General features: G+C 36.9%; 1 protein-coding gene across 3 annotated transcripts; it reads right to left on the reverse strand.

Moving 5' to 3' along the window:
* Positions 1–49,492: 49,492 nt before the first annotated feature.
* On the reverse strand, positions 49,493–110,155 carry pcdh10 (protocadherin 10). Of its 3 annotated transcripts, XR_001171056.3 has the most exons (6): positions 107,110–110,155; positions 105,855–105,910; positions 104,375–104,481; positions 91,904–92,254; positions 57,745–57,820; positions 49,493–51,372 (listed from the first exon to the last, which is right to left on the reverse strand). XR_001171056.3 is itself a non-coding variant. In XM_012965336.3 (5 exons), the coding sequence occupies exons 1-5, from the start codon at positions 109,606–109,608 to the stop codon at positions 51,353–51,355; spliced, it is 3,033 nt and encodes a 1,010-aa protein (XP_012820790.1). In that variant the 5' UTR covers positions 109,609–110,155; the 3' UTR covers positions 49,493–51,352.
* Between the last annotated feature and the right edge of the window lie 34,024 nt (positions 110,156–144,179).

A 144,179-nucleotide genomic window follows, 5' to 3' on the forward strand; every position in this document is an offset into this window, starting at 1 on the left:
GGTCTTGCCCATGGTAGTAGTTGGAGTCTGACTGACGGTGGGGTGGACAGGTGTCTTTAAAGAGCTCAGACAGGTGCTACTAATTTAGATTAATGAGTGGAGCAGAGGTGGATTTTTTAAAGGCAGAGTAACAGGTCTTTGAGAGCCAGATTTCCTGATTTTTTTTAAATGCTGTCTCTCACAGTAGGAATGCGCCTACAATGTGAATTTCAGACCCCTCCATGATTTCAAAGTGGGAGAACTTGCAAAATTGCAGGTTGTTCAAATACTTATGTTCCTCACTGTATTATAAGTTCAGTTCAAGCCAGGGCACTATCTGCAAGGAGTTTGTATATTCTACCAGTGACTGTGTGGGTTTCTTCAGGTTACTTCAGTTTCATCCTACAAGCAAGTTAAATGGTTTTTGATAAAAATATATGTATAAAGTGTATGTGAATGCAATAGGGAGCGTAGATTGCAAGCACCACTGGAGGGATGGAAGTGAATGATGTATATCTCTGTACCATGCTGTGTAAAATGTTTGTGCTATATAAATAACAGATAAAGAATAAATAAATATATAATAGTTTCTGACAAAGCTTTTGGAACATGCTCAGTAGAGGTTGAAGCTGCTTCTGCAGAGAAAGATTATCAGCTAATGTATGAAATTATAATAGTCAGAGAGATAGTGACTAGTCTTATTGAGCTGCTACAGGGAAGTATTTTCTAGCAGCATGGTATGCCAACCAAGATATTGCCACTATCGTTATTAATTAACATAAGCAAGAGAGATCCATCCCATCTTGTCTTTACAACTGTGATCTAAACCACTTACTCCCTTAGGTAGTCCTACATTTGCATATGTTAATCTACTTGTGCCATCAGTCTTATAAGTTGTCATAATACATATATACAGTAACGACACTCAGAAATACTACGAATAAACCTTGCCCAGATTCTGTATGTTTTAATTCTCCTCATAGGATCAGTGGAGAGAGTACTTTATCTGGAGAAAGGCCAAAGAAGTAAAATAGGCTGTATTTGTTAGCTGTATTTATACTGAGCAGTAAATTGTTATTTTACAGCCCTGAAAGATTATTTGTTAGAAAAGACAATGGCTTTCAGGTTACCGCTGAGCAACTTATGCATAGGTTTTTAAAATAAAATGAATATAATATTGGTTTGCATTTTCACTCATTATCTTGACTTTTTGTGTGTTGTAAATAATAGAAGATTTACCCATATTGATAAACAATCAACAGCTGTGTCTTCTCATTATCAACTGCCAAGAGAGATAACACAAGCTCTACACCTGTACTCTGTAGAGATACCCCATCTGGTATCCTTAGATGTTACAGGGTTGAACTGTTCCCAGAAAAACATGGTACTTACAGATGCTTGGAGGTTTAAAGCAGATGTGTTTTTTGGTCAGGAATCCCATTTTAGAGCAGGTGAAATCTGTTGTTTTCAAACCTATCAAAGTCAATGCGTGTGTCAGAAACCACTAAAAGCCAAATGCAAGTTTCTACATAGCTGGCAATAATAGATACGATAACGCAATTCATCCAAACAAACTTGACGGGCATAATCAGAGATTAGAGATAAATGCCCTTTATTTCAAGGCCCTTGTTATTCTGTGACTCTTGTTTGTTAAATTATTATATGACCCCCTGTTTGTGTAACTTGCTGGCGCTATATAAATAAATGATGATGATCTAAAGCCCTGTTCTAAAAGGGCCTGATCAAACTGAATTAATATTGGTCAATAATATCCATCAAAGGTCAGCACACAATCTGATATTTCCAAGCACTATATATATACTGTATAGTGGAGCACTCCCTACAAACAATCAACTGCCCCAGGTGCTGGCCAGAATTTTATGTAAATGAAGAGAAGAGTGCCGCCCACACAGGGACTTTTATTAATCCAACGTTTGAACACTAAACATGTTCTTCTTCAGGGACAAACCAAAAGACTGTGCACAAACACCCCCCCCTTAAATAGCCCACTACAAAAAAGGCGCCAAAATCTAGTGTCCGTGACCAGAGGATCCTCCAGGGAAGGGACATCTGCCATTGACTTTTACATGATCTCGGCAAGTTTTAGCTGGCGAATTGTTGGATTCGGATTTTTAGGCATTTTGTCGCACAGTAATGGGTATATTTATCATGCTGTGTAAAAAGTGGAGTAAAACATCACCGGTGATGTTGTTTATAGCAGCCAATCAGATGCTTTGATTTGATTTTCTAACTGTTTAAATCTAATTGCTGATTGGTTGCCCTGGGCAACATCACCGGTAATGCTGTACTCCGCTTTTTACACAGCATGATAGATATAACCCTATGTCTTGAAAAAGTTCCAACTTTTTTCTGCAACTATTAGCGCTTAAAAATCTGTATCAGATGAAAAACAATCTGAGTTACTAAAAGGCCTCCTATGTGTGTGTGTGTGTGTATATATGTGTTTGTATTTACAAGTATGGTATCTGTTGTCCAGAATGCTTGGGACCTGGGATCTTCCATAGTTTGGATCTTATCTAGAAACCTAATATTCAGGAGGTTTCAAATTATAGGACCATTTTTTTTTATAATGCAATAATAATAAACTCTCTATATATGTACATACATACATAAACAGGTTATTTAAATTGATATATGGCTTTTCCCTTTTAAACCCGGTATTTCTGAAAACAGTGAAACTCAGTGAATATGTTGTTCTTCTTTGTTTATTTATCTTGTTTCTCCACAAAAAAAAAAATGAAATAGCTTGGCAATGATTTGTGGTAAGTCTCCATACAATATTATAAGTGCAAGTCTTTTAATATAGTTTGTCTTGTATAATAAAATATCTATAGTTTCCCCAAGACAATGTTGCATTCCTGGGCGGCTTTTCCTACTACATAGACATTTTTCTTATTCACTCACGGTAATATGCATTTTGTGAATATTCAGACTAAGCCTATAAATATTTGGCATTTCCATTAACGAGAGAACTAGCTGTATTTATATTTGTCTCAGCCTGCATACAGCCTGGGTTAATAAATATGGACAGCCAATGATAATATACCATATTTCTTTTACATGTTCTCATTAATTTAAGATATTATTCAAATACAAAGATGCCAGAGAAGCTTAGCTCCAAACTGGGACATTTTTTCCACAGTAAATTAAAGGTATAACTGTGAAACAAACACCTAGCCAAAAGATAGAAACAAAATGTATTTAAAGAAAAAGTATAACTTATTAGGATGGATAATTTTGTTCTTTTTAGACTGATGCTGTTGGTCCGCATGGGAAAGGACATTCCTCCTCTGCATATTTTTATTTATACAATAGGAGTGGAAGCTTTAGTTACACAGGCATCCTTTTCAACATGTCAGCAGAAGAGAAGCATTTATATTTCACCATTAGAGGTACTGTTGTATTTAGAGTGCCTAACCTAAACACCCAAAATATTTTTTCCAGCTTATATGCATAATATCAATAATATTGTGTACACATATGGAGTTATGTAATAAAAGGCACTATGTCTGCCCAGGTGCAACCAATCAGCAGGTAGAATTTACTGGCCACCTGGTTAAAAGCAAACATTGTATTGGTTGCAAGGGGTTACTGCTCCTGGACAAACTTAATGCTGTATGGGGGACAGAGCCATATTTACCAGAAGCTGCAAAGGATCATAAATGTGTGCCATACCCTCATGGTTTGTGGTTTATTTAAGGGACAATAAAACTTAATTAAGATTTAGCTACATATTAATTGTAGCTTTAATATTGCCAAAACTTGATTCTGCCAAATAAATACTTGGATTTAAACGTCTATATGCCCTAAGCAGTAATATTAATGCATGGGGCTTTTGTATTACTTCCCTGATGCCAAAGAAAGATTTTTGCTGTTTCCCCAATTTTAAAATGCATATCTTATGACTGTTGCTGGTCTGGTGGCCTTAAACAGGTTTCTATAAAAATATATTTCATAAACAAGCTCATATGTAAAACCCTGCTTCATATAAATTAACTATTTTCATAAATATATCATTTTTTATAGTATGTGCTATTGGGTACTCCTAAATAGAAAATTGCCATTTTAAGAATTAAGGACCGCCTCCTGGGATCATAGGATTCACAGTGCACACAAACAAGCCAAGGCACACATACATGCTTTGCCACATAAGCCAATGAATGGACAGAGTTCTGTCTTTTGCTTCCACACTACTTCCTCTTACAGTTAGAGCTACATTATTTCTGGTCATGTGATCTCCTACGGAGCACACAGCCCATCACTAAATGGTGGCTTAAAGGAAAGGATATAATAGAATAACATTCTATTACAGCTCTGCCTCATGTTTCTACCTGCTCAGAAGATGAGGAAGTGAATGCTTCTTCCCCTGACATCACATCCTTCTCTTTCTCTGCCCCCCAGCCGAGTTTACGCCTGTCTTAACTCTTGCACCTGATTCTGCCAATCATAAACCGGTGTAATCTGGTTTCTGGTTATTTGGCTCCCTTGTCGTGCAGCCCCTGTGCTTATAGCTCTGAATATCCCCTTGCCTTTCCTTGTTCTACCACCCTCTATATACCATAAAACATTTTTGCTGAGGCAACTTCCTTAATCACCCAGTAACATTTAGAAGCAGATTTATCAAAATGTGATCTTAATACATAAAAACTCACCCATGTTCTATTCATTCATAGAAGCATATTTATCAAATGGTAAAGTATAAAAATCCCATAGGAATGAATAGAGAGTGGGTAAAAAATTGTGAAAAATCTGTTTTTATCTAAGGCCCTGTTATGAGTCAGTACATTCTGTTTTGGGCATCTTATGATGTGGTTTACTATCATCAGTCCACTTGCAAATTGCTCTGGTGGTGGTGAAAATGTGACATTTTCTCAGTTATTTCAATGATCTGTAGAAAACAATTAAACCATTTCTCCTCCCCTTTATTGTATCCCAGGCTCCTGGGTAACTGCACATTACCTGTTTAGTGAATTTTCACTTCAGTCTCTATTAAATGGTGCTACAAGGATCCATTTATCACTCCCTGTCCCAGCCTTTCCTATCTTTTGTATAGCTGTGAAAATGTATGCACTGGCTTTTTACTTCTTTCTGAATGGAACCTATGTGCATGCCCCAAAAAAAAAAATACAATAAAAAAGAAAAACATTTTGCACTACAGAAAGTGATAAACAATAGATATGTTAAGGAAACATTAAGGTATTTTAATCCATCCACTGATAAAATATGTGCCTTACAAATAATACATTTATAAATAAATAATTATATAAATACTCTGCTGTGACCCAAAAGTGATAGAAAATGCTCTGGAGATGGCTTTCAGTTTATGTCACCCTTTTAATAGAATAAGGTAAATAATAGGCACAGCATCACATGGGCAGGGCACCAGATTAGCCCTTCATTCTGAACAAATCCAGACACTTGCTGTGCTAATATAAATGGTGGGGGCTCCTGAAAGTTCATCTTCAGAGGGTCCCCACAAATTCTGCTGTATGTACTGTATGTATGAATTCTGCTCTGTGGTAAAAGGTTAGAGGTTGTTCTCCAACACAAAACACCTTGAGATTTCTTGAAATTCTCACTCAGAAAAAGGAGTTTATTATTATTATTATTATTATTTAGAATAGCAGTACAACATTCACCAGCTTCTGACAACATTGTCTGCCCCCCTCCCTGTGATATATTCTTTTATACCCTTGAATAAACATCATTATCATAAGCAATTACATATTAAAAACATTGTTATCTCATTGGTTAAAACACTAGTATAAAGCATAAAACCATTATTTTATTGAATTGAATGGTTAAGCATCAGCTGTGGTAGGGCAAGATGCCCAGAGAAACAGGACTTCGTCTTTTCAATTTTCATTTCCCTACTTTCTTAGCCCAAAGTCGTTGGACCACATCCTGACCATAACACATGATATCCTGTTTATCAGAACATTCACAGGGACAAAATATTTGCTACTAGGCATCTTATTTAGGTAAAAGGTTATCTGAGCCTTCTTCTGAGCAATACAGAGTCAGGCCGACCAAGCAAAGCAAAAAATCAATTCTAACAGTAGTAATATTGGCAAAGGACATAGATTAAGTACATTTATTTAAGTTAATGGCAATAAGCCAATAACTTAGCATATTTTACTGTAAATAACTGAAATAAAGATATCACATCTTTTCTTCTGTATAAAAACATATGATTTACTTTTGGCAGCAGGTCACAGTGTAATAAGAGCAGGCAAATGTATGAATGAATCTCCACGCAATGTCACGCTATTGTTTTAAGTATGTGATGGCTGTGAAGACTGTGATGTCATAAAAGGTAAATTTGGAAGACATAAATATCTATTTCTAGTAAGCAGGAGACTTTTGTCACTCTTAGGAAGAAACACTTTCCACTTGATTAATACATGCACAATTAACTGTTTAGCTGATTCTTCGCTTCTGGCAACTCAGCTGACTCATCCCACCTACAGGATTGTCACTTTTTACACTTGATATTTTCATTATTTTCTCAGTGGTAACAGTGAGACCTTGTGTGAGTAGTACATTCTCCTTTATTTTTAGTGCCAATCCCCTAAGTACTAGTGGGTTTGTTTTTCTTAACTGTAAACTGAGATTATTTTTTTCAAATGCATAAATTTCGCTATAAATGAATGCATTGTTTAGAAAATTGTAATTTAGCTAGCAAAAGCTCGAGAGACCAAATGTTTAACATGTTGCCTTAATACTAAAATATGTATGTTTGTGCCAACACTTAATTAACAGACCATTTACACTTTTGTGTTAATTGCTTATGGCAAAAGCAATGCCCAGTTGGTTTGGTCAGTGTCATGCAAAATGAAAAGAAATTAACCTTCTTGTCTGTAACTAGCACAATAGCTGGAACACATATAAAAACTGGTATCAATGATTTTTCAAGTGTAATATTAGTAAGGCAGCAGAAGGTTAGTATCTATTAACCATATACTAAGGTTATTCAACTAATTAAATATGAAATATTATTCCTACGCATTGGGAACAATATTTTTAAATATATTATATATACAACCCCTTCTTGGCCAGCCCCTCCTTCGAGACACATGCTGCATGTACACTTGCACCTTCCAAATTTCATTTTCCGCGCACAGTTTCCCCAGTGAGAATGTTCCCAGCCCCCATCATAATACACCAGTGTGTCCTAGTCTGATCCTGATCCTATTCCAGTGCTGGCTGCCAAATTCAATCTCAGTACTACAGAGTCAAAAGTGATGATGCTTTGAGGCACTTGGGATGTGCCTTGTAACAAGGTAGAATTGTAATGATCTGACAGGAAGCTCTCTTGTTTAGAAACTTTTCCCAAAAGGAAAGCAAGAGGTTACTAGTTAACCTAAAGGACATGTAAAACCTATATTTTCCTACCATGTATATAGGCTAAATAGCAGCTTTACCAGGAGGTGACATTTACATCTTCAAATGACATATATGCACTGTAAAGTTCGTGCAATGAAGAATGCAGGCTTACACAGGCAGGCACAGCTTACTTTGATAAAATGTCCTGCTTAGATTGTGTCTGTAAGGGTTAAACTGAGCTCAGGAGAAAAAAAACATGTTTCTCCAACAGGGTGCACAGCTTACAGCTAGAGCAGAGTTCCATGGAAACCAAGATTGCCATCTCTTCATTGGCTAGACTGGAAGACTTAGTAACCTAAAAGAGGGCATACATGGGCAGATTTTATCCTAAAATTGGCCAGATCTCTATTGGGCAGGTTTGATTTTCCATCGGAAAAAATCCATAGGGCCAAACTATCTAATTAGCCCTTTAGGTGTTTGGCCACCTTAAGTTAAGAAGAACTGAGCATGATTAGCCAACAGCCAAAGCAAATTCCTTTAGGAGGGGGCAGAGTGAGTTACAGGAGAAGAAGTAAGGGGATGCTGCAGCCTTACTAATAACATTTTAACAACTGGAGTGTCAAGCAGCAATTTTTGTCTTTTGCTTGCTTCAATCTTTCCTAAGGTAAAACATTTAAACAAAAAGCTGTATGTGGTTTCTTACATAAAAGCACAATTAATCAATTAATTACTTCATCATTTCTGAAATATTTTAACTTTCAATTAGGTACAGGCAATGTTTGTTAAGCCTCAGTATTTCTTTATGTAAAAACATTAGCTTCACTTAACATCTCTGCAGCTATCTTCAATATTACTAAATATATCTTTTATCTGGAACTAAACAGTACAACTTCAGAATGTTATAAAATGAATTATAGTGTAAACTATATGTGAAATGATGCACTCAACATTTATATATTGCCAATGTATCATTGCTTCTGTAGCATACCAAAAATGCAATCATTTCTTGCAAATTCAAGAGAAACTGAATTATGGAAGATAAATGATAATGACCTGTATTTTCAGAGCAGGAAGGTAGAAAAGAATTTTGATCTTCTCCCTTTGGTTTTTGTATACTGGAGATAAAAAGGTTTGATGACAAGTTTAAACATCATGTGTAGACAGTGAAAAATGTTTTGTACAAAGAGCCCAAGCAATAATGAATAGATAAACTCAGCCCCCATCAAATACTTTTATTAGAAAGATTGGATTCTAGCAGAAGTGAATCAGAGGAAAGACAATCTTGCGAAAGAAAATGAATAAAAAGCCAAGGCTCCTGTTAAAGCCTGACAAGTGGTGACAAGGAAGGATGTTCACAGGGAGGTGCTAACAGATGGAGCAGGTGGGATCCAAGGGAGTTGATAGGTGCCTTAACGATAATTGAACACGTTTTAACACCTTTTGTCTAGATCCTCTTGCAAGCAAATAGAATGGTTTTGTATAAATAAAAAGGAAAAGGTTTGAATAGAAAAGAATACACAAGAAACTTTTCAGCATTTAAGCAGATATGGTCAAACACAACACTTGCAAGAAGAAACAGAGGTAAAAAATACCTTTAATCTAACTTGATACAAAATGTATAAGTTTATACTTGTGTTACTCCTGCAGTTTTTGTCTTTGATTAACAGGGATAGTGTAGAATAAGAAGATAGGAGAAATGCAAAGTCCTCCAATAAGCCCTGTACGCAAAACAGAATACCTTTTTATAAAATACATAGTAAGTTAGGGAACCTTCGTCCCTGAGCAACATAACATAAATGTGCTCAGATAAACTAAAGGAATATAGCAGGTATATGAGAAACAAGGGCAGACAGTTAAGATGCATAGCAAAAATGGGCCACAATGAAAAAAATAACACCTAAATGGGGGGATGGGATATTCATGAGGAATATGGCAGCTGGGGGGTGTACTGGAGGAAAATGGTAGCCAAGTGGGGGGGTGTACTGGAGGAAAATGGCAGCTATGTGGGGGCTAGAGTGCAGGAATAATGCAGCTGGGTGGGGGTATAAATATTGGCAGATTTTAAAGATGCATAGCATTGTCTATATGAAATGATACAACAGTACTATGCAGCAATATGACCAAATGAGGGGCATTTGTAACATGCCCATCAATTCAACTTTTTATGTCTATATGAAAACTGCTAGTTGATCCAGAGGAAGGCAAGAAAAATCCAAATAAAAATCCTTTCTGACTTCAAAATGGCAATCACACCAGTCCCTGGATCAACTTTGTCCTAAGAGTTATTTTTGATAACCCTGTATTATCTCACTTGCTAAAAAGCTATACAATCCCTTATTTAGCTTTTAGTTACCCTTTAAAGAAAAACTATACCCCCAGAATGAATACTTACCAAACAGTTTATCTCATATAAAGTGACCTATTAAAGTATCTTACCAAATAGGACTATATATAGCAATAAGCATTGCCCATTTATATCTTGTACCTTCAGCCGCCATTTTGTGATGCAATGTGCCCCCTCAGAAATCACCTGACAGGAAATAATGTAACAGGGAGAGGTGTGAGAGTAAAATGCAGAACTCTGTCCATTAATTGACTCTTATGACATACCATGTATGTGTGCCTTGGTTTGTTTGTGTGCACTGTGAATCGTATAATCCCAGGAGGTGGCCCTTAATTTTTAAAATGGCAGATTTCTATTTAGGTTTATCCAATGGCATATACAGCTAAAAAAAGTATATTTTTATCAAAATAGCTTATTTCAATAAGGGAGGGTTTCACATATGAGCTGTTTTATGGCCATCTTCCATATACTTTGTAATAAGCAAATAATTCTAATTGTTGAAATTATTTCCTTTTTCTCTGTAATAATAAAACAGAACCTTGTACTTGATCCCAACAACCGCCCCCCCCCCCCCCTCGCTCGCTTGCAGCTGCGAGAGGGCATGCGCATACATTTAAAGTCCCATACAGAGCAGTGGTGCGGGAGGTCCCCATTGCTCCGTATGGAAGCAAAATTTAAAAAATCCGTTGCGCCGGAATCTGCCGCCCTAGGTCTGGGCATTTGTGGCCACAGATCCGGGCCTGATCCCAACTAAGCCATAATTAATCTATTTTGGAGGCAAAACAAGCCTATTGGGTTTATTCAATCTTTACATGATTTTTAGAAGACTTAAATTGTGGAGATCCAAATTACAGAAAGATCCCTTACCTGGAAAACCCCAGGTCCCGAGCATTCTGGATAACAGCCATACCTGTAGTATGAAAGCATTTTTGCAAGGCCAACTAGACTAACAGAACATATCCCTATATTTTGGGGCAATGTAGATGTACTGCTACTTCATCTAGTATATAGCTGTATTCCTTAATGTTCATAAATATTAATGCAGTCAATGGCTCACAAATACAGAAGTATTTGTTGTAGGGTTATGTATTCAATATTTGGTTTGACTTTAAATTTTGTAAAATAATCAAGAGGCATTTGATTAACCAATGTAGGTACAAATAAGCCGCCATGTTGGTATTCCATGTGCAGGTTGCCATTGTGCGCAAAATGTGTAATTTACAATATTAGCGCGCAATTGGTACTTGCCCTTACATTTGCAAAAAGAATATTCATGTATCTTCGGTTTAATTTACCATTACTTAAATGCCTTTATAAATTGTACCTAGTTATATTGAAGGTTATTTTAAAAATAAGGAAATATATATATATATGCTCATTTCAGCGATAAGGATATGAAAACTATAAATAAAAGCACATGTGGAAAAAGAATAAATGCATGCTGAAAACTTCAAATGTATTGAATTTTTAATAAACTGTACATTAATGTTTGCAGTGGGTTGTAAGAATCTGCTTAGTGTTTTCTTGTACTCTACTTATTGCACACAGCATGGGTACTGATTATATTGATTATGTGAACGCATTAGTGGCCTTGTTCTGCATATATTATATAGAGCTTTGGCCTTTAACAAAAGGTTCCCAGCAGGAACTCGGATTTCTACACTTCCACTAACTTTTCTGTTAAAACAACTCTTCCCAGCATGGACTTGTCTCCTTTCAGTTTGACTTACACAGTGTCTTTATTTGAAGAAGCAAATATATTTTATTTTAATAAAATCTGTGATTTATAGATTCATAACCCCAGCATTAAAAACAAGCAGATACACCACACACAGTATACTGGGGCAATTTATGAACTGTAAAGCAGGGTGCAAAGTGCAAAAAATGCCTGCAGTCTGCCATGTTAACTCAGTTTGTACCTGTCTTCCAGCCTAGATGAACTGCTGCAGGTCTCTGAACTCCAATTGGGAGCACAGAGACTGATGGACAACCCCCCACCCCACCCCCATGAATACAGCATTGTCTGAATCTCTGTTCCCATCCACTAACTTGCAGAACATTCAGACACAGACACAAAGTGCAACTGTGCCCTGTTCTGCCCTGTGGCAAGTGTAAAGGACATGTGCTACAGACAGGGCTGGGCTGTACCTGCTGGCGCTGAGCTCTGCACCCTGTTCAGGCATCAAAGTGTCCTCTGCATGAGTACTAAGGGGCATCACTCTTGCGCCCCTTAGTGCCCTTGCATTTCTGTCCAGGGTATTTAAAACAGCTAATAGTATAAAATGCCTACAGGTTATAAAAAACTGCCAATAGTGACTGGTTTATTGAAGGTGCAAAAAAGTTCTTTCTTCCCTTCCTCTGATGCTCTCTCCTATTCCTTGTTAACAAGTATATTAACAAATATTAAACAGTAATACTTCGAGCTCTAAAGTCCCTATCAATAGACCAAACTAAGTGCATGACAACCGTACTGGCCACCAGTCTCTCGTGCCTTCCAGCATGGTGGGTACACAGGATTGCATGCTTCAACCAAGGTATCAATATAATGTAACACCTCCCAGAGACCCATCGCTCTTAGAGAGGAAACATCAAAAACCATGTCCCAAGTGGGACTTGCTAAACTCGGCACTGCCAACAAAATCTATTTCCATTGCCAGGGACCCTCCGCCCGGCTGTGACAATGGGCCATCCTCCTTTAACTTCTTACTTCTTACTTCTTACCATATCCCCAAAATACTCACCTTCTTGGGTCAACTTGTATCCCATTACCCAGGCCACAGTTGTGACAACTAACACAAAGGGTAACAATGGGAGGGCGGGTGGGACTCCGTTTTCTCTTTCCAAAATGGATACCCTCCTTAACTGCGCCTACTTCAAATACCATATGCTCCACCCCCCAAATCCTAGATACTAAGCCCCAGCTATAAACCCCTGTCTGGCAGTTTGTCCCGCCCAAACATGCGCCCTTTTTTCAGCAATTGCTGTAACGGGCTTCCTTTTCTCTTTTGTTTTTCCTACTTCTCTCTCTCCTCTATTGTCTCATGCATTCTCTCTTCTCCTAGCTATTTTAAAGTGGCTATTTCCCTCGACCAAATAAGAGCTTCCTATGCCCAAATACCCCTTCCTGTACTTGACACTTTATTGTGTCTCATTCCTTCTGGTTCTTTTGTTAACATGCTGGAAACTATAAAGAGGATTATTTCAGGCCAAGAGCCTTATACAGCCCACCCAGCCTTAACTCTAATCTGATTGTATTATTCCCTTTGGTTTTGGCTTTAGTAGTAGTGTATTAAATGCAACAGTGTGTATGTGAGGAGAAAAGATCAGATAGGAAAGAATGTTTAGATATGGGCGGTGTGTTTCTGTTGGTGGTAGGGAGCAATGCATGTAAATGCCTCTTAATGAAAAGTAAAGCAATAACTGTCAGCTAAACACATATTACATATAACAGGTTTCTTATCTACCTCATATTTATTTAAATTAGACTATATTATAAATACCATAATATGGAGCCTATGGATTCTAAAAGCTACAGCTACTACATTAGACAATAACATTCTTGACAATTGTGTGCCTCCTACATTGTGGTAACAGTTCAGGGAAGGTCTGTTCCACTTTCAGCACTATAATGCCCCCATGTACAAAGCAAGGTCCTAACAGAATTTCTTTGCTGAGATGGGCATGGGAATATTTCAGTGGCTTGCACAGAACTCTGACCTCAACCCATCAGAGCATCTGTGGCATGAACTGGAACACTATTGCAAGCCAGTTGTCCACTTACTTTTAGACATACAGTATAATATATTTGCTTTCTTTTGTTTTACAGAAAATAGCCAGACAGTTATCATATCCTTGAGATAATGGCCTAATGGATGGAGCAGGCGACCAATGAGGGTCATGCACTCATTACAGACTGTGATACAGAAATAATATAACATTAAAATATATTTGTCAATGTAAATTGAATTGAATGGAAAGCAGTCTATGAAGGCTGCTGACAACCCTAGAAACAAATCAAAGGGAGGACTCAATGGGGCACATTTACTAATCCACGAATCCGAATCCCAAATGGGAAAAAATCGGATTGGAAAGAAAATTTTGCGACTTTTTCGTCGCCGTCGCATTTTTTTTCATATCTTGAGCTATTTTTTCGTCGCCATCACGACTTTATCGTATTTTGCGCGACTTTTTCGTTGCCACCACGATTTTTTTGTATTGAGCAATTGTAAACAGCAGAAAAACCAATCCGATTTTTTCATGACGGCGACGACAATTCGCGAAAAAGTCGTGACGGCGACGAAAAAGACGTGACAATTTGCGAAAAAGTTGCAAAAATACCGATCATTACGGGAAAAACGCATTTGGATGCTTTTCGGACGTTCGTGGATTAGTAAATGTGCCCCAATGTGTCATGGGCATAGTGCTAAATTGCATATTTTCATAGAAAGATAGATAGATAGATAGATAGATAGATAGATAGATAGATAGATAGATAGATAGATAGATAGATGATAGAAACAATGATGACATTTTTGTTTCATGATTAGGTCCTAAATGGTGTTATTATTTGGCTATTCAGTTCAAATTGTTTTTAACTAAGCTAATCTAATTGTGATTTTATCATTTAGGGTAAGATATTTGGTAGAAGTATAAAGCTGTTTGTGATTTAATGTACTGAATTCCTCTGCACCACAGTCCTACAGACATTTTGTGTTTATAAGGTGCAATATCAGATATCAGATCTTATTGCTCTATTGTATTTAACTAATGGTGGGAGTATCATTGGATGGTTAGTTTATTATTTGCCTGGATATACATCCATCTTTGTGGTTATGAATTGTTTGAATCAATGAAAAACATTATTAAATGCAAGAATGATGATGCAATCGGATGTCATGAGAAACTCATGAAATGTAAAATAAACTGAGACCACACCAAATAACAGATTATATACATTATAATGAAATACTGTCCAAAGATGACTGATAAGACTTCCATGAACACCTTTCTGTTTCCTGGGATATTTCTAATTGAATTACTGTAGATCCACCTAAAAAACCTTTAGACATGACCCCAACAGTATAAGAGATTAATGAGTAAAATTATTTGGCAAGATCTACAAAATAATAATTATCTGAGGTTGAAGCTTGTAAATATTTTTGTCATGTCTGAGAAGTGTTTTGGATTTCTATTAAGACAATGGAAGGATAAGGGAAGTAATGTAGCACATTTAACCCAAAAATACATCCCTTCTGAACCCCAACATTAGGGCAAACATGTCAACATTGGTAATGGAAGTTCGTTTTAAAAATTCACTGGGAGCTGTAGTACTTTTAAGGGGGACCCATAGAGACCAAAGAAGAAATAGTAAATTAGTACAATTGTAAAATTGTTATCAGAAAATGATGACTTGACAGAACAATAACACAACATCATCTAAAGCATGTTAAAGACGAATTTTAAGGGTTAAAGACTAGCTGTATGTCAGGGAAATTGCTGGAGTACATAATTCATTACTAAGGGGCCAAATACAGCCCCCAAGCCTCCAGTTTAATCTGCCTGCTGTATGTAGATTATATTTTGGGAACTGTCCATTACTAGAAGTACTCTTCTGATATAATTGGCTACATGTAATTATAGATGACAGAACTGAATAATATTCATTTTCAAATGAATAGCAAGAATTTGATACCATTCAGCATCCATTTTGAAAATATGTGCCCCATGATTAACATTGCTGTCTATTAATTCTAATTAGTGAGAACAATCAGTGGCATTATTATCCTATTGAGCTGAATTGATTTTCAGGATTCTCAAACTAATCTTTCTGAGGCTTTTTTTATTTGAATCAATTTGCCATTCAATTCACTTTTGATTCTCTCATCTACATTGACAAGTATGGGATTAGGAACATCAGCCCAACATATAATACACTTGTGCGGTCACAGAGGTCATTCATTGACTTTCTCCTTTCCAGTTTCAACTCACCGACTACTTTTCTGTTCTGAATTCTTTGATCTACCCTAGATAAAACTGGTATTTTTTAAAAGGAGAAATAAAGGAAAAAAAAAGAAACTTTCTTTTGAGCATTGAGCAAACAGATGTCTATGCACAAAAGCCTCTTCCTATAAAATAGATTTTCTTTATGACACTGTCTGATAAATCTATATCACTCTGAGGCAACAAGTCTTAGAACCTTTTTAAACCATAAAAAGAGATTATTTAGTCTTTGTGTACCTCAGGTAGGACATATGTTAAAGGACAACTTAAGCCAAGAATAAACGTTGTGTCTAATTTTACTCGGAAACGAGTGAAACCAAAAGGCTTGCTTGACAGAATCATTTATTTTAGCAATAGGTAATTCTTTAGGTTTAGAGAATGTGTATACAGAATTTTTTTAATAAAGAACCTGTTGTTATTTATTTAAAAGTGTCAGAACCAAAGGCCATCAGGATAGGGTGACATAGATATCAGGCAAGAGGGCAAGACAAGAAAGGCTGGAATTGATAGAAGGCTGTAAATAAGAACAGGTAGAAGATTGGTACTGGGAATAGTCAATGCAGGCAAAATCTGATAGAGAATAACAGAGGGTTAAGCAGAATTCAACTTTAGGTCCTAGTACAGGTCAAGGCAGGCATTCAAGCATGCCTGTGTCATGGAGCATGTCAGGAGCTGATTTAATCAACAATCCATGTAATCCATGTAAGGGTTCATTTACATTTGCTAACATGCTACTGTACACAATTGCCATTGCTGCATGATGTCTTCTCCTGCTTCCCATAACAGATCAGGGGGATAAGAGTGTCAATCAAATCCCTGAACTGCTCTTAGGCCTATGTTTGTGGGAAGGCCACAAAGACCTAGGCACCTTTTTTTCAGGATGGCATGCCTCCCTGCCTCGTCTGTAATTATTCCAGTAGTTCCAATAGATACCCGGAACATTGGGAACTGGTCAATTACTGGAATCTCTTGTCCAGTTTGTAGTGCTGCAGGTGTCTATAGGAACTAGAGAGGCAGCCAAAAAGTGCATATAATATGTATGCATACACATGCTGCTTGAGGGGTGCAGGGAGCAGCTGTCTAGGGCCATGCTATTTTGATATATGGTGCTGCCTGCTCTTGAACACACCAATGTTAATAAACTGTAAACCATAGCCTGCAAGCATGAGAGCCCATAGACAGCTTAGTTTCCTGTAGGTATTGCAAATGTATTATGTAGTAAAATTGCAGATTATTAAGATGACTAGTTAACATTTATTGAAATAAATAGAAATACTTGTGTTATATATTACATGACTTGGGCACATGCGTTCATAGGAACATTAAAAGTCAAATGCCACAGAGAAACAACAACCAGAATATGATAAAGGCAAACAATAGCCATTTTAATGAACCAACATTTTGATCTCAATATACAGGGAATTCTTGTTTTATTAAAATGCTAGAATTCACCTTTGTCAAGTTCTGATTTAAAAATACAGCACTGGCATCCTTCTCCTGTCATCCTTTTCTGGTCTTTTATTTTTTTTTCAGCTGCATTTTTTAATTCAGGTTTGGAACACACTTTAATTCCTTATTTGGATATGTTTTCCCTTAGCAGACCCTGTGTTCCATCATGAGCGAGAATCAAACAGACCATTTATTCTAAATGTACGTTTAACACACAAACTAAAAAAAAAAATCCCACTAAAACGAATGTTTTTTTTTTCCTTGTTATTTAGCAAAAGTCGGCAAAAAATAAATGTACAACAGTGAGAAAGTAATGAGCCTCACAGCAGGAGAGTAGAACATTTTTAACCAACTCTTTATGCTTGTTGTATGGCCATGTGAAAAGAATATTTTTTTTTGTCAGAATCTTCTATGTTCTTTTATTTTGTTCCAGTTATATTAAATAAAAGATCATATAATGGGATTGTATACAGTATATATGTGTATATATATATAAGATAGGAACACATTTCTAGAATTGATTTTCTTAAACATTAACATTTGTTACAGTTACAATGTGCTTCAATCAATACTTAGTGGCAGCATTTACTTAAAACTTTGTTAGCCGGTTAGCCCCCCTAAAGTTTCTGAATCCAGCTAAAATGAATGGATAGATTATGAAAAAAGCAATAAAAAAGCAATTTAGAAATAATTAAGAGTTGCTAAAACTTTTGTCCACGACTCATTAATACTGCACTTAATATAAAACCCGGAGATAAAATCTAAATGCAATGTACAATTTTTGTTGATTTGCGGGGTATTATAATGAAATTCAATAGAATATCTCTAATACATCCAGCTGTACAGGAAATGGATTGTTTGCTTACAAATGAATTAAATACAGTTTTGAAGCCTAATGTATTTATATATACCCACTCACAAGCACTTGCACATTTTTTTTTTTGTTTGTTAGAGAGGAATAGAAATGAAGATTTGCCACAAATAGGCTTTGTGTGTCGAACATTGTTGTGATTTTTAAATGAGATTAGCCCTGCTGTTTATATAGCTATTAAATTAAATCTGTGTTGCCAATGCAAAGTTCACAAGTTCATATAGACCAATATCCTGCCATTACTCTTATACTTTTCACTTAACTTTATATTACAGATCTATTGCCAGCTACTTTGATGCTTTATATTTATATTTTTATAACACATAAGAGCCATGAGTATCCTGTTAATGATATTTAAAGGTTTAGTGATGATTTAAAGGTGATTAGTGATGTAATCAGTTAATATTAATCCTTAGCAATGTATTTGACTTGTGCTGTAAAAAATAATGTACCCCATGTTATAAATTGAAGAATATTAAAGTCATCTTTTACAGTGAAACCTCAGTTTTACATCCCCCATTTTTTTGTTATATAGCCATGGAACTCTCCAGCAGGGCAAGGGCTGTGTGAAAAGTATAATATCAGATGGAAGTAGCATAATTTTACCCAGAATGCAGAGGTATTTCCTATTATTTCAGTGTAACAATGGCTGCAAGGTGGCAATGCTACTGATGCAATTGCAGGTAATGCTTTGTATGCTGTCAACCATTTGTTGACAGCATGACAACCAAAAGCTTTTGGTTGACAACCAAAAGCTTTCCTACCAGTGATGTCAGACTAACAGGCCTATAGTTTTCAGGCTGAGAACGGGATAACTTTTTAACGGCATCACATTACATATATTACATATAACGGCACCACATTAGCAATTTGCCAGTCTTTCAGCACCATGCCAGACCTCAACGAATCCTGAAAAATTAAGTGAATAGGTTTGGCAATCACAAAGCTAAGCTTGTTTAATACCCTGGGATGAATACGATACTGGCTCCACAGTTGTGTAGATAGATGACAAATAACAGTTCGAAATTTCCCTGTGCACTGTATAACAAATTGCTATTAATTAATATAAACTGTCATACCATCTGAACAATGAAAATATTAGCAAGAAAATGAAACATTTCAATAACAAGTCAGTAATCACAATTATTTCACTACAGTAAAATATGCAAAGCACAATACCACACAACTTCCTTTTACCTGCAGCATAAACCAATCCCTGTTTGTTCAGAGGACTCTTTGGAGCATGTTGTATTGGAGGGGCACACAAATTGTCAAAGACAGGATTCAGGAGCACAAAGGTTTCATTCGGTTTGATCCCTCTGACATGAGCACAGATAGCCCAGTGGGACATAAAACCCACAACATTACATTTTTGCTGGCAGGTATTTGACACGGTCAATAAATAGATCAGATGGGGTGACAGTGGAAAAATTAAATTCCTATGTAAGCCAGGAGGATTAAAATTGGCCAGGATTGAAGCTGTATGTTTAAGAAGAGGTAAGGACAGTGAGGGAAAATGCCATTAATTACATTATAAAATAGAAAGGCATAATATAAACAAAATAGGATAGAAGTTTATCGTGCCTATTTCTTTCCAAAATAAGATTTTAAAAAAAAAAAGCAAGGGAAGCAAAAAACATTACAAAATTCTTGCACAATTTTTAAATTTCCCCTGTTTCTATGACATAATTTATTACACTTTCCTCTTGGGATTTAGCTAGTCCTATAATGGTTTCATAACGGGATGTGCTAAAACAGTGATCCCCAACCAGTGGCTAGTGAGCAACATGTTGCTCCCCAACCCCTTGGATCTTGTGCTCTGTGTCCCCCAAACCAGGTAGTTATTTTTGAATTCCTGACTTGGTGGCAAGTTTTGGTTTACTACCAAATAAAGCCCCCTGTAAGCTGATAGTGTGCATAGAGGCTACCCAATAGCCAATCTTAGCCCTTATTTGGCACCTCCATGAACTTTTATGATGCTTGTGTTGCTCTCCAAGTCTTTTTACATTTGACTGTGGCTCACGAGTAAGAAAGTTTGGGGATCCCTATGCTAAAATAACAAGGAGGACTTATGCCTTAATGACTCAAACCTCCATACTGTGAGAAACCAATCCAATCAGACCAACCTTGTGTTTTACTTTAAAGGGCAAGTAACACCATAAATTAAATATACCTTATATGCATTTACACATTAGTCTTTATGTAATATCATTAAGCACAATGTGCACAAGAACCTCTCCTATATAACAGTTCGAGGTTGGCTTTACAAAATTTGCACATGACCAGCAAGGGCATAAGCAATGCAAACTACTAGCACTAAATATAGCTTGTATATAATTAATTAGTGCCAGGGGCCTCAGGACAAAACTTTACCCTTTAAATTTTATATTAGCAATGACCCAGGTGGTTAGGAAAGCATATACTTTAATAAGAGGGGTAAATTAGGTTATTGAAATCAATCAGCATTTACGGTTCTACTGCAGTCTGAATAATCGAATACCTGATTGGTTACTATTGATTACTAGACCTAGGTAAATATTCTCTTTGTTATTACATTTACCCAACAGTAATTTTGAAAAGCAAATGGGCTTACATATATTAGACATTAGGGAATGTCTAATTTCTACCAAAATAATTAACCAAAACCCTAATTCAGAATGCAGCTATATATACAGGATATCTTGATTAAAATAGAGGATCTACTTGTACCCTTTATACTAAGTAGCCCAGCTCATGTGTGAATGTTCTTATTGTGGAAAATATTATTTAATTTATTCTAGTAATATATCATATACAGAGAGAAAAAACTGTCTGTCACTAGCGCTTTTTGTGTCTCTCAGTTAGTGCGGTCATGATGCAAGTGTTAGATGCCAGAACATGGATTGTTATTCCTCCAATCTGTTGCCATTTCATCTTGTTCGTGGACACCATCTGCTTTTGCTACACATTATTCTTTGATCGTTATTCATTCATTTCTAGTGGATTGTATGGACATTTTTCGGGTGTTTTAGCTATTTTTTAAAGTGTTGATATCAAAAACATTTGTTTTACTTGTTTCATAAAATAGCACATTAATATTGATAATTCTGAGTGTAGAGCCAGTCTATAATTTATCTATATTATGTAGATGAATCATCTAGTTTTCAATAATCTCAGTTAGCTACTGAGCTTAGGAACTGACTCACAATATACTGTATATATACAATCTCAAATTAAAAAGTCAAGTGCAAGGCTGATTAGCAAATCATAAGTGATGAGCAAATTTTTTTCGGCAGGTGAATTGGCGAATTGTTTTGCGAAACTTCTGCAAAAATTTGCCATGGAAGAATTCAGTGCATGTCTAAAAAAGTTGTGTTTGTGTCAAATTGCCCGTGGTCGCATCAAAATGTGTGTGGTCTCGTGAAAATAGGCGCAGTCACGTCATATTCTGTGTGGTCGTGGGAAAAAAAGATGCACGCAACAAAAATAAGCCGCAGGCGACAAAAAAACTCGTGCAACAAAAAAAAGTGGCGCCCTTTGGTGAATTTTAATGCTGTTTCAAGAATTGTGCATCAAAGCAAAACAGGACAGGTTCGCTCATCACTACTGATTAGTAATTATTCTCATTACATTGCAGGCCACAACATCAGAATATAATAATCAGCCTGTAGCATCAGATTATATGACAGGCAAACCTGCTAATTTGTGATGACCCCTAAGCTTAGCTTCTCAGCAGCTGTTCAGAGCACACTGAGCATGTGAGTGTCATTGACACTTCTAACAACCAAGATGGGGAGCTTCTATGACAACTTTGAAGGCCTAAATTATTTCTGCTATAGAGATTTTAGGCTGATTTTATTAGTACAGTATATTAAACATGGCATTTCTACCCATATTTGTTTTAAGGGTTTAGTTCTCTGTTATGGGTGCCTCTATAAAGGTTTATAATTTTAAAATAATATGGTGTATATAATTGTATAGCATTTCCCAGACCTGCCTGATTCTATCACTGATTCTATCACTAACTAAAATTGTTGGCCCATGTCTGGTAAATTGTACAGGGCAATTATCAATAGTAACCAGTTGGAAATCAGTCTTTTACAAGTTAGAAAAAGAAAGCAAAGCTCCGAGTGCTATGGATTTCTGCACTGCTGAAATTTAGCATCAATTAAATCAGTTCCTGTGTCTCTCTACCCTCCCATAAATTAATGTCAAAATTGCAGTCAAAAGACAACAACTGAAACAGTCCCTACATTTCCAAGATGCTCCATGCACTTTAAAAATGACTATACAGCTTATTAGTGTGATACAAGTTCCCTTTGTTTAGGCATAGGTCCCATGGTCTCATTGATTAAAAGCCTTAGATCTGTATGAACCAAACTTAAATGGTTTAGCCACTTTCACAGTTAAACTGATGTTGTAGAGATCATCTCATTCAAATATAGGATCTGAAATTCCTGGAAAACACTTCAAACCTCATTCTTTATTGGCAGTACTTATAAGTCTCCAACTATTATTCCTTTCAATAATTTTGCAGTAGATTTTAAATGCAATAACCCTTGAACAAAGCAGCACTGAGAAATGTCAGTCTTTGTTTTAATCATCCAAAGAGCTCTGCAATGTACCCATTTCAAGAAAGAAATTATATTATTGAATTCAAAGCCATACAACCCCTTTAAATGGAAACTTGAACATGCAGCCTATAGAATATTCTTTAATTGAAATAAAAAGTTTGATGGAATAATGTACGTAAGCAGACCATTTAAAAGTAAGCTTTTACAGCAATGAAGTGGGGAAGTTAATAAATATGAATATTGCACAAAAGTACAGGATTTGCAACTAGAAGCATAAAGCTGTCTAAAATATATATATACCAAGAAGGAGCACATTACAAAAATCACACTTCCTATAAATAGATGTCCTGTTCTACGCAGCCCATTCTAATGAAGAATAAAATAACAATAATTCAAAGAGCAAGTGAAGGAAAGGAAGGGAGATATAAAAAGAACAATGCCATTACATTATGTGCCTGCTATGTGTAGCTGAGCTCTATCATTTCCTATTCTGGGCATGATTAGAAAGCTCATGCTTTGTTTTCTTGCTTTCTGAAGTGCCTTTTTATTGTTTGTTTTCTATAGTGTCTTTATTTATGTACTTTGGATGGACAAACTGGGCAATTTTTTCGGGAACTACACTTCTTTGGGTTTAATGAAGAAAAGGTACAAATGATGCTGTGTTATTATCGAGAAACAAAAATATATATTAGCAATATGGGGAAAAAAACCCTGAAACATCAACTAATTGCGCATCTTGAGGTTGTTCTTAAAAGAACACTTTGTTCTGCGAATATCTCTAGAGAGATAACATGAAAATTCTAATCTGGCTGCCTGCGTCTCAGTAAATGTAGGATGATAAAAGAGCTATGAGCTAGTGATTTGTCTTGGAGAAGATAGCGGTTTGTTTGTTCTTTGCTGCAATGCAGGTTGCTCACCAAAGTATTGACAGGCAGTTCTGTAGCTTGGTATGGTACGATATGAGAACTGATGTGATCTACTATTTTGCAGAATCCACTACACAGACAGGGCTTTGTACATCACTTGAAATGCATGGTACACAAGTTCACCATTTCCTTTACAATCCGAAACTTCATGCTTCAAAGAGCACCCTGCTGTTCCAGCTTTCAATATTATTGACAGAAAGCTCCTCTGTACGGTGTAAAATTTAGGGAGAAAAATATTGCAGATAAATAATGTAAACTGCATTCTTTTGACTGATAGCACAATTTTGTTTCTGATTCATATATACACTAGGGGAAGTCCCCAGCTCTCCTCCTGGATGAGATAACTAGAAAAATAATTCCATTTTTTCAAACACTCAGAAAAATGCATTAGGATTATAGAACACTGAAGTAGAAGGCGCTGACCACAAATTCAGGTTCAGTTGGGGATAAGGAATCATTCAAAGTTCAGACCTCGGTTGGACAGCAGTCAGAACAAGTATCTGTGATTTTATTAGCCTTTACTGACAAAGTTCAGACAGATTCTGCTACACTTTACAGAAAAACTGAATCATATCAATCCTTGCCCATGGTTATCTTATCTAATTTTCCTTTTACATACATAATAAATGGCAGTACACTGGCTATTTCCCATGATATTCAACTGATCGGTTCTCAAATCAAATAGAAGGTTACTGTAACACTGGCTAAAAGTCTGGACAACCAAATCTGCATATGAAAGGACAGTTTAACAAAAACAATTGGGTCAGTATATAATCAGAAACGACTTAACTTACAACAGTATACACTATTGGACTGTAGAAGAAAAACAGAGCAACTTCAAAAAACTCGCGCAAAAACTGAGAGAACATACAGACTTTACACAGTGCTCTGGTAGGAAGTGACCCATGAACTCAACATAGTTTGAAACAATGAAAGTTTTTATATTAGTAATGTTGCTCTCATATCACTTAGACTGTAAGCTCTACGGGGCAGGGACCTCCTTCCTACTGTGTGTTATACCACATGGCACACGCGGCGGCGCGATTTCGGCAAATCGCTGAAGTTGCCTCGCGAGGCTTTTTCGGCGATTTGCCAAAATCGCACCGCCGCGTGTGCCATCCCACCAGCGACTTACACTTTCGCCGGTGGGATGGCAGGTGATGGCAACTCGGGGAGATTAGTCGCCCGCGAACAGGGAGATTTGTTGCGGGCGACTAATCTCCCTGTGTGCCAGAGCCCTTACAGTTTGCTTTTTTGTAAGCTATATGCTTATTTAAGGAAAGGGAGGCTGCACAAACCAGTGGTGAACAGTAACTAGACCTTATCACTACTCCATATATGAGCTTTACAGTAACAAACAAATACACAAAGTATTGTAGGGGGTGCACATTTCATTTTTCAACAGAGATACTGACACCAGAAATGAAACCTTTTTTACATCTATCATAACATTGTCTTTGCATAAGCCAAAAAAGTATTTCCTAATGCTTTTCCATTCCTTATATGATCCCCCATGTTCTTCTATGAGGGGGCTGCCATATTTGTGCAGCAGTAGGCTGTTAGCATTACAAGCTATAACTGACAGGCAAAACAGTCAGGTTTAGGAACTTCAAGTAACAATTACATACAAAACCAGCCCTAACAGTGAAAAAAGATCAACATGACCTATAGGTAACTTTTTATGTAGATTCATAATTTGAAAAGTTATTTTTTCGTGTCAGTATTACTTTAAGAGTCTCATCTATATATTAGTGTGACTAACCAAGTATATATCCTTTACCGTATATAAATAGAAAATAGTACTCCCCCCTCCCCTTTTTTCTACTTTCATAATTTTCCAGCCTGCCTGCTATGTTTGTTTTTAAATCAGTGGTGTTTGCAGACTAAAAATCCTGTTTCTTTCTGCTTTGGTCTCAAAACGGCAGACAGCTGTGCAAGATCGCAGACTGTTCCAGGTAAGGGTTTAACAGCAAAGCCCTAACCAGAAAGGATAAGCCTACCATATTCTTATGAAAGCTGTGCGATTTTAGAGCATAAAAAAAGAAAGTCTGTTAGCTCTTGAAACAAAATGACTGCCTTTCTTTAAATGAACCAGAGGTAGGGATTATTAATACAGTGCTGTCTTTGAAGAATATACTTACAGGACACAAAATATCCCCTACGGCTGTCAAAATGAGAAATGACATGGCTTTAGTCCTGGCCCACCTTGGTGGCGCCACCCTCTCTGTGCACAAACTACAACATAGGGTAAGTGGGTATATATATGCCCCTGCCTCTCCGTCACACTCTGCTGCAAAAACAGCACCTGAATCACTTATCCAGACAGGGAATTTCAACCTGACTGCAAATCCTTTCTGCAGAAATCTCTCAGCAGTGTAAAATGAAATATGGGTAACTGTGTGTGTGTGTGGTTAGGTGTGTATTGTGTGCACTAAAATGTCCTTGTAAATGTTTTTATGTGGGCAGAAACTAATTCTCCCTAAAGAAGAGTTTCTGCATGCACAGGCAAAACATTGACGGATATCCATATCATTATGTGCCATAGCACTTTAAAGGTGCATAATAAAAACATTCATAGTCTAAAAGTCAAAAGCATAAAATGCTCCTTAGCAGACCAAAAGAGAAGGCTGTAGAATTAAGTTATGGAGAGGGTGACCTTTTGGATTTATCAACTTCAAGCTATGATGTCTACAGGTTTCACTGCAGATATAGACATGTAAGTATATCAGATGACAGTGGATCCAAGCATTTCTTTGGTCTTTTTGAGCAATTATTCTCTTTCCACTATAAAGCGTTAAGCTTTTATGAAGCTACATTCTTTCAGATTTCTTTAAAAATGTGCTCCACAGATAGATAAGGTGAATTAATGCTTACATTACAATATTAACTCCTTCTTCCTATCAAGTATTTTGTACCTCAGCAAAAGGATTAGCAATCTGATATATACAGTATATATAATATATATTTGATATATGTCACATATATGGTACATATTTAGAAACCCACAGCACATGTTGTGAACTTGATAAGGGGAACATAAAGGATATATGTAAATGTCAACAAAGACTATTAAGGTTGTTGCCATACTAAACCCCATTTTATTTATAGAGCACCTACACATTATTATTATTTATTATTAACATTTATTTATAAAGCGCCAACATATACTGCAGCGCTGTGGGTTTCATACATTGGACATACAGAGTAACATATAAAACAATCAATAACCGATACAAGAGGTGAAGAGAGCCCTGCCCAAAAGAGCTTACAATCTACAAATTTGTGCAGAATGCATAACAGAGATTTTTAACATTATTCCCTGCCCTAGTGGGCCTCCCTTCTGGTCACTATCACATTCACAAAAAAAAAAAGATTTGAGTCAGTTTATTATAAGTCAATTGACCTGCCTACAAACCTCTTGCAGGTAGTGCCCAAGCTGGAATTTAATTTTGAGCCTTAGGAATCCAAGGCAGAATGCTGCCACTAAGTCACCACGAACCTTAATTTTGGGAAATGTGTATTTTTAAATGTATAATGTGACTTATGACATGAAAACACAGTCAAATATTTTGCAAATACAAAATTAATATCATGCTAATAACCATGAGTAGCCATAATTGCTATTATATTGTATATATTGTATGTGTTCTGAATAATATGTTAGATTCCTTGGAGGCTAAGAAAAGTGGAAAAAAATCATTTTCAAATGATATCAAACATATTTGGGGAGAAGTGGGATGGCTCTGAACTTTTAAAAATATTTTTCAGTTTTAATAAACATATTGGTTGTTGAGTTCATATAGATCAGTGCTGTCCAACTGGCGGCCTGCGACCCCCCTCTGTGTGGCCTCCACCTGTCTGGCTGCTTTGATGGCTTACTCTTGTGTAAGCTTTAAATGGTATCAGTACTGAGATTAACTGGCCCCCTGCATGGCTCACACCTCAGATTCAGGCTGTAAACCCTCTGTATTGTTTAAAAATGTAATCCCCTGTGTTGTTCACACCTTTTAATACCTACATTGTTCACCCCCTGCAGTGTTCACACCTCAGGCTCAGGTTGTAATCACCCACATTGTTTACCTGTTCACACCTCAGACGGCAGTAGAAACCCACAAATAAACCCTGCACACTACAAAAAGAACATATACTGAGGTGGTACTGCAATTAAAAAGTTTTTTTTTAATTATATAGTTATTGTGCAGACTGTAGGAGCAGTGCCAACATTGTGTCACTGTATGCTGCCTGTGTGTGCCATACAGGGCAGAGAGAGTATGGCACACACAGGCAGGGTAGAGAAGGCAGAGTATGGCACACACAGGCAGGGTAGGGAAGGCAGAGTATGGCACACACAGGCAGGGTAGGGAAGGCAGAGTATGGCACACACAGGCAGGGTAGGGAAAGCAGAGTATGGCACACGCAGGCAGGGTAGGGAAAGCAGAGTATGGCACACGCAGGCAGGGTAGGGAAGGCAGAGTATGGCACACGCAGGCAGGGTAGGGCTGGCAGAGTATGGCACACACAGGCAGAGTAGGGCTGGCAGAGTATGGCACACGCAGGCAGGGTAGTGAAGGCAGAGTATGGCACACAGGCAGGGTAGGGAAGGCAGAGTATGGCAGGTATTTGCTGTACTACAACCATTAATATGGGTATGGTCATGTGATAACATGGGTGTGGTTTCAAGTGGGTGTGGTTTCAAAAAGGGGAGTGGTCAAAACTGGCTTCCATTATCGACCCTCTACCACGTAGGTCGGAAAAATTCCGGCCCTCGGTACCACAGAAGTTGGACAGCACTGATATAGATGGTTGGGAAATAATCAAACAGTAAAACCATGGATTGGGGGGTAGCAGGAACAGATTGACAAAGAACATTCTAAATGTTAAACCTAGCCCTGTTTACTCATAGGATTTATGAACTAAATATATTTCTGAGCAATGTATTTATTTATTTATGTATTTTATATCAATTTAAACAGTGTTTGGGCATATATTGTATTCGCTTAATGGCTTGAAGGCTATTATTTCATGAATTATTTCAGGATGTTTTGCATATAAACTGGCTGGCTGTTTCTAGTTTCAAGGGGAAATACTTCAGCAATTTGAGAGTGTCCTTTTTTAACCAATCTATGTGAAATGGGACAATAAATTATATTTACACATGAATTATTAGTTGAGCTATTAATTTTAATTCACTCAATTGCTGTTTTTTTTTTTTTTTTTTTTTAATCTGGTTGTGTTTTAGTCCTGCCGCTCTTTGGTGCAGACTGACTCCATCTCTTGTACCAGTCACTACTTCTATACTTTCTTGTTTTTTTTAATCAATTTTTTATTAATTTTTAGTTTCTATAGTGTTTTTCCTGTGCCATGTACTGTGTCCTAGGCATGTGCTGTTTCTGTGCTCCTTCCCATCTGTGCAGCACACACAGCATTGATACTACGATACTCAGACTAGAATGCTCAAATCAAGCTGTCTGTAGTGGAACTGCATTGTATTTTTCAAGCATTCTTATCTCATTATATCTGACACTACTCAACTGTGGTTCTTTGCAATTAGGCATACTTAAAAACAAGATAAGAGAAGAAAATATGGCTCACGCATCACAGTACATTAAAGGAATACTTTCAGAGGTAAAACATGTAATACATATTTTTTTCCAAATAATAATGCTGCTCCAGCAGAATTCTGCAATGAAAAGACCAAACAATTTTTGTTCTATTTAATTGTGAAATTTGACATGGGGCTACACATTGCCTTACTTTCCCAGGTGCCTCTTGTCAGGTGACTTGTGCTCTGATAAGCTTTAGTATCTCTTTACTGCTGCACTCCAAGTTGGAGTGATATTACCCCCCTCCATTTCACCCAGCAGCCATTTAGCAGAACAACGGGCAGGTAATAAAATAACAGCTTTAGTTTGCACCAGTGTGCAGTGTATGTAATCAAACTTCTTACTGACAAAGTTATATTTGCTCCAAAAGATTACTCCACCTTCAAGCATGCCTTAAAAAGTTTGCAATGCACAATTAAAATGTGCAATGCAGCAACAGTCTAATGAAGACTATTACATTGCAAAAATATAAATTTTTATTCTTATTTCTGCAATTTTTTTTTTCCATTAACTACTTTTGTTACATTCTCCCGTAAAAATGAGTTTAGAAATTGTTTGCATTGCTAAACATTCTTACTTTCACTCACCTAGTGGTAAACATGAGAATAGCACCAAAGCAGGAGAAACCCTGTTTTGCTATTATATGACTTGGGTCCTATTGACAGTGCTTTGAGTAGGTAAAACAATAGCTTATCTGAAAGCAGTTCCATTATGTAGTGCTGGCTGCTTCTGAAAGCTCAGACTCAGGCATAATGCACTGAGATGCCTGCTACACATCGAATATTACAACTAAAAAAAAATTATTTTTTGGTTCCATGAACATTTTAAATGGTGCAGTGTAAATAGTTTAATGTAGAAATAAATATCATGACAGTCAGTTTGGCATTGTATGTTATAATATAGAATTTTTCTATTAGCTGCTTCAGTTTTAGGTTTTTATCTGCGCTGTATTGTTCAATTGTATTAAATACAAGGCTTTCTGTGTTTCTTTGAAACAAACATACTCGTTTAAGCCCTTGCAAACTATTCCTTGTATTTCTGACATAGTGCCCTATAATCTATTTTCTCTGGAATTTTTAGTTTCTAAATCAGCTCCTATTTTTTCCTAACGACTCCCAGTCTCATCTAACTTCTAAAAATGCCTTATTGTCTATCTCCTCTTTAGTCAGCATAGCGTGTCTGGCATTAAACTGCACATTTGCACACACTTACCTCATGTATCATTTGTGCCCCCAACCTTCTAGATTGTAATCTATCACAGCCAGTGTCCTCAGCCTCACATCTTAGTCTCTTTTTGTTTCTTTCATGGTTCATTTGCTTCTAAATGGTTTGTTTATGTTTGTCGTAATGTTTGTATTCTTTGCATGTACAGCATTGCAAAATAGGTTGCCACATTATAAATGCATAATAATATTACGTTAATCAGCAACTCATTAATGCTTAATGTATATTACTTCTACTAATAAGTACAACATGATTTTATATTATTTCTTTATCCAGTTGTGTTGATCAGTTTCTAGCTGTCTCACTCCTTTACAGTTATATTTCTCTGAGACCATTAGTTTGAGTTTTGTGATAATTTTTTTTTACTCTGGTAAGCTAATTTTTGTGCATTAGACACAATTTTTTTGCAATTACTATTATTTTTATTATTTTTACAATTGCTATTGTTATTATTATTATTATTATTATTATTATTATTAACAAATATATAATGTGCCAACATATTCCAAAGTGCTGTACAATGGAAGGGTGTATAAATCAAACATACAAATTGCATTCAAGATGTGATAGATATAAGACTGAATGCAAAACAAACCCTCAAGGACCATTTGCTCATCTCAAAAGAGGTCAGCAACTACTTTTTGCAATACAAACATTAGGCTCTGACTGGGTACAATATCCCTTCATATCCTGGAGCCCCCCATTTGCAATGATTCCTGCAGGGAACCAGACCATGCACAGAAATGATCCTTCACAGGCAGCTTTCAATGCTATGTGATTGCCCACATTCCAAAGCAACAGCCACCAGTCACATACTTAGCTTCCGTGTTGCCATAGGATGTGAGTTTAGAGCCTAATAAAAAGCATTAAAACTCACCCACTTTGTATTCATTTCTATGGGATTTTTAAAAGTATATTTATCAATGGGTAAAATTTATAGTTCACCATTTGATAAATACACTTCTAAAAATCCCATAGGAATGAATATTAGTATCAGGAATTATATTAGTTTATATTAGGATCTAAAATCGCATTTTTTATAAATCTGGCCCTTAGTCTCTAGTGCTTTAATATTCACAAGTCATGTTCTGGGGAAGAAAGTGGGTGTTGTTCCTTCTTCTTCCAATTGATGGATTTGTAGAAGAGGTGGCACCTAATGTCACCTTGCATGCCATTTAGACCTCTTCAGTAGACATTTATTTAAATACCACAGATGTTATACTTTGTAGAACCCACTACTTTAATCACTGCATGTTGTTTGCAAACATAATTTGCAAATATCACAGGACTTAAATGAAGTGAGGGCTTTAATATAAAGCTGGTAACAAGTAAACTATAATATACTTACGCAATTTGACACATTTCAGTCTTGGGCTATTACCCTGTCTTGGCTAAGCATAGCAAAGAAATGCTTAAACTCGCTACCTACTAATACTCCCTAGATGAAAAGTCATATAAGTTAGTTACTAGTGACTTTGGCATCACTGCATTGCTGGTGAGTTTGACAAATTCAATATGGTCAAAACCCACCATATTCTACCTCTAATGTTTCTGTTTTGCTTGCATACAGTTTTAAAGCAAAGTAATATTCAGGCAACTTACATACAGTAATCATTGAGTACAAATAAAACATAATCATATTTGTAATTTTTACAGTTACTATGTTGGTAGGCACAGTACCAACCTTTCACAGATTTTGATTTTAATTTATATTTTCAGATTTTTGTCCAGTTTGTCAGGAATCATGTGTTCATCCTTTATGGATAATTCAATGAGCTTCTCATTAAAAGTATAAAAAAGGGATATTTTAAGAAGGCATTTTACAGATGGTGATGCTACATGACCACCAATCTACTAATGTTTTACATTATTTATTCTGAAGTCTTGAATGTATAGAAAAAACATTACTTGCCATGTTTCAAAATGGCACTGTGTATCTGGCATAATATTAATAGATTTATCTGGTCATTAAATGTACCACTTGGTTTTTATATCTAGTTTCAGAACAGTCACACTTTCTGAACTCAATATACATTGTACCCTTGATGTGCTGTTTATCCTGCTGTTTACTGGATTGTTGACCACCTGCACAGAATTATTTCGTTATATATTTTCAGTAGACAGAAATCACACCTCACCCTATGATACTGTATATATATATAACAAAAGCCCAAATAATAGAACATAATAGAAAGAAAAGGAAGGCTAGACAATAGAAATCAGTTCTTGGCTGCAGAAGAGTGAACAACTGAGAAACAGTTAATATTAGCAATTCATTAAGAAAGACTTTTAGAAACGACTTGAAGAGTAGGCAGTTAACTTTCAGTGAACTCATGAAAAATCTATTTACACAAAATTATAGCAAAATGAATAAGATCTAACTGTTCCCTCTTGCAATAATTGGTTCAGTAAATTCATAGCAGCGATTATCACTTTTGACAGATCATTTATTATCAACTTCTTTTGAAATAGTGATATGGAAACAGGGAGAGTCTCCAGAAAACATCTACACAATACAGGGGCATTATTTGGGTTTCCTGGCCCCCAGGGGTCCCCAACCTTTGATACATGTGAGCCACAGTTAAATGTAAAGACTTGGAGACCAATACAAGAATCATAAAAGTTCATGGAGGTGCCAAATAAGGGCTAAGATTGGCTATTACGTAGCCTCTATGCACACTATCAGCTTACAGGAGGCTTTATTTGGTAGTAAATCTTGTTTTTATTCAACCAAAACTTGCCACCAAGTCAGGAATTCAAAAATAACTACCTGGTTTGGGGGCACTGAGAGCAACATCCAAGGGGTTGGTGAGCAACATATAGCTCACGAGCCACTGGTTGGGATCACTGCCTACACCCATAGACCCCACCACCACCGACATCTACAATTTCCTTACCACACATCATTGGTTTCTGTGCCCCTGCTCCTACTTCCACCAGGATACTAACAATCCATATACTGCTGGGGTTGGTGGGCATAGGGAATGGGGGGGGGCACAAAGGGAGTGGGTTTTTATCATGCCATGCTTCTTTACTCTGTTGGCCCTCACATCCCATGGCTGTGGAGTCTACTCCCTCAATAATTATGCCACTTACTCAGCACAACTTACATTTAGATACCCTGCTATTCACTGCTACAGCTTCCCCAATATGGGTGTGGCTCTCAGGCATAGCCAGGCCAAAAGCTACTGCACCTATAGAAAGTCCCAAGCCATTGTCATCCCCTGCCAGCCATCTCCTCTCCTCTCATCACCATCCCCACCGCGGTAGCTCACCTGCTTGCTTGTCGTGCTGCTTCTGCATTCTAGATGACCGGAGCTTGAGTTAGAGAAGGCAGCAGATGTATGTGCATAAGTTCTCATGCCTAGCCCCTATTCCAGACCTCCTATTAACATTTTAGCCATTCTTAATTGCTAAGGACACAAACATCAATGCCCAAGTAGCCACTATAATCCTTATCAGCACATCACTCCAGAGCAGGGCAGATTGCAATGGCAGTCCCAAACCCCTTTATCCCCAATACACAATCACATTTTCGGTTGGAAGGGCTGCAGCTTACTTTATTATCACTACACTTACATGCATGTTTTATCTAACTTTGATATCCACAGACCTTACAAAGTTGATTACATGAACATTGGTGGATGTTCTGAACATGAAATAGCTGGTTGGAGTCTACCAATTGTACAAAAGTACCATTGTAGGTCCCTCAAGGATTTTGCCAGATACACAATACATGCGCAGATTGTATCGTTATCCGTCCGAAATGTTCTAACCTGTCCGATCGACTAAACAACCTATTACTATGGTACTAAAATTATCAGGACGAGCCCACACACAGTGCAAAACCTTGTTTCTTACGATTTTATCAGTATGTGTATGGCCAGCTTAAACCTGCCCCAAGCTTACTTTTTAAGGCCCCTGGATTGTATTTATTAATTTATTAGTCTGAGTAGATCAGAAACATTAGAAATTTGCGGCATACTTAACTGTTTAGAATTTATGAAGTGTAAAATTAACTGATAATATCAACTATTTACTCATTCACTCTTGTGGTGTACTGAATTGATTTCTGCCTGTGCCCTGTATTATCTGACCTTTTTTTAACGGTAATTTAGATTTTGATGGAACACAATAATTCTTATTTGTGCTGGATCTAAATAACATATAATTTTGCTGGCTGTTTGATGTATCTTTGCAATTTTCTCATATTGCAACAAATCTGGTATTTAGTTTATAATACTAAAGGCATTAACTTGTATCGTAAAACTTCAACTGAAAATTTTAGGTTGTCAGCTAAATAATTATGTTTGTCTATCTATCTGTCTCTGTCTATCATCAGTCTCTTAACAGAGAACAAATAAGCTAAGTAAGGGCTGTGGCACACGGGGAGATTAGTCGGCGAGCGACAAATCTCCCTTGTTGCGGGCGACTAATCTACCGAAATGCCATCCCACCGCCGAGAATGTAAATCAGCGGTGGGATGTCATATGCGGCACCGTGATCGATTTCGGCAAATCCCCACGCTGTGCATGCCATCCCACTGGTGAATTACATTTTAGACAAGGGAGATTTGGCGTGCGCCGTGTGCCACAGCCCTAAAATGCAATTAGATACACCCATACACCTTTACACAATAAGTATAAATCATGATACAGGGCAAAAAGTAATATCAGCTGTATATCAGTGTGTTAGTGTGCTCCACAATAAAAAAACACTTTTGCTGTTCTAGATATCCCGTGGATTCCTTTACATTGTGAGGACTAACTAAATATATATATATATATATATATATATATATATAAAGTTTTTTTCTAAACAGGCATCTTATTCTCGTTTTTTGAAATCACGGGAGCACTTACCAGACAAACAGTGTGTGCTCAACGCGAAGCCGGAACCCAGACGGCAAATCTGTCTGCAAATAAAAAACTTTGTGCGGAGCAGCACCAACACTACTGTTTAAAAAAAAATCTATTTATTCTGTCTCTTTAAAAGCATGTTGTGCTTATCCAGAAAAAAAACATACGCTTGACGCATTTTGTGGTATCACACCACTTTTTCGACAGCTGAAGTAAAGTAAAAAGAAAAAAAAAGTATTTGTGTGTGTTTGTGTATACATGTGTGTACACATCTAAAAGTTGTGTGACAGTGTGTAAGTGTGTATATGAGAGTATAGAAGTGTGCTAAAGTGTGCAAAATTAAAAAAAACTGTTGTGTGTAAATGTGTCTATGTGTGTGTAAATGCATGTAATTGTATGTAAGTGTGTATAATAGTGTAAAGAAAGGGCACTTACCTGTCCTGGAGCTAGATGGCCAATCAGATCGCTTCCAGCTGTCCTCATTGGTCCTGCAGGGTCCTCTGTGCAGAGCTCGAACAACAGGAAGTGAGTGGGCGTCGCTGGAGGGAGGGGGAGAAAGCAGGGGGGGAAAGCAGGCAGAGCTGAAGGAGAAGCAGCAGATCGCATCGCAGGACCCACATGACAGCCCCCCTGGCTCGTTGCCCAGGGGGCTGTCATCGCTCAGAACTCTCTGCAGAAGCGGCACACGCCACTTCTGCAGAGAGAAACCTAGATCTGCCAAACAATGTATGACATACGTGGTTGGCAGATAACGCATATTTCTGCAATCATGTATGCCATATGTCATTGGCAGGAAATGTCTTAAAGAGTGATTGTTGTTTGGCTGCCAGGGTCAGTGACCCCATTTTGAAAGTTGGAAAGAGTCAGAAGAAGAAGGCAAATAATTTTAAAACAATAAAAAATACATAATGAAGATCAGTTGAAAATCTATGACATATTAGATATTACAGTCACATGTATAATCATGAAATCTTTCACATATGTTTGATATACTGTATTTACAAGGGCTATATTTTTTGTAGCCTGTGGATTAGCTGTACTTTCTAGCTAAACAAATGGCAGCCATAATGAAGGATGCACTGTTTAGTATGGGATTACCAATAAAGTAAGCAATATAGTGAAAAAAAAATCCTAGTGGTTTAAAAGGGAAGTACAGGTGAGAGAAATTCAGTTTTAGGGGATTGTACTTTTAGACCCAATAGTATAGTTTTGCCACCAATATGGATTCATGCAGCTTAGTTACCATCAAGTACAAGCTACTGTTTTATTATTACAGAAAAAAGGAAATAATTTGACAATTTTACAATATTAAATGATTTGCTTAAAATGCACTCTTTGGAAGATCACTTCCTGTAATTCTGTTTTCTGGATATCAGGTTTCCAGATAAGGGATCCCGTACCTTTACTTTGTTATGACAAGGTTTAGGCTGCTCAGTACTAATGCAAGACTTGCATAATTGGAATTTACTATTTACACGGCAAAAAATGCATGCAGTTATTTTAAACAATGCAACCAAATGTGGGCTTAAAATGCAAGAAAATGGTTCAAAATGTGGGAAAGTAATTTATTAAAATGCATCAGAATTGGTTAGACTACAGAAATTTTAAATGCAGGGGAAAAATATAAGGCACTAAAAAAATATAAGGCACTACTACCTTGCTTTTAGACTTGTGACCAGTAAATGCCCTGCTGATTGGTTGTTATAGCTTACTAGACCTGTACATTTCATTACATAATACTCATTGAGCAATTAGCAGCTTTTGGAAGGATGCACCAAGTGATACACTGAACAAAAAATACCAAATGGTGTGCTCCTCCTAGCAGATCCAAAAAGTATTGCTACCCAAGGCAATGCTACTCGACCCCTGCACCCCAACATCTCTCCACTGAGACACCTTCCCACTTGCAAATCCTACAGGCCCCTGCTCACTCTAGCAAATCACCTGACCACCCCCACACTCGCAAATCACCTGACCACCCCCACACTCGCAAATCACCTGACCACCCCCACACTCGCAAATCACCTGGCCACCCCCACACTCGCAAATCACCTGGCCACCCCCATACTCGCAAATCACCTGGCCACCCCCACACTCGCAAATCACCTGGCCACCCCCACACTCGCAAATCACCTTGCCACTTCCACACTTGCAAATCACCTGGCCACTTCCATACTCGCAAATCACCTGCCCACCCCCACACTTGCAAATCACCTGGCCACCCCCACACTCTCAAATCACCTGGCCACTTCCACACTTGCAAATCACCTGGCCACCCCCACACTTGCAAATCACCTGGCCACCCCCACACTTGCAAATCACCTGGCCACCCCCACACTCGCAAATCACCTGGCCTTTGCTTCCGTTGTTTTGCTCATTTCTTAATATTGGCAACTTCTCCCTATTCGGCTGTCTGTCACCCATTTCATTTCTTAATCCTCCTTGCCTGATTCCCCCACTTTAATGCAGCCTGGGCAGGTACATAGCCTGCCTCCCCTTAGTTACTTATTACTTTTTTGGTACTCCCCTTAAACTACCCTATCTGTGGTGGGGGTGAAAAAATGATCTACTGGTTTTAAAAAAACACGTGCATTACTTAGCATCACTCTACTTCTTTTAGGACCACAAATTACCATTCCAGGGCTTAAAAAAAAATAAAAAATGTTATAATATATATTAGTTTCTAGTACAACACAGGAAATACCCTCTTTGCTAGTGAAATAAGCACCAAGCATTGAGATTACTATTAAAACACTTAAGTCCCTTAACACAATATTTGTCAAGCTTAAAAAAAAAAAAAAAACAGTGACCAAATACCCCACACATCAGCATCTGATTGCCAGGCATAGCCATGTAAAAATAGGGAATTGCTCAAGATGTGTTCAAATTCTAGGTATAATTATTTTCCTTGCAAAATTCTAACATAAAAAGCAGCAGCTGCTTAAATTCATCTGCCTAAATATATCCCATTTATTTGAATAGTTTACTCCAAATATGGTAACCTTATTGCCTATACACCATACAATCAATGGCTTTTTTAATTTGCCATTTATTTTACACCTCTTTCTACACTTATCTACTCTAAATAATTCCACACAAAATGATATATAGCCCCCTAAAAGACGATGGGTAATAAAAGTCAACATATGCAAAAAATAAGATTAAAAAATGTGCATTCCACATTCCAGTATTTTCCAGTGACAGAATTTTGCCATATACTTTTGAGGAATAGTAGTGGCATTCTCTATGTTGTAGACTGTGAGGTGCATGGAATTACTGTATGTGAATGTACTTTCTCACAGTAAACCTATGGACTGAGGGCTGTTTTTCATTGCTGGGTGTTATTAAGACATATGAGGGGGATTTTCTTGAGTTAAATATTTATGCACAGTATTATTTGAAATGGCACATTGAAAACCTTCCATACCCCCTCAATATCATGTTACAACACTTGTTTGAAATCTGTAAGTGCAATAATATGTATTGATGTCACAGCTGCTCATTATGGATTGTTACAGGGCAGAAAAGATGTTTATAACACTTTCGGGGAGATTTACTAATCCCCGAACGGTCCGCAGACGTCCGAATGCGTCTTTTCGTAATGATCGGTATTTTGTGACTTTTTCGTCGCCGTCGCGACTTTTTCGTATGTCCCGTGATTTTTTCGTCACCGCCGCAGACTTTTTCGTATATTTTTCGCGACTTTTCTGTCGCCAAAAAATCGGATTGGTTTTTCCGCCGTTTACTATCGCTCAATACGAAAAAAATTGCAACGGCGACAAAAAAGTTGCGCAAAATACGATAAAGTCGCGACAAATACGAAAAAGTTGCGACAAAAAAGAAAAATTGCGACGGTGCCGAAAAAGCCGCAACATTTTCGTTTCCAATACGATTTTTTCCCTTTCAGGATTCAGATTCGTGGATCTGTAAATCTGTCTTTTGTCTTTCCCTCAGATCAATCTTCTTAGTGGAAAAAATGTCTATTTAATTATTTTCTCTAAAACCACAAATTTTTGGAATTAATTAAGTCTAAAAACATTAAAAACTTTAATGCAAAATGAGTCAAGTAGAAATCAATGGGAGCTGTCCTTTGCAAATCGTAAGATATTTACTTGATTTGAGGTTTTAGTGGTTTTTCAGGGTTTTTTTTTCGCTTGTAATCACAAGAAAATTCTTGTCAAATGAAGATTTTATGGTATTGATTTTGTTTTCTTATTCATTCCGCAATATTTTTCATTTGTGCTATTTATAGTCAAATTTTTTTTTTAAAAAAATGAGTTTTGATGTGGTAGAAAAAAAACCACGAAAACTGCACTTATACAAATTTGAATTAATCTGCCCCTTATTATATATATAAACTTTTTTACTAGGGGGCATATTTATGATTGCTGAATTTTTATGATTAACATTTTTATTATTATTATCATTATTATTTAAGAAAAACCTCAACTCTCAAGGTATTTTTGCTGAAACCCTGTGTGAGTTCCATATCTCATGCCAGATTTCCTTTATGATTGCTCAGGCCGAAAGGCTGAAGTAGCCATAAATGTGCCCCCTTCTGTTAACCACTACTTGAAAAACAATAATTGATCAATCAGTCCCTAAGGGTAACAGGATGTACTGTACTTTCATTCCTCTTTCTTAAAATGGACTGAAACTGTAAACCATTTACCACACAAAATAGCAATTTAAAGGGAATTTTGAGTAAAAAAAGCTTAAAGTAATTTCTTTTAAAAGCATTAATATTCTGCACTGACATAATTTCAGTTCTATTTTGTTTGAAAACCTTATACAATTCCTAAAATGCTATGCTACATACAAAATAAATGATGTTGAGTTAGCAGCTTGCCTTTTTATAGTAAAGGTATGGGATCCATTATCCGGAAACCCGATATCCAGAAAGCTCTGAATTATGGAAAGCCCGTCTCCCATAGACTCCATTTTAATCAAATAATTCAGATTTGTAAAATTGATTACCTTTTTCTCTGTAAAAATAAAACAGTGCTTTGTATTTGATCCCAACTAAGATATAATTAATCCTTACTGGATGTAAAATAATCCTATTTGGTTTAATTAATGTTTTACTGATTTTTTAGTAGACTTAAGGTATGAAAATCCAAATTACAGAAAGATCCCTTATCCAGAATACCATTTTCATATGAGGTAAGACATGTAGAAATCCAGTTAAATCCAGAAGTAGATGGTTGTAGAAAAGATGTGACCAAGTCTTTCATTCTCTGCTTGCTATTTACAAGGGGGATTAATCATTTGGATGGGTGTAGGAGCTCAGTGCTACCTCTGAACTAACTCCCCTGTGAAAGTAATGTGCTTAACTGCTCCTAGTTGTCACATTCATCTTGTTTGAAAAGTGTGTCATTTCATTAAACGCTTACCTGTCTGTATGTCCCAAGTTATCGTATTTGGTTATTGAACGAGAGAATACGGCATTGATTAGTGGTGTGGATGTGAGGGAAAGGGAGACTCTTATATTAGAGGCTGAAGCAGGCTGAGGAGTCAGTGTGTTGGAAACATAAAGGAGAATTCAACGTTTAGGAAATGTAAATGTAGTGGGTGGCCAGAGAGTTTTGGGTGGTAGTGTGGCTGATATCAGGTAAGGAAAAACAGAAATAAAACATGATGTAGAAAGGGGGGATATGTGCCCAGTTTAGGTGTTGGGAAGGATTATACATTCAAGGGAATGGGAGATAGCAACAGAAACAGCTTGTGTGCAGGAGCCGTGAGAGTTGACAGATGGGGTTGGGGCTGAGTGTTTTCTAAGGTAGTTTCTTCATGAAACTCTGAAATGCTTATTGTAATATTACCTTTTTACTTCATGGAACCACTAACTTTAAACTGTGAATTGCATAGCATTTCCATTACACAAAACAGCAGAACATATGTTTAGTGATGAGCGAATCTATCCCGTTTTACTTTGCAGAAAAAGTCACAAAACAGGAAAATTAGCAAAACGGTGAAAAAACTGCAAAATGCTCTTGCCGCGCAAGTTTTTTGTAGCCTGCGCCTTTTTTTGTCCACGGAAGTTCCCGAAACAATTCGCCAATGACAAAATGCGGAAATTCGCTGCAAATCCGTGCCTGGTGAAAAAAATCCGCTCATCACTACATATGTTACATGGCAAACCATTTCTTGTTGAGGTCGAAATTATTCTCAGGAAAAAAAAAATAATTTATAAAAATTACAAAGTAAATATATCCTGACAGAATATGCTAGCTCAGGCAGTCATTTTCCATTTATTTACTACTCTTATCCGTGTACTATTCCCATCCCTGTTTTTTTTTCTAAATTTTGCAGGGCAATTTATTAATGATCACTAAATTATGCTGAGCAGGAATAATAATTACAGACCTTTTAATATTTAACCATTTATTTTCCATGCTGAAAAATACTTTTCTGAATCCTAATATCAGTTTTTTTAATTAAAAGTAGTCACCTAGAAAAAGTGCCTGTAAACATAATAGATATTTTTGCCTTATGGGTAATTTATGGTGAAAATATTTTGGTACGGGTTGGGACCTGGGGTTTTGTAGATAGGGGATCTTTCCATAATTTGGATCTCCAAACCTTAAGTCTGCGAAAAATGATTAAAATATTGAATAAACCCAACAGGATTGTTTTGCCTCCAATAAGGATTAATTATATCTTAGTTGGGATCAAGTACAGGGTACTGTTTTATTATTACAGAGAAAAAGGAAACAATTTTTAAAAATTAGAATTATTTGCATATAATGGAGTTTATGGAAGATGGTCTTTCCGTAATTAGGAACTTTCTGGATAATGGGTTTTCAGATAAGGGATCCTATACCTGTACTTTATATTTCAAGAAATATATTTCATTTTTTTTTTAATCTTTAGAATGAACAATAATTAAAAATAATCCTTGTTTCTTCTATTTTAACTTTGCATTTAAATTGCAGTGGGGGACAAAATGCAGATATCGGGCAAATGACAATGGGCAGTTATCAGTAAGGTTTTCATATCAGCATTCACAACTAGAGATGTAGCGAACTGTTCGCCGGCGAAATAATTCGCGCGAACATCGGGTGTTCGCGCAAATTCGCGGACTTTTGCCGATGTTCGCCACTTTGGGTTCGCCGCATTTTTTTTTGGCGCCGCGTTTTTTCGCCTTGGTTTTTCTGCCGCGTTTTTTCGCTTCGTTTTATCACCTATGCATATACATAGGAATAGCTTGCGTTTTTTTTTTGGCGTTATTTTTTGGCTTTTTTTTTGCGTTTTTTTTACAAAGTATTTTTCAGAGAAGTTTTTGCCCTTGATCCCCCTCCTGCATGCCACTGCCCAGGTCGTGGCACCCTTTAAACAACTTTAAAATCAGTTTTCTGGCCAGAAATGGCTTTTCTAGGTTTTAAAGTTCGCCTTCCCATTGAAGTCTATGGGGTTCACAAAGTTTGCGAATATTCGCGAGTTTTGGCGAAAGTCCGCGAACGGGTTCGCGAACATTTTCGGCGATGTTCGCTACATCACTATTCACAACGTGAGTGTTGTGGCCCTTTAAACGATTCCTTGGTTAACCTGTATAATTATGTTTTAGAATATTTATTATCTTAAAGCTTTAGACCAGGGGTCCCCAACCTTTCTTACTTGTGAGCCACAGTCAAATGTAAAAAGACTTGGAGAGCAACACAAGCATCATAAAAGTTCATGGAGGTGCCAAATAAGGGCTAAGATTGGCTATTAGGCAGCCTCTATGCACACTATCAGCTTACAGGAGGCTTTATTTGGTAGTAAATCTTCTTTTTATTCAACCAAAACTTTCCATCAAATCAGGAATTCAAAAATAACTCCCTGGTTTGGGGGCACTGAGAACAACATCCAAGGGGTTGGTGAGCAACATGTTGCCCCCGAGCCACTGGTTGGGGATCACTGCTTTAGACCAACATTGCCGTCTAAATATCAATGTTATATTATATAAAATGATTCCCAGTTAATCCTGATCTAGCTTGATTCTCATTTGTTGAAAAGCAATACCCGAATTTATTTCATTTTGCATAATTATGTATTCTGATGAACATTTTTATACACCAAATTCACAGTTACTTTATCTGCTCCGTACATATAAGTCTTTTTGTCTCTAAAAGATGAGGCTGCAGTAAGAAGCAATTAGTTGTATTATATGTGCCTCTTTGGCTTCCCTTTACTTTTATTCTTACATGTCAAATGGCAGCAACAGGAGTTGAGGAGCTGGAATGTTTAAAATAAAAATACAACCATTTCCAAACCACCTCCCCCCTTAAAAAGTATTTAAAAATATTATACAAAGCACTAATAACACATTTGTTGACTTATTTAGGGAAAAAACTACAGCCTTTAAATGTTTTTGCCATAGCGGTTTCCTTTCCTAGCAGGCAGTGGGTGTGCGTCTTGCTGGGATAATTTTAGAATACTCACATAGAAGACTTTATCAAGCACTGTTCATTCTGTTTGAAAATCCTGTTTCCTGCCAAAACATTTTTTTCTGATTGTCTGAATTGTTCCTTTGTGTTCAGTAACTGCTAGTAAAAAGAAGAAAAAAAAATCCAACACCATCCATATACATAGGCTGCTTTATCATATGCCTACTGGATTTTCTTTTTCTTTTTAATATTTATAATTAAATTTACTAAATTTGAAATTGATTTACTCCTAAAAATAAAGGGATTGCCAACCTGCACAAAATAAACACTGGAAATGATTTTTGTTTTTACTTAAAAACATTATTATACCTGTACCTGCCTATGTAATGTGGAAAGTCCTCCTACATTGTTCAAATACCTCACATGCATGCCTTTCATGAAATAAAATCTGCACATCTGATTCAAAGAGGCTAGAAATTAAACTGTTCCTATCATATATCATACTGCCATTTCTCCATTTATAGCAGTGAGCCCCAACCAGTAGCTTGTGATTAACATGTTGCTCACCACCCCCTCTAATGTTGCTCCCAGTGGCCTCAAAGTAGGTGCCCATTTTTAAATTCCTGGCTTAGAGGCAAGTTTTGGATGCACAGAGACACAGTTTTACTCCAAGCAGAGCTTCCTGCAGGCCAGCAGTCCATTTGGCATCCTCAAAGAACTTTTTTCATGCTTGTGTGGCTCACCAACACATTTTACATCTGAGTGTGGCTTGTGAGTAAAAAGGGTTTGGGGTCCCTGATTTAGTGCATTGCCCCCTGTAGCCAAATGAATATTATATGTATCCAGTATGAAAGTATTGCTGTAAGATGCCATAGACACTATTACTATAGAATATGCTGTTCAGTTTTGGTCTCCAGTGCTCAAACGGGACATTATTGAGTTAGAGAGGGTCCAGAGAAGGGCAACTAAGCTGGTAAAGGGTATGGAAAGTCTCAGTTATGAAGAAAGACTGGCCAAGTTGGGTCTATTTACACTGGAGAAGAGGCGCTTTAGAGGTGACATGATAACTATGTATAAATATATAAGGGGATCATATAATAACCTTTCTAATGTTTTATTTACCAGTAGGTCCAACGGACACGAGGGCACCCACTCCGTTTAGAAGAAGGGAGGTTCCATTTAAATATTCGGAAAGGATTTTTTACTGTGAGAGCTGTGAAGTTGTGGAATTCCCTCCCCGAATCAGTCGTACTGGCTGATACATTATATAGCTTTAAGAAGGGGCTGGATGGATTTTTAGCAAGTGAGGGAATACAGGGTTATGGGAGATAGCTCTTAGTACAAGTTGATCCAGGGACTGGTCCGATTGCCATCTTGGAGTCAGGAAGGAATTTTTTCCCCTCTGCGGCAAATTAGAGAGGCTTCAGATGGGGTTTTTTGCCTTCCTCTGGATCAACTAGTAGTTAGGCAGGTTTTATATAGGCATTATGGTTGAACGTGATGGGCGTATGTCTTTTTTCAACCCAACTTACTATGTTGCTTTTTATTGGGCTGGTGTGAGGGGGTATTTGGGCCTAAGTGCACTTGAAATGGCAGAGCCTATTTTGAGCCCCAGTGCAGGTCTGGTTTCCACAGAGGAATGCCCAAACACAGTCAAAAAATCACATGCTAACAGTGCTTTAACACTGCTCACTGGGGAAAATGCTGCATTGGAGGTTTAAAACATGGCAATTAACGATTTGTAATTGCCTCTTATAATGTTACAGTTCAGTTTTTATTAAACAGAATGCATTAAAATCTTATCAGTCTAGCAACCATATGTGATTCCTTGGTCAAGAGAATCTCTAAGACCATATGGGCTTTCATAAATTGTATTGTGCGCCTATATATGCAGCCTGCTATGGAAACCTTGGAAACAGGGCGGTGGTAATCCAGGACTCCCCAGTGTTGGTAGGTGCACATGTGCAAAATTCAATAGAAGAGAAAGGAAGGATGCAATGACTAGGGTCTTGATTTGACCCTACGTTTGTAGGTAATTGTGTGCAGTTGCATGTGCATGTGTGGCTGTATGAATGGCTGCACAACAGTTTATTTATATAAGGTATATTAGTCTTTCTAAAGCCAACACACAATTTTAACCAATGCAGGGCAAATGAATTTTATATTTTAATTACTTAAAAACACTTTTTATAAATTGGTGTTACTGTTCCTTTAAGGCTTAAATTGAGATTTATAAATAGTTTACACAATTATAAAGTAAAGGATCTTTATAAAACACTTGCAACTATTTATGGTTATAGAAACCCTGGTTAAAAAAATATTATAAAAAGTGAAATACATTTTTCCACTATCTTAGGGTTGAAATGATAATATTCATGTATTCTTACACAGCCCCCAAATATCAGAGAAAAAAGTAAATAGATTTATTCTGACCAGTATTCTCACAAATCCTGATTTTCAAATTAATGTTTTGCACATTTGAGTTTTTTTCTTCATTCGGGGACAAATTAATGAGATTAGTAATAACGGAATTTTTGTTTTATACTGAGCCAAAATAATTAGATTCATGCTGATTTAACTTTCCTGGAAGTCAGCACTTCAAAAGCTTAAATAAATTTCATACAATTTAAAATCAGCTTCTTTTTAAATTGACACTTGACAACTTCTTGACACTACTGGTGTGGTGTAGACCAGTGGTTGTTCCACTATTTGAGTTTAAGCTCCATTTGGAAGTCAAGACTTTGATATAGTCTTCCCCCGCTCCCCTTAGCTCATAACAAGGTTATTAGTATATTAAAACATTGGTGTATTAGTCAATTATCCAACAATATACAGAACAGCAATTAAGTGTCTCCTAGCTATGCCCACTGTGTTTCATGTCCATGCTAAGCTTCCTGGAGTATCTATAAAAGCAATCACCCCCAAAACTTACTCCTAACTGGCCATCAGACTGCCCCCTCCCACCCAAAGCCACTGCTCTGGTCCCCAGACTCTCAGTTTATGAAACAAAAAGCAGACATTATTCTTCTGATAAAGCTTGTAAATTAGCCTCCATTACTTATCTTTTATGGTAAGTGTTTTACATATTTTTCTTCAGCTCTTGTGTTTGGAATTTACCATAGTTACCTTGTACGCTTTTAAGAAATCAGAAATCAGAATGGAAGATAAGTAGTTGAGGCCCTGAATACAAAGATAAAAAATAGTAATTGCAATAAAATGTAAGCTTCACAATGCACACCCCCAACAAACAAACAAACGGTATCTTTCAGCTTGCAAAGAGGCATAAAAGGGAATTTAGTAATAAGAAAAAAGTCTAACTGAAAACTTGCTTAGGATAGGTTTACTTCTAACATACTAAACATTCATTTTAAGGTAAACGTGCCCTTTTAAATTAAGTGCTGCTCCTCTGGGCCACATAGATTTCATAAAAACCCAATATGTAACCTTGTGTGGCATAAGAAGTGGATTGTTACTGGACTCTGGCCCAAGAAAGAAATGTATCGTTTCTGAAGATAACTCTTTAGCTAGATACTTGTGCCTATACAGTATATCTCCTTGCATCTCAGATACAAAATATGCAGATTCTATTCATTTTAGGTACATTGTCGCCCTAATTCCAATTATGAAATAGGTAAAATTAGAATAATCACAACAAATATTTTCTAAAAATATTTATCAACATCAACAAACACATTCAGTGATGGTGTTGTTTAAAATATAACAGATTTTCACACTTCAAAACTTCAATACAAGGACTTCAAAATGTAAAGATTGCGGCTGGGATGTTTATGTATTAGGCACATTTTTAAAGACACTTAACAAAAACAATATATAGTTAAATTTGCTGTAATTTTCCTTCTACCCTTTTACCAGCTGGTATTTGGTCTTTAGCATTAACAAGTATAGTATATAGTTAAAGATATTAGCAACTAGTATATGATGCAATTAAAGTCTTTTAACCTGTCTAGTATAAATATATATACCATGCAGGTATTGTGAAAAAAAAATAATAATATAGATATAGATGACAACGGTGTAATGAACATGATTATTTTAAATATAAAACCTTTACTCCGATACTGATTTATTTACTTCTGTTAACATCTTTACCTACTCGACTGCTACAGCAAATTCACAATTAAACATAGACAAAAAGATATATTAACAAGGCTTTCACCATTTTAATCAACTTAAAAACCATTTACAAAAATGTAAAAGTGCTTACATTGTCTACACTATTAAACTTGGTTCCAATATTATAAAGAGGGAGAAAAAAAATATCAAGGAAAGATAAATAACTAAAAACTAATTATATAAATAGAAGTATCTTTTTTTTCTTTATTGCAAAATCGAGAATTTTCAAAATTTCACTAGTATTTGGTATAATGTACATGGAAGTGATTTAAAAATATGGATTGCATGGATCTTTTTGTCTATGCAAAGCAACCACTGGGTATGGCATCATATGAACACAGTCATTTGAAATCTTAAAAAACAATTAAGAAGCAATGTGGCAGACCTTCACTATTTGAGATATATATTTATATACACACTTGAAAAAGTGCAAAAATTGTATTCCCATTCACTTGGCATCTTTGGCTTTGATAACTAAATTCCTTTTTATAATTTATAAAGAAAACATTTTATTTGGATTATACTCATTGTATTTCTTCTATCTCATCTCTGCAGTAGGACTACTCTGAAATGTTCAATACAAGTAACTATTACGATTCCAAATCAATAAATACAACTAGATCAAACCAATCAATTCATTTTGTGTTCTCATCAGAGATCATTGGTGCATAACTAGAACTGAATACTGATCCTTTTTTACTTGGTTTTATTGTACTCCTATTGTATATTATAGTGCTAGTGTTGGCTCTTATAAACCCTGGAATCCATAAACATACATTGTTTTACCTGGAAAATTTCTCATTTCTAAATGTAATCAATACACTGTTCTGCCCTTAATGCCATTAAGTAATGTGCTAGAAAATAAATTGGTAATTGCCAAAGAAAACATTGTACTTCTACAGACAAATCACTGGGACGTTGTTAAATATAAATTATATTAAAAATTAGGTTGCCCCTTTTAAAAAAAATGATGGATATGTAATACACTTTAGAATATGAAACAAAATCAGCATTATTGAAATCTAGCTAATAGAAACTCCTGTCATAACTGTATAACACAAGAATGCCACTCTACTGTGCAATATACAATATAAACTGTCTCAAAATGAAACTAGAAAAGTGTTTATATATTTACTTTTTAATTTTTAAAAAAATCCTTCATTACAGTTATCTGGACTGAAACAAAGGACAAAAGGCCACATTCATGTATTTAAATGCTGCACAGAAACTGTTCAATTTTGTAATATTTTTAATTAAATATGCCATAACAACAGGTGGCCAACCCTCTGCAGCAATATTTAATTTATGAAGTGTAAAATGTATATGTGTGTGTGCATGTACATATAGGTATAGGATCTATTATCCAGAATGCTTGGGACCCAGGGTTTTACAGATAATGCATCTTTCCATAATTTGGATCGCCAGACCTTAAGTCAGCTGTCATTTAAACATTAAATAAACCCAATGGGACTGTATTGCCTTCTATATTTATCCATGCAGCTTAGTTGGGATCAAGTACAAGCTACCGTTTTATTTGTATAGAGAAAAAAGAAACAACTCTCTTTGCTTATAATGGAGAAATTTCTGGATAACAGGTTTCCAGATAATGGATCCTATACCGGTGTCTGTATATATATATATATATATATACATTAATCAGTTATTTATAGCTCTCTGGGTCACTCTAGTCCTTGATTTTATTTTTTGTCCATTATCTGTTTTTGATATAAAATAAATATATATATATATATTCTTAAAAGTAATTGCACCAGACAATCACAGTACAATGATTACCTCTGTTACCTCAATAAGTATAATACATTTTACAGACTGATTAAATAGTTATCATTAAAGACATGTTTATTGTTGGAAGGGTAATGTCATTTTCCGTATGTCACACATTTAATAATGAGATGACCTCTAATTACGTCCTTTTTGGGGGGGGACATTATTGAATGCGATCATTGGACAGTGAATAAATCGTTTAAAGCATTGACTCAGTATGATAATAATAATTATGGAAAATCTGAAGTAAATATATGCAACCAAACGGATAAAAAATTGTCTGTTTATAGATAGATGAGTATAGATAAAACAAATTATGGTGAGCAAATGATAAAACTATTCTCATTAAAGTATATTTTTCAAATGACAGAATGTGTTTCGAATGTTTATGACAGCTGAAACATTGTCAAGAACACACTGGAATATGAAAAAATAAAATAAAAAATAAAGATCTTTTTAATATATTCAATATGATCATTTCAACTTTGCTGACATGGAGTTAAGTTAAAATTTAAATGATTGTCTGTAATGAATCACTTGGTTTCTTTAATAAAACATATTACTCTTCTTCATAGATATATATAGATATATTACAAGTTAAACCATGAAAAAATATTATCATAGACACAGATAATATCGAAGAGGTTAATAATATGACATGTTCCTAACTTCAAATCTGGCTGTGTAAAAAATGATTTGGAAAACACTATGCTTCATGATTTTGTCTATTAAAAAACATTTCTAGGCAGGATTAGAAGATATATCGTTTTCAAGTTTCCACAAAACTATGCTAGAGAAAGATACGTGTAAGTTATATGGTTTAGGGCTAATTGTTCAAAATAGTCATCTTCAGATACATATCTTACAATTTAAAACTGTACAGAGTATCCAGTATAGCGTTTAACAACATATACAGATTTTTTTTTCAATTATTATTTATAAAACTTAGCTGTAAAATTAAAAGCCCAAAGTTAAAATAAGGAAGATCAAAAAATGCCTTAATAGGTCTAGTGCTCACTCTGGGAAGCTGCATCTTTGGTATTGAAATTTCCGTACAAATTGATGTAGCTTACAGCTGCTTTAACCATCTAAACTCAGAAGGGAAGGACAATATTGCCCCATAATGTGACTCGCTGAGGACAGTCGAATAGAAATTGGTCCAAATCTGACAGTATGAAACATTATTAAATTCTTATGATAAACTATTTTGGACCATTGTTTATTTATAGGGATTTATTGTGTGTGGACTGTAATGAATTTATTATAAATCAACTAAATTGTACCACTTTTTCAGAAAATTATATAATATATATATACTTTATATTTATTTAGAAGCTTTGAAATAGTACAGTAAACACTTTGCAACACGGTGTATAAACTACAGAATGTCTTTGATATTTTGTGGGTCTGCGGATAAACAACATTTTTTTTGACCCCCACAGGTGTATGTAACATGATCACAATCTCTCCTGTAAAGTTTGAGTAATTTGGGAAACACTTGATCACACAAAAAAATTATATAAAACAGTCAAGTTTAAAACAGTGATATTGCATTTATAATGCACGTTCTATCAGTACGATTGGCTTCTTGTGGTGACTATAAACATCTAAAGGGCTCAGTGACATTTTGGAGAAAGTAAGATATATAGAGTGCTGTAAACAGGCACACACTGATAAGTAAGGCGAGATCAGTCGCCTCTGCAGTTCCTACAGTTCTTCACATTTCAACTCATTTCTCAGGCCTGCTGAGAGCAATAAGGTCCGAATATTGGCCATGACTTCAGCAGCAGACTAATGATCCTTCTGTCATTCCACACTGGGTGGCCAGGATAATGAAGTTGAAAAGTTGATGCTTTTGTTGGTCAACTTGTGCAAATCATGCTGCTTCAGGTAAGTTCTGTAGATTTGACTAGCATATCCTTTTCCGGGCTGTAAAACAATAAGAAAAGCAAAATGTCAGTTGAAGAACAATGCTGATTTTTCTTGCAGTGATTTTTTTAATTTGCCTAATATACAACGTAAGTATTATCTGTGCATATGACAAACTGAAATCTAATGTGCAAATAACTAGCCAGCACTGAGGTAAAATAAATATATGAAAACCCATAAAGCATATCATTCTTTTAAAAGGAATGTCAAAATCTTAACTCAGTGTTTATATATAGCCCAAAGATAGGAAAGCACAATAACAGAATTTGTTCTAAATAAATCAGATAACAAAGCAGCTAAGAGGGGGAATGAGGAGTGGGCGTGTTTCACTCATTGCTCATGTTTCACTTCCTTATCTGTGCCTGACTTGCTCTTATCAGCAACTGACCAATGACAATCCAATAAGCAAACTCATAGTGCTTTTTTTTTCAAGTCTGGTATAGGAAACTCCCTGCTTTTGTTTTTTTTCTGGTCTGGTACAGAGCAGTCCCCTGCTTTTTTCCAGATCAGGATGGCCACTGGCCCTGTAGGTTTCCTGGAGCTGTGATCAGAGCTTATTTCAGGGGAATAGTAGAAGATGCAAAATATAAAGGCTTTTAATTAAAAAAAGTAGAAAATATTTATTGTGTTTTTATTGTAAATTCACATTGGTGAATTTTTTTATGAAAGTGTGCCATGAAAAAAAATTTGTTGAAAAAAATGCAAATTGAAAAAAAGTTGCACTCATAAATAAAAAAAAAGTTGCATGGTAGCTTCAATGTATTTCTGCAATGTTTTTACGGTTTGCAGATTTTTCAGTAGTTTCATAAATCAGAAAACGGTACAGATTTATTCATTGCTAGAAATTCCTTCTATGAAGTATTTAATCTATGAAGTAAGCTTCTTGGATTGTTATCGCCCTTAGTGGTAAATAGGGTCACTATCCTTATCTTTCCAGTGGAGTCTGCACTGGTCCTAGCGTACTGATGTTAAGAGCTACTCAAAGAGAAATAAGGTGTGAAACAGGCATGAGTATTGGTCTTCTTTGGTAATTTTGGCATTGTTGAGATGGTTTGCAATGAGTGTTAAGGACATGAAAAAAAAGCTACTTTCCTTTGAACTGCTAAATAACCCATTCTAATCATATTATTATCTTGGTGTTTGGTCCATTAAATATATGTGTGCTTCAAAAGACGCAAGAGCTGCTCATTGTACTGTAATTTATACCAATTAAGCATTCTTATTTGAAAGCATTATATAAAAAGTTAGTTTATATACTGAAGTATTGAAAATAATATTTTGTCTTTTACTACATACGTTCTTCTATAAAAACACATAGAAAAACTGCTCAAATATTTTTTGTCTGCATCATAACATGTGTGCATGTAATAGTAATTTTTTATAGCTCCTTATATTTACATACAAATAATTTATTATTTATTTCAGTAATAAACACAAACACATGTCAATTTACATTACTGTTTTAATCCTGGCTTTAAAAAAAAAAATATATATATATATAATGTACACAAAAATTAACTTTAAAAGAGCCCTAGACATCTCATTAGAGTATCAATTAAAATCTCACTTGCCTGCATTCAAATTAAAATATATAAGTGTATGAAAGATGGGGAGGCCTATTTTGATCACTTGTATTTCTGTGATTTTTGTATTTTTTTTCTACTTCAAACAACCTAAAAAAAATTAGTTCAGATATGTTCAGATATCTGTTATTCAATCTCTTATACAACCCTCCCAGTTGTATATATTCAATTACCATTATTATAAGTAGTATTTTCTATTACACACACACACACTGACAGGTATATATATATATATATATATATATATATATATCTGTATTTGATAATTATATCTAATTAGGCCAGTGGTTAGCATTTCTGCCATGAAGTGCTTGGTTGCTAGGCTTTTGTCCCTGTGCCTTTGTGTGTTCTCCAGGTAATTGACTTGTGATGAAATTGACCCTATTGTCTGAGAATGGAATAGGGACCTTGGACTGTAAGCTCCACTGGGGCAGGGAATGATGTATAATCTCTGCACTTTGTTAATGTGTTGGTGTTATATAAATATTAATAGTTTTAAAATTGAAATTATACAAAATTATAGTGTGAATATGGCCCAAACTACTTTGAAATATTTTTCAGGTTAGCAGAGCAGTTTGCACTGTTGTATAGTATATTTTATTTCGAAAGATAGGAGTAAAATAAAACATTCTACATGTATTTATAGCTTATGCGCAAGGATAAAAGAAGTAAATTCATAGATACAGTATATTGGTATATTAAAAACAGTTTGCCAGTTATTATTATGGAAATTGTTATGAAAATGTGTGTTAACTCTTAAACAGATAACTGAGACTGAGAAATGGACTAAAATCTTTTAAAACATCCATTTAGGACAAATTCTTAATTGTAAAGCCTGTTCCTGAACTGAGGGAGCATACTGTGATAAGACTTTATTACATCTTGAAACCTTCCACTTCATTTACAGATGATATAATAAACATTAAATTAACAATCTGAAAAGCATTGCCAACAGAACAATGCGCCAACTAGCTACTTAGCCCAGCACAATCTTTGCTATTCAGGGAACAGTAACACCAAAAAATTTAAATGTTTTAAAGTAATTCAAAAGTACTGCTGCCCTACATTGGTGTGTTTGCTACAGAAATGCTACTATAGTTTATATAAATAAGCTGCTGTGTAGCCATGGGGGCAGCCATTCAAGCTGCAAAAAAGGAGAAAAAAGCACAGGTTACATAGCAGATAACAGATAAGCTCTGTAAAATGTATTGGTGTTTTATCTGTTATCTGCTATGTAACCTGTGTCTTTTCTCCTTTGAATGGCTGCCCCCATGGCTACACAGCAGCTTTGTAATAAACTATAGTAGTCTTCCTGAGGCAAACACACCAGTTGTACCAGTGCAGGGTAACAGTGTTTAATACTGTAATTACTTTTATACACCGGCATAGCAAAATGAGACAGATTCTCTCATCACTACTGGGGATGACAAGAATTAAATTTGTTAAAATGAGTTAATGCCTCTTACTGGGAAATTACCCTCCACCTCTATCTTTATTTGAACATATTATATTATTATTTTACATATAATTTTTCTTGTTAGATTTTGGATGCTATTCAGTCTTGCAATCTGTATGTTGTAACTTCCACCCCATTTAGTAATAAAGGAAACCATTATTCATATACAGACGCACATACGGTATATTATTCACAAAGTAAGAGTGCAAAAGCAAGAGAATATACTGTATGGTGACAGACATTGGTCAAAAATTGCCATAAATCTACTAGGCAATTATATATTTCATAAATGCATAGGGAAACAGCATTTATCTGAAGCAAGTAAAAATTTTGCAGGGTTTGTTTACAAAAATTATAACTTGAATTGAGAAGTGCCAACCGTAATACAAACAAAACCTGTTATCTTCAAATACAGCACACCTCAAATAAAGTCTTGTATTTCACTCTTTAAAATATGCAAAAAAACATGCTATATGACATCTTCAAAGAGATTACACTTCCCAATACAATTTTATACAGAGTGTACATATCTATACGCACAGCAACCATATGCATAGCTTTGTAATATATTAAATCCAGACACAAGGATTTGCACATGATAAATGTTTCCCTCAAACCAATGTAAGCCAATGGTCGCAGTGAAACCAATGTAACCTGTGATGGGCACCTAAATGTATTACTTATCCAGCTACCACCTGCATGTCATTTCTCTCAGCTTGTGGTTTTATTATGCATGTTATATTATAAAATAAAAATATATACAAAAAGTATCCTTTGTCCTACATTATACAATTTATTTTTTAAATACTCTTTATTGATATTGTAATGTTCATGTATGTGTATGTTTTCACCTTAGTAACCTCCCCATGTCAGTGTTACCCCCTTATCATCTTTATATTCTTTTTTCTCATTTTTGGGGGGGGTTGAAATTGAGAATGTTTGAATGGGTGAATAACAGTGTATCATGTCCACACACAAGGGCACACATTGAAAAATTAGAGGGGAGAAAACTGATGAAAAGGTTTCCCAATTTTGCATTGGCTTCAACTTCCTGATCAATTAATTCACCAAGAGATGTCGCAAATCAATTTGTTTGCTTCGGATTATAAATTGATTCATAGTTTGTTGTCACAAATCAATTTGTTTAGTATGAATTCTCGATTTATTTCAGGTCATGCCAGCCTAAATCAATTTGTGGAGATGAATTATTCATTTTAATTGAAGCAACTGGGCTATACAGTGAGGTATACGATTTTTTTATGAAGAAAACACACATTAGTTATACAATTAATGAAATATCTAGGCAGGATAGTCACTTTAGCCTTTTTACCAACTCTATGGGGCTTATTTACTAATCCACGAATTGGAATCCCGAATGGGAAAAAATCGGATTGGAAACGAACATTTTGCGACTTTTTCGTATTTTTAGCAATTTTTTTCGTCGCCTTTGCGACTTTTCCGTGAATTGTCGCGACTTTTTCGTAGCCGTTATGACTACACACATTTCTGCACAGACATATCAACTTTTTCGTAGCCGTTACGACTTGCGCGAATTGTCGCGACTGTTTCGTAGCCGTTACGACTTGCGCGAATTGTCGCGACTTTTTCGTATTGAGCGCTAGTAAACGGCGGGCAAACCTTTTCTGATTTTTTTTGAGACGGCTAGGAAAAAGTCGCAACAATTCGCGCAAGTCGTAACGGCTACGAAAAAGTTGATATGTCTGTGCATATCTACATTTGTACAGTGTGTTACCACCTCCTGCTTCATTTGAAATCAGTTGTGCAGGAGTGTAACTACAGGTTCTGGGTTGGTAGGTCGACTCAAGAGTCCATTGGGCCCAGTGAGGCCCTAATTACTGTATATACTCGAGTATAAGCCTAGTTTTTCAGCACCCAAAATGTGCAGAAAAAGTCACCCTCGGCTTATACTCGAGTCGGGTGCCATGGGTCCCTCTAGACTAGCACCCTCTCTCCTTTGTGTGCAAATTAGGCCACCTGCAACCAGACCCTCCAGTGCCCTGGCCTAGGCTTCCACTAGCAATACTTATTTCCCCTTACATCTCCCCCGGGACTGGGTCTGCTGCCAGTTTGCCAATGCGCAATGAGCGTGGGGTAGTACTCATATGTTTTTGTTGACCCTCTTCTCCGCTTACAGAGCTAGTTTACTGTTTTTCTTTGAAGTAAATATTGAAAAACATATACCCCACTGATGCCTCAATTAATGTAATTTTATTGGTATTTATTTTGATTATTAAAACTTAGCAGTAGCTGCTGCATTTCCCACCCTAGGCTTATACTCGAGTCAATAAGTTTTTCCAGTTTTCTTAGGTAAAATTAGGTACCTCGGCTTATATTCGGATCGGCTTATACTCGAGTATATACGGTAATGATTTTAATTTATTGTAGTAGAAAAAGTCAACTTTCCAATATTTTATTTAGGGGGCCTAAATTAAATTTCCTGTGGAGCGCATTAACATCTATTTATGCCACTGCAGTAATGATATATGTGACTAAATGTCCAACCATTTGGCCTATGCCCCAAATGGTCAGATAATCTGAAAATTCAACCATATTCTGATCACTTCCTTTGATATGATTGATCACTATTTACACACTTATTACACAATGTCATTGTCATTTCTATACCTATTTCAGGACCATCTTACAACTATCTAGACAAAACAAACAAATAAGTTTTCATATTTTTGGTATTAATAAAATTAAAAACAAATGTCATACCACATAACATTGTTAACTATATGAGATGGTATTAAATCCAGTGTAATGCTTTGATGCTCTATATTTGCCCATTAAGGCAAAATGTAAGGGCAGATTTATTTCAATTTGGAATTATTTAAAAACTGAAAAATCATCACTTTTCCTGACAGTCAGAAATGTGTTTCAATAATTCACACATTTATGAAAGCAAATAAATGTTTCAGTTAATCAGAACGTTTGCTTTTTAGAATCAAGAACTATTCTGTTCTAAGGGATGTTAGGCTTGGCATTACCTTTAAGCTCTAGCACCTCGCTAAATGTTTAAACCACCCCCCCCTCCACATCATTAACTCCTAAAAATTAACAAGCATTGCTATAAATTTAATCAAGATGAACTTCATGAATTTGTGAAGGCTCATATTTGTGCTAAAAGAAATTTTGAAGCATCAAAAAGATTTTTATATCTTTATATCTTACAGCATCAAAAGTTTTATAACAATGTATAATAAATCTGCCCCTCAATTGAATACAAAATATACATATTTGTGTTTAGAAATGAACAGACGATATTTGAAACTGCATTTACTGTTTCTGATCAGAAATGAAAGATCTTACAGTAGCAGATTTCCTTTGTACTCTTCACTTCCTCTTCTGTGGAACAGGAAGCTGCTCTTGGCCTCCTAATGTATACCTATTGTAAAACACAACAGGACATCACACTAAGAGATAATAATGTTGCCATTAAAAAGGAATTCTGCTTTATTTCAAATATCTTATGTTCCTGATACATTGTTTTGACATTTTTTTATTAATACCAAAAAAGAAACATATTTGTTGTCAATAAATTTAAGTTTAATATAAGTACAGCATGGGATCCCTTATCTGGAAACCCGTTATCCAGATAGCTCCAAATTACGGATTCCCTTTCCTCTGTAATAATAAAACAGTACATTGTACTTGATCCCAACTACGTTATAATTAATCCTTATTGGAAGCAAAACAAGTCTGTTGGGTTAATTATAAATGATTTTTAGCAGACTTAAGTTATGGAGATCAAAATTATGGAAAGATCCCTTATCCGAAAAGCCCCGGGTCCCGAGCATTCTGGATAACAGGTCCCATATCTGTACATGCCAAAAGTTTAGAAACTCTTCCAGATATCCCTCAGTTAAATGGCAGAATATTATTCATAGCTCAGTAAAGACAATAACAAACATGGAGACTTTGGGCCTTTTGCCCCTGTATTTTTTACTCGCCCAAACTCTTGGAATGACCCTTAATTTGCCAATTTAAATTGTTTACAATGCAAGTCCCTTCACTTGTTAGACAATTCTTCCCAGAAATCTCGCACATCTGCACTTATGTGTTTGTGAGAATAAAAAAAAACAAAATGACAAAAATCTCCATGTGTGCCATTGCTCTAAATATATATAATTTATAAGCCATCTAAACAACACAATTACATGCATCTTAAAGGTAAACAATAACCATTGATACTTTGATGTATTTACGAAATGGTGCCTGAATGTAATTTTATGCTAAACTATAAACCTCCCAGCAGAAATTGCTAAGTATTTTTTTCAGTGGTTTCCACTTTACCAAAGGTCATAAGTTAAATATTTCCATCACCTTCCAAGCAATTCTAACCTCAGGGGTTCTAGTACTGTCATAACCACTTAAGATCCCTGCCCATAAAAGTGACAGAAAATGGCTAAATGATGTGGATTTTTGTGTGTAAAGCCACAAACAGTCCCCCTGTTCATTATGACATGTTATTTTTCACAACAACCAAAGCCACATGTCCCACATCCAGAAAGACGTGGGTGGCAGCACATTACACAATCAATGTATTATTATAGGGAACCTTTCCTTGTAAACTCAAAAGTTTCAAAGATTAAAAAGACAATGAGAGTAGCTTATTTCTGTTGTAAGTTTATACAGATCATTTCAAATGTCTTATGTCTTATACGTCATACAATGCATTAACCAAGGGATTTCTTTTTTTTATTTTGGCTGATTATATGTTTCAAAGAGTAAGTCCTATTTAAACAAACAATTATTCATTTCTGACTGATTTGTTTTTTCTTTGAAATAATAATACAGCACCTTTTATATGATGTTGTCACCTTATATAAATCCATGATAATGGTTGAACAATCCTATATTTTTCAGCGTTTGCATGTTGAAGTAGCCTTAAAGGAACAGTAACACCAAAAAATTAAAGAGTTTTAAAGTAAATGAAATATAATGTACTGTTGCCCTGCACTGGTAAAAGTTGTGTGTTTGCTACAGTAACTCTACTATAGTTTATATATAATAAGCTGCTGTGTAGCCCCGGGGGCAGCCATTCAAGCTGAAAAAAAGGAGAAAAGGCACAGGCTACATAGCAGATAACTGATAAGCTCTGTAGAATACAATAGTGTTTTATCTGTTATCTGCTAAGTGCCTGTGCCTTTTCTCCTTTGAATGGCTGCCCCCATGGCTATATAGCTGCATTCTTTATATAAACCATAGTAGTGTTTCTGAGGCATAACACCAGTTGTACCAGTGCAGGGCAGCAGTATATTATATTGGAATTTCTTTCATACACTTGAATTTTTTGGTGTTACTGTTCCTTTAAGGCATTGTGGAAAGGTTCTTTATCTTTTTAGATTACAAGCTGTTAAGGCCTAAAATATCATGTAGGCACATGCTTAAATATTATTCAAATAATAAATCAATAGCATAGCTTAATGATTATAATACATATATATATATATATATATATATATATCTGCATACATATACTGCATATCCATTATGCTATGTGCATTATATTAGCATCCTTGTACTTTGTGGTTTATATATCAGATATTATCCAAGGGAAAAGAGAAAGTTAATATCCAGCAGCTCAAGAAACAGGAGATTAAGAAATTGCAACGGCTTAAGAAACTTATGTATAAGAAAAGTTATGATGCTTATAGAAAGTTTGCCTAGAGATTGTTCTAAATGCCCAATTAAGGATAAGATGCTTTGTTGGCCAATCAGAATAAGCTACCTGATGATGCTATGGTACGAGGTTAGTATTGTTAGTCAGTTTGGGAAGAGGTCTCCCCAGGCTACTGAATGCTTTTGTATTCTGTGCTGGATCAAAATAAAGCTTTCTTCTCTGATAAAATATTTGCTGCGGCTCATATGAAGTTCTGTGGGTAGCTTATCCTTCAGTTATCAGGCCTTTTTACCTCTTGTTTCGGTTATCAGTTGTATTTTTGCATGCAATGTGTATGTTCAGTGTATACACCCATTTATTGAAAAATAAATTAGAACCCCAGTTTTACATTTTGCAGGAGACTAGAAAAAACTGGTATAAAATCCAGAAAAACTAAAATCAGGGAAATGTATTTTACACAGAAAAACTGTGTAAAATGGGGGAAAACGTATATTAAAATTGATGTTTTACTGTAATCCTACAGGTGTAGGATCCCTTGTACAGAAACCTGTTATCCAAAAAGTTCTAAATTACGGAAAGGTCATCTCCCATAGACTCCATTTTAAGCAAATAATGCTAGTGTTTAAAAATGATTTACTTTTTCTGAAAGTTAATTTTCTGCTAAGTCCTTGCTCTATTATAGATCATCTATTTAGTAAATGTAGATCAATGGACATTTGATTATTTAATACCAAAGCCCTTTTATCCAGCTGCAGGCAAAAAAAATGGACAAAAGGGAAAATTTGATTGGCTGCAGTGGGTGGCGTTGCTAAGTTTCAGAGTGCTGCTTTAGATTGGTACACCAAAGTTTTTAACAGATTTTTTATTTTATTTTTTTATTGTTATAACAGATAAAATAAATTATAAAAAAAAAATCAACAAATAACTAAAGAGGGTACATTAATATTTAATGTTTGATTTGTCAGCTATTTCAGTTCCCAGCAGTGACTATTAATCCTCTCATTGATTTATATATCAATCATTTATTCCTTTTAACATATGATCACCATGGTTTCTATTTTCTGCTGCATTTTTCTTTCTCTTTTATTAATAGCTCCTTTGTGGTTTCTAACCGGCAAAGTTAAGAGTAAAAATAAAAACATTTCTTAAGGTTCTTAAATTCTTCAAATTCATTTTTAAAATAATATCAACAGTGATTTTATGAGGCAGTATGCAATTGGTCTTTATTTTTATTTTAGTGGTTTTTAAATGATTATTATATCAATTAGAATTCTGGAATATCAGACGTTATCTGACTGCTAGAGCCCAACTGACCCTAGCAACCAAGCAGTGGTTTGAATGAGAAGCTGGAAGATGAATAAGAGTCGGAATAAAAATATAATAAAAAAAAAAAATAACAACAGGAAATAAAAAATCAAGATCCCTTTAAAAGAAAAGGACATTATATAACATATTAAAGGCTAACTTAAAGGTGAACTACCTCTTTTAAAAAGCTGAAAAACTAATTGCTGATCAAGTTCTTTTCAAGCCATGTTTCATCCCTTGTAATTTTTCTTACTAAATGAATTCAAGCATGTATCTAGCCATTGCAGAAAGTGATTGGAGGTACACAAAGCTAGAACAAATATATTTTTATAACACTATTTACTGGTTAATCTGAAACTTTGTTTTCAACTCATCTGAACAATATAAATGTCCTTTTTAAAACACATAGAGAAGATAAACTATTTTTATCTTTAATAGGGTGAATTGTACTCGGAGTACTAAATAACAAAAGGTACAGAAAGATGCATAAGTTATTATCATGCATTTCCATTTAAAAGCAGGCAGTTAGTGCTATAAATGCTGTAAGCTGAGAACTGGATGACAGCCAATGTGATCTTAAAAGTCCCACCCACTGCTAAGGAAACAAGCTGATAAGGGACATTTCTGAAATACTCGAATGCAGCAGAAACCCTTCCTGAATATGATGTATTTAGAGGACTATCCATACTATCCGAGTACTGCTATAACATTGGAATAAGATACCTATTTTATTTCTCTTCCTTGGCTAGGAATGACCCCATGCCCACAGACGTAGTGAAGTTCAAGTGCCAGCTGGCCTGATGGCATTTTCATTACCATGCATTGAATCAAAATAAAGATAGTTTTGTTAAAAGTAATAGACTGTTTTTTTTTTCAATCTCCCAGCGTTTCTTCAAACAGATGTCGCCCAATTTCAGCATGAATTCTACCCTGGAATATAAACTGATTTTTCAAGTCTCAATATGAAGCAAAATGTGGAAAGGTGCAAAGAAAAACTGTAAAAAAAAATGCTTTGTGGATTTACAGAATGAGCCATTACAAAGCACTTTGCTATTTGTTAGGTGAGAAATCAGCACTGCGTAGATTCTGTTTTCCCCATATATTTTCTCCTAAATAGTTTCTTGCATGCGTTAAAAAATCCATTTTGGCTTAAAATGTGTGAAATAGATGACGACTCCATGCTGCCTAAGCCATCAAATTCGTGTTGTGACAGCACCAGGGAACTTTCAAGGAACTAATCCGTTCAAAAATCCTGACTTTAATGCGCAATAATGTATACGACCACTGCATAAAAATTGGATGGTAATAAATTCCTTTAGATAACCCAGCTTCAAAGATAGCATAAAATCTCAGTCCCCTTCTAGTCACAACACAAATATTTAATCCCGGCATGGCAAATTAGCAAGGATATCTTTACATGGAAATGAAATGTGTGCCCGATTTGAGAAGTACCAGTAAATAATGTGTTCTTCTGCTTATGCTTGAAATTGCAGCCCTCACAGAAGCACGATAAATGGTACAGTCTGTGTGGTTAGAGCATTTTAAAATTCCTTTGACTTGCCTTGCCTTCTTTGTCAAAGTGTGTATCTTAAGTGCATTCCTATATCATTTCTGCAAGCCCTTCATTCACTAGATCCTTGGCCTTTACTTCTTGTTCAAGAAATGTTCTTTAAACACATAAATCTTTTGTGCAATGGCGTTGATAGAAGCGCATGAAATAAACATAGAAAAAATAGAAAAAATATAGTGCAAATCAATGTGGTAAAAAAGAATGATCAATTCAGTGTGGGTACTTAGTGATCACACCAATGCTATGTGAGGTGACCCCAACTCTGTATATATTATAATATTGATTATATATCTGCTCACCAGTTGCATATAGAACCATGGGCTACCATTGATTCCTCCACTGTTTTGTGTTCTTATACCTACTACTACATTGTAAGTAGCCTGTATTGTGCAGGATTTTATTATATTAAAACGATTTTACACTATATTTTGCTCCATTCTCCACTCTATATACATTGTGATCACTTGACTTCAATCAACGCCCGGTTGTGATGGTTCTATATGCAACTTTATAAGTCGTTCTGGTGAGCAGATATATAATCAATATTATAATATATACAGAGTTGGGGTCACCTCACATAGCATTGGTGTGATCACTAAGTACCCACACTGAATTGATCATTCTTTTTTACCACATTGATTTGCACTATATTTTTTCTATTTTTTCTATGTTTATTTCATGCGCTTCTATCAACGCCATTGCACATATTCTTTGAGGCTCATCTAAAGGGGAGCTTACATCAGAAGGAAGCAGCATTTAATTTATACTGATCTCTACCACATCGAAACCTTTACATCAAGAAGCGCTGGATTATGAGTGTTCTTTCACTCCATAAATACTAGACATAAATCTTTTGGTCTATACTTGATTACTATGAAATATTTTTCCTTTGTGTGTGTTTTGCTTTCTCTTCACATTATACATGTATGCATCTACTGTTTTCTGTGCTAAAACACCACCAGTCTCACTGTATTTTGATTATTAGAGATGGTTCTCTTAGCTCTAGCTGCTCCAGGCTACAATATACCAAATGAAATTAATCTGGGTTGGGCACACAACTCAAAATAAACACAGTAAACTACCACCATTTATAAAACCGATATGACAAGCTTTGAAGGAACACAAATAGACACAGTTTATTACAGGAATCAATCCAGTCATCATTAGCACATAAAGCCTGCCAGGGCACAAAGCAATGTGTCCAGGGTGACAAGTAGTGTCCAAAAATATTTCATCAAGGGTGTCTTATTTTAGATTCGGGATGCACTGAATGCAGGGTTCAGTTTGGATTCGGACAAGATTTGGCCTTTTTCAGAAGGATTTGGATTCAGCTGAACCGAACCGAATCTGAATCCTTAAAATCATATGACCCTTCTAGGGTTGCCACCTGTCCTGTTTTTACCCGGACAGCCAGTTTTCAGAAGGGCTGTCCGGGTCAAAACCTCCTGTCCGGTTTCCCAAATTAGAAAAACCAGACAGGATTCACTGACATTGGTGTTTCAATCAACCATCATAGCCCTGTCCTGTGATGTCATCTTCCCCGCGCCCTGTGACATCACCCCCATCCCTGCCCAGCAAACAAAGCCTGCAGAGGTGGCAACCCTAGACCCTTCCTTGTCCTAAATTGCTATGCAAATGCAGATTCAGTTCAGTATTTGTCCAAATGTTCTGCATTTGGCCAGATGCTAAAATTGTGGATTCGGTGCATCTCTATTTTAGATCTGCTGTTAGAAACAAACCCCATTTTTTTAATGCATACCATAAAGTAACACAAATCCAGCAATGATTGGGGAAAATTCACACTAGTTTGTGCTTATTCTTATAAATGCCAAGCCTAGAGGGATGGGTATAAATAACACTAAAAATCTTAATGTTATTATACAATATGTTTTTCTAAAACAGAAATGGTACTGTCAGGGGCCCATTTATCAAAGTACGATTGGTTACGAATAGAAAAAAATATTTTTTCTAAATTTTCCGCAACAATTTGTGTGACAAAATCGTATTTGTCGCAATGAGTACAAACGTTTCGGAAATTCATTCAAACTTCAGTATCATGACTTTCTTTTGGCCAGCTTGGAGCTGCAGAGTGCCATTGAATCCTATGGAAAGCTTCCCAAATCATGTATTCAAGTTTCAAAGTCAGAAAGGGTTTCGCACCGCTTATGATCGTTGGGATATGAAAATTTTGGAAAAACATTGGATTGCCAAAATATTTATGATCGTTTCAATGCGAAAATTTTGGAACTTTCGGATCGTAAGTAAATGAAATGAAAAGAATTTTCATGACATTTTCGATCAGCAGAAATAATCAGTATTCTTACCTTAGTGAATCGGTCCCTCAGTGTTTACTATCTACAGTCTGATTTAACTGTTCTATTATATTGTATGGTTATATCTATTATATTGTATGATAATAAAAATAAAAGCTAATTCACCTGAATCTACTTGGGCATTTAGTCACACAGATCATCTTTTTAATGACTGCAGAGGAGACCATTTCCAGATTCAAGTAAATTCTAATTTGCAACTCTTCAGATTCTTGAAACAAAAGCAGATAAGTAGGCTAAATAAGTGTGATTCAGCTTTAGCTATCAGTGAGATTTAAACGGCCTTGAGAAACAGTCAGTGACAACACAAACACTGTTTTCAGCACATGCAGCCATGCCTTTTGTGTGATCCTAATTATGTTTACATAGCAAACTAAAGTAATTTTTAAATTTTTGTTAAACAAAAAAAAAATCCAAGTTTAGAAGAGTATGAATCTTATTGAGCAAGGTGCTTAGGCTGTACCCTGAAAATGCAATGAAATTAAAGGAAGTTTACATTTCTTTGTATTCCCTAATCCCCCAGGTACAACTTAGACAAACATGACTGGCTTTCCCTCCCATGATCAACTATGTAACTCACTGCCTAAAGGGAATCTGAAGCCAAAAAAAATATTTCATCTAAACTTACTCAGAGTAATCATCTGAGCACATTTGTCATTTACATCTTTACTTTTAGCGGTTTCAGAGATAATTGCACTTTTAGACTGCTAATATTTGATTAAGTGATCAAGTCAGCAAACCTAGGGTTAACTGAATACAGGAAGTACAGCACATCTTTTGTTGGTTGTATGTATAAATTTCTGGTGATCAAGTTATATTTATGAACTATGCCTTATAGCACTGATTCCTGGGAATGTGTTTCCCATGGCATTTATGGATTAATGTTAGTCTTTCACTAATTTTGTTTGCATAGATATGACCCTGTGTTTATTCTCACTGACCTTAAGTGCCAATTGATCTCTGTGTGGAAGGCAAAATAATTTGCCTTTTTAAAATTTAATTTAGTAAAATAAGGCGTAGACACAGTTGGTGCTACTCAATATTGGGCTGCATTAATTGGGAGTGACTTTATGGGTAAACAAGTTGCAAAATAGAGGCAAACCTTTCAAATTAAAATATGCATAAAGAAAAAATACAGTAAATAAGGACATTTAGTGAATCATGTATTTCAGCAAATTAACTAAATGTGGGGGAAAAAATAATAAAATAAAAAAAAGATTACTGCCCTCTGGAAAAGAGGCGCTTGCGAGGGGACATGATTACTCTGTACAAGTACATTAGAGGGGATTATAGGCAGATAGGGGGATGTTCTTTTTTCCCATAAAAACAATCAGCGCACCAGAGGTCACCCCTTTAGATTAGAGGAATGGAGCTTCCATTTGAAGCAGCGTAGGTGGTTTTTCACGGTGAGGGCAGTGAGGCTGTGGAATGCCCTTCCTAGTGATGTGGTAATGGCAGATTCTGTTAATGCCTTTAAGAGGGGCCTAGATGAGTTCTTGATCAATCAGAATATCCAAGGCTATTGTGATACTAATATCTACAGTTAGTACTAGTGGTTGTATTTATAGTTTATGTATGTGAGTGTATAGATTGGTAGGTGTGGGTTAGGTGTGCTGGGTTTACTTGGATGGGTTGAACTTGATGGACACTGGTCTTTTTTCAACCCTATGTAACTATGTAACTAAAGGTGGCCATACACGGGCCGTCTATAGCTGCCGATATCGGTCCCTTGGACCGATTCGGCAGCTAATCGGCCCGTGTATGGGGAGAGCAGATCGGCCTGGCCGACCGATATCTGGCCTGAAATTGGCCAGATCTCGATCGGCCAGGTTAGAAAATCTGGTCGGATCGGGGACCGCATCGGCTCGTTGATGCGGTCCCCGATCCGACTGCCCCATTGCCGCCCACATAATCCGATCGTCTGGCCCCAGGGCCAAACGATCGGATAATTATTTTTTTTACCTAAATGGTCCCCGATATCGCCCACCCGTAGGTGGGGATATCGGGGGAAGATCCGCTCGCTTGGCAACATCGCCAAGCGAGCGGATCTGCTCGTGTATGGCCACCTTAACTATGTAGCAAAAGACAAAACAAATACCAAATATTAATACTCTGTTAAAACAGTTTGATGGCTTTTTGTTTTTAACTAATCAGGCATTAAATTGCAATAACTGACAAAAATGCATACATGACTTGCAACAACAACCAAAAAAAGACATTATTCCAGACAAAGAATATACCTAATGTACTGGTTATATTTTGCTGCTCAGTCTGAACATTTCTGACATTTCAGTTATTTAAGGGAATTACTAGTTCTTTCTGATTACAGTAATTACCAAATACTTAGTCACTAAAAGAAGAGCATACTTGCTGCATGCAAATTTTTAGAATATAGTTACATAGTTAAGTTGGGTTTAGAAAAGACATTTTTAACCCCTCCAAATAAACCCCAGTACACATTTATCACATATTTGGCAAAATTCTGGTAAAAGAAAAGCATTGATTTTCAAAAAAAGCTGTTTCTTTACTGCGCCTTGCCATATCTTACAATTTACTATACTTATGAGGGCAGTATACGCCAATATACAGTTTATAGTTTGTTTTTTTTTACCTGTACTTTCTCCCCCTCTCTCCCCCTTCTATAATGAGGAAAAACAAATCCCTCATTCCCAAAACCCCATTGCAACCACAGTGTGTTTCAAGCTTTCAGATAAGGAGGAATTTAGTTTACAGATGTTTCATCTGTAGAATGGTAGTTAGATTAATTATATTCAGTTGATCACTACAACCAATTTGTTGGGAAGTAAAACTTTTTGTTATTTTCAGTCTTTGCCATCTTTGCTATCAGCCCCTAAGGCAGCAGGGCTAAACTCAGAACTCCTCACCCACGCACTCCTTAATAGAACACTGACAAAAGAATGAAATATGAAATATTTTGTATGATGAAATATGTTGGCATCATTAGAAACAAATAGTGTTGCATCATAGTGTAAAGCTGGTTTGTGCACAATGGTTTTCTGGAAGAAATTATCATGGCTTGAGCATGTAAAGCAATTTGTGCATACTACTGCCTGAGGGATATAAAACAGTTAGGAGTTAGTTGTTTTCACAAGTTATGTATAAAATGAGTTATGAAGCTGTCTGGTTTGTCTGTAAGTTAATTAAGTTTGTGTGTAAAGTCAATCAGTTTGTGCAGACAGCCTTTCCATAGATAGAATATGTAATTCCTGCAAACAGCTTATTAATGACAGAAGCAAGCAATTAATGCATATAACAGATAACTCCTTCATGAATTATTAATTCCTAAAGACAGCTGGGCTGTGAATAAAACAAAGCAGTATAGGAATCTCTTAAATATACCTGTTTTCCTGTTTTTGGTTGTCCCAAACATAATATATATATATTTATGTCCACTTCTTTTCTACATTGAACTAATGTTCCAGAGAAGCTTATCTCCATACAGTTTAGATTTCCTACTGGTACACTGTGATATACTGTAAGTTACCTAATAAATGCAATACTCTATATCATATCTCTCCTACTACCTAACACCTTTCTTGACCATCCCCCACTTTTTTGGGTTATGTAATCAAAGGCATTAAGTTTGCCCAGGTGCAGTAACCCATAACAACCAACCAGCAGGTAGAATTAACTGGTCACCTGTTTAAAAGCAAACAACTTATTGGTTTTTATGAGTTAATACTTCTGGGCAAACTTAGCGTCTTTATTACATATGAGGGTAGGGGTCTAATGCTGCCTTCTGCTTTTAGATTGCAAAGTCTAAAAAAAAGGATTCTCTTTGCTTCCTCTATAAATCAGTACAGTTTGTACTTTGTATGCCTGATGTATATCTCCTTCTACTTGTCCATTTCAGCATATTATTATTGGCAAAGGTATAGGACACTTTGAAAATGCTGGGGACCTTTTTTTTTTTAAAAAAAGTAATGGGTCTTTAAATTATTTTTTTGGGGTAGGTAAGATATTTTACAAATTCAATACAGTCTTAGATACCTCTTAAGGCTAGCTACAGAAAATGCTTGGCCAGATTAAATTCAATTAGAAAACATATCTTACAGCTTATCTCTTGAACTCCATTATAATGTATAGGGAAAGCTGGTCCATTATGAGAAACAAAGGCAGTATTAATCATTTGAACAGGGCCCAGGGCAAATAGATTAGTAGCTTGAGATGAGGGAAGATGTAGGGTAGATGATTAAAATTGAATCATGGTTCCTTCGAGCTAGTATAGCAAATGATGAGTAGAGCAGAAGCTGATGAGCGATTAGTAAGGCAAATAAGCCTAGCTGCAGCATTCAAAATGAACTAGAGAAGGAAAATTCATCAAAAGGGGAAGGTCAACTAAAATAAGGTTAAAATTGCCAAGGTGGTTAATAAATCCCAACTAATTTAAGAAGCTAAAATGATTTAATAGCAATTTCCTTTAGCATGATTTAAATTGATGAGTATGTTTAACAAAAAAAACTATAAATGCTTTTACTCTGTGGGTGATACACTCTACCAATACATAATGACTTGAGAATCTTGTGTAAGCCACATTTCATGACTGGATTGCACACAAATTGTTCAAATCCAATACCACTGTGCCAAAATCACTCCAAATGTGCCAGATATCTTTTTTGTGAGCTGACATTTCCTAATGCAGTTTCCCAATCACAGTAACCAAGACTGTTAAGTTTCAGGCATCCCTTTCCTTTCTGTATCTTTTGTGCCGCTCTGTCTATACTACGCTTCCCCCTTGGCATACAGAGGGTTTGGCTGCTGGCACAGTGACTGAAAACAATTGCAACTCAACTCAATTGCAACTTAAACTCAATAGGATACCACAGGGGACAAAAGAACAGAATGGAACAGCAAATCAGTTTGAAAAATTATATATCTCTAAATACATTGTTCAAAACTGAAAGAGGTAAATAACGCACAGAAAGGCTCCTTGCAAAGCATGAGTCCAAATCTATTTTTGCCAGTTCACAAAGGGCTTAATATTGCTCTCCTCTTAAACATTTGAAGAGTGTTACAATGTGTCAGGAACCATCCTTTTATTTGTTTTAGCTTGGTGGTTATAGATTTGTGCTGTAGGGAACAGACCAAAAGTCAATCTATATAAAGAGGGTTTTAGTGATAGAGACAAGCACATACTGTACCGCAAAAACATTTATATTCCCTTGGTTTAGGTGAGAATTATTATACTGTTTGGAAGCCTTATACTATGACCTGGAGAATATTCATATTAAACGTATAGTGGCGATTGATGATGGGCATAGGGGTCATTGGATCAAGTTTTAATTTTATCAATGAGCCAATGCGGTCCCAGATCCGACGGCAAAAATAAAACCAGCCTGATCGACTCCTGCCTGATTTTCGGCCAGGTATCTATTGGGAAGGCCCATCAGGGGGCCCCATACATGGGCAGATAAGCTCCTGAATCGGTCTAAAGGACTCAGATTGGCAGCTTAAAGAAAAGCTATACCCCCAGAATGCATACTTAACCAACAGATAGTTTATATTATGTTAAGTGACCTATTAAATAATCTCTCCAAAACGGAATATATATATATATATCAGTAAATATTGCCCTTTTGCATCCTTTCCCCTGAGCCACCATTTAGTGATGGGCTGTGTGCTTCCTGAGAGATCACATGACCAGAAATATTGCAGCTCTAACTGCAACAGGAAGTAGTGTGGGAGCAAAAGGCAGAAATCCATTAATTGGCTGATGGGCCTAACATGTATGTGTGCCTTGGCTTGTTTGTGTGCACAGTGAATTCTGTGATCCCAGGAGGTGGCCCTTAAAGGAACAGTAACACAAAAAAGTGTTTTAAAATAATTAAAATATAATGTACAGTTGCCCTGCGCTGGTAAAACTGGTAAGTTTGCAACAGAAACGCTACTATAGTTTGTATAAATGAGCTGCTATGTCAACACGGGGGCAGCCATTGAAGCTGGGAAAAAGGAGAAAAGGCACAGGCACATAGCAGATAACGGTTAAGCTTTGTAGAATACAAAGGGGTTTTATCTGTTATCTGCTAAGTAACCTGTGCCTTTTCTCCTGTAAATGGCTGCCCCCGTGGCTACACAGAAGCTTTATTTATATAAACTATAGTAGTCTTTCTAAGGAAAACACACCAGTTGTACCAGTACAGGGCAGCATTATATTATATAGTAATTACTTTTATACACTTTCATTTTTTGGTGTTACTGTCTCTTTAATTCTTAAAATGGCAATTTTCTATTTAGGAGTACCCAATGGCACATACTGCTAAAAAAGTATATTTTTTATGAAAAATTATTTAGATGAAGCAGGGTTTTACATATAAGCTTGTTTATGCAATATATTTTTATAGAGACCTACATTGTTTGTGGGTTTAGTTTTTCTTATGGTATGGTGATCCAAATTACAGGAATACCCAGTATCTGGAATATCCCAAGCATTTTGGATAATAGGTCCCATAACTGTAATTTAAAAAAAGTGTTGCAGTCCTTTATTATTTAGGGGAATATTAAAAGATAAAAGCATAACAATTTCCCATAGAATATCCTTAGGGGAGGTGGTTGGGCAAAAAAAGGATTTTATAGAGGCCTCCATCCCAATAGCTTCTGCATAGAGATACTCTAAAGCTATATAAACACAGAACTTTTCCTGCACTAAGCACATGTAATGGTAGGATGTACCATGGCCCATTAATAATGTTATACTGTTGCAAAAATAAATCTGCTTGCTCAAGAATTTCTATTACCTAAATATCCTTATTAACCTTATAAGATCTTTGGAAGGAATCATAGATGCCATGCAAGGGCATTATTGAGACTAGATAAGCAAGTTACAAATCAATGATTGCAGTGCTTAACTGGACTTAAACATGAGTTAACTGTCTTTAGTGCCCCTCATACAATGGATAAAAACAATTCTCATCAGAAAATAGAAGTTTCCAGATACTGGAAAGACAGATACATCTTTAAACATATACTGTGTAGTATTTCATTTGCTGCTATTGGGCCTAGCACATTGAGCCTGTTAATATTCATAGGTCATCCCTGTAAGAAGAAATTGCTGAAACTGGAATTATCAAATACATTATGATGCTTTCTATAATATTTTGCAAGCTGTGCCTAAAAATTCATTAATTCATACATGAATTTATTATCCATAAAGGCACAAACTGTAAGTGGCATAAATATATACATATATTTAGTACCTATATAAGTATTAAAGTGTGCTAAAGCTCTGTGTGAAAATGAGACTCCACAGAATCATATAAGAACAAAAGAGGATTATGCTGTAGGCCCATAACTTCCAAATCTATTAATTTTCTGTAGTTCATTTATCACATGCCAAGAGGTTTTCGTGACTGTAATACACATTCAGGAGTTTCAAAGACAGCTTTCAATCCTATAATTATATATGTACAACCATCCCCTGAGGTAATGATAATTACACAAAATTCATATATTTCACTTTTGTATTTGGAAATAGCAGGCTAATACTGTGCTGTTAGCGGCTGAAAAAAAGATCTCATCTATACATACATTTATGGTACCAAAAAAAGGACTGAATTTAGGATTCTATTTAAATAAAGTGAAATAATGCTCATATTCTTTTCCCTTCTATATCTTTCTTTCACATTTAGCCTTATCCATCATGGGCTAGATGATTTCACATAGCACTGCAATTACATTTATGCCATGAATTATGTATTATGATGAGACATTCTCAATACTTTGCCTGTTGGTGTATCTCCAGGACCTTTAAACGTTGGTGTTTACTAATGTGTGGGGTCAATGAGGTACAGACCATCTGTACCCTATGCAAAGGTACCCGTTGCACACATTTTTAACTCTAATTAACCATTAAACCACCAGATGCTATCAGTGTGTGAGAAAGTATATGCCCTTGGCATTAGATGGCTGCTGTTTCCAAATGATTTTATTCCTCCTTTTGCATAATATATGTTCTTGGTTATTGTTAATGCAAAGTTTTCTGAATGTCCAGCCCTTAAACAATTTTACCTTTTGCCAAGAAGTCCCTAATGCTTCTGACTGATGGGATAATTCTGTATCATTTATTTAAAATTATAGCTTGCTGTTAATCACTTTTTATATAATATACCTGTATGGGATCTGTTATCCAGAAAGCCATTATTCAGAAATACAATACATAGACTCCATTTTAATGAAATAATCAATTTTTTTAGAATGATATAGTTTTTCTGTAATAATACAACCGTACCTTGCATTTTTTCCCAACTACGATATAATTAATCTTTATTGAAGACAAAACAAGCCTTTTGGGTTTATTTAATGTTTAAATTATTTTTGTAGACTAAAAGTATTGACATCCAAACAACAGAAACATCCCTTATCTAGAAAGTTCCAGGTCCCAAGCATTCTGCAATAACAAGTCCCAAACCTATACTTTATTCCTTATAATTACAAATTAATCATTGCAAACATATGAGCTAAAAGCATACAATCCACTGCTCATACTTGGACTAGATATGTACAACTAAGAAGTGTTTTAATGTATCAGACTTTTTTTTTACAAAAATTATTCTAACATAATTAATTTTTTTTTTAAATAACACGTTTTAAATAAAAGGAGCCACAGAAAGAATTTTCATTAAAGGTTTACATTTTTGCAGGTTGAAACAATTAAGTTGCAATGGCCCAACGACAACTGGAATTACAGGTTCCTTATTTTCTTGGCATTTCGCTTTCTCAGTGCTGAACAACATTGCCTTGGGTGCACTCGTTAAAACAGCCAATGCAGTCTCAGTTCTAAAGAATGGCTAGTTATATTTCATTAGGTTCACTCTAAAAGATGGAATGGCTCAAGCGCTAATTGATGGTCTTGCTTTTTAAGGCCTGCGTTTTGACAAGTCCTGTCAGAGGTGCTTTATTCAATGTTTAATGGATTGCATGAAATAGGAGTTGAAATTTGCCATTCGTAAAGCATGTTTATACCGCAGGGATAACTTTAGGCTTTCCAATCCTATCGCTGTGTAAATAAGGACTGGAACTTGCTGGCATACTTTACTAATGAGATGTTGCAACTAATGTAAGATTCCTTGTATCAAAGTGAATAAGATGGTTTTCTAGAAATATACAGGTTGTGCTTGAAATTCTAACATTGACTATAAATTATAAAACAAAATACGAAAATGATGTGCAAAATAGTTTGTTCCATATAGCAGTGCAAGATTATTAGTTTAATTTACAGAAAATGCTGATATTACTCATTTGGTAAAATATATTAGGTCTTGCCTTATATTATTAGAAAATATGATCTTAGTGCATGAGGCACAGGTTAAAAATATATTTAAAAAACTCAAGAATTACAGCCTACTTTTCTAGATGTAACTTTGTAACTGCAATTTGTAGGTAGTAAAAAATAACTAAGAGTAAATAGTTTTGCAGTTTTTTTTATACAGACTTTATACACCTTCTTGAATTCTCTACATCAATAATTAGTATAGTATTTGGTGTAGGTGCTGGGAGATTAGGTCATTGAGTCAACAAAGGACAATTAAATGAATTCCCCACAAATCAAACACCATTAACTTATGAAGGCTTTAATTTTTTTCATGAAAGATATACAGATCTTATTCATAAATTAATTGGATTTGATTCTTAGGCCTTGTTTTCATATTTATTCATTTTGTAGGTGCAGGACAATACATACATCCCATAGACTCCAATGGGGGCAACTAAAGGTTGCAAGGTATGGAAAAATTGCCCACGAAAAATGACAATTGACAATGCATTTTGCAAATTTTCACTGTTTGCAGATTTTTCAGAGCAGTTAAATGGATTCACTCATCATTAATGGCAAATATTTGCATATGCCTATGGATGAGTACATGCCTTGTGAGGACATGGTGGCCCATATATCTAAGGTGTTACTTAGTATGAAAAGGTTTGCACTTCAAATGATTTGGATATTATTGATGAGCCAGTGTGTCCTGTTACACATTTTTTCCTGTGGTTTTGCAAAAAAAATTGCCAATGGTGGAATTTCATTGCAATTTCATTCCTGTTGAAAATGTATGCTCATCATTAGATATTATTAATATAAATATCTAAAAACCACTTTTAAAAGACTACTAAGGAACAAGCTTAAGGGACAGAATGATTTGTCAACTCAATAGAAACATTTGGACGTACCAGGAAGAAACACACTCCTTTTATAATAAAGTATTTTTTGCAACCTATAGAAATTAAGCCAATCCTTCAAAGACAACCTAAATAACATTCCCACTGCAACTATGTGCCAATCTAAGTCTCTTTATACATGTAATAGACAAGTAAACCTACAGTACTCCCCATATTGTAGTGAAACAGAAAAATAGATTTACTGAAGAGCTACTTTACAGCAGCAATGTTAGCTGGATACATGGATAGGAAAGCCTGCTATACCTGCCTAACACAATGGAAGCCATCTGGGGAGCCACGTTATAACTAGCACAAGACATACGTATCTATAATTGCCCATATGGTTTTTGCTTTATTAAAAAGGCAGTTAGTGGTGTCACAGGTGTGTGATGATACAACAGACCTTATACATGGGTAGGCAAAGATATATTCATACATATATGATCTCCATTAGTATTTTTATATAGTTCAAACTTCAAATTATATGGTGGAAGTTGGTATTTCTCCAATATTCTCCAATTGCTTTTGTCCAGGACATACTTTTTTGCCTACCTATGTATGAAGTTCTAATGCAACAAAACAATACTGATTATTACCAAAAGCATTCCAAGTATTTAAAATAAGTAAACAGTAACATGTAGAAGTAGATGGTGGATAAAAAAATGGTAACTGTAATGTAAATAACATTTTCTAAATAACAAATTCATGATTTATTTATTTTTTTGTATCTGAACCTAGCATAGTTTATTACATGACCTCAGATTAATTACGCAAGGAGAATTTATAAATGTCAATATTTCAAACCCATGACAAAAAGGACTACCAACACTGAAAGTTCCCATGCAAATAATCATAATTCAAAAAATAATTAGGAGCTGCTTTCAGGGTCAAATACCCCTGTAGTTGCCTTTCCTTAGTCTCTTCCATCTGCTCTGCAAGAAACCATCAATGTGAGCATTGTTGTTTCCTTACTGCAAACCATTATAAATGTATTGCACTTCTTTACACATTAAGTAGCCCCCACTTAAAGCAGCAACAGAATTGACAGCAGCAAAGCTTCAAATCTCAGAGCAATAAGTGGTGTTGTTTAAAATAAGAGAACACAAAGGCAGGGGATTTGGGGATTTACTACAAGGTTAAATATGCACCCTGTACCCAGAAGACTTGTACTTTTTTTTCCTTTTTTTATTAGTTACACTATTCATTTAGTTATAAATAACTTTGAATGCTGCCTAGGTGAGAATCCATAGAGCTATTTTTACATAAAAACTATTAAGGAAAACTGAAATTAAAGGGTCTAAATGTTTGTGGCAGAAAATGTTTTATGAGGGACAGGCATGGGAACGGGGACTCAGTGCATAGAGACAATGCTCATTTGTTTTCTCAAACAAAAGGGGATGTCACTAATGATTTCAATGAAATGATTGTAAAGCTGCAATTGTAGATTGTCTACTTCAAACTCAGATAAATGCCCATTGCTTATAGCGTGCTGGTGTTTCATAATTTATTGTAGGAAAGATGTCAGTCTCTTTCGTGAACAATTTCAGAATGACACAAGTCTATGAAAATGGAACAAATAGTTACTCAAGATACCCTGTTTATTTTCTCTAGAACAGGTCTGACTGTCCAACTGTGGTCTACTATAGGCCAGAATCTAGAGCAGAGCTCAAATCTGCTCAAAAACTATAAAGATTTATATGTATAACATCATCATCTTAATTATCTGCACCTCAACACATGTCTAATGACCAAACCACTACATATAAAAATTTGACCAGCATAGTTCTAGAAAATCAAATGTATAAGCTACCGAAAATGGTGATGCATTGGTTAGTTTTTGCTCTTATAGCAGTGATTCCCAACCAGTGGTTTGTGAGCAACATGTTGCTCCCCAACCCCTTGGATGTTGCTCCCAGTGGTCTCAAAGCAGGTGCTTACTTTTGATTTCCTGGCTTGGAGCCAAGCTTTGGTTGCATAAAAACCAAGTATAATGGCAAACAGAGCCTTCTGTAGGCTGTCAGTTCACATAGGGGCTACCAAATAGCCAATTATAGCTCTTATTTGCACCTCCAGGAACTGTTTCCATGCTTGTGTTGCTCCCCAACACTTTTCACATTTGAATGTGGCTCACAGGTATAAAAGGTTGGGGATCCCTGCCTTACAGTAAGCAAAAAAAAAAAATCCAAATTGGAGTTCTTCATGCTTTTCATTAAGTGTACTTTGGATAATGTTTTTAGCTTTCCCAATATCAAGAGCCTTTTGTGTGTGGTTTATCCAATTCTACCTTTTTAATTAGGGATGCACTGAATCCAGGATTTGGTTCTATATTCGTCCTTTTTTAGCAGGATTCGGAGGAATTAAATCCTTAAAATCATGTGACTTTTCTTCACACAAACACAGAAGCTAAAAAAGTTTCACCACGCCCTACGCACACGGTTCATTTTATGCCTTCTATGCATTCATTTGCTTATGCTAATTAGGATTCGGTTTCGGTTCAATATTTGGCCAAATCTATCATTAAGGATTTGGGATTTGGACAAATACCAAAAAAAAATGGATTTGGTGCATCCCTAATATAAATATAGATTGTTCTTCAGTGATAAAAATTGTAATAAACATATCTTCTAGCGATGGAACATTTTCAGCATTCACTGATTTAACACATTTAACGGTTATATAATCACAAAGTCTGCTGGACTTTTTCAGGTAGGTGTCAGCTGAAACTTATTGAGGCTTGAAAGTATGATCCAGTCACAAGGATACCATGAAATTATTTGAGACAGAAGTACTTTGTTCAAGGTATATAACAGGAAGTGTCAAACAACTACAAATGGCATTCTATGTGGCTGACAGGTGGTGTCATGCCCTTCCCCCTCAACTCAAAGTCACTTGGATTAGTGGTGGTAAAGGTTTGCTTTATACTAGCAGTTTCCAAACTGAGGGGCAGAGTCTTGGCTGGCCCAACTTGAAATCAAGGGTGAAAATTTTTTTCTCAAAAAGTCGAAAAACTATTGCCTTAGACCAGGGGACCCCATTTTTTTTTTTTTTACCCATGAGCTACATTCAAATGTAAAAAGGGTTGGGGAGCAACACAAGCATAAAAAAAGTTCCTAGGGTGCCACATTAGGGCTATGATTGGTTATTTAGTAGCCAGTCTACAGAGGAGGCTCCGATTGGCAGTACACCTGGTTTTTATGCAATTAAAGCTTGCTTCCAAGTCAAGAATTTAAAAATAAGCCCCTGGGAGCAACATCCAAATGGGGTGGGGACCACTGCCTTAGACTTACCACTACCAGATACTGTATATTAGTGATCCCTAGTGATGGGCAAAATGTTTCGCCAGGCATGGAATCGCGGAGAATTTTTCGCTGTTTCGCGGATCTTTCGGCGAAGCGAAATGGATTTGCAAAACAGATTTGCTCATCACTAGTGATCCCCAACCAGTGGCTTGGGAGCAACATGTTGCTCCCCAATCTTTGATGTTGCTCCCAGTGGCCCAGTGGGTGCTCATTTTTGAATTTCTGACTTGGAGGCATAAAGACCATGTGCACTGCTAAACAGATCCTTCTGTAGTCTGCCAGTCCAAACTGGGCTGCCAAATAACCAATCACAGCCCTTATTGGTCACCCCTAGGAACTTTTTTCAATCTTGCGTTGCACCCCAGCTTTTTTTGTTAGATGTTGCTCACAGGTAAAAAAAAGTTTTGTGACCCCTGCTGTATACCATTGCCTGGATAAATGAAAATATTTGTTGACATATTGTCAAACATAATTAAATCAACCACCTACAGATTTGCTTTTTATTGTATTAACAGGTTTTAATGCACATATATTGGGTTAAAATTGCATAAATAGTCTGCCCAGCTTGGTTTTGGCAAGGATTTTAATTATGGTTTTGCGTTGACTGACCTACAATTTTGTTCTCTCAGCTTTAATGGTCTTAATGCTTTATTACTAGCATTGTACACTGCAGTTGCTGAAGGGGAGAAGGCCTCGATCATTTCATTTTATGGCATAACAAATTTGTTTATCGTATAACAAATAACATAATACAATTATATAATATTATAATAATATAGAATAAATAAAATAAATAATTCTCTGCTGCTGCTCAATTTAGCTACAAAAAAAGAACGGTTTGAGTCAAGTTCCAATGTGCAGTGATTAACTTGCATGGCTCTACTCCCTTCAGTTGTGAAGCTCCTTAATCAGATGTAATGGTGTGAATTATAAAATTGGCATGCTAGGGGTTTATTTGCACCTGTAAACTGTGTTCACACATAAATTAGAATAATGTGATAAAAAGGTGATTTCGATTTTTTATTAAAATATATTTTTTTTATTGTTACAGATAAAAACATGTTACACGGTAACTATACAGACACAGATTTGAATGAGAGAGATCCTGTTAAAGCACAGAAATACAGAAGAAAGGGGTTTTGAGTACAGTTTAACTAACTCATTGTATTTGCACTTGCAGAAAGGATTTGCTGTGAACATTATACTCTGTAAGTCATTTGAAGGGCACAGCAAGGAGTCTCTCATAACCTTAGAACAAATGACCAATAATATGCACTTAGCAGCAAGATAAATGTACATACAATGTGAAATACCATGGGCTCAGTTAGGGCATGACATCTTTTAGCTATACAGATTTGAACAATACTAGATGAATGTGTATGCTTAGAATTTCTTTCAATGACAAATTTTACTTTTTCAGAAAGGTGAAAATGCAGTCAAAGTGGAAAAACTGTGAGATATATGGAATATGTTAAGGCTCTGGGTAAATTTGCCATGGGTAGTAACCCATAACAACCAATAAGTGATTGGCTTTTTTCAGCCAGCTGCATGTAGAACAATGAATGCAACAATTTTATTGGTTGTTATAGGTTACTGCCCATAGGGAAATTTGCCCAGTGTTGATAAATTACCCAAAGTCGTGGAAGGAAGACCTCTATCTAATACCTGCTTGGACCAATTGTACATATAGGGCACCGTTTGCACGTTTTGTCAGTGGAATCACTTGCAACTAAAGGTTAGTCATGTAAAACTAGCACAAATACCATGGACTTAGTTGCAGAAGGATTCTGGGAAAAGCTGTTGCGTTGTGGGTAAACTGTGCACATTATTTTTTTTGCACTTTGCATTAGTAAATGACCCCTTTTAACTCTAATGTCCTTGCTTTCTTCTAAGTAAATAACCTTGATATAAGTGACATATAAGTCACTATAGCCTCAATAAAAGAGGGCAAGAGGTCAGCAATAGCTTGATAGAATACAACAGTTTGCATTTTCTTTACATTGGTTATCCCTCTAAATGACACGCTGAAAATAATTGCATTTTGACGTATATAGTGGATAACAATAAAAGCAATATTACCTACTGGGTTATACTCCCACTTATTTTCTTTCACCTTTCGTTCTAAACCATTACTGAATGAAAGGTTTATTTTTATGTTATATATAATACACACTCGTATTATTAATAGTGAATTTCTTAAAAATAATATGCTTTCTATTTTGTCTGAAAACTGTGGGCATCATTAGCTAAAATTGTGCCTTTTTTATCTTTGTATTTATATGTTTCCTAAGTACAACAGAAAAATAACCTGTGAAGGAAGGGGGATTTGCCAATTTGTGGTTCATGAGACTTGAGGTCAGTTGGGGAAACAGCTAAATTGTTTCTTTGTTATACGAGGCTCATACGTCCAAATGACTTGCATGGAAAAATCGTTTTTTCCGGTAATTCTTCGACTTACATCTAGATGTACAAAACATCGGTTCAGTCATGTTTAGCACAGACTTTCAAGACTAATTTTCTAACAGAGCACTCAGTAAGACACAGTTCAGGATATAAGAGAATTGGCTATGATGTGGATGATCCAGAAATTCTATTATTGGTAACACAGTAGCAAGAGAATGTTTAATAAGGGTGCTTTCACATCAATTCCTCTTATTGCTGAAATATGGCAAATGAAAATGGGCATCTTTTGATTTGTTACATTTAACTAATGCTCTGCAGTATTCTGTACAATTATTTAGCTTTTCTCTGCCATTGTAATTGTCTCTTCCACTCTGCTGTTAATGCATCTCCAAGTAAACGCATATCCATAGTAAAGTAATGTTTATTCTCTTGTTTGACCTGCCCACACTCTAGCATAAGAGTGGTTAGTTTTAAGAGAGATAATGAGCTTTTTATAAAAAAATAATCTTCTTTCCTAAAATACTGCATGTATTTTCCGTTTACAAATGGGGATGTATTTGTTATATGTTATACAGCAGGATTGATTAGGAAGTCTAATTTGATTAACTACCATCTCCCACAACTGCTCCTAACCAAGAAGGTAGGATTATGTGTAAGGGCTCTGGCACACGGGGAGATTAGTCGCCCGCGAACAGGGAGTTTTGTCGCGGGCGACTAATCTCCCCGTGTGCCAGAGCCTTTACACATAATCCTACCTTCTTGGTTAATCTCCCCAGATTGCCATCCCACCGGCGAAAATGTAAATCGCCGGTGGGATGGCAACCGCGGCGGCGCAATTTCAGTTAAATCGCGCAAGTTGCCTCGAGAGGAAACTTGCGCAATTTCATTGAAATCACGCCACCGCGTATGAAATCCCACCGGCGATTTACATTTTCGCCGGTGGGATGGCATTTCGGGGAGATTAGTCGCCCGAGACACAGGAGATTTGTCGCGGGCAACTAATCTCCCCGTGTGCCAGAGCCCTAATGGTGAAGACACACGGAGCTACTAGTAACAGCTACTTGTTGTGGCTACTAAAATAGACAATGCTGATCATTTACTGATAAGTGTCTCTATGTGTGTTTTAGCAGAGGCAATAGTCAGTATTGTCTATTGCAGGGTATTTTCTGGAGTTTAGTAGCCATGAAAAAGTAGCTGCTACTAGTAGCTCTGTGTGTCTTCACCCTAAGATAAAAGTGGTTAGATTTCATTGATTTCAACATAAAGCATCCAACTGTACTTAGCAATCCCTTAGGGCTCTGGTACATGGGGAGATTAGTCGCCCGCGGCAAAACTCCCTGCTCGCGGGCGACTAATCTCCCCGTGTACCAGAGCCCTTAGCTCTCCCATGTTTGCTACAACAGAAATATGTGTGAGCCTGAAAGCACAATGCAGAATGTTATGTATTTTATTAATCTTCCTTCGTTATTTATAATATAATTTCAAGTCCGATTAATTTGTGTCTGCCTTGAGGCCCAGATGCATGACCATGATGAGATTTAATTAGTTCTATATTAAGTGTAGTAATATTTCTTCTTGCTTTCTTTTTTAGGCAAATGAAACTATTATTATACAAATTGCTAGGCATCTGAAATCTGCATGAATATGTTAAATATATAGACGGTTGTGAAAGAAACACTGGTTGTTGTCTGCAACTGTATTTAGGAGGCAGCAACATTAAAAACATAAAATTTGAGTTATGGATCTTACTTGAAGGGTTAAAGCAGAAATGTGCTCTAAAAAAAATCCTTTATATTCATATTAAACATTTTGCCATTTTTCCAGCATAAGGTTCAATTGCTATACTGATTCAGAGCATTGCAAATGGGTCTTCTCTGCCAGACTGGGACCCTTAACTGAGCCAAAGTGAAAATAAGAATAATTTTGACCAACCTGTTCTAGTGCAAAGTTAATAGACATAGCCCATTGCCACTTACAATGATATGATATCTATGTTCCTTTATTCTGACTGGGCTGGTTTGGCTTCAAGCTAATTAAACACCAAATTAAAGCATACTTTGTCCAAAAAAAAAGTTTTTATATTTGGATTATTAAACTAAAATGGTACCATAACTTCTTTAGTACTAATAACAAATGCATTGCATACTAGATGCAGATAGCCAATAACTTAAAGAGCTAGTTTGCCTTTTAGCAAATTTTAGTAGAGGTATAGGATCCATCTGGAAACCCATTATCCAGAAAGTTCCAAATTATGTAAAGACCATCTCCATAGACGCCATTTTAAACCAATGATTCTAATTTGTAAACATTTTTACCTTCTTCTCTGTAATAATAAAACAGTACCTTTTCTTTAAACCAAACTAAGATATAATTAATCCTTATTGGAGGCAAAACTCCACATTAAGGAAAGACCCCTTGTTCCAATCAATCATGATACATACATACATTCATGTGTCCAGTTGTAACTACCATTAGTTTTTACAATAACAAATGGCAGGATGCAGTTCCATGTATTTCTTTAAAAAATATAAAACATTATTTTATATTTACAGTATATTGTATTACTTTACAATTCATGTGAAATATTTTGGTTACAAAACTCGTGTATATGTAATTACAGTAGTGTTATAAATAATGTGTCTCTAGTGCTCCCTCTGCTGGTGATTTCAGTGCCAAAACGCTAGAAAGATAACGAGTGTCTAGGGAAAATTAATCAGAAGAGATTTACTTACTAGCAACTTTGACAATTTTATTGGCTGGTGTATTTCATGCTAGTCGAGCCTTCAATAGGATAATTATAAAATCAGCTCTCGCTATAATTATGATTAGTTTTAGTTAAATAATTTGTTCTTTTTCATGTGATTCTCGTGTCAGCAAGTTGATGAGACTCTGCATCAGAAAGAACCAATTTAAAGGTTACCATTTAAAGCAACATTAGCAACAAATAATCAGAGGGAATTCTATTAATTTCCTTATAATTTAGTGTTACTCTGTACATGTAAGTAGGCTTCTGCTACTTTTTATGTAATAAAATGAAATATTAACACTGAATGTAACTAGGCGGGGATCCTGTAGATATAGGGCTCACTTTGAGGTAATAGTTTTTTAGTATTTAAAATAGGATATATAGGGGCATACATTATTTATAACTTTCATTTATAGAATGAAAACATTTACAATAGTACTGTTGTTGTCAGATACTGTATAAGTGGATACAACCTATAAATAATTTTAAACACTTTACTATTTGCTGGGGTCACTGGCCCTCCAATAAATATTAACAATGCAGAACTTTATTATCTGGCATGTGATGCGGACCAAAAATAAAATGAGAGACATTTACATTTAAAAGACTGCTACAGATTATATATAGCCTAAAATGTGTCAGATTGTGTGCTCAGTGTAATTATTATGTACCTTTGTGCTTCAGTATTTCACTATGCACACATTCCCAGCTGATAAGTCTTTATCATGTGTTTGAAGAAAATAAAATTTGGAAACACATTTGTTACATTAGATGATGAATACAATAACGAGGAAGCTCACTTTGACCATGCAAAGCCACATTAGCCACATTAGTTATACATACAAGGGTCCAGTTTCAAGTCGAGTCAAAAGAGTATTTTTTTACAGCCTTATCTCCGTTATCTTATCTGCGGTGTTGGTCACAGTAAGCAATGCAGACAGGGAGTTTTCTGTTTCCCCATTTGCTAGCATATGTTACTACAGAAATGATCCACCAACAGGGGTCTCTTGGGACACTAGCTCAGTGCTGGACTGGCCCGCCAGGATATCAGGAAAACTCCTGGTGGGCCCAGGTGTCAGTGGGCCCTCCTGCTCCTAAACATTTGGTCTACTTCATGGCCATTCCCTATTTCTGAATGGGAACAAAGAAGATAAATAGATGGAAGGATAGATGCTAGCATGTATTAATTAAAGCGAGCAATTAAAGAGACTTGGAGAATTAAGTGGTTGGGTGAAGAAAGGAGGAAAAATACTTTGAAGAATGGGCTCATGGTCTAAGGTTTTCTATCTAGTGACAGCAACTGGGTACCAGAGGAAAACTGTAACCTACTTTTTTTGGGAAAGAAAAAGAAAGTAACCCATACATACTCATTCAAGCCGGAAACAGCTGCTTTAAGTTGCAGCTATTTAGTTGGCTGGTCAGGGAGCTGTTAGAGCCTCTGTGTATTTAAAATGCCAGGGTCTATTTTGAATCCCTGTCCAGGCCTGAACCCATGTACACCCAGCCTTAAAAAAACAGGATGAAAATCAACTATCACTACAAGTTTTACCACTTGTAAATATAATATTTATTAACACATTGTAAATAGAGCCATTTACAAAGTGTTAATAGATACAGAATTATATCTGTTTTGGGAACATGCTTAATAAGTGAAGTGAATTCTAGTTCTAGTATATATATATATTTTTTTTTTTCCCCAAATTTCCAGCCCTACTCACTAAGGAGTTCTTTATGAAGCTGGGATCATGCACAATTCCATACAAATGGGGAGTTGCTCTTGGAGCTCACTACCTGCCTATCAGATCTGAAGTCAATGAGAGGATTCACATACAACCCATTTATCTTGAGGCGTGCTTACATTTATGGATGGGATGTATAAGGAAATGAACCTGACTGATTTATGTTTCTCTTTCTTCTTAATTCTTTTTACGGTAAGTAACTAAGTAATAAGTAAGTAACCATATCTGTCACTTTTTCTTGATATCTGCCCTCCCAGCGCTGGTAGATCAGTCAATGGTGGATAGGTAATACAGACAGACTGACGTGTGATGCTAAAACCTCTGGAGTCAATGTCAATAGAATAAGCTTTGTTAGATCTAATTGCCTTAGCTTGCTGTGAACCCAGTGTTACAATTTCATCTGTTTCTATTGGTTATCTGGGCGCTATGGTCTCATTTATATAAAACGTTAACCCTCGTATGTAACAAAAGGCACTAAATTGGTCCATTAGCAATAACCTGTAGAAACCAATAATATGTTTGTTTTGAAACAGGTAAAACATATCAAGTTGGTCACTGATATAAGGAAATGTTCACCATTTTTAGGCAGGAGATATTTTTATTTTATCTCTTATTTATATTGTGTAAAGACAGTTTGGGAACTATTATAATCCTTACTGCAGCTGATGCATTCTGTATTAACAACTAAACAACAGTATAACAGAATAAACAGAAAATATGCCTTGCTTATATTGTATCCATATGATAAAATCTTAAAATGAAAAGGGATTGGCCCTTTCAGTGTACAGTTCCCCATATAGAGAAGGTCAGAACAGAAAATTAGACACAAGGTCAAGCTTTTACCACAAATGAATCACGTCAAATATGCTGTTTCCTGATTAACATCTTCCAGTAACATGGCACAGTAAAATATCTTATTAAGGTCCTTTACAACTTCAGCTACAAATCATGTCAAGAGAGTTAGGGAAGGAGCACATCCATAACTGACTCCAGCAGATCAGATAATGATTTATTAATGATGGTAAAGCATTTTGAAAATCATTTTCAAAAAAATAGTTTTTATGTGGAATTACATGGATTAGACGGGTGTCTATCCTGCATCCCTTTGCCTGCTGATAAACTACAACTCCCAGGATCCCACTGACAGCCCAGTCTTCTGCCTTTTTCCATCAAGTTCAACCTTTTATGTCTATATGAAACCGGCCTAACTGTTGTTGATCCAGAGCAAGGCAAAAAAAACCTTTCTGAAGCCTCTTGAATTGCCTCAAGTGGGGAAAATAGTCCTTCCTGACTTCAAGGTGGCAAAGATTAACTTGGTAGTAATAGTTATTTTTAATAACCCGGAGGATCATTTATTTATACAAATTTACTTCTGGCCAATAACCCATAGCAACCAATCCATGATTAGCCTTTTTAAGCCAGTTGCGGGTAGAACAATGGAAGCAAACATTTAAGCCACCATGAATTTTATACTTTTTCTAATTTCATTTATTGAGCTTATAGTAACCCTTTAAGAGCTGCTAGTCAGCTGGCTTATTGGGATACTTTCTGTGTGTGTTTAGGCCTTCTCTTATAAGTACACTGCCCTGCTGCCTATGAAACCTACATTTTTTTATTTATATACTGAAAATGTCTATTATACTATTGAACATGTCCATTGTTGGTAAATGTTCCTTTCTACCTTACCTTGAAACTTGCCCTGGTTATTATTGAGGTGGAGCAAACTATTCCTAGACATTTTGCACAGATGCCTCAACATGTTGTTCGATTACAGCAGACCATTGTCCTTTTATGTACAGAAAAAAATTCTGTGGCAAAAGGCACCATGTGATGTCAAAATTACATTTACTCCATTTGTATTTCATTCCATTCATAGTTGAATTTGCTAAATATCCTCTGAGAGAGTCAGAATTGCTACACAGATGAGAAACTCTCTCAGCCTGCATGCGATGGCATGAAACTGAAGTTGCAGTCAATCACCATGCTTTGAGCAGAATCTAATATTAATTTTCACTCCAAATCTCTGCCAGTTTGTCAGTAGCAACATAACTGTGCAAATATGCTTTTCTTACGCCAGGAAAGGCTTCAAATATAGAGAAACTCTCCTGTTAGCTTTTTGTGTTATGGCATATGACCAGTTTTTCTACTGACGTTCATACTTTGTGTACAAAGAGATTATTTCATGCTGCTAAAAGGCATAGGAAACATGTGATGTGTCTGTACCCAGGGATGATTGCAATTTTCTATGGTTGAACTTAACACAACTGGGACTATTGACTTTAGTGTTTTTTATGGGTGCTGATCTTAAGCTTTACTAGAATAAACCTTCAACCTTTACATGAAAAGGGAAAAAAACATGTGGCTATGCCTCAGATTCTCCCTAAGTGTGGGCTCATTTATTGACAGCAGGCAAATTTGCACCTGGGCAGTTATCCGTAGCAACCAATTAGAGTAATTGGCTTTGTTCAGTCAGCTGCAGGGAGAATAATGAAAGCAACAACATGATTGGTTGTCATGGATAACAGCCCAGGTGCAACTTTGCCCACTGTAAGTTACTGTGTTGGTAAATGGCCCAAAAGTGCCTTTGTTTCCATTTTTAAATCTAAAGGGCAATTGGCTTTATGTGGCAAAATACTCTAGCATGTTAGTTCAGTGTTCCTTAAAGGAAAATTATACACCCAGAATGAATACCAACAGATAATTTGCCAAAATAATTTACCCTTTAGCCACCATTTTATGATGGTCTGTGTGCTCCCTCAAGATCACCTGACAGGAAATAATGCAGCTCTTACTGTAATAGGAAGTGTGGGAGTAATTAATTGGCTGATGTGGCCTAGCATTTATGTGTGCCCTTGGTTGCTTTGTGTGCAGCGTGAATCGTATCATCCCAAGGGGCAGCAATTTCCTATTTAGGATTACCCAATGGCACATACTACTAAAAATGTATATTTTTATGAAAATAGTTTATTTAGATGAAGCAGTGTTTTACATATGAACTGTTTTTGAGGTATATTTCTACAGAGACCTACATAGTTTGGGGTTATAAATTTCCCTTAACCTGATTCTCAAGTGACCCAAATACAGTTGGTAGAATCAGTGATGCGCCTCATTTCTATTACTATGCTCTATTGTAGAAAGGAACTTCGTGCCATTAAAGGGGGTAACGGCCTTACCATTAACAGCACTGGGATCCATTGTTGGGTTCCAATACAAAGGTTAAGAATCTGTGCTAGATTGAATAGATCTAAAAATAAAGATGATTTAATGGGGAATCTAGTAAAATGTGTTAGCATGAAAGCGAATTTAAATAGATCTGAAACCCTGAATGACCTATATTTATATGACCACTATACCACATTCCTATTTCTATCTGTTACCAGATCTTTCTTGTAACCACTTTAATTCCAGCCATTTTGAGTATAGCAAGCCTGGTGTTTTTCAACAACACACTTATTGGTCCATCTGACAAAATGGACTATATTCCCAAATGACTAGCATATAATGTCATTAAAAAAGCAGGTCTAAAACAATGGCTTCAAGCAGCTTTTTTTTCGATGATTATTAGGCAGGGCTGGCAGGCAGCATCAGAGTAAATAACATAAGTGAATTTAGCAGCAAGCAAATGGCCACCAATAATCTAAACCTCTCATTTTCTCTTATAAATGTTCACAGCTAAATACATTTCTCACAGCACTGATGCATTTAGCGAAGCCATTCCATTTTGGTGGTAAATACCTTGTATGGAAGCCATCAGCTATTTTTTAATGAGCATTTTTGCATTACATAAGAGACGCAGCCTTTTAACTTATTTACAGTGGAACAGCAACAAAATTGGCAACATGCTTGTCCCTTCGCTAATAATTTCTTAAAACCTAAATTGAAAAGCACAGGCTCTTATCTCATAAACACATTTTTTATGAGCTAAGATCTTAAAGTGTAAATATGAACCATGCATAGCTCTGCGTGTTATCTACAATACAATAAAAACATGGCAGCACGTCTTAGCTCTACAAATATCATATACACATAAAGAGTTGTCAGCTGGCATTAAGGTGCCCTAAGTGTTATATCTGGGCTAATAAGAAATAACCTCAGAGTAATTCAGTAAAAGTTGGTGAAATTTCATAGATCATATGATCATTAAAATCATATGTAATGTGAACTAGGAATCTCATAAAAGGCTATACATAACTGGGGAGGTGAATTTTTAATTTAGAGTGACACCATTGGATTTTTTGTTTAAACCAATTTTTTAAATAAATCACTCCTCCATATATTACATTTTGTAATTTATGATCTGTTAATACTACAAGAATTCACATTACCGGTTTTTTATATCACCATTCAGTAAGTATCCCCTTTCAAGCTCTTTTTATTATTAGTCCTTTTCTCATGAAGGCCTGGCTGACAGCTGACTCTGCAGTAAGATGCCTGGACTTGGTGAAGCTGTGGCATTAGGGTCTACCTCTTAAAGTGTTACACAGCCATGGAAAATGCTATTTCACTGCATTATATAGGATACAAACAATTCTCATTTTGCAAACCATTTTATACAAATCTAAGTACTGGAAAATGTCTAGATGGGTGGCAATGAAGTTGCTTTTGGCAGTACTGTGTTTATGGGATCTACTAGTCACCAGCTCAAGATATACTAGGAGATGATGATCTACCTTTTGGTCTAAACTGTGGATGCCATAGGTTTTCTTTTTTCAGACTTAATGACAGACTTAATGGGCATTTTGCAGGTTGTATATGCTGGGTTATTCTATTTATTTCCCAAAATGTTACTTTTTTGTCATGTTCTGTTACTGGTTAATAAATGGGTGGTGCACCCTACTGAGATTTTGCTTGTGTGACTCCTGTTTCAACATAGATTTGGTATATATTGATACCTAGAAGGACATCCAGAGAGCACATTGCACCACTGAAACATCTCACACATGTGGGTAAACAGTACCTTTGAGACAGACCGCCAGACAAGCCACAAGGGGACTATATATATTTGCAGTTAGATTATACAATAGGCTGTACCCTACCAATAGAGACTATTACTCAGTCTCTTCATCAGCCAACAGCTAATACTGGACAGTTTTCCCTGTGTCTTTTTTAATAACTATCACTAGACAAAACGCTAGTGTAAGTGCCATACTGCCCTACAGCAGATTATCCCTGATTAAAAATATTTAATCTTGCCCCCTGTTTGGCAAAGCATAATGCAGGTTTGAAACTGCAACATTTTACTCTGCTCAGGAAATGTTCAAAATAAATTTGGGTCACCATTAGAAAACCTTCAAACAATCTGTGCAGTTACTAAGATCTCCATCTTACTGACATTTCTCTCTTTTGACAGAGAAGGTGAACAACAAAAGATACCCACAGGCTTTCAATAAGTAAAGCGGAATTCCATACCCTCTTAACAGTCAGTACAGGTCAATTAAAAAGATTTTTGTTCTGAATGTATGTGCTGCATCTGTTCTTTCAGCTAAAGACAGATTTTTAAATAATGCTTTATATAAATAGCTGACTGATCGATTGTTTATTTAAATAAAAATGGAATATAAACTTTTTCTCCTGGCCCATGGCACACACAGAGCATTTTTGATGTTTTCATCACTTTTAAAGTATTGTGAAGCCCTTTCCAGCCACATTAAAGGGAAACACCCTGCCTATGGCAAGCACTTATAATTCTAGCTTCAGGTATCACACAGGACAATAGCCCTGAGTTATACCAACCTAACAGCACCAAAGCCTACTATAAATTATATATTTCCATTCAAATGAACGATAAGCAACTGATGGAGGAAGAGGATGCTTTGGGTACCAAGGTCCTCCCTTAAAGGATTATGGGAAAACAAAAGACTTTATGAGGAGATGTTAGGGGGAGAACAGGAGGAAGTGGTTGAGATTTCCCCTGTACTGTTTATTTTTTAAATAAAGCTATAAACCCAAAACATGTTTTCAACATAATCCATATTTATTTCCCTTTTCCCTTAAACAAACAGTCTACATAGTATATAACTTATACAAAAAAGAGTCTGTCATAAAATATCAGTGTCCACTGGTTAGTATGAAGTGCACCATGCACATGTTCATACTCACTCATAAATAGTAAATATTGAGTAAATAGGTGACTGCATGACCTTGAGTCTTCAAGGATATTCACACACAGAGCCCATCTGTTCCCTGCTGGTGATGAGCATTTAGTTGGCACAACATTGCCTACAAAGTGAGATCTAGTTTGCGCTTCTCCTGCTATTACACCACTAAGATCATAATATGTACTTACTGAGATAAGGAGGCTTGTAAGGCGCTCTGGTGCCGGAGAGCAGGCCATCGAGTTCCTTTCTCTCCTGGTTGCTGCCTCCTCCATTACCATTTCCATTTCCAACCCCTGTCAGCCCTTGCAAAGCCTTCTCTTTGCCAAAAGTTGAAAATGACCTCTCCCCTCCGGGCTGCACCTCAGGTGTTTCAAACACCTCTGTGTCCGGAACCGAGTCCATACCGGGCACATGAAGGTTACTGCGGTAGTCTGCCGCCTGGCGGCCATCAGCAGAAGGTACAAAGGAAGGCATCCAACAGCGGTCTGAGTGACCCAATGCTTTGCACTCTTCTGTGCAGTTAGAGAACAGATCCGTGCCTATGGAGCAAAGAAGAGGATGTTGTGTGAAACATAACATATTTTGAGTGAATGTAAGAGCTACTATTCTAAATCACATATTACATTAAGAATTATGCATTATCATCACTAATTTCCCAGACAGACTTTCCCAGTAATATATTATTACCTAAGGTTATCAGTGTGCCAACATTAGCAACAATGTCAACTGAAGCTGAGTTGCAAAAATATTTTCCACCAAACCTGTGGATAGCTATCAACCTTTTTACAAAAAGATACAAAATTCTGGTAGGCCATAAGCTATATAGTTACCGGAAGTTTCACACAGGTCTGTAACAGAAGGGGTACAAGCCAAACATGAGAACACCATGAAGTTAAGCTGGAAGAATAGGAATAGCATACCTTTAGTTTTATTGTGCTGCTGAGTATGGGAAAACGTAATTATCCCTACTCTGCCCTCTAATGATTTGTTTGGTGATATTAATATATTTACCACCAATGCCACTATTAGCTGTTTTGAATGTGATCCATATAGCAAAAACTTTAGCTTTCCCCAGCATGTAAGGGAATATATATTTATTCTAATAAATATTTCTTACACAAAGGTATGATGTGCAATACAAAAAGAGTAAATATTTTACTTTAATATCGGTATGCAACTTGAATATGTTTATACAAATTGATGAACTTAAGACCCACTTTGAGAATGCATTCATTGCAAATTATACCGTTTCCATGTGACAATTATTACGTTAAAGAAAAGTCACTGCCTACCACATGATCCACATAACGTAATTAAGAAATTCCTCAAAGCGACTCTTTTTCACATGGCAAAATCAAATGTTATGCCTACGAGGCTGACATATGACCAGTGCTTATATAAAATTAAATCTTTTTATTTCCCACCCTATGAAAAAAGGCCATATATAAAGCTTCTTTGATGATGTTGCATGGTTAAGTTCCATAACTTTTATAACTTGAATCTTATGATTATAAGATCACACTGTAGCTCATAAATGTATGAGCCACTACCTAGAAAGCCAAAGTATAAATGTATGCCTTGTTTGCTGGTATTAAGTTACTTACAGTAACTTACACAACACAGAGGTACATTCTTCCTACATAAATGATGCTAGCTGTGTCTTATGCATAAGACCCAAGGCAAGGGATCAAGCATTATGTTTGGAATCTATTTGTAGCAAGGCCCTGGCACTGGCAGCTCCATTTAAAAATACCCTGCTTATAGCTGGGTACTTGGGAAGGAAGTCACATTTTGCTTCAGGGTTTTCAGTTTTTAGGGAATATCCTATAAACTGACACATGAGGCACAGTTATTGTTATTCCCAATTACAGACTGATTTACACAAAAAAGCATCATATACAGAACAAGGTATTAGTGACATATGGCACAGTGCACTGTTTTAATAAAAAACAGAAATAATAATAAATGAGCACCCTGCATTGCATTCATAAAAGGAGTGACTTTATGAAATATCTCTTCTGTTCGCAGTGTAGAACTCCATAAGCAACTTAAACACTGTGAGATTTCGTAGATAATTATATCACCGTGCCTATAAATCCAGACAGATGGATGCGCTGAAGGTACTTCTGATGGAATATGTTGATTAATAAAACTCACATCTACCGGCAGGTACATAGTGGGCCTGCAGAATTACTGTTTGTGTCTATTTAGGATATTGGGGTTATTTCATCCAGAACATTGGCAGGAATGGACATCAGTATATTGTCATTGAGTGGGATAATGACATATAGCATTGTTCCACAAAGAAACTTAATATTCTAATAACAGCTGGGGTCAGGAAGGTGTAAGCTAGTTAGCCCAGACTCCCCTGGTGTGCTTTGTTCTATGGAGTGCTTTTTGTCATGCTGGCTCTAACTTTTTATGGCAACATTGATAGATGGAAGCTTCCATCTGTACCTTGCATTTCTGCTATTATATAGCTCCATTGATTTTTAGATATGTTTTGTGGTAAGAATGTGCTTCCTATTGCTATCAATCACTATATTTGTCAGGTTGTCTGCATAAACAGCTTCTACTACTTACATGACAGCATTCTGTCTGAATGGGTCACATGATATAAATGAATCAGGAAAACCACAGTATTTATGAACAGGGCCAGACACCCTGTGCAAAATAGTGAAGTGGTCACTCACAGACTATCTGAAAAACAGTGTACAAAACACAGTGCTCCCTTTATCTACTTCCATTTTGAGAACTAGCTACAATATTTTAGATTTTAGTGATATAAAATACCAAGGTTCTTGTAATTTGTGAGGTTTGTGTGTTTCTGTAAAAAGATAATAGCCAGCCTGGTGGTGTCCTTCCTTATGGCAGCCTATGCAATCACACAGGTTCAATGTATGGATGAAAAGACCCCTTATAAGCTGCCTTCTCCATGCAGGGACTTTGTTTACGACACATAGAAATTAATGCTACATAGAACTGCTTTGCTCAATCAATGTAACATGTGAACAACAACCAGTACCAGTAGGGGTGGAATGGCTACTGCAGTTCTATTATCCCTAGAAGACTTGGCTTGGATCAGGCAGTGAGTGGCCTGAATTACAGAGGACTAGAAGCTATTAGTCACAAGCAAAATGATTCCAGGAGAGAATTTTGCTAATATGTCCAGCTGGGTGAAACAGAAAGATGTCGGAACATGCTGGAATAGAAGATTGCCGGAAAAGAACCAAACCACAATAACAAAACAGGCAGATCCAGTGCCTGGGAAGAGTACAGGACAGATATCATAACAGCTCATCCAGCCAGGGCAGGTGCACTGTTACTATTACTTGCCAAACTGTAACATTACCCTGGTACAGAGTGCAATGTGATTGCACTGGAAGTAGAATCTACAGCCATTGTTCCACCCCTTATTCAACAAGTCATCTATGCAGGTATGGGACCTGTTATCTAGAATGTTTGGGACCTGGAGTTTTCCAGATAAGGGTTTTTTTTGGTAATTTGGGTCTCCACATCTTAAATCTACTAAAAAATAATTTAAACATTACAAACCCAATAGGATTGTTTTGTATCCAAAAGGATTAATTATATCTTAAATGGGATCAAGTACAGGATACTGTTTTATTATTACAGAGAAAAAGGGAATACTGTCTAAAAATGTTAATATTTAACTAAAATATGGGAGATGACCTCCCCCTAATTCAGAGCTTTCTGGATAACAGGATTCCAAATAATAGATCCCATACCTGTACGAGCAGTTCCATCTCCAACACTGGTCAGAATATCCTAAATTACCACCTTGACTCAAGACTCATTCAGCTAAACAGTACAGCTTTGTGCACAAGTTATGAAACCAGCACACAAACAGTATATTATATAGATATTTTTAACAAACACACAAGATTCAGTACTTGCTTAGGCTGCCAATTTGCATTACATTTGGTGAACATTTTGGTGCAGATGGGCTTCAAGAATCTATAAGAACAATCCCTCTTTACATGTTTCTCTGATAATTGCACAGAGATAAGAATCCAATACTTGCTGGATGCACTACCCAAGCTTGACCTGTTTATTTCAAGAAATGAGTTAAAAAAAACATTACAAAGATCGTGAACTGATAACCCTTTGTGCAATCCAATAATCTGAAAGACAGAGAAATGCCAAATTAAAAGAAAATGTTTCTAAATGCTTAATATCTGACTAATATTGGAGACTGGGACATATTTACATTGGGAAATACATAAATGAAGCAGGCTGGAGTATCTTCTAAAAAAAAATATTATCTTAAAATCAAGCAAGGCGCTTTACTGCATAGAAACAATGGAGACATGACAGAGAGGTCAATCCACTGCCTGATATAAAGGCTGCCTGGAAACAATATAATATCCACAGCTCTGCTGTCATCTATTGTAGCCCATTGAGCCTATTGAGAGTGCGTGGCAGGCTGCTGCAAGAGAGCATGATTAGCTGAACACAGATAGCTAGAGCAAGGTGAGATGCAGTTGCTGATACTATTGACAAACGCCTTAGATCTCTTCCTGCAAACACTTGTCCCTACCATCTCCTGGCAGTTTTTTCTCCTTGTCCTCTAAAGCTATTAAGATTTCAGATGACACATAACACCTTAATTGACTGATTTTTGGCTTGGCACTTTACTGAAAATGTCCTGATAATTTCCTATCTGATCGGATTACAAACACAAAGTGCTTGTCTTTCCCCAGACATAAATTCCACTGTTATGTATAAACACTTCTAAATGGCACGAGATGGGTCCCCAGTCAGGCCCAGACTGGTAAAATGTAAACACTGACAAATGCTAAAGGTACAGCTGTAAGATGCCAGGGATTGGTGCTTTCTATTGGGCCTGTGTGAGGCAGTTGTGGCCTTTGTGTACTTGAGATGTTGTTCTCAATCAAGAAGTGTCCCCAGTGATACAAACCAGGAAAAAAGGCAGGAGGTTTGACAAAATATAGCAGAAAAGCCATATATCAAAACCAATATGGCTTTGCCTCCTAATATAGAGCTTTGGTTTGTCAGAGACCACAAACCATCACTGTTGGACCACATGCAGTCAGTCTGTATACACAAAGCACATGGCCGCTGATTGATTTACTGTGCCTTGCTCCTAGAGATTTGTTTAGAAAGTGCCGGGGGGCCTGCTAAGCTTGTGAATATATCACCAAATGTATGGAAATGGACATTTGCACTTTAACTGAGCGCATGGTGGGAGACATGAATATTATACAATGCCTGGCAGAATGATGGAGTGCTACATGTAAACAGGGGAAATATTAGTGTGGGGGGGTGGAGCGGGACATTAAGAATGTGTCTTTCCAGGACAAGTTTTTATAAACAGTTTGCAACAAAGTTGCAACTGGCATCAGTCTGATCGCTATAAACTGTGTCTAGACACTAAATGGTATTTTAGGGATTCCTAAAGACATTAAATGGAAAGCTTTGTCTTCACTGGCAAGCAATACAGATCCATAATTGTAAAAAAAAAGTCTTCCCTTTTACAAGAAGTCTTTATTTAATAACTGTGTAGCCTCCAGATTAGACTGGCACTAAAGTATGCTCAAGGATCTGTACTGTCTGACTAGAAAGAAAAGATGCACTTTCTTCAATGTTACAAGCCCTAAAGGCAGGAACTATTCTAGGCATTCTATGTCTTCTCCTTGCAAATCCCTAACTGCCGAACCGTTGAATTATCTGCCTTTTAAAGGAACAGTAACACAAAAAAATGAAAGTGTATAAAAATAATTAATATATTATGTACTATTGCCCTGCACTGGTAAAAGTTGTGTGTTAGCTTCATAAACACTACTACAGTTTATATAAATACCCTGCTGTGTAGCCATGGGGGCAGCCATTTAAATTGAAAAAAGGAGAAAAGGCACAGGTTACTAAGCAGATAACAGATAAGTAGCATAGATTCCCATTGTATTCTACACAGTTTATCTGTTATCTTCTTATGTAACCTGTGCCTTTTCTCCTTTTTTCAATTTAAATGGCTGCCCCCATGGCTACACAACAGCTATTTCTATTAACTACAGTAGACTTTCTGAAGCAAACACACAACTTTTACCAGTGCAGGGCAACAGTACATTATATTTTAATTATTTTAAAACATTTTTATTTTTTAGTGTTACTGTTCCTTTAATACACGTCCGAACTTTTACACCTTATGTCTGTTGTTTGCAAACCCCAAACGGCCAAAACGTTGCATTATCAATCCCGACATTGCCGAGCCTGTACACAAACACAATCTCTCCATTACAATTGCAAGACTCCCGAAACGTTGCATTTTTGCTCCTTTTAAACGTCTCCAAAACATTGTTGGCAAAAACTACTCGCCCTCTCCTCTGATCTCTCTGTCCCTCAAGGTACTGGTCCACTTACCTGTCACTAAAATAACTTGACTACCAAAAGAATCCAGTCTAGTTTGCAGTTTTGTACTTGTATTTGGAGTTTATGTGTATCTGCTGGTGATTATGCTGCTGGTACTTCCAGTGCTGCCTATACCTTACTGCTATATAAATAAGCACCAGATACCAAAGCTCTGTGTCATTAAAATAAATGATCCCAAAGTCTGTTCAATTTCCTCAGCTAATAGCCTCCTTGCCCCAGTGCCTTTATCAGAGACGATCTTTATTCTGCAGTGTCTTAGTGAATCAAGGGAATCGGCCCCATTTCTGTTTAGCATTCCATCAATGCGCTGCATCCTAATTACATTCTCACTCCCTGGGCCATAAACGCACTTTGAAAAATAGAAATAAAAAAAGAAGAATCTAAAATCCTCAACATGTGTTAAAAGGGCGCAAAGCGGAAGGGCTTTATTACAGATTAATCTCTCTCTATAATGACTTTTACTTGAAATGCAGTAATGTAGCACACACAGCCTCTGCAACCTTTCACTGATAAGTATATGCACAAGGCTGGCAAGAAATTACTGATCACTGAGCTGTTGAAGAATATACAGACGTGCATGGAGCTGGGATTAAAGAATCCGTAGGGGGTGCCCAGGAGGGGGGGCACAGGAGCTTCAGAAAGGAGCCGAAACTATTTTACTACTAAAAGCAAGAAAAAAAAAAGAATGGGAGGATTTGACTTAACTGTGGGAATTTTACCTTAAAGAGAAGTGAATATACTTTCACACAAGAAACACTATGAACTTGATTCTTTGGGGAATGAATATAATATATGTTAGATTTAAAGATGAAAAAATGTATAACTGAAATAACAAGTTGTAGGTCGTGCTTGCAAAGTATAAATATGTGCTAAATATATATGAAATAAACTGCAGATTTGAATTTAAGTCGGAGTGAATAGGCCTGTATGGGAGAGCTGACATCTATTTATACTCCATTGTTTGCTCTCCCTGGGAGAAGGGCAGGGGGCTTCAGTGGGGGAGAGGGTGGGGGACTCGGAGATGGTGCATCTACAGTGCACTGGGTCATTAACTCCAGACTGAGAGATGAGATATTTATATCTTCCCATTTCCACTAAAATGCAATTAAACTAAACGTTTATTCGAAAAGTGATCCTAGGTCAGATTTTATAAACTTCTGCCTTGTATTGGGCATGGCAGGCCTCCCTGCAGCCTGATTACCTGTGCGATCCCTGTGCTATGGCCCCTCTAGTGTGTGCGCTGTGGAGTCCAAGAAGCCATGTGGGAAGTTGAGATTTACAGTTATATTACTGAACTACAATTCCCACACTCTGCATCACCCTGGTGCAATACTGCAGTGACAGCCCACTTGTTGGTCGGGCAGCCTGTTTAAAGCAAATGATGGCCCTTTGACCAAGAGCTAATCCATTACCAGTTTAATCATTGCTAGTAGAGAATCCTAAATCATACATTAATGCTCCTATATGTCCCCAGAGATACATTTCCCGAACCACACTCCAAAGAGCGCTTCAAATATTAATACGACGCCGAGGAGCTACTGGATTAACTAACAAGTGTGTTGACATTTCGCCGAGCTCAATGGACTGCAGATCAACAATTAGCATTTCTTTATGAGGTCACTGCTTCCCCTGTGCTCATATCATATTATTGATCGCTTATGTGGGGGCTGCTTCTGCAAGTGGATGTGGTACTCGCATTAAAAACGACTAACTGCCGGACTCCCTCAGTTCAACAAAAAATTATTTGTCTAATTGATTTTAAAGGGATCTCCATCCAAAACAGTCGTTTCATAATGAAAGAAAATGTGATCGCTACTGAAAGCAGTATGACTTTATATTCTCTACTCTGCTGGTTCTGACTCCGACAACAATGTAGCAGAAGCCAGCTGATTTAAATTCCTGGAGGAGGGCCAAAGCAGAGAACAAAAAGGAATAAACAAATACTAGTTGCAATCACAAGTAGGCATAACTTCTTCAAAACCACTGATTATGTTCCTACTTAAAATTACGTTTTTCTTTCCGTAGCCAAAAAAACAGTTTTTTGTGGAATTCCCCTTTAATTGTTGTAAATATTACGAGCACAATCGTGGGTTCTATAAACAAAAGGACACGAGTTGCAGAACAGATTTCAGATCAAATGGACGTATTGTTGCTGAGTTGCATTGTAGGGAACTCTTCATACTTAATAAAGCCATAATTTCTACAGACCTGCTCTCTAAAATCCCTGAAACCATGAGAGGAGTGTGGGTCCCAAAGCATGTCTGATTTAAAATCACCCACCATGCTGCTCAATAGCCCACCGCAATGTTGAGAACATTAAACCATGGATCTGAACCAGTGGCCAGAAAAATTGAGAGAGACTGGAGGTAGAGTTACCTTGCAAATGAATGGCCACTTTATAAATGGACCGTAAAATTGTCAAGAAGCGAAAATTACCTGGAATCAATGATATAGCAGAGAGGTTTATAAGAAATGCATATATGACCAAATAAATATCTCTGCTTCTGGGAGACCCACTAAACCAGGCACAGTATTATCAACCACTCATGCAAGCTTGTGGCATCTGGGAATTCACTAAAGACTCTCTTTGTAACTGTACTCCAGTTCTATCAAGCCCCACATTTTTAAATCATTTTTGCCCAGATACCAGAATTCAAAGTTACATTTCACTAACCAGAGTATTTCTCTTGTTGCAGAGTTTCCATTTCTGAAAGTAAATGGTATTGCTTGACAAAGCTAAGCAACAATTCTACCATGTTAGAATTACCCACTGACAGGCACTTTCAGTTCGGTGGTTGCGTGTAGCTATGGCTACTGCCACTCACATAGATACACACATATATACTGACACATACAGAATAATCTATTCCAATAAAGCCTGAATACTTACAGATAAGATTAGGAGCCCTGCTTATATATTGGGTATATTTACCTTCATAAGTAATGTCTACCCAAAGAACGTGTATGCTAGTAAAGGCAGTAGCTGCCTGGCTGACCCTCTCTCCTGAAACAATGTAGCAGAAGCCAGCCCTGGAAAATAATTGACTTCTGCTACACTGTTTAAAGAGTACCAATGAGGAGGGCACATAACAGAAATCTATAAACAAATATTGCTTTCAATGGCAAATACAACCAACCTTTACTTTGAAAGTGTTTTACTTTATGTATACTAGAAAATTGCTCATTTTCTTTCATTATGCAAAAAAAAGAGTTTTGCTGCAGATGCCCTTTAACTTTAACACCTTGAAGGTCAATGCAACCTGCAACAATTTCTATTTCCTTGCTTTGCGCATTACTTGGTTTCACTGACACTTGGCACATTAATCTGCATACCATGTAATTACCTTTAATTACAGCCAAAATGTTATCACTTGCTAATATAAACACCAAAACAAACACACTATCAACAAATGGTGTGCAGGCAAAGCCCTCCTTCCCAATTGGTCCCAGTTCAACTGCATATTCCACACTCACAAATCTCTCACACCCAAATGGCCTTATTTTGATAGCCAGGGCTATTTGTGCAAGATGAATAGAGCCAAAGCACTAGGTTGATCTGTAACCACTACATTGCCATGATTTGTTACAGTAAAGCTAACAGGCACTGTCACTTATATGATATGGCCTGTCCTTGGGAAGCTCGCTATCTTCAGTAAGACAATCAAATACCGTTTTAAAAATAGACATTGCAAGCCAGTGACCACCAAAGGAAGTGTCGTGTGTGAATATTAATATTTCCCCCCAGGGGCATAGCTCTCTGTTTTTAACCTATTAAAGTGCTAATCTGCTTGGTGCACATGTGTCCTCTGAGAATTGGGTTCAGGGATGAATAACTGCTCTGTTCAGAAGATAACAGCTTCTTGTCTGATCCCTGTGCCTTGATGCACACTTCCTACAGAGAAAATCGATTTTTAGCATTACAATATGGTGCATGTTATATTATACCTTCATCTGTAGGGCGCATGTATATATGAAATCAATTATTTCACTTTGCCTATTGGAATTGCACTCCCTGCTGAAAGAGGTAAAGTTCAAGTGGAGAAGGGCCTCCGGCTGTGTTTGAACTACAGATCTCAGGATGCCATTGAGATGGATTCTGGGAGCTGTAGTCCAGCAAAAAAAAAAAAAAAAAAAAACTAAAAATCAAAGCCTTTGTGAGACAAGATATTTATTACATAGTTTATAAATATGTGAAGCTCCGTAGCACAAAAGCACGGAAATAATATGAATTCTGTATAGTGGAGCTTTACATTGAATATATATCCAATGCATAAATATTAAGAATGAGGCAATCCTGCTGTAGATTTGCACACTGACATTGTATTTATCTTCTGCTTTTGTATCTTCCCTATCACCAGTATATATGCTATGTGTATATAAAATAGCAGATGTTAGCTAAGCATTTCGGTGCTTCCTAATTACAAGCCATTATGCTGATAAACTAACCTTGTTTAAAGCCTCCCTGGGACTGAAAAACTGAAAAATAGCAAAAGGCGGCTACTGTCTGCTGCTAAGCCCTTACATTAATAACTCGCTCGCTAATCAAATAGGGCGAGACAGATCTCTTTAAGTCAGAGCAACAATAACTCAGGGCCCCAGATAGAGGGTGAGAGAAAGAAAGGAGTCTCTGTGCTGCTCTTAGTTAGTGAGCAGCTTCCCAGACACTAAATAGACGCTCTGTTCACTTCAGCATGAAGTCCCACAAGGAGCAGCGACCTCCAGGGATTCTTGGCTCTTCTGAACTCTCATTAGGCCTGCATATTAATGACTTGTTCAAATAGAAAGGGGCCTTTTCCATTCAAAGGATTTCCCATCGCCAGGGGATACAATGCACTCAACTCCTGTGCGAGGCAAAGGGCAACACAGATCTTCCCATATCTCCAACAACGTCTGCTTGGGCAAAACCCTGCCTAGTGCCTGCTGGGGGCTTCGGGTAATAAGGTTGATATCAGTGCATTGAGCCTAATAGATGGCATGTCGCGCAATGGGACAGCTGGAGAATTCTATAGTCTTTGCCATCAATCGCAGGATGCATTCAAGGTCCTGAGAAGCCGCACAAGCATTAATACTGGGATGCGCCGAACTATTGAATTTATTGCGTGGGAAAAAGTTTAGTAATTATTATGCACCCGCCGAGAATTTCTTAACTGATGGCAATCTATGCAAATATAGAGATGATAATGAATACATAGTCCTAATCAGAAAAAAACGCCTAAACACAATAAAAAAAAAAAAAAAACCCAGACAAAAAAAGAGATTGACAAATAGATCAAGACAGACAGATGAAACAGAAGATAGACACGTAAAAAGATAAAGAAAAAGATATAAAACAGATTGATGATAAATACAGGTCGATTGACAACTAGATGGATAGCTATAGACAGATAGATAGATAAAGATAAATGTTTATAAATAGATAAATGCCCAGACAGATACATAGACAGCTGCATGGATAGAAAGTAGATGAGACAGAAGATAGACACATAAAAAGTTAGACAGAGACATAGATAGATGGATTCTAGATAGACAGATATATAGATAGAAAATAGATAAGACAGAAGATAGACACATAAGACAGAGACATAGATAAGATCGATGATAAAGGAGCATAGAAAGATAGATACATGTAGACAGATATTAGATAGAAAATAGGAGGGAGAAAGAAAGAAAGATGAAAGAAAGAAAGAAAGAAAGGCCACTAGGCAAGAATTGCATTAATACCCTTAATAAGTAAGGCACATACAATGTTAGCAGTAAAGTGCAAGTATAAAGGAATGTCCCTCTGTAAGTATAGCACTGGCTGTATCTCAGCCTCAAGAAAAACTCCAAAGCCAAACATTAACATATGAAGGTATTTTTGTGTAAGGGTGATGCTCTCACTGCTGGTGAAATGATTTTTCTGCACACAGACTTGTACTTGTGTTACTTGATTATGAAATATTTATACCATATTTCACACTGATAAGCCCTTATCGGGCTACACTGATTTAGCACATCACATTTTCAGTTGATGGATTATGGCATCTGTGATGTAGGCACATTTTTGACACACTTTAAAGTTTTGTGATGTTCCAGGAAATACAGGCACAATGCTTTTAAAAATCACTTTGCCAGGAAGACATAGCCAGCAATTAACCCCTTCTGCACAGAAGGTGAGTCACATGTTTTGTGGAGCCAGTTTAATATTGTTAAAGGGATATATAGCTTCCATCATTTAGCAGCAACCATTTTTTTCACATTTAACTTACCAGAAGATTGACCTCGATTTGTGGCGTCATGATCACTGTCTCCTTGTTCACTGTCTCCGTGACCACTATCCTTAGAGCTTACTATGTCTGCTTCTTGGAATGCAGAACTGCAAACAGAAACAGCACGGTATTGGTGAGAAGAACACACTGAGCAAATGGAATATCCTTCTGCCACCCTATGGCCATAATGTGTAGTGCATTACACCTTGCCATTTCATTGCCATGAATAAACAGACAATCCCAAAACTGAATATCAGTCCCTAAGTTTCATAGTATGGCTCATTTGCTCATGGGCAGTAACCCATAGTAACCAATCATTGGTTAGATTTTTCCAACCAGCTGCAGGTTGAACACTGAAAACAATCATTTGATCAGTTGCCATGGGTAACTGCCCAAGTGCAAATTTGTCCAGTCTTTATAAATGACCCCGAATGTGCTACACTACATTCATCAACATGTTACAGAAGTTTGCAGGCTTTTTGTTGTGACATAATGTTACTATAGCCTCTCCCCCCCAAATATTAATACAACTGATTGTTAGCTCCTTGGAATAGGATTTAATCTTGTGTTTACTTTACAAAGATATTTTTTTATTATATTTGCCACCATCTGTTAGCTATATCCTTCCTTGATATTTGATATATTGACTTCAAAACAGGCCGTGTAAATACAAATCAAACCGTGATGGTTTGATGCATACTGGATAAAAGTCATCATAAAAGGCTACTGTTAGATACTGTGTTGTGTTTAGGGTTCCTTCTGGTTAGTGTTATAAATGCACCAGGTGTTTCCCTTCTATACGAACATAGTCATGTTTAATTGATACTTCAGTGTTACTGTTACCTTTATACCAAAGGTTAATAATTCCCCTAAACAAAAATATCTTATGAGCTATTATATTGAATATTATACTTTGTATATATAACACTGAGATTAGAAGATTAGGATTAGTCTAACTGCCTGTTTATCATACATAACAGTTATTGCTAAGACTAAATATGCAATGACAGATATGTTTGAAGAAGTTGACATGGATTAGTAAATTTCACATCCAGACCCTTTCATCGTAGAAGGAGTGGCTCCAAGATGAAAGCAATGGCTGGGTCTGACTCATAAAAGTCTGGGATGATTCAAGTGTCAGCTGGTCATGACCTTGGGCATGTCATTTCATTTAGCTCTGCCCCAGGCAACAAGACTGTAAGCTCCCCAAAGCAAGGACTCACTCTTAAGGAACAGCCTATGGAACTAGTTAGGATGAAGGAAAAATGGCATTTCATTCATTGATGTTGGTAAACAGTGAATCTCTTTGCCCACCTGCCTAGGCCTGCTACAGCTCATGTGATGAGAAAAATCTAAACCCTGGGCTTTAGTGTCTCTTGGATGGCAGCCAGCCAGTCAGTTAAATGATTATCATGGTCACGGCCATGGCCAGTACACAAACAGAAAGACTGAAGAAGACGTGTCCAAGAGCAGTCCATACCTGTTTACCCGTCGTGGTCTGTCAACTAGATAACTGAGTTCAGTGCGCTGTTTGTTCTAGAAAAACAAATGAGACACAATTGGACTCTAAGCCAGTGCAAGCAATATCAACAGCTCGGAGCTAGTGGATTGTTTGATTACAAGTATATAAAGAGTGTGTGGGGAGGGAGGGGTGTTAACACTTTGTAACATTTATTTAGCCTCTGCCTGGCATCATACTGAAACATACCAGCTTGGGAAATCACACACTCAGTCCATAAGCCAGCTATGGTGGGATCTCAGCGTCTACTAACCACAACTCCCAGAATCCTCTGAAACTGGAAGACTACCAAAGACTTCTGGGGGTTGTAGTTAAGCAACAGACAGAGATCTATAGGTGAAGAGCAGCACTCAGAGTGGTACCAGTTAAATGGGGGGGGGGGGGGGGGAATACAGAGTACATCTCAGTGGGACATACTAACCCTTCTCCAAATTAATGTTCCCAAACATACATGCCAAATAAATTAAAGCAACTGTACATTAAGACTAAGCAATGACAACGCCCGTGTGTGTTCATGCACCTGGAGAGAGAATGGGTGGTGTGTTTTCCCAGCCAAAAGGATTCAGACCATAACCAATAAATCCCTTGTCAGTGTGATTTACAGATAAGGATCTCGGTTAAACGCGCATATGGGCAAAGCCAATACATCCTTGTGTGTTGGTGCCAGGCTCACTTCATTCAAATTCAAGCCGTGTGGTCTGTGGGCTGCAACAGATTTCTGTGGGAAATGTAACATCCAATAGATCTACTAACAATATACACCGGCACAGACAGGCAGGCATACAGCTCAGGAGGGTGTACCCTGTGAGTGTGTGTCTGTGCCTGGTGTGTTGCCTTGTGTGTATGTGTATGTGTGTTTAGTGTGTGCATATCGCATTGCCTTATTACAGATGCGGAGAAGGGATTTGGAATAAATTGAGTCAGTTTCATAAATACCAAATGGGCATGTCATGCTATAAAAATCCCTTCAACAGAAAATTGGAAAATCAAAGGAGGCAACAGTACAAGAAGATCTAGGGGATTTAGCTGGGTAAATAAGCGTAGAAAGGGGATTTACAGATAATAAAGGATCAGAAACATCTGGTTACAAAGAGGAAAGTTCCTTAAAACGTTAACGTATTAGAATAGCTCAGCTGAAAATGAATCAGTGCAGTACAGATGTACGTGACACACATAAGCAATTGGCTCATCCCTGATCGCAATGCCTGCGACTTACCTCGCTGGACAAGATGCTTCCATTGGAAATGATATCTGGTTGTTGGTCACTGTACCCTGTCACTATGGCTCCGCAGGGGTTGTGCTCAGTGTCAGTGCTCCTGGAGGGGCTGCAAGGTTTGAGGAACATCAGGTCAGTTTTGGCAGACTCCGGAGTTAGACAAACTTGGTAGCAATAATTCTGGTTGTGATGGTGAGACCCGAAGCTGCTGGAGTCCTCCACAGGCACTTGGGTAGCGCTGGGCACATTGGAGCTCTGCACCAACATGATGTCCGACTTGCTGAGCTTCTTCTTGCGAGCCCTGGCTTGTCTGCTACAGCAAGAGCAGCAACACATGCAGCAGTCACTAGCCAAACAGCTGTAAATGTTCAGTTTCTTCTCCTTTTGGCACCTGATGGCCAGTACAATCATAGCTAATAGGAAGATGAAGGAGACAGAACCTAGAGCGATTATAAGAATTAAAGTTAGGTCCAAGGCTGTGTCACTGGATCTGCTGGGCCTCTGCTCACCCCCTTGCCTTTCCACCGAGCTGTCCACAATCTGCACCTGGATGAGGGCAGTTGAAGACAGTGGTGGCTGGCCATGGTCCCTCACTTCCACTACCAACTCGAATGGCCTGTGTGGGTCTCTTTTATTGGTTATTTTACGTGCAGTCCTTAGTTCGCCTGTCCTCCAGTCCATTCGAAAGAGACTCATATCATTACCCCTTAAAATACTGTACGTGAGTCTGGCATTCTCCCCCTCGTCCGAGTCTACAGCAACTACACGGGTGAAAAGGTAACCAGGCTCAGCTGTCCTGGGGAGAAATTCTTTGGCAGTGCCATTCCTGCCTTGGGGGGACACAATAGCTGGGGCATTATCATTCTGATCCACAATGATAATATTAACAGTTGCATTGCTGGATAGAGGGGGTGTCCCTCCATCCCTAGCCTCAACCATAAAACTGAAATCCTTGAGCTGTTCATAATCAAATGTCCTCAAGGCGTAGAGGTAGCCGTTCTCTGAGTTGATGGATACATAGGTGAAGACTGACATACCCTGAATGTCACACTCCAGAATGTAATAGGAAATGTTAGCGTTTTCTTCCTCATCCTTGTCTGTGGCACTTACTGCTGAGATATAAGCACCAGGGACGTTGTTCTCTATGACATACACGTTATAAATGGCCTGAGTGAAGCGTGGGGAGTTATCGTTCACGTCCGCTACCTGCACCTGGATGGACTTGGTGGAGCTGAGAGGCGGCGTGCCCCTGTCTCTGGCAAGAACTGTAACAGTGTAGGTGGCCATTGCCTCCCGGTCTAAGGTCCCTTCTGTCACAATAGTGTAATAGTTCTTATAGGAGAGTTTCAGGCGAAATGGCACGTCTCCTAAGATCTCGCAATGGATCTGCCCGTTCTCCTCCGAGTCCCTGTCTGTGACGCTAAACAGAGCCACCACAGTGCCCGGGGAGGCGCTCTCACTCACCGACTCCTTTACCGTGCTGAAGCTGATCTCTGGTGGGTTGTCATTGAGGTCCAGCACCTTTACCAGCACCTTGCAATGCACAGGCACAGCGTTTGGCCCCAGATCTTTAGCTTGCACATATACCTGGTAGGAGCCGCTGTCTTCGTAGTCGAGTTCACCTATAATCTCAATTCGACCAGTTCGAGGATCAATGCCAAAAATGTCGCGCACCTTGGGGGAATTGTGGCTGCTGAAAGAGTACACCACCTCCCCATTTTGACCTTCATCCTGGTCGGTGGCATTGAGCTGTATAACCATGGTACCTGGGGGCGAGTTCTCTGGCAGAGACACGGTGTAGATCTGCTGCTCGAACACCGGTACGTTGTCATTGGAGTCCAGCACTTTGATGGTGAGCAGAGCGGTCCCTGTCCTTTGGGGGGTGCCCCCATCAATGGCGGTGAGGACGTACCTGTGCAGGGCTTGCTGCTCTCTGTCCAGCTGCTTCTTCAGTACCAGCTCCGCGAACTTGTTGCCGTCCCCTTGGGTCTGTACATCCAGGTTGAAGTAACTGTTGGTGGTGATTTCGTAGGTGCGCAGGGAATTATTCCCCACGTCTAGGTCGTAGGCGCTCTCCAGGGGGAAGCGGGTCCCTGGGGTGGCGCTCTCGGAAATCTCCACCTGGATGTCAGATTGGGGGAAAACCGGAGGGTTGTCGTTGATGTCAAGCACCTCGATCTCCACTCGGAAGAACTCAAGGGGGTTCTCCAGGAAGACCTCCAAGTGCAACATGCACGATGGGTTCTGCTTGCAGATCTGCTCCCTGTCTATTTTCTCGTTAACGTACAGCACCCCGTTCTCCAGGTTCAGCTCCAGGTAAGGAGTCCTTGAGTTGGGCGCAGTCTGGAACCTGCGATTGGAAAGTTTTGTAATGTCCAAGCCCAAATCCTCAGCGATATTCCCCACGAAAGTACCATGGTCCCTTTCCTCCTGCACCTTGTAGGCAAGCTGGGCGAGAAGCCCCTCCGCAGCGCACAGTAGCAATAAGAACCACAGCATCTCCTACACAGTAGCAGTGTAAACCAGCCAGGTAGAAAAGAATATGGAAGGAAAAAGATAAGCTGATGGGTTAAAAGTGCACTTTTTTTATCCTTTGCACACAGTGCTACTGGCTCAGTGTAAATGAAATGCAGCCAGGCGTCCCCTCATCAGGATTCCTTGCAGTCACCACAAGATTCAGTACAAATCCCTCTCAGATACATCCAAAAGCAGAGAGTTTTATTTCTCCGGCACTGGTGTGACCCCTTCCATTGCCCATAGCCTGTTACATCCACTGCACATGGTGTCTCCGCTGGAGATGCTCAGATTTCAATTATTGATAAGTATCAATGATAGATTCACTTGCACAGGAACAGGAAAAAGGCACCGGTTACTTTTCATTCACTTTATTGCCTGCGCTTTCCCATGCTGCACACACACTCCATGCTGCTTCCCGTAACGATTTTCACTTTCATGGTTTATCTGTATTTCTATTCTGAGTGCAGTTCCTCGTCTTCCCCAGCTCCTGGGATCTCTGCTGGCAGTGTCTGAGCCGCTTGCTCCCAGCCTGGCTGTTTTTGCGCAGCGCCCATCTTCTGCCAACCAATGGAATGCGAGTGACACGTCGGGGGCGGGGCAGCGGCCTACGTCACTGGGCCTGTCATGTAGAGGAGGGGGCAGAGGGAGCTGTGTGAGGAGAGAGCAAGCGGCTCCCTATCTCTAATCCTCCGGCCGCGGTTTTGCCTCCAGGGCCTGACATCAGCAACCTCTGCCAGACTGAGATTGTGTGCGGCCCCTCCCTTATTCTGGGAGATCACACAGGGGAAAGTTCCCTCCTTGTATCAGCTGCTAGTGGGAAACTCGGAGCTGGGGAAGTCAGTGAAGGGAAAGTACAAGCGGCTATGGGGAGCGGTTGGGGCAAGGAAAACGCTAGTGCTAAAAGCCGAAACGTTGCTTTATTACCTGTGTAGGTAAAAGGCAATAAACGCATTTCAGGTTCTGAAGCTAAATGCCAAGTGCAGCCCAGTATTATGGGGTTTAATATAGGATAGAATGGCAGTGCTCCAAACACCTCTAATCATAGCACATTATTATGGGAAAGATTTGTGTCACGCAGAACAAAGTCTATACTAACACTTTGCAGTGATAGTATACGTGGGGGTCACAGTGATGCCACAGCTGGCAAGCCATAGTTCTGCCTGTTCACCCCAACACACACACATATACACCCACATACATTTAGGGGGATACATGTTGCCCAATGTAACAATGCCATAGAAACGGCATCAATGAAGTGGCGCTAAGATTTCAGTCTCGTTGCACCCACATAAATGGCACGGTGCCCGACTCAGTAGGACTACTGTACCGGCTGTAGGCACCAGTCAATCAATGGCAGCTCGGCGGTTCCCCTACTGTCCATGGACAAAGTGAATCCCTTTTCCCTTGCCCTTGACCGATACCTTGATTACTGCACACACTTTATTATAAAAAAAAATCGCCGTCACATCGGCGTCTGTGTGCGTCAAGAACACATCTGCAGTGACGAGGTGTCTGTGTGATTAGCAGGGAAGGAGCCTGGGTTACAATAGCAATGTATGTCTTACTGTGTTACTTGCCCTGACAGAGCCGGCGCTGAGCTGGAACCTGCTGATTTATGTGTGAAGCTCCAGCACCACAAAATCCCAGCGACAGGACAAGATACAGACACACAGCACCCTTTCTATCGCACAAATGACAGGCATAGCACTGCAACATGGACTGCCTGATTGCTAGTATCCTATCACACTCTGATTGATAGCCGCCATTCACACAGCTGCGACAGTCTGACAGTTATTCTGGCTGCCCCTATGTACATGTATTTCTTGCTATTGCTATCTGTAGCTTGTGAGGATGGACATCACTCCCGCCGCTTGCACCATTGCTAATGGGAAAGAGTCAGCACCACGGACAGCTCCCAGGCGCCGAGCGATTCACTGAGCAGCAAGCGAGCCCGGGCGCTTCCTACGGGAGGAGCAATGGGGGACAGAAGGGGTTAACGCGGCGATAGATTTTGTCCACATTATTTCTACTCTCGAACCCGATCGTTTATTTTGGAATGTTTAACCGCTGGGAAATGCTGCAGAGCGCAGTCGCTGGGAATACGTCGGACGGATAGCCAGGTATTACCATTGTAACCTGATCATATTACAGTTTCGTCTCAGATGTGATTTAGATCGTCTACAGATGCAGAATTGTGTTGGCAAAGTATTACCAGCCTGTCTGTATATATGTATATTTTAGTAAATACCTACGCTAAATAAATAAAAAAAAAACAGAGGGTGCGAAAAAATTGATCTTCTCAAACTTTTCTCTCTGGTGAATCCTTTGCCTTGCAATCCATGCGATAGATCTAAGTTGCTCTTAGATTAGTATTCTCTCCGTTACCTAGATAGGGCTGCGGGTGAAGAACGCTTGCAATCGTGGTTTAAAGGCGCCCTCTTGCGTAGGAAAGGATACATTACACCTGCCATCTAACCCCCCCCCCCCCCCCATAGCATTTAGCGATCGTCTGTAGAATGAATGTGCAAGTAGGAATTGGATCGGATCATATTTACGGTTCCGGACCCAAATTCGCACATATATCTTTATCTTTAATTCAGGGATCAATCGTTAATAAAACCGCTCTTTAATAATAATAATAATAATAATAATAATAATAATTATAATACTAACAGTAAATGGGATCAATATTTTATTGTCCCTGTGTATGAAATACGTGCAAAGTAACCACTGTGCCATCAGATATAATAAAACCTGTGCATGCCCTTAATTAACTGAGAAGATCGATTAACGATTTGGAACATTTTTTAGCAGAGAGCTTCGATGGAAACGTGCTCAAAATCCATTCATTTCACTGCAGCTGCACCGTGTCTCTGCCATAGAAGCAGCTGAACAGCAGCCAGCAATGCCAGAAGCAGCGTCTAATCGCACTACTGAGATACTTCCCCCAACTACAGTCAGTCCATCACCCTTTGATCTTGTCTATACCCCTTAATCCCATAGATCAGGTATGCTTTATTAACAAAGGGAGTGCAAAAAAGTTGTTATTAAACTGCCACAAAAATCTGCACAATTACAGATACACCTCTAGGCACAGACATTTGTGCACAAATACACACAGTCACAAACAGAGACCCAGACACAGAGGTGCATCCATTGCTATGTGATTTAATAGCCTAAATGATCAGCATTGCTTTGGATTTTAGATCACATTTGGTTCCAGAGTTTCCCATTTGATTCGAGTGTTCTCTGCATTCATTACTGTAAATAAGGTAATTAAATGGCTTTTCTCTATACCCTGCGATAAGAAAGAGCTTTGTTAACCTATCTCTGCTTGGATAACTGGCTGTTTGCAGTGGTTTAAATGACTTCAAAGCAATCTCAGCCCAAATCCTCTTATTATTACACTGTGTGCACAGAGCTTCAAAAATAAGGATTTTTTTTTCTTTCTTCAATAAACTGGAAAGAAATGGAAATTTGGATTTTTTTATCACTTTGCCTTCTGTAAACATTCTGCTCTCTCCCAGGGATCTTGACATGAAGTTAAGCAGCCATGCTGCGTTCACATTTCAGACAAGCAGGGGGCAGCGATGACAAACACAGAGATTTCAATTAGAAAAGCAACTTCAGGGGACTTACCTATACGCTTGCCACTGGGTCTGCTCTGCGGGGCTTTATAGCAGGGGAAGTTGTTTAAGAGTTCTGGACATTTTGGTTTTAACAGCCATCACTGTGCATTCCGCGAGCCTCCCCTGTGGCATCCCTGGTATAGGTTGTTAGGGCTCCAGGAACCTGGAGATTACAAATAACTACCACATAGAAATAGCATACTCGCCACAAGAATAAGTGCAACAACAGAAAATTGAAAAGCTTATAATAACAATCATAAAAACAGTAATCATTTTGATAAATACATAGAAAGCCCAACCACAAAAACAGTATTTATTTTCATGTATTGATCGACTTTAATCTTTGTGTTCATGTATAAATCTCTTGCCTTTACATTGTCTCTTTCTATACCAGTGGTGTATATGGTGAGTGTATACTATAGTAGGTTCCTCTTCTTTTTGATTGATTGTATGGCAGATACACTAATGTATTACTGTATCTGTGACTTTGTTGTAAGGGGAGCTATGACCATCAGCTAGTCCTCCAAGAGCATTATATACATGTGTATATATAAACACACACACACACATATATATATATATATATATATATATATATATATATGTGGTTGTTTTTGATACTCAATTTCACAACATATATCCGGCTGCAGACTAAGGGGTTTAAAAAAGTTTGGATTTTTTTCAATATATATAGCACCCAAGGGCCACCCTCTAAGAGCTTCTGCCCTAGGCATATATACCAGTTTAGTCAATTTACTGTCCAGTGAGAACATTATGGAAGAAGATCAAGAAACTCGTGGCAACCAATTTTCTTTGATCATTCTTACTGCTGCTGGTTGCTATGGGTTACTGTCAGGAATTGCGCTGTTTAGAGCTCTATTAGGACATACAAAGATGGGCAGAGCATTACTGCATTAAATGTGAAGACAGAAAGAAAAACACAGGGAAGTAAAATAAAGAAAACAACCTGTTACTCAATTGTTACTAGTTTCACCCCCCCCCCACAAATGATCTGGGATACTGGATCAACATTCATTGCTCATGATAGTACAAGCCCCCCTTTATCAGTCTGGCTATTTTATTTTTCATTTTGCTTTCAAGACAAGGAGCAGTACTTTAGGGACCTTAAGAGATATAATAGAGATCAATGAAAATAATTCACATTTTATGTAGCTGTTCATGAAGAGTAAAACACATCAAAGACCAAAGTCTTTGGGTATGCTCTTTTCAATTAATTAAACACATTGTTCAGTGAAATAAACAACCATTTATTGGCTCAGAATTTAAACACAAAAAATCAAAAGACAAAACATACTATACCAAACAATGGAAAGGTACATCCCAGTGCCTCATGGTACCCACTCTCCTAACGCATTTTGCACCATTGGGTGCTTCATCAGAGGAAGTGTGGTATGTCCATGTCACTTCCCTTTTATACCCAAAAGCTTAATTTACACATTTTTCAGGGCTACTATTCAACTCCTGTAGCAAGCTACAGTTATTACAGTTATTTTGTATTATGTTATTTGTTTTACATTTTTTTCACATTTTTTATGAGGTTCTTTACCTTTTTGGTTAATTTGTATAATTTGTACTGAGTACAGGGCCGCCTTGAGGGCCCTGTGAGGTGTATGTTTTAAGTTTTGATGTAATATATGCTTGCTACAGGGGTTGAATAGTAGCCCTGAAAAATGTGTAAATTAAGCTTTTGGGTATAAAAGGGAAGTGACATGGGCATACCACACTTCCTCTGATGAAGCACCCAATGGTGCGAAACGCATTAGGAGAGTGGGTACCATGAGGCACTGGGATGTACCTTTCCATTGTTTGGTATTGTATGTTTTGTCTTTTGATTTTTTGCGTTTAAATTCTGAGCCAATAAATGGTTGTTTATTTCACTGAACAATGTGTTTAATTAATTGTATGTTGTTTCAGGACCTTTCAGTGTGATATAACTTAGGTTCTCTTTCTCAATCCATTTCCGGTATGCTCTTTTCCTAGACTCTGACAATGTGTGAGTACTGTGCATATTTTCTCCTCTAAAAACATGTGTAAATATGATAGTGTGGCTCTGAAGCTGCCCTTGTTGGGTGCATAAAAACATCTAAACTGATGTCCATGGGTGTATTGACCCACAGAAGGCTATTGTCTGTTCACTGTGGTTATTTTATGTGGAAAGAAAAAAGTCAGCTGAAAAGTATCATTTTCATTAAACTGTTGCAGCTCTTAGCAGTGGCCATACACATTACAATTACAATCTTACCCACAACCACTGATCTTAAGAAAGATCGTTCATCAACTCTACTAATGTTAACAGCTGAATTGTCAGATATGCAGGTTAAAACAAAGGAAATCTTTACCCCTACCTGACAAGTCAGCATTAACATTATGATCTTTGGGCACCTTCAACGGTGCCTGATCAAAATTTTCAGTCCTGCCCAAGTGATGAGGGACCGATATACAAGGCATTTAACAATATCAGTTGCCTCATCTCCCACCATACATTTCCTTTTTTACAAAAATATTGATACATGTATGGCCACCTTTACTCTGATTGCGAGGACATTACACACACAGGTCAGAAGAACCACAAGGCCAGAGCAAGTTGCCTCCAGAGTGCCCTGTAATTATTATTTGCTCCATTACAGCACTCTTAGTGCTTTGCAGTCACCCCTTTTAGTATCTTGCCCACAGCTACACTGAGGCTGCACAGCCATGTGGTAAAGCTCTCCCACTATATAAATATTTTGCTGTGATAGTCTTTGTTTAGCTTGTCTTAATGTACAAAGAATGAATGAATGAATCTTCGGGCCTACATAGTAACTTGATTTTGACATTTTCAAGTCTGTAAAAGACTTGTAAAAATTCCTACCAGGGCCCCTATGGATGTTACTGCTGTAAGATAATATACACTGTTACTATTTAGCAATCTGGTCAGGAGCTGTTTGGGCTGTTTGGGCCTTTGTGTCTTTGAAATGCCAGGGCCTATTTTGAATCCAAGTCCAGATCTAGTCACAGTGCTCTATTGCAACTGTCTGTCACTAGTCACTGGCTTCAGCCTCTAAAATGATTCTTAAGATCTTTTGCAACGGTAATGCTGGGGCTTTCCCACTACCACCTCCTTAGTCAGCCTCAATTGGAATAAACTATGCTAACTTATGTTGTCTGGTTGATATAAGTTGCTCCTTGGGGTGGGCTACATCATACAGTACTGGATCTTGGTCGCTTGTGTGGCCATGGTGTATAGCAATGGAACATGGCTTTTTGTTTTTGTGGATTGCCTTGAGAAATCCCAGGAACCTTAGTTAAAAAATGTAGCAAATTGCTTCTCTTATTGTCAACATGTCAGCCTCTAGCACATTGTCACTTGTGTCACCCAAAAGTACAAGTATCATCAGATCAGATGTATCAGCCACAACATGCAATATAGCAATATGGGCTATGTATGCAAATAAGCCACAACATCAGGACCGGGTTGGCAATCTATGGATTCAGGCAAATGCCAGAGGGGCTTACTCTAAGATACCATAGACAGTCGCTATTTATTTAGCTGGTGAGGGGTGTTTGGGCCAAAGTGTTCTTGAAATTCTAGGGCCCATTTAAATATCAGTATGGAGATCAGGCCCGGACATCAATCTGTGTATTTGGGCAAATGCTAGAGGGGCTGCTGTAAGAAGCCATAGCCAGTCGCTGTTTAGGACTGGCTGGGGGTCTGTTTGGGCCTCTTGGAATGCCAGAGCCTATATTGACTCCCAGTCCGGACCTGCGTGACATTTACTGAACTAGCAATTATAACTGTGTAATAAAGCCTTTATTTGTGTAAGCATAGTTGCATTGTATTGTAGTCATAAAAGCAGAAAAGACTGTAAATATATGTTCTGTACACAACGTATAGATAGTAACGCTGCTAAATTAAATTCTGAGCAGATATATTATTTAGCAGCCGAGCAAAGCAGCAGAGCTAAGCTCCATTTCTCTTCACTTATCATTAGAATGGTCCAGCGAGACTGCATTCATCTGTCAACCAAGTGCTGTGCGCATTCCCCAGATCTTCCCCTCTGACAGGCTGGTAATTAGCTAGTAAAGGCAAGGCATTTGCATTCAGTGACATCACTAAAAGTGAGCAATATAAGCTTTCAGAAATTCGGAATGAATGGGTATTTGAGACTTTTTTCTCAAATACAATATCTATATACAGTATATGTGTATACACACACATGCTCACACACATAATATATTATTATTCTGTAACCTTCTTTTTCATCAGCTTAACCCTGTACAGGTATCAGACCGGTTATCCAGAATGTATGGAACCTGGGTTTTTCAGTAATTTGGATCTCAATTCTTTAATTCTACAAAAAAAATGTAAACATTAAATAAACCCAATATGGTTGTTTTGCCTTCAATAAAGATTAATTATATCTTAGTTGGGATTAAATAAAAGGTACTGTTTTATTATTACAGAGAAAAAGGAAGTCATTCTTAAAAATGTTCACAGGTTCACCTCCTCCATCTTCCTCCATCCTCCAAGGTAATTTTATTTTATAGGCTTTTTTAGGACATTTCCCATTCTGAACTGTAGGAAACAGGTGCTTCGTTTGATCAGAGTGCAATTGTCATTAAAATCTTTTCTTTTTTAAAAGAAGATTGGGATAAGTGCACCTACTATGCTGCTCCCAATACCCACTGTATTCAAGGAACATGGCATGACAAGCTGTCATTTTGGCACATGAAGATGGATTGTTACCCTTAAACATTGGGCACTGTCTTTTTCAGCATAAATGGGGCTCTATGCCTTGCACCTTCCCAACTTGTGTTGGTCCCATGTTCCTTTGGTTTTGGGTGTTTTTTTATTTTTACAATTGGTCTCTTTTCTATGATTTTTCAGATACCATTTTATTGAAGGGAAAGTATGGACTCATTTCTTCTGATTTACAGTAAATAAATCAATCTGAAAACATGAAAGAGCTGGAGGGACAGTCAAGGACAGTTCAACAACCTGTGTCTTGGTTGTTGATCATAACACAGTTCCTAGAGCATGGCAGTTGAGCTGGGCATTGTATAAATATATTATATATACAAGAGAATTAAAATAATAATGTGGATCTTATGCTTAATATGCAGGAAGACAAGATAAAGTTTTCACAATTTGGTCTCTTATCCTAGCAACGCCAATTCCCTACTGTAAACTTATGTAACAAACAGACAAGTGTAGCCCAGACATCTAAATAAATAAATAACTAAATAATTCATACATATGTTAGCCTAGGGCTGAGCACATTACTGCAGCAGTAACACTGGACAAGGGACAAATAGTGTTTTATAAAGACATCTTGTAGAGATGTTTTTGATGGGGCACTGCAGAGTTTCATGCATGGAACTCCATATAATCAGCATTTGGGAATGCATTATAATAGCGCTATGGATTTTGGTTGGGAGAGTTAGTGGAGCTAATTGTATCCTGAAACTACAATGATGAATGCTTCCATTTCCATTGTTAACAGGTACAGCTGAAGGAACCAGCATAAAGAGTATGCTACTAATATATGCTTTTATTTTACAGAATATAGGATCTGGCACATAAGAATCCATGGCATATGACAATGGGTTGTTTCTGTAGTGATCCCTTTGGCATTGTATTTTGTTTCTTACAGGATTGTGGGATGCTTGGTCAGGTCATATTTCCTATCCATTCCCCTTACACAAAAACTAAACTGATTACAGTGTAAATGTGGGAATTGACAGAGGTGCTTTTCCCTTGAATGTACACCCCATTTTTTTAATTGTTTGAAGAAATTAGGAAACTAGAAGCAATAAATGATATTAGGAAAATCAAAAGCCAAGTGTTCTGGTCTGAATGTGCACCCTTTTTAATCTAGGACAATAACTTGCCAGCCCCGTCTATATCAGACTGACATTAATTGGTAGAATACCAGATTTGTATTGGTACAGTATGCATTTCTAATACCCAAAAAGTAGTTTGTATCTGTCTCAAATATTAGGATGTTTATTGTCCTTTTTTTCCTATACAGGTATGGGACCTTTTATCCAGAATGCTTGGGACGTGGGGTTTTCCAGATAAGGGATCTTTCTATAATTTGGATCTCCATAACTTAAGTCTGATAAAAATCTTTTAACTATTGAATAAAACCAATAGCCTTGTTTTGCCTCCAATAAGGATTAATTATATTTTAGTTGGGATCAAGTACAGATACTGTTTTATTATTACAGAGAAAAAGGAAATCATTGTTTTAAAATTAGAATTATTTGCTTATAATGGAGTCTATGGGAGATGGCCTTTCCGTAATTCTGAACTTTCTGGATAATGGGTTTCGGGATAAGGGATCCCATACATGTGCAAAAAATGATACATCTGATAATGTTTAATACCCTCAGTATTGTACTGGCGAAAAGAACTTCAGAGTTAACAGATTGTAGTAGCACAAGGAATTAAAACTCTAAAGAAACACTAGAAAAATGGTATTTTTAGTCTCCAGACTCACTTTAGTGATTTTATATAAATTGCTAGAAGTACAAGCTTTTAGAGCTTTTAAAGCTTTTTTCTTTATTTTTGATTAACTTTCCCTTTAAAGCCATTAGATTATACAGTTTTTATCTGCTGTCAAATTATGTTGTAACTGTTTTGTTAAGTATGCCTAATGTGATGCTGGAAGCAAGCAGCGAAATTATAGAATTATAGTGATAATGAGATGTAAATGCTATGATGATGATGGAACATTAACATATCTCCAAATGGAACATTTGTTAACAAATGTTCCTTAAAGTGAAAATATACCCTATTATTTAGTAGGAAAATATATTTGATGTATTTCCCTTAAAGGGGCATTATACCAAGTAATTATTTATTCGTTGGGTAACTGTGTTTTTTTTTTTTTTTTTATAGATTTTTCTACTAAATAAAAAAGGATAATCCATTATCTGAGAAATTTCTAAAGAATCACTTTTGCCTGGTCACTAGAGAGCACCCATATAAGGACCCATATAAACAAAGACAACTATTAATCAAAATGAGGTAAAAATAATACATTTAAGGAGTCATTACATTTTTCTGCATTCAGTTGCATGTAAACCCCATTCAATAAAGGTATTTGCATCAAATGGGTGTCTTTGCTCTTCCATATAGTTGCACTTGGCACCAATTAGTCCTTCCTGCCTCACTTCTGTGTAAATTGGATGCAGTTGCACTGAAAGTTATCCGAGTCTGGTTGCTATTTTTTCTGATGACAGTAGCTCCAATGTTCATCAGTGTCAACTGGTGAATTTGGAACAGGAGAAAAGCAGGGGCTAAAAACACAACTATAATGAAGTGCAAAAAGTGCATTTTTATGCAAGTAGAATTTCATGTAATGGTGTCATAATCATGACTAGGAAATGGCATGCTGCTTGTCTCTGTTAACTGCATTGACAGATACAGCATCAGTCTGTGGGGAGCTATACAGAGCAGTTATTGGCACAAAAATGCATAGTTTTGTGTTCTGGTGCCGAAATTTGCTCCACAGAGGCTGACTCCATGTCTGTCAATGGAATTACAGGAAGGAGCTCATGACAACAAATCTATTTCTATTTTCCTCCATGGGTAAAAAAACAAAGGGGTAAGAAAGTGGATGATCTGCTCCATGTGCCCCTGGCCTAAGAGTGTGATCTGTTGTGCCATTAGATGAACATTACAAAGAATGTGTTTCCATTCATGAGACATGAATGTACATTTTAATACATAAAATGACTGCCTTCACAACAGAAAAATGTACACCGTGAAAAAAAGGAATCTAACAAATTACTATCATTTTTAATTTTAGGTTTGCCTAAAGTACAGTGAAGAGATACAATGTACAAACAAACCTGCATTCTAGTGGAAAAGAACAATTAACAATAGAAGACAACCGCTGTAATTGTACAGAGTGGCAATGGTAACGTAATGGCAGGGGGCATAAATACTAGTATGTATATATATCTTTGTTTATCGAGTCTTATTGTAAATGGAGAATTTTACATTTTAAAGTACATTGCAATAAAATGACATATATATATATATATATATACAGTTACAAATATTAAATACCGCGTGTTATGGGGTAGAGAAGGAAGGAGGTGCCTGCCCCTCCTGCTCCTTGAACAACTCCTTGAATTGTTTTTGAAAATAGTCAACATGCAGACTATAGCTGGGGAAAATAATAAGAAATAATATCTACATAAGCAATCAAGCACAAACTTCCTGGTAAACTATACGCTAGCTGTATTTTTTTTCTTGTGCTTATAAACCTAAAGCCCTGATGAATGTTACTAGCCTACCAAGACCATGAGTTGAAACCAAGGTCTACATATTGTTCTATTCTGTATTTTATGATACAAACAAATATTAATAATGTATAGTTGCTATAGACAACTGCATTGTTTTGTTTTGCTTTGATTGCTTTTTCTTTATCAACATTTTTTTCTTGTGGCAGAGAAACACCAAGGTTCATTTTGCTCTGCTATACACCAGTTCTATCAATTACCCCTCTGGCTACTAGTTCAGTGGACCCACCCTCCAAAAACCTTTTAACATGTTTAGTAAAAGGGGTCCAAATTTAGGTCTATTAAAAAGGGTCTGAGTAAAAGGGGTCAGAGAAAAAGGAGTATCCAGGGTATCTCTATTAAAAGAAGTCAGAGTAAAAGGGGGTGTAGTAAAAGAGGGGAGGTTGAATAAAAGCGGTATGAGGGCAGGTCTATTATAAGGGGTTATCATCTACTAAACATTATATATACAAGGCCACCAATACAGAGAACCGAACACCAACACAGTTATATACGGACTGGAGTAAGATGGCAAATGAATAAGAACCAAAGATCCAAAGGTAAGTGTTCATGGTGAATAATATGATAATCAACACACTCTTATAAAGAATAGATCTAGTAAGTACATTTTCTGGAAAAGAACCTTACCATTGAGTCAAGGTATTGCTATAAAATGTGGCTTTCACTATAGTGCACTATAAATTATTATGTTGAGCTAAAAGTTTGTTGATCCTGAAAAATGAAGCTTTAAAATTGTGGGAGATAATTGGCACCTACCTAGAATCATATTATATTTTCAGTATTTCCCTAGCTGAAGCAAGCAGAATCCCTTCTTTGATATAAGTGCAAACATGCTGAAAATATTATTTTTCTCTACATGATAAGCTATTCCTTTTAAAAGAAAATCAGTGAAAGATAACCTGCGTTATATAAATGGTAAGTATTCCATACAAATAAAAAGGAATAGAATAAACAATACAAACAAGCTAGATTTCTATGTTAAAATGATTTGATGCATTATTCATGACATCGAGTCCTGTATCTGTACCAAGGTAGGCACGCATTGCAGGGCATAAGGACAACTGCTTGCTTATTCTGAGTTCAGCAAAGTGGTTCGGAAGCGATACAGAGGAGATAAACATGAAACAGTCTCAAAAGTTTTCAGATGTTAAAAGTAAAGGAAAGATATTTGAAATCATTATCTGCATATGATATGTTCAGTTGGTAAATGAGAGTGTGGCCATAGCTGCCGAGCCAAATATCAGGGAGAATCATTCTGGAAATCTGAATGCATGTTTTACATGTGGAAGGGACATGAGCAATTATTCCACTGATTATTTTAATTCTTGCTATTTATATTGCTTCTTAATTTGTGTAACTTTAACCAAAAACTTAACTTATACTTATTCACATATAAAATCCCATTGATGGGATTGATCATATATTTAGCAAAACGGCACCCGCAACATAAATGTGCATCCAACAATATCAGTACAAGTACAATAATCCTTTTAAAATATTTATACAACTTTATGACCGACGACCTACTGCTCATCTGGAAAGGTGAGGAGACCCTTTTTGTTGATTTTGATCAATACCCTTGAGCAAATTGCTCCCACAGGCTTATTCCAACAGTTTGGTTCCCTTTTGCTTAATTTACCTGCCATAGAATTCTAAGGCTAATACCCCATAGAGAGATTAGTCGCTGCTATTTTTAAAATGCGAGTTCCAGCGACAAGTCGCTCTTTTTGTCTCTACATAGAGAAGACTATTAATCGGCATAGCTAAACTGACGATACTACTTCAAATCACTATGAGACCCTTTTTCGAGCGATTTTGCAAAGAAAGCATTGTCATTCAAAACTATTGGAATCGCTGAAAGTAAAACCCACTGAGCGGGAAGTCGTTGCGATTTTCTCATTGCACTGACTGTAATTTCTAATTGTGTACAGGGAATATGACACCTGGATTTGTGGGAAATAGAATCTCTCCATTGTTCAAATCTCTAGTAATCACTTGTTAGGAAAAGACGAGCGACTTGTCGCTATAAGTAGCTTTTTAAAAATTGCAGAGACTAAATCACCCCTTGAGACCATGCACTCCTCCCCTGACCCACCAATTGTTTAGTGCTAGTAGCAGGGATATTTATTGCAGAGGGGGAGGAGTGGGGGGTGATGAGTGGGGCATCTTGCCTTGGGCAGAGTGTTTATGCCAGCACTTAGAAAACAACCACAGCAAAAACAACAGGAACTCATCAGGAAACTGTTATTGAATGCTAAAACATTGACAATGAATGTGCCTACATGGCTACTATTCCACACTATAGGCACAGGTGTCCTCTTACAATGATGTTTCATGCCTCTGTCCTTGTCTACTGAAGCCCTTCATACTTTCAGCCTCAAGTGAATATTGTTCAGCACCTGACCAAGGCCAGAGCCTTCTTCAGTCCATAGTGAGCATGCTGGCAACACCAGGGTAAGTGCACTCAAGGGCCAATTATATGATTTAACTAATAAACACATATTATACCCTCTGCATAAAACACCTCTCTTTATACATACAAAGCCAAACCTCCAGATCTGAAAGTCTATGATTGCTTTTTATGTAAAGCTTTTCTCTGTATTAGCAAGCAATATGGTAGCAACTACTACCATGTTTTTCATCTGTTTTATTGACTATTAGTAAAAGAATAAGAAGTTTAAATTTTACTTTTAATTGTGGTTATTTGCCTTTATAGTCTTTTAGATGTTTATGTGTAATAGCAAATCATCAACGTAATTTAGCTTTATTAGAATCTATCTGGGACTGTGTAATTAGCAACCTGTTTATAGAATATAGGCAAGATGATAAGCCTCATTACTAACTGCATGCACAAGTGCGGCAAGCTAAAACAGACACAAATTAATGCACGTGTTGACACTATTTATTAAATTTACTTGCGCCATGCACTTACACCTTGTTGAGCTTAGCATCAATGCACCCTCCCAATAGCTCTGATGAACAGTTTGCATTTGCACCTCTTGACAGTCAAAATCCTGAAATTACCACCCAGGGAAATGACAATGGCACACAGTCATCATCTCTATTCCTAATCGGCAACATATCTTTGTCCCCACTTGCTGCACTGATGGATGGGCTGACCTCTCTGTTGTGCTCTTGGTATCTGCCTCTGGATGTGGCCCAGCTCTGACTTGCATCAGTAAAAGCTAGTGCTACTAATGCGGTCCCAATTGAACTGAATTGAGTTAGGAGAAAATTAGGAGAAAAGTTTTTTTTCCTTGAATTGAATTTAATCCATGAATTTTCATGTGATAAACCATCTCACTGAATTGAATCTGGCCAATGTTTCCATGCAATTATGCTGGTATTTTGGGGAAAAATGTTGCCATATGGGAAATAACCTTGCATCTGAAAATTGCACTTTGTACAGGTATGGGACCTGTTATCTTTCCGTAATTTGGATCTCCATAACTTAAGTCTGCTAAAAATAATTTAAATATTGAATAAACCCAATAGGCTTGTTTTGCCTCCAATAAGGATTAATTATATCTTAGTTGGGATCAAGTACAAGGTACTGTTTTATTATCACATAGAAAAAGAAAATCATTTTTAAAAATTAGAATTATTTTCTTATAATGGAGTCTATGGGAGATGGCCTGTCTGTATTTCAGAACATTCTGGATAATGGGTTTCTGTATAAGGGATCCCATACCTGTACACTACATTATGGTCATAAATTAGGAATAATAACTCTTGTCACAACCATTAACAAATATATTTTGAAAATAGTTTATCAGTTATGCACAGTAAGTACCCAATAGGAATAATTAAGCATTTATATAGTCTACTTTTATACTATTTACTTGACAATGCTGGCAGCTCTGCATAAATCATTTTTATATTTTTTTATATTGGGGGTGTGGGCAGCTTCAAATAGATTTGTGATAGTACATGAGTAGTAGTGCAAAGATACTTCTGATTCACTTATTGACATTATGGCCTACGTATTAGTTATGACCTTTAACTCTGTCTGACTTCAAAAGATGATGGGAAGTAGACTGTATGCAGCACATAAACATCTTTAAATATACATCACACAATGCACATCATAATGTGTTTAATATATTTACTTGGGGATCTTGATAAGTTATTCAGATATATCGCATTAAGCGGCCTGTGTGTAACCTCAGGATCTTCAAAGTACATTGGAAGAAGCACAACAAGATTAATTATTGAGTAATTACTGAAATCATCAGTACACTCTCCCATTGTGGGACAATCAGAGCGAGACCCTAGAAAAGACAGACCACAAGAGCCCAGTTTTCCAGGGGTTTTATCATTACAGTCGCTGTAGGTCACAGTGTTTAATATTCAAATCAGGATTTCCATTTTCATACAAATGTTTTTTGAAGATTCCCCTCCCCCCCTTAAAAATAAAACGATAAAAAGTGTGATGTTCTCTTGCTCTCTTTGTGCCAAGAGATTTGTATGAAGCCCCAGGCTAGTCACAGAGCAACAGTAATAGTCTGTCTACTGAAGCAAGAGCGTAAAATACATGGAAGGAGTGTTTTGTTTAGCTGCTAAGTCCTTTCATCGTCCAAATACAAGCAAGAAACAGAATCATCAATGTATGTACAAGATAGGTGGATGGGAATACAGGTTGTGGCAATAATCCTGCTGTATTTGTAAAACAAAAATGCTAGGGGAATTTGGACTGATGCAGGGAATTTGTTGTTGATGCCATGCATTGTATGATCTCTGTAAAAATATAAACATTAAAAAAAAAGTTAAATAACTTAAATGAGATTATAGATTGTAACTGGTCCTCAATTCCCAAGGATGTTCCACAAAATCAATTCTATGTGGTCATTTTATCAGCTTTGAGCCTTCTATAGAAAACTTGATTGAGGGCATTAACGCCCTAAAAGATCTCAGGAGCAGGATTACTTGGCTTAATGTCCTTTATCGTTGTTTACCAAGGAAAAGAAGAAGTGATCTTGGCTTTGAGAGAATTAATAACCACTTTAACTGGAAAAAAGATTACTGAAATCAATGATGTGATTAGGATTGTAAATAAGAAGTACAAGACATCGCCATTAAAAGCGTCTCCATTGCTGCCGGGAAGATGTGTGAGTTTTACTGATGGGCTTTAGGCTAAAAATCCTCCATCAAACATTAAAGTCAATACAGAACAATCTTACAGATTAATTGAGAATCCTGATTAGGGTTATTTGCGCTGGAGGACATTGCTTGCAAGGTTCCCAGTGGATTTCCTTGGTAATTGCAGTTAAGACAAAACTGGTTATGTAACATTTATGTTAGTAAATTTAAGCAATTGAGGTGCTTGAGGTTTAGCAGAGCAGGTTGGCAGAATGTGCTCAGTCAAGGCCAGATAAATGATGCAGAGAAGACTGGGGCTGTACTGGGAGCTGTGCTAGTGTTCAGCTCCAGTGAATGAAGTTTCAGGACATATCCATTTTCCAGTGTTTAAACTCTCATAAACATATAAATATATTGTGCATAAGTGTTTCTCAAGGATACACTTTTGTTTAACTAAAATATACAAATATAAAAACACATTTACATTTTTGCTTCCCTTACTGCTAACTTCTCAAATGAAAAGCAATAAATGCATCTTACCAGCTCTTGGACTCCAGCCCCCAACAACAGAAAAATATTTAACATACATAAAAGCAGAACAAAACTAAACTGCATATAGTGATTAAGATGGTCCCTGCCCTAAAAATGTGACCACTATGGTCTGACTGGAGTGTGCCATAAACAAAGCATAGTGGGGGTCATGTATAAAATTCAGACAGTGCAGAATTATTCGTGAACATATTTGTCCTGCCCATGTTTATATTTATAAAGCCAGACAAGACTGGCGCGTTTAATGTTTAATATTTATACACACACTCGGCATCACAACTTTGGTGGCAGAAAAAATATTCGCTAAACTGATTTTGCAAACTGCGCATTTAAATGTAACCATTTATGGAAAAACGTGGGCGAAAAAAAATACTTTCAGCGAACTTTATAAATGACTCTCACTGTTTTTAACAATTTACTGCATATAATCCTAAGGTACGCAGCAATAATAATCCCCCTGTGAAAGTGAAATCATTTAACACATCTTAGAATTCATAAATGTTCTGTAGCAAAACTTAAGCTTCCAAAGAGAATTTCAGGTCCAAGAGATGTTGCCAAGAACGCAGGCAGTATCCCAAATAGACAGTGATGAAGTACAGGAGTCTTTGTTTCTCTCACACAATCAACCAAGCCTACTTGCTGCTCTTTTTATTACCCCAGTTAACCCTGCCTCCTAGCAAGTGCCTATTATTCTAATGCTGTTGTTCCAAGACATGCATAGCCAGGTCTGCTGGAGCCTGTAGGGGTAGATAACTTTATAATTCCAAAGAAAACATACAGTTCAAGATATATTTTGAAGGCATGATACCTGAGAGGGCAGGAAAGACAAAACTGAGCAATATGCACACAGTACAGAGGTTTTCATGACAATAAAACTCCCCTTTATAGCCCCAGCATTCATTTAGAACTGTCATTTGTTTAAAATATAATTGCAGTAGTCCCAGTATAATGTTAAAATAAAGGTGGCGTTAATATGGGTTTTTAGAAACTTTGCCTCTGTTGCTGTATCACCCCCATAAGCACGGGATATGGAGGTATAAGAGGTTAACTTGACTAGGGGCATGACCCATTGTTCACTCCTCCCTCCAACCGTTCCAAACAAAACACGCGTGACATCACCTTTTGTTGGATGATATGGCCACAGCTTTTATTTGTACACAGTCATTTAGCAATACTTTTATTGTTTACATAGCCAAAAAACGTCATTAACAACATGGTACAAAAATTGTAACAATTTGTAATAATAGTAATTGACAGCAATTGGTAACTATTGGTAACAATCACTTGGTAAAGCCCTCTGCCAGTCTGCCCTTCCAAATGCCAGCAATGCTCACTAGCCGCTTGCCCCTAGCTCAGTGAGATTGCCTAGCGTTGTAATATCCACACCATAGCTGTTAAACCGAAACAACCCGCAAGGGACCAAGCCCTGGGGGAATTAACTGTACATATTCAACCCCACCGTGGGTACCCACCTTAGGGGTTGCCCCAACGGTCCAGTATTGTCCAAACAAACACACCATCATGCCCTGCAGACTGGCAAGGGACCCGCCAAAGCTGTGACTAAGACGCTACCATGTGTAGTAGATCTAGCCTCCCTATGTTGAGTCCCGCTAGGGTTCCTCCGGCCCTAATCCTATCCCTTAGTTTGCCAGGCTTCCCCCTGCCGAAGACATTAACCAATAGGGAGGGTGGGTGGGGATTCGCGCCGCTGCTGCCCTATCTCAAGCTGTCTTCGCGCGCAACTGCTTGGCGCCTCCTTCTGCACCCTTTTAACCCTTGCTACCACGTGCCCGGGCCGACCAATCGGTGCTCCCATTGTCAGCCCCGTCATGTGGGCCCTCCTCCTACGCTGCGCCCGGGATTCAGGCTATTCTGTATTTGAAATCATGATAATCTACCATATGGGCACTTAAAAAATATTAGCTAATAAAAATATATCTCTATGAAGTGGGCAGATGTTTTGGTCAGATGTTTGGTCAGATGTTTACTATACTAACTTTGTCAAATTAGAAATAGCAAAATGCTAACTGGTTGCTATGCACTATTGGACCATGGAAAGCTTTGCACACATAACCCCATATACCTGTGCTGGGGTGCTTATAGGTCCAAAATTGAGGGATGGAGTATAAAGAGTATGGAGTGCTTGAGCCTAATCTACTGGTAGGAGCAAGTTGTGTTCTTCACCTTGTTCCATATTAAAAGAAAATTAAATTAATGTGACAAATCAAAGAGAGGAAGAATCAAGCACAAAAGGTATGGGATGAAGGTATGATGGTGACGATGTTAAAGATGGTATAGATTTGGGGTGAAAGTGGTTGGGGATAGAAGCAGTTGTGATAATTCATGTTCACTATTTTTAACTGATTTTTAAAAACATTTTTTTATAAAAGGAGTCAGTGGCCATACTTATAATAAATTGCCATAAAAAATCTAAAGACTGAAAGTCAGCCATTGCACCTTAGATCTTTGACAACACAACTGATGAGATAAGGATGACCAAAGTACTTCACTCACAGTTTGAAAAATGGGCAAGTTCAATGTATTTTTCTGTCTTGGAAAAGGTGTTTTTATTGGCACATGTGTTTTTGGTTTTGAATCAAAAGTATCAGTATCCTCCATTATATCCCATTTACCTAAGTGGTAAATGTGCTTACAATAACAGACATATTAGTTTGTGTATATATTTGTAATAAAAAGTGAATATACTTCTCGGGCTAATAACGTCACATATTGTCCTTATGCACTATGTTTATTTTTGCTATTTGCACAGTGGTGCTCACTCCATGGTGGACTAAAGCATAAGGGCTGCCAGAAGGTCACTCCATGGGTGAAAGCTGAATTCACATATAGCTGGTGACAGGTACTTAGATAATATTAATATTATGCATATGTTCATGGAGTGCTTGAGCCATCTATTTTATGGCAGTCCTGCCTATTTGTGTAAATAACTGCCGTGTGGCAATACTCGAAACCCAAGCTAGCTATGATAATTTAAAAATTAAAAATTGGCACAGCACAGCATTTCTAGTAAACCCATTCTCTCTGTTACCAGCAAATGTCAAGTCTAGGCCAGTTCTTTAATCATAGACTTTATGGAACTTTGCATGTAACATTCCTCAGTGTTCAATTAGCTTCTATAATTACTTGTTAGCTGGCAAATCCAGATAAAATGTTATTATACAATCAGCTCTTAAATCACAGGAATACTTCCTGCAGACTGGTATATAGCATGGGTATATTTAATTGGTACCTTTTGGTGCAGTGTTTGGAGCAGACAGTGGACAATACACTTTTGTGGTGTTATAGCTGCTGTATGCGTGGGAACATGCCATGTTGCTTTATATACCTATGAGCGACCAACTGGCTGTAGATGACGTGATAATGACTGTTGACTGACTGTGACGATGTAGCCATAGCTATGTGCTTTTACAGACTATTTTGTTTAATACTGAGAGGATTGAGGGATTGTGGACACCCATTTTAATTACTGGGACTGGCTATTTAAGGTATATCTATGTTTGCTGATACAGGTGCCACTAAATCACACAATGGTATTCCTGACAATTCCTAGCTTCTGTGCTTTCAGGAAAGGCCCTTTTTCTGTTTCAGCAGGATAATAATCCTATGTACATAGTAAGTTCAATGCAGAATTGGTTTACAGAAATGGGAATGTAAAAACCTGACTGCTACGCACTGAGCCCTGACCTCAACCCAACAGAACAATTGTGGGATAAATTTGAACATTGATGTAGGCCAGGACTGATCCCCAACATCAGTGCATAACCTTAGAATGAATAGAAGAAAATCCTAACAACACATTTGAATTTCCTGTGTTTTCCAGGTAAGAAGTTCTTCTGTAGTTTGGATCCCCATACTTTGTCTACTAAAAAACATTAAATACCTCCCTCAACAGGATTGTCTTGTCACCAATATGGATTAATAATAGTGGGTACAAGGTATTGGTTTGTTATTACAAAAAAAAGAATCCATTGCTGTTTGCTTAAAATGGACGGATATGGCTGGCCTTCAAGTAATGTGTTGCCTTGGGATATTGGGTTTTGGATAAAAGATTTAATGTGGCAGAGGACAGCAGCTCTTTTTAGCAGCAAATATAAGAAATGAAGCAATAGCAGAATAAATTCATGGTGGGGAAAGCCTGTGAACAAATTGTAGACATGCAATCACAATGTTGTAACCAGTTTTTTTGTAACAACATCTTTTAAAGTTTGGAATCTGATTAAACCACGCACTCCATTACTGAAATTCAAAATCAATTTCTTCAGGTTAATTTAAAGTTTTACAAATATCTTTAACTTAGATATTTCCTTACTGCTGCAATATGTATATTATTTGACTTGCCATTGCATTTAATAGACTTTGGTAATAACCTTCTTTAGAGAACTATTTCATGAGGCCAAAGAAATATGATCTCATCCACTCAATGGAATAATGTTATCATCATGTGCCAAGTAACTCTAGGTCAGATTAACTAAGGGTAACTACTTCTTTATTAATCAGAACTCTTTAATAAAATGTCCAGATTTAATTTAGTAAAATATCTTGTTTTCTTCATTGTCAAGGCCATGGGCTTCATTCTGTATGAGAGCAAAAAATGGTGCAATTTAATATGTTGTTACTGAACTGAGTTTAGCAGAAATACTAGAGAGAGGTAAGTCTACTAAGAGATATAATAAACTTCTGAGATAAAACTGCACATACAGTACTGCATCTGGACATTCCCTATGGCATTATAATATACAGAAGAACCCTCATTTTATGCTTTTCAAGGGACCAGGAAAAAAATATGAAGTAAAATCTGTGAAAATATAAAATCAGGGAAATGCATTATGCATTTTTTATTGGTGGGACCACAAAAAAAACTGTGTAAAATGAGGGGAAACTAAAAATCAGAGTCTGTAAAATTGATGTTTTACTGTGATTTACCGATTTTAACGTTGTCTTAAACATTGTATTAATCCTTATAATATAATCTCTAACAAGTCTGCCTAGTTATATAGGTTGATACAATATAGTTCAGTCTGTAAGTGCATAATTCCAGCATAGTAATATTATAATAATATTATTATAATATAATAATGGCAAATATATATATAAAAAACAATGAAAAGCAGGCACTCGCGTAATGTTGTGACGAAGGATGCCTGGGTGCGGTATGAAAAATCAGTATGGTACAAAGTAGAACAGATGCCGCACTCACAGGACTTATTAAATAATAAAGAAATATTTATTGTAACAAATGTCAACTAACGTTTTGGCTGTGACTACACTTTGAGAAAGGCTGTAGATACAGCCGAAACGTTTGACGTTTGTTACAATAAATATTTCTTTATTTTTTATTAAGTCCTGTGAGTGCGGCATCTGTTCCACTTATATATATATATATATATATGTTGATCTGGTGGGGGAGATGAGTCATTTGCGAGTAATGCATTAAAATTTGTGCAGTTGCACTTGCACAGAGCAGGATGTAGGATGGACTGAGTGCAACTACGTGGGAGTGCAGGGAATGGCTTTGACACAAGTACCTACTACTACTATGCAAGTAACTACTGTGTGACTACAGCTGCACTTGGAGAAGTAAATGACCACTTAGGTTTTAGTAAAAGCTGTACTTGTACCTCATTCTGCCTATCTATCTATCTATCTATCTATCTATCTATCTATCTATCTATCATCTGTGTATCTATTTATCTATCTATCATCTATCTATCTGTCTTTTTGTCTGTCTGTCTATCTATCTATCTATCTATCTATCTATCTATCTCTCTTTCTGTCTATCTATCTATCTATCTATCTATCTATCTATCTATCTATCTCTCTTTCTGTCTATCTATCTATCTATCTATCTATCTATCATCTATCTATCTATCTCTCTTTCTATCTATCTATCTATCTATCTATCTCTCTTTCTGTCTATCTATCTATCTATCTATCTATCATCTATCTATCTATCTATCTATCTATCATCTATCTCTCTTTCTGTCTATCTATCTCTCTTTCTATCTATCTATCTATCTATCTATCTATCTATCTATCTATCTATCTATCTATCTCTCTTTCTGTCTATCTATCTATCTATCTATCTATCTATCTATCTATCTATCTCTCTATCTATCTATCTATCTATCTATCTATCTATCTATCTATCTATCTGTCTGTTTGTCTATCTATAGCTATCTACAGGTGCATATTTAGGTCCATGCTGCCCTAGACACAGAACCTTAATATGCCCCTATGCTGTGCGTGTGATGTCACTTCCCCCAAAACCCGCAACCCCCTCACCCCCAAGCTTCATCGCTGGATTTCCTAGGGAAATCTGTGGCGGAGGCTGGGGGCATTTTTTTTTACATTTAATATTTTAAACATTGTACACTTAATATAAATACGCCCCTGTCTGTATATTTATCTATCAATCTACCCATCTATCTATTTAACTGATCCTTATTGTTAAACATTTTTATTATAATAGTTTCAGATATTGTTTGTTATGATATTTAAATGACTTTATATCAGGCATAATTGGTTTGTTTGATCTAACATACAGTGAATTAATCAATTCAGCATTCTCAAAGCATCAAATAAATTGCACTTCAATATTTTCAAGAAATACACAAAGGACATCTCATGAATGACAACCATATATGTATTAACTTTTTTTTTCAATTAATTTCCAAGGGATCAAACATCTACTGAAATATCATTGTTGCTATTTAGGGATTTTAGACAAAGTGATGTATATCAGAAGATATCTACACTCTGTACACTGTACATTTATTGCAGTGAGGTATGCCATAGATCAAAAGCACATGTGACAATGAATAAGAGTAATAGAACAGATGATAGCTGGATAACTAAATAGAGAGAAATAGATAGATGATAGATAGATGATAGATAGATAGATAGATAGATAGATAGATAGATGATAGATAGCCAGATAGATAGTGAAGGAAGGATTAATATTCCATCTCAGCCAGGTAATAGGTGGTAGCTGAGAGTGGGTCTGTCAGAGAGGTAAAAGGGATGTGCTCCAATACCTGTTATTCTAGCTGTTCAAACTGTGTGTGAGGAAGCCTGAAGCAAAGGAAATAGAAAAAAGAGAACCAAAGGACCTGTGGGTTGTGATATTAAGAAGAAAAGAGCTCCCTTACCTTGATGTGGGAGGGAGAGACATCTCTGGCTTGGATGTGAGAATAGGAGGCAGTTCTGCTGTAGACACTGCTCTAGTTGAAGACTGCCAGAGAGCAACATGGAGCTCAAGTCAAGCTCTGGGTGATTCATTGTTAAGTTTATAGGACAAGTGGTTTTCTGCAACAGTGGTTGGCTCCCTTTCCAGGGTTAATGTTCCTGGTTTACAAAAACTGCAAGTTTCTGAGCCTTCTGTAAGGTCAGATATGTAGACCTGTACTTGTTTTGCTGCATAAAAAGAACTTCCATTTCTGTTTGCCTGAACGTGAATAAAACAAATAAACAGGCCAGAGTGTACTTTACTTAATGTCCCTGTCTCTTGTCTAATTTATATCCAGCCACTTTGATCCATATTATCTTGTACCTTATCGGTTTGTCCCTTGCAGGTCCCCTTATATATGACTTTGTTAACACCTCGCACACAGATGGATATTCCTTTTTTCTGGTTTTGATCTATGAGCTGAATGTTGTATATATATATATCAGAGGGCACTACAGCTTAATTTTAATCAGCTTGAAAAAAATGTTCTGAAAGCTTGCTATGGTTATCTTAGTTAGCCAATAAAGGTATCACCCTTATACCACTTTTTTTTTATTTAAAAAGGGTTGCCCTGTAACATTTTGACTGGCTAGCACGGTACATCAACTTTTCCTGTCACTTGGCTATGATAAATAGCTTATCTATCCCATTTCGCTTCTCCAAAAAATTCGTAAATCTTTTAAATTCGTGAAACTGTGAAAAATGTGTGGGTAAATATACACATACAGTAGAAATTTTTATGGGTCCCAGGAAAGGGACTGTCCAGTTTCCCAAAACATTGGGTGCTAGGGCAGAGTTTTTCTTATAATTAGTTGTGTGTGGTGTATCCAGGAAGTGCTAAAACTGCACTTCCTCTCTTTTTGATGACCTGGACTGTCCTTAAATAACCAATGTGTTACTAAATCTGCATACCAAATGAACCCCTTTTTAGTTACTGCTATGAATACAGTGTCAATAATCTTCTGTCTGCAGTTATAACAGTAGCACATTTCACAACAGCTCACCATACATAAGGTATGCTCCTCATACTATTGCTGTTTTCTATTTACAGCTCCCAGCACTACCTTGTTGTCACTTGGACATACATAGCATCATAGCTCAGTGTTTTGGAACCTGGAAAAAGGAAAAGTTGTCTGCCAAAACTCTGTGCATTACCTCAAAGGGAAAGCTTGTTTTTGAATTGCAACAGCAGGACTGTGGAGGTATAGATTATAAGTGCTGACATTTTTAAATAGTGCCCTAAAATAAAAGCACAGTTGTTATTGTCTCTATGTCCTCTTAACTCTCACTGCCTATTTGCCAGCAGGGTAATGGATCACAGGTGGCATCTTAACACTTTAAATCTGTTGATCCTTGGAAGGTATTTATTGTGATTCCCAAAAATAATTAATTTGATCACCCATAAGTCACTTCTATATAGCTCTTTGGCCTAACAAAAATGCAAAAAAATCTCAAGCAATCACTATAAAAAAAAAGAAAACAAAGCCGTTTTGCTTTGGTGTACCTATGTGCAACAGAAAAGCAGCTGAAACATGCCTGCTTATATGAACCGAATGCAGATCTCTGAAGGAACTTCATTTTAATTGTCTGCAGATCTGTTTGTATTGTAGTCCTCCATAGATGAGAACCGTCACTCTTATTTTCAACATTCAGATTTTAGTGGTTTTAGAGGTTTTTGAAACCATGACTAGACTAACTTTCATGAATGTCAGTCATTTATCAAAACATCCAAATTGGAAAAAGGTGCGCAACTTGTGCAATTTTTGGAGCATTTTATTTTCTAGCACTATATAATTGTGACACAAATGATTTTACATACACACAAAACTGTAATATTAGCACAGAAACTATCATTATACTCACATATATACAGTACAAAATATTAGCATTCTAGCTTTGAGATATTTCACTGTAAATACCTTCACTGGTGCAAATGAAATAAAGTAAAACTAATATATAATATCAATAAGAATTTCACCTTCATTTATGAGCAGGAAATGAATAAATCCATTGTTATGTATAATCCTTAAACTGTTCATCTGATTTTCAGTGCATTAAGCTGCATCCTATAAAATATGCAACTAAGAATATCCTGGTGTTTTTCATTTATTTTAGCAGCTACTGACTAATATCTTGCTTAGCAGAAGCTCCCTAGGCGCTGGCATTTACTCTTGTCACCAGTAGATATCACTCCAGTCAAGCAGTTACAGTAAAGTATACCAGGAAATAACATATGCTACTTGCTTAGACAGCTGCCCAAATGTCACTAACTCATGATTGAAAGAAGGAGTATTTGGCAGGAAAATTAATTGTTCATTAACTGAACTGTGAGAATAATCTGTTCAGTTATCATTTGGGGCTACATTAGATGCATCAATCTCCCATGCAAAGTATTTAGTGCATTGATAAAATAAAATAAGGAAATGTACATAGCATGATTTATTATTTAAATAACATTTGGCATAAGGACTGTGGTGTATTCACATGTTCCAAAATTTAATATAAACCTTACAGCCTGTCTTGGTCTTTCAGTTAAATTCCCATAGTAATGTACGGCTTTAGACCCATATGCATAGAACTTGTTGTTAAGTATTAGTATTTAGTGATGTAGCAAACCCGCGCAAAAATGTTCGCGAACCCGTTCGCGGACTTTCGCCAAAACTCGCGAATATTCGCGAACTTTGCGAACCCCATAGACTTCAATGGGAAGGCAAACTTTAAAACCTAGAAAAGCCATTTCTGGCCAGAAAACTGATTTTAAAGTTGATTAAAGGGTGCCACGACCTGGACAGTGGCATGCAGGAGGGGGATCAAGGGCAAAAACTTCTCTGAAAAATACTTGTAAAAAAAACGCAAAAAAAAACGCAAAAAAAAAAAAAAACGCAAAAAAATAACGCCAAAAAAAACCCCGCAAGCTATTCCTATGTATATGCATAGGCGATAAAACGAAGCGAAAAAACGCGGCGGAAAAACCAAGGCGAAAAAACGCGGCGCCAAAAAAAAACGCGGCAAACCCAAAGTGGCGAACATCGGCAAAAGAATTAGTTCGCCGGCGAACAGTTCGCTACATCTCTATTAGTATTACATGGTTAGCTATTACATTGCATTCATAAAATAGACATAATACTTTGACAATCTAGTCAATAATAATATTTTAAATAATATTTCAATATTTGTTGTTCGTATGATGTTATGTTGTTAAGTCTTTAACAAAGTCTTTAAAAAACATGCTACTGCTTGGATTGCACAACAGCTTAATACTTTTATAATGCTAAGTTCTAACCTTTGCATATTAAACAATTGATTGGGATAATAATGTAGATCCCCAGCACTTCCTATTAAAAGTCAACCCTCATATTTATATGCAGAATTATGCTTAAAAAGAAAAAAGAGACCCTACTTATGGCGCACACTTCTAAATTACATTGTAGTATAATGTGACAAAATGGGGAAATGAGATAACAATGATGTCCCTCAAATGTTCATGTGGGTTGAGGTGTTAATATTACACTTATTTCTCCATAACAACATGATAAAGTCTAGTTTGTCTGGATGAAACACAGATATGCAGATATGCCCTTTAGTTTATCATTTTATAAATGACTGCTTGAACGTACAAGTTTGAAGGAGGAAAAGGCAAGCCATTGGTTGTTTCATTTTCAGGGTGTATTTTGAGTAAGAAAAAAAATTGTGCCCGTAAAGTTTTGGCACAAAAAAAATGTAGTTTTGTGCTTGCATAAAAAATAGTCACACAGCATTTTGCAAATTTCTCGCATTTTTGCAAGTTTTTCAGAAGTTTGACGCATTTTTCAGCAAAGCAAAATTGCACTCATCACTAGTAATCTGTCCTGTTTCGATTCACCAAAAAATATTCTACTCTTTAAATTGATTCACGGAATGGTGAATAATCTGCGGAATGGTGAAAATGTAGTGCATCCAAAAAAATTGTAACAATTGTTTTTGACGCAGGTGGCTAATTTTATGTGAAATTTGCAGCAAATCCATGCCTGCCAAATTATTTTATTATATTTATATTTAATATTATTTTTCTTGAGTTGCATATACTATAGACTATCTTGCTAGAAAAGTGTTTGTCTTGCAGAGATTAAAAATGTAAAAAAACAAGTTTCAAATCCTATAACCCATAGAAACAAGTTGTTAGAAGAGTGACTAGAACTTTAGCTAGTTTTAAAGCTGCTATCACATTAACCCCTACATTCTTTAAAATGTAAATGCACACAAGTACAATAGTTATATTGTATAACTAAAAAAGGTAATGTTTGGACCCATGTCCCTTGCCTATACTCATATTCCTATTTATGTTTTTAAACTTTTTGGCTACGTCCCTTGCCCATGTAGGGGCAGTAGAAAAAAATATAATATATAGCTGCACTATCAAAAGAAACACAGAATATCTTGTCTTTTGTGTACACATGTTGTCAGACTTCCTGCTCTCAGAAAAAACATTCAGGGCACAGCACAAGCCTGCTCAGTTTGCTCCTCTTTCCCTCTCCCCCTCCCCCTCCCATCATCTCTGGCTCCCCCTGCCAACTGTGCTGTGTAATCTGAGCTACCAGCAGCCAGATCTGCAGCTCGGAAGCTATTGAGACCAAGCTAAAATGGCAGCTACTATCTTAAACAAACAGAGGGAGCTTCTAGAGCTGTACTCAGGTATGGTAAAGCTTTCTACAGAATATATATAGAGTTCTAGCTTGTGCTGTTGTGACTAATTTAATGGCAATAAAATGCCAAAATGACTTTCCTTCTCCTTTAAAGTTAATGGATTGTAAGTTGATAAAAATTAAGTGTTTATCATTAATAACCTCATCTATATCCACTATGCCCACTCCACAGCCTACTGTGTCTGTTCTAGATTTCTATGATTTATGTATATGCATTTGATATGAATAGTTTTGTACACCTGTAAAGAAATTACATTTGATATTTCCTCCTCACCCTGGAATCATAATTGACCCAATGTTGAGTCACAATGGCCTTGAAGATAGACCCCTTTCTAGTTTATTGACACGTAAGTGTTTAACACTCAAGGTGCATTGTTGAATTTATATATTAGGATGACTTAAAAAAATGAAGAGAATTTGCTTGGGGGATTTTATTAAGCTATTTATATTTGATTTCTGTTGCATGCTGTTATTTGCATTGTGAAAGATCCCTTGCCTTATCGTACAAAAAAATTGTCTTTTTTATTATTTCTTAGTATATTACTGCCTTAGGAATAAACAAATACTCCATATTAACATATCTTCAATGCTGTTCCTTGCAGATATTTGCCACAAAGTTTTAGGACAAGGTCTCCTGTATTCTGAAATACAAGAAAAATTAATTATTTTTAAGAACGAATATGGCATATTTTTTTGTTGGAACACAGAAGTCCTAAGAGTGAAATGCATGACTATGAATAACTTTTTATGAAATTTACTTTTGAACGCTAATGATAATTTTTTTTTTTTTATAGATTCCGGACTTTTGTCTTGTGTGTTGGTCACAATTTTTTTTATGGGCAGGGGGCACATTACTTTTTTTATATCAAGATCTATAAAAAGTTGAGTGACGAATCTCCAAAGTTATAATAATTCCACTCTTTTTATCCATGCCTGAATTAATGAATATAAGAAATCATTCCCATAATTAATGTAAAACAATATCTGTAAAGAGAAAAAAAAACAAGAACACTGGGAAAACATTGCAGGTTAGATGGGTAGGTTGAAACCTATGCCCTTTATATTAAGAATAGCTGAATATATAACAAGAACATGGTTTGTGACAAATAATCTATTTTCTACCATATTATATTAATAGAGGTGTTATACTATGAAGCGGTATGGCACATTGTAGATAGGAAAGTTAGTGAGAAAGCAGCAGGTAAAGGCAGCAGATGTCCCTAAAACACAGAAAAAAGACAAAAGATGCAGAAATGGGATTGGTAATAGGATAGGAGGGATGGAATGTATGGAAATTTAGGGGAAACTGGTTGTTAAAACAATTTTTTTTAAACAAATTATGAGTAGATATATGAACCTAGGAAGGACTGGCAAATGTGTAGTAATGGAAATGTACTAGTAAGATGGTGGAATGGGGCAGCTCAAATGAGGAAGAAGGGTGTAGGAGAGATAAAGGCAAGTATGTTATTGAAGGTATACCTGATTTATTTGGTAGCACAAAGACAAGGCAGTGGACAGAAAGAACAGGGAAATAGTGTTGTGGTGGGCAGTGGAGAAAGGAAAATTAGGCATACTTGAAAGCAAAATTATTTGAAGCAGATACTTGTCTTCTCTTTCCTTTTCTCCCATCCGTTTTCTCACTATCGACCACACTTCTTCTCATATTATCCTTCTCTCTCCTTCATTTTCTCTTTTGCTCTCTACTTCCTCCTCTTTTCCCTTTTCATATATGCTCTATCCTTCCCTTTCTACTTGGCTGTTTTCTCTGTTTCTTCTCCAGTCTTCTAGATTTTTACCTTGTCCATTATCCTCATGACAGATGAACTTTAGTGGGATGGAGAAAGTGCAAGTTAAACAAGTATTCCCACATTAACTGGGAAAGAACTGTGGTGTCTCCATAATTCTGCATCATCAGTGACTCCTTATAATTATCTGGGTGTCTCTTTCCCCTGTCTCTGTGCAGAAAAGCATGGCATATGTATAGGGAAGGGAGGGGCTGTCTTGCTTAGCCACTGTTTAATGCTGCTCCTGATCAGATTCTTCTGTAAATCTTCCTGGGCCTTTATATGTAATTAATCAGACAGAATAATGAATCTAATAAATGCTTTTAAAACTGTTAATAATAATGCATGTGCAATTGAATACCCTCTTCAGAAGCAATATTCTTTAAACATCACTTACTGAATTAAAGCACTCTGCATTCTCAATGGATCCAAACAATTTAAAAGCGAGCAATAAATGTATGACTATTTCAGTCCCCTTCAGAAAAGACAATGTGTAACAATTAATACAATGTTCTTAGCAGTAATTTAGCTACAGTAAGTGTTGAAATCAAGGGGAGTAAGAGCTGCTCACTGTTGTTTTGTTAAACCTGATGTTAAGTGTGCTTTGTATGGAACATCTTGCACAAAAGTTCTTTGTTTCACATTTACTAAATACATTTCATCTCTTAAACTGTAATTTGATGTCTGAAGTGCAAGGATAACATTTTTTTTTACCTTTGCCTCTCACCAACACATTACCTACCTGCAAGGTTTGTTTATTTTCATGGACACACAATTTCAAGGAGTGGTACCACCATGGAAGAGAATTTGAGACAGTTAGAAGTGTTTAGTTAGTGTGAAAACCTTCAGCCATTACGCCATAATTAAACAGTCTATAATAAAAAAAAAAAAGGTTTTTCTATATATTTTAATATTATTTACTGTTATGCTTGTAAAGGAACCTTTGTTCCAGATCTTCAGGATTTTTTTTATAGCAAAGGAACCTACAATGTAGGGTTTTAAGAAGCTGTAAGGCCTTTGATTAGTGATAATTGAAGTTGCGGTGTTTTGCTTTGCCAAAAATCTTGTGAAACTGCGCCAAAATACACTGAAGTCAATGGAAAGGAGAAATTACATAAATGTGCTCTGGGCAGCTGTTGAGAAGCTAAGCTTAGGGGTCGTCACAAATTATCAAGCAGAAAATGAGGTTTGCCTCTCATAAAGGCTGATGCTACAGGGCTGAATGTTAAATCCTTTTAATAGAATGCACTGGTTTCATAACTAATCAGCCTTGTATTGTGACATTTATATTCCATATATATACAGTATATTGTTATTCGGTCCCTAAGCTTAGTAATTTACAGTACTCATTAGAGGCACAGCATCATTAGAGGCACATTATCCCTGCTAAAGGGCTGTGGTTGCCTTGGGCTGGTACAGAACCTCAGCATAAAATGTGCAGCATTTCTACCATACTTCTTTGTTAAAGGAGAAGGAAAGGTTAACACTAAGGGGCAGATTTATCAAATGCGAGTTTAGAGCTTAATACATAAAAACTCACATTCTGTTCATTCCTATGGGGGTTTAAGAAGGGTATTTATCAATGGGTGAAAGTTAGAATTCACCATTTGATAAATATGTTTCTAAATACACCATAAGCACTCACAGAAAAGCTGCACCGAGTCCTCTATCAAAAGCAACACAGGATTTCTTGTCTCCTTTTTTGTAAACATGTTCTTAGGGTATCTGACTTCCTCTCTCAGAAAAATCCTTTATTCCCTGGGCCAGAGTTTGTGCAGCTCTCTCCTCTCCATAGAAAAAAAAAGTTTTCCAAACATGGCAGCTCCAAAGATAGATAGGGGGTGGGCTCAGGAGGTCTCCAACCCCGTTAGCTGATGTAGTAATTTTACAGGGTTTAAGAGTAAAGTTATGGCTTTGTATTTATTTTTCCTAAACATAAAAAAGACACATATTCTTTTTGAATAATGAAGAGACAAGCAGGTTTATTAATTATTTGCTGTTCTAGATGAGTTGCACATAAATAAATCTCTTGGCTGTTTGCTGTTATTGTATTTCTTCTACTGAACTCATTTATTATTTCAGACTTTTGGAGAAGCAGCTAGAGTCAATATGCGAAAATGGTTTTGAATCCCGAGGACTAACTGTGAAGCAAACAGTTTTACTAATAAATAAAATTGAAATGTTTAAAATACATCCCGAAAGACAGTAGAACTCATTGCTGTTGCCTGCTCTTTCAAATTATCAAATATGATATCTTAATTACAATGTGTGGTGTTGAATGATGGCAAGTCAAAATAGCTTCTATGAACCCAAAACTCAATTAATAAGCTCTTCACATTTAATTTCCCTTTCATATAGTGATAAAATGTACTTTGTTTTCTGATGCTAAAATTGATGGCACATACACTTATAACCATAACGGCAAATAGGACAATCCATTTATAAAACAGTCATGGATAATGTATGCCCCCCCACTAATATTTAAGGATATAAAATTTCTGTATTTATGTGTTTACTCTCCTGTACTTTTTATGACTATGCTGTTCTGCTAATAGCATCTTCTGATACTGCTATTTCAAAACTTAAAAGTACCCCATAAAATAAATATGAAGATGATTAACACTTCAACAGTATGTGATTTTTTTTTTTTTTATATAAAGGTAGGGACCTGTATTCCACACCTGGTTTTTTTCTGGATATGGGGCTCAGACTTATTAAAAGGAAGGGCCTTGACTGGGTGAGGAAAGTCAGGCACGTGCAAGGCATAGAGATGGGGTAAGGGCAGTATAGGGTTAACTGCTGGAGGGCCGGAATAGGAAGTTAACAGGCAGAAGGAGGAGACAATGGGGTATAGGGAAATTGGAAAAGGAAGTTCCTACCTTTTCTGGTTGGAGCAGAGGACAAGCAACATCTCACTCTCCCGCCCTGGTTTTTTGTGGTAAGTTTACAGGTGGGGCATTGTAATTGGATACGTATGTCACAGCTGCAGAGGAATGCTTGTGAGGGGTGGGGGCTTATGCCCCAGTTTTAGGCACAAGTGTGCCCAGGTGGATATGGTTTCCTCGGACAAGGATCCCAGGACAGTGGTTTTATGGTTACCTGCTCCCACTTGCCCACCTGTTGCTCCTGTGACAGGCAGCCAGCATGGCAGGTAGCTCAGTTGGTGGTGGTCTTCCGGTGGGCAAGCATTCCGGGTGGGGATATAATGTTAATATAATGTTGATACAATGTTGATTCTTATTGTAAAATCTTAACAGTAATTTGTTAC

Source organism: Xenopus tropicalis, chromosome 1, assembly GCF_000004195.4.
Source record: "Xenopus tropicalis strain Nigerian chromosome 1, UCB_Xtro_10.0, whole genome shotgun sequence".
Taxonomy (NCBI): Eukaryota; Metazoa; Chordata; class Amphibia; order Anura; family Pipidae; genus Xenopus; species Xenopus tropicalis.

Coding starts and splice junctions, on each gene's coding strand:
- pcdh10 (XM_012965336.3), bottom strand. CDS start 109,608: ATGCTGTGGTTCTTATTGCTACTGTGCGCTGCGGAGGGGCTTCTCGCC. Junction 104,482..105,854: donor AGACCACGACGGGTAAACAG/GTATGGACTGCT, acceptor TTCTGTTTGCAG/TTCTGCATTCCAAGAAGCAG. Junction 92,255..104,374: donor AAATCGAGGTCAATCTTCTG/GTAAGTTAAATG, acceptor TTTGCTCCATAG/GCACGGATCTGTTCTCTAAC.